General features: G+C 39.1%; 3 protein-coding genes across 3 annotated transcripts; 1 reads left to right on the top strand and 2 right to left on the bottom strand.

Moving 5' to 3' along the window:
* Window positions 1-519: 519 nt before the first annotated feature.
* Window positions 520-76,240, bottom strand: dgt5 (dim gamma-tubulin 5). Its single transcript, XM_067774639.1, has 8 exons — window positions 76,029-76,240; window positions 75,840-75,972; window positions 28,078-28,222; window positions 27,756-28,007; window positions 17,717-18,249; window positions 9,222-9,793; window positions 2,065-2,252; window positions 520-959 (listed from the first exon to the last, which is right to left on the bottom strand). Exons 1-8 carry the CDS (start codon window positions 76,121-76,123, stop codon window positions 700-702), a joined length of 2,178 nt encoding a protein of 725 aa, XP_067630740.1. The 5' UTR covers window positions 76,124-76,240; the 3' UTR covers window positions 520-699.
* A 1,285-nt stretch (window positions 76,241-77,525) lies between these two features.
* On the top strand, window positions 77,526-80,736 carry l(2)dtl (lethal-(2)-denticleless). The gene is made up of 4 exons (XM_067774638.1): window positions 77,526-77,726; window positions 78,045-78,691; window positions 78,749-79,535; window positions 79,596-80,736. The coding sequence occupies exons 1-4, from the start codon at window positions 77,684-77,686 to the stop codon at window positions 80,594-80,596; spliced, it is 2,478 nt and encodes an 825-aa protein (XP_067630739.1). The 5' UTR covers window positions 77,526-77,683; the 3' UTR covers window positions 80,597-80,736.
* Window positions 80,737-84,364: 3,628 nt separating this feature from the next.
* On the bottom strand, window positions 84,365-87,664 carry aub (aubergine). Its single transcript, XM_067774636.1, has one exon. It carries the CDS (start codon window positions 87,477-87,479, stop codon window positions 84,789-84,791), a length of 2,691 nt encoding a protein of 896 aa, XP_067630737.1. The 5' UTR covers window positions 87,480-87,664; the 3' UTR covers window positions 84,365-84,788.
* Between the last annotated feature and the right edge of the window lie 26,156 nt (window positions 87,665-113,820).

Genomic DNA, 113,820 nt, shown 5'->3' with positions numbered 1-113,820 from the left:
GTCAATCCAAAAAACGTCTGCTTCCAAAGTCGCGTGGCGATAGGAATAATTTCTGAGTCTTCTGCAGGATCTGGCGTATCGTAGATTTACCAGATTCGAAGCCGCAGTCACAGGGTTCAAATAGTTCGTTGACTTTGGCACATGGTGTCAACAAACTTTTTATTAAGTTCATCATACTTCAATGTCTTTATAAAAGCCCAACACCTTTCACGCTGACAAAGCTCGTAAACCCTGTCAACTTCGCAAACTTATATGAAATAAAAATAAAATAAAAAAATTGTAAGCACTTGCTTTATATAAATGGACAAAAATCAGCGAAAAATGGCTGCTTATATAAAGACATATTCTTGCTAAACTTTTTTTTATAAAAATAATAACCGGTTGGGTCTTTCTATCGGATATAAACTTAATACACTCGACTACTAGCCAGACTGTCGTGCGACCGATTTGACATGACCACGTCGAACCTACTTAGTAATCTCTCATCTACATCTTTAAATTAAGCGCTAAAAATACAATTATAAAAATCGTGTATTTTTGTATGATAAAAAAAATATAAAATAGTTTTCTTTTAATTCGAGCACATAAAAATTATAGTTTTGAACAATATGCTGTGTGAATTATTATTAACATTAAGTCGATTAAAATTAATGAACTACACATTTCTTTGAATTCAAATCACATCTTAAAGCAAGACAATTATTTAATAGACGCGCCAACGGTTGCCATACGATGGTACATAGAATATTCTGCTTCATAATCCGCATATGTTTGATTACTATAACTTCTATCCGAAGGAATATAGTGACGTAGAGGATTTGCAAGTATAAACTCGTACAATTTTGATAATTTATTTAATGTACGATTAGTATTTATGTTGTTTACATCCATTTTATCCAACAGTTCTTCGACTTTTTCACGATGTTGTTTCATTTTTTGTTTACAACTGTGGGCGTCAACTATGAAATAGAAAAATTTTAATTATTCGCCCTTATCGCGAGTTTTATTTTCACCCGAAAATATTCACAGCTTTCGTTCACCGTATCGCAGAGGGTGGCGAAACAATTTTTCGTGTTCGAGAAAGATTTCACCTTATCGGCAACTCTTTGTTCACTTATATTTTACAGGCGAACGAGAGGAAAACAAAAATAATTTATAAATAATTTTTTGTTTTGAAATTGATACTCTTATTAGAATATTATTAGAAATAAATCAATAAATAATGCACAATCGGAAGCTGAGTGGAAAAAAGTGAAATTCCTGTATTGCTAAGTATGTAAATTCTATTTTTTATGACAACGTATCAGTCGGCCAAGTTATCCATAGTGGACAAAGCAATGGTTCCAAAATGTTGAGCACCTCACTGAAACAAGATTGGCTAAGACTCACTTCATAGTCCTTTCCAACGCATTTTCCCTATGCGAAAAAACGAAGACATGTACTCAACTTTACAATTGGTGGAACTCAGAATGTTTGCTTCAATGGTGGCAAGGAGTTGGTAAGAATATCTAGCAAATATTGAGTGCCGGCTTGTTTAGCCTGTAATATTGGCGAAAGCTAATTGAAAAAATATTAGCTTGTTATTCAAAAGTGCTGAAAAAAGTAATTTTTAGCTTACAGTGAATCATTCAGCTCCAAAGGGTTAGAACTGTCCCTTAATTGCCTCCGAATCGCTTTCACATTTATATTCTCCCCGCGCTCAATCAATACCAACCTAATTTCAATACTAAACATTATTTTATAAATTTTTTATTTCTATTTTTTTGTTGTATTTTAAGGAAATATATGCTTGGTTACAAAATTTACACAATTGTAAGTAAATTATTTGTTCACTGCCAATTCACAATAGAGGATCAGCTGTTTCGAAGTGAACTTTTGTTCGCCCGAAATTGCCGATAGGCGGAAAAAGTTCACCTGAACAAAAGAAGTGAAGGCGAACACTTTTCCGTGTGAACTTCGCGATAAGGGTGATTATGAAAATATGCATTCAATAAATAATCAAAGTGTACTGTACAGTGTACTAAACATGATAGTTGATAGCAATTAGCTACCCTTGATGCTTACCCATAATTAAATCCAAATCCAATTTCAAATCAATCGAATGCTGGGCAATTAAATCCGCCCATTTGATACGATTACGCACTTCCTGTAAAGCGCCAGAGGCAGTTAGTAAACTGCCAGGCGCCAATTGCATTGTAGAAGAGAGTTCGCGCGTTTCCACAATCAATGGATTGGGTGTCAAATGGTATGCACTGAAAACCAATATATACATATATAAGGGTTAAATTTATTTTCATATTCAGTATATATCATGGTATAAAAAAGAAGTTAGTTCCACTTAAAATTTTTTGACGTTTTTGGGGATTTTGTTTTGCTAGAAACGTTGCCATACCGTTACTGTTTAAGGCGAAATTGTGGTTTTTCGAGATGGAAATTTCCTTTAGGATGAAAACGCAATGGTCATTTGAGACAATAATAATAAGCTTTGGCACGATATAGGTGCATACATTCAGAAGTCATGCAATTTTATTGAAAAATAGTGGATAATGACTCATACCTTTATGGCAGCTTGACCCCTAGACAGGAAAAAATATACGAAAAATCCTGTTGTTCTAGTATGGCCCATACCGTTTAGACGGTTAAGCGCCAATTAAGTAAGTAAGTCTAGTATGGCCCTATTATCATGCCTCTACAGTGCATATTTCTCAAGGCATGTTGAGAAAAAGTGTACCTCCAAAGTCTGAAGTGAGTGGTAGGTAATTAATTTGTTACATTTGTGGAACGCTACATCCAATTCAAAACTAAAAGGGCACAGAATGTGTATAACCCGCGCTTGCCCCAAAGGGCAAAAGAACTCTCATAACTATTGGCTAACCTGCAGAGCTACAGGGCAATGTGCTCCCTAAAAATGCTTTAACAATTTCCTCCTCAAGCGCTACGCTTCAATTATACAATAAATAAAAAATGTGGACTTGTAGTCAATTAATCACCATTCAATTTCATAAAAACTGCGTTTAAGTATGCTAAACTCTTTAGAAATTGCGGTGTCGGCTTTTCAAGACCACCTTTGGGTAATCAATTGACTCACTTGTAGGTTGTGTCAACCTGCTCTGAGCAAACGTAAGGACACTTAAGAAGGCTATATTCCCTTACTTTGTATACTTCAAACCATGTTTCTTCCACCAAGGCAATATTCGGGAGCTCGAACAACTTATTAAAAACTTTCTTTTCTAGGCTGATATTTCGTATTAAAATATTTCCAGCGTATGCGGCTAACTTTTTTTCTTTCTTTTTTATTTAAAATAACTATGAGAGTAATTTAGTCGTATCGATTAATATAAAATCCATCAAAATTCCTAACATTTTTCAATCTGGTAGCTTGTTTTTGGTGAAATTGTCATTTTCCCAGCAAAAGTCAAGTGGCTAACGTCACACTAAATGGAACTACCTCCATTTTTTGTATCATGGTATATATGGGGTATTTGGTGTCAACTCAGAAAATTTTTTAAAAAAATTGTATTTTTTTAATTTATAAAGCACTTACTATTTTTTTATATTTTGTAATAATAACCGGGTTCTTTTTAAAACCGGATACATTTTTTGAACCAGTTAGTTTTCAGAACCGTCTACTTTGTTGGAATCAGTTACTTTGAAGGCGACTGCTGTTTTTCGCAGAAGCAGCAGCAGCAGCAACGGTATCGTAATAAAACCAAAAAACCCAGTACCACTTTTTCGAAAGCGGTAAGTTACGTAGAACTAGCAACTTTTTTGAAACGGGATATTTTTTTTATTGGACCGGTTACATTTTGAGAACTGGTGAAATTTTAACTACCAGTCTACTTTTTGGATTCCGTAAACCTTTGGGAACAGAGTTCTTTTTTAAACCAATACTTTTTTGGAACCGACTACTTGTTTTGAAAGCGGCAACTTTTTTGAAAACGGTTATTGTAAAGCTTTCACTTTTGGAGATGCCGTATCAGATTAACTTTTTGGAAGAGGTTCCTTTTTTTTAAACATATTAGCCGCTTACTTTTTTCGAAAGAGTTACTTGTTTGAAATCAAGTGACTTTTTTGAAACTCCTTGCTTTTTTGTAACCGGTTAATTTTTGTTTATTTTATTTATAAAATTTTATATACTAAATACATATCGATGCCTTACTTTCAAAACCTCGTATCTTAAATAAGGTAACTTTTCAGGAAACAAAAAAAACTGTTTATTTTTTTTACCGACGTTTTTTATGTAAAAATTTTAATGCAATTATTAACACATGAATTATAGCTATGTGCACAAGTAAAAATTATATACTTATCTATGTTAGTTTACGCATAAAACGAATTTTTTAAGATATGAGTTTTCTGCATCAACGATTTCATTTTTGAAACTTGATGTATAAGTTCCTCGTCTGCTGCACTTATATGTATACAACGAAGATACTTCAAAACTATTAAATAAAAACAACATTTTGTTTGAAATTAAAGTTTTATTTGATAGAGGATATTATAAAAACACAGAATTCATATTAATTTATTTTAATTTAATTGCATATATCATTGGGTTGGCAAATGGTCACAAAATGAATGATAGTCTGCTGGAATAATACGTCTTAAGTCCTGTAAATCTTCATATTTTCTTTTAAAAATCGGTAGTTGCTGATTATTTTGTTGTTGTTGTAGCGATAAGGTTGCTCCCCATAGGCTTTAGGGAGTGTTATCGATGTGATGGTCCTTTACCGGATACATATCCGGTACGCTCCGGTAACACAGCACCATTAAGGTGCTAGCCCGACCATCTCGGTCCCTCCCCACCCCCAAGTTCCATGAGGAGCTTGGGGTCGCCAGAGCCTCGTCTGTTAGTGAAGCAGGATTCGCCTCGGATAAGTGAGGCTGACAATTGAGTTTGGAGAAACTGTATATTGCGCTGGCAACCTGAAGGGTTGCGCTACACAGCCCCTTGAATCTGGTATTTTAGTCGCCTCTTACGACAGGCATACCTACCGCGGGTATATTCCGACCCCCTAACCCGCTGATTATAGAGACCCGGTGTTACTAAGTCATCATTGTGCTGCACTTGTGGTCGCAATTTACGATGAGGTAATACCACTCTTCATCAAAACAAAATAAAATAATTTAAAAAAAATTTGTAAGTTAAACGGTTTTATTGAAAACAATACTTACATGAAATAATAATAATACGAAAAGCTAGAAAATAATTAGATAGGTCCTAGGTACTAGTCATCACACTCCTTATCAATCTAGGGCGTTGATCAGACAATAAAATAAAAGCGTTGGGCGCGTGAAATTACTGAAAATTAACCTGATTAAGGTTCAGTTGGTTTTACTTATGACTATCAATAGAAATATGACGCGTCCAACGCTTTTATTTAATTGTCTGATCAACGCCCTAGATTGATAAGTAGTGTGATGACTAGTACCTAGGACCTACCTAATTATTTTCTAGCTTTTCGTATTATTATTATTTAATGTAAGTATTGTTTTCAATAAAACCGTTTAACTTAACAATTTTTTTCTAATTATTTTATTTTCAAGTTTTTAGTCTTTATTTAATTGCCTGTTATTTCTTATTCTATTTAGTTCATTTAGTGACTCATTATTACAAGGACTCTTTCCTGACAATTTGTTACAACCTAAGTCCTCAATACATAATCCTTCCAAAGACTTGACTCGACTTGCGCTACGTATGCTTGTCCCTCCTCCAACTCCAAAATATTTTGATGTCACTTCTACTGGACTGTATGCAATATTTGTTCCAAATATGAGCCAAATCGGACCACAAATGCGAATTTTGCGAATATCTCGATCCTTGTGCCACCTAGCGGCGATTTTTTTCTTATTATTGCATTGTTATCGGGTTCTGAACTATATTCCAAGTTTCAAGCTTGTAGCTTATCGGGAAGTAACTTAAATTTCAATTACAAGATTCGCAGGCATGCGGCCTGCCTGTCAACTCAAGCTAAATAAAACCGTTTAATAATTTATATTGAACTCCGTCATTTAAGGTATATTTAAGAGCTCGTAAATCAACAACACATGGGTCGCCCTTCTTTGTGCCTGGTTGGAATTGACTTTAAGTAATTTATTTGATAAAAATCGCGGAAAAACTTGTGATTTAAGTAATTAACGCGATAAGGCTGCGACAATCTGAATTGGTTTATAACCGTGTTAAAATTAGCTGGCACATAGAGTTCTCTTCCCTTCTTCTTCCGTTCTATGGAGGCATGTAAAGAATCGCACTCCATTTGAGTGTGGCCAACTACCAGGTATATTTGTTGAATTTCTGCATGGTGAGTTAAGCGGCAGTTACCCACCAACGTACGTAGAAAAAACGTGTCAGCTGACACGACCTAACTTATGAGTGTGCAATGTAAACGAAATCTCACCGACGTTCACCGCACATACGTACCCGGAACGTAGAAATCAAACCAATTTTGATTTTTTCCGTAAGAACGTGTCAGCTGATCGCTCTCTCACTAGAGAGAGTTGCCTAGTAAACGTTTGTGCGCTAATTTTTAACCGTTGCTGTTATTATAAAAAAAGGCCTAAAGATCGTTTAAAATTTTGTTGAAATATCATAAAAATTATTATATAAAATTGGAGGTTACAAATAAGTGAACTAGAAATTCTTATTCAGTATTTGTTTCTGCCATTTGCACCATGAAAAATTGTAATTCCAAAAGTTGTTGTTTGCATAAGCATGCATTCAAACTAGTCAATGGCAACAGTGCTTTGCTCTAAACAATACACACACAAATATGTTATGTACATATACACAGACGCACATATTGATTCCTACGTGCTTGAGGGTTCGGTCAAATGTGTTTCGTACGAGAAACGTCCATACGTACGACACACGTCGGTGCATACTTGCAGCTTTATAGTATACTGTTCCAAGGCATTCGAAAGTGTCACGTTTCGATTTTGGGCACAGCACCCATCACTGTAAATTATTATCGGTTTTGATTTGTCTTCCAATTTCTCTAAAAAGTCCAACAAGCAAGAAGAAAACACATTAGAGTCCATGCCACCTTCGGCTTCATGCCAGACATAACAATTAACATTTTTGTCAATTTCATTATATATTGTGAATTGGTGCACACAGTCTTGTTTTGAAGTAGTTTGCTCCAGTTGCAAGTAGAGGAATGGTTTGCACTGCTTGCAAATCTGCCGTGAACATTTGGATATCACCTTTACAACAAAGTTCCTTGTCTTTGGATTTCTCTTTCCTAGGACGCTCCTTATTTTTTATATGAATCTGATATTCAAATTCTAGCACATTTTTATTTTTGTACGCAAAACAGATATCACACTGGTCTTTTTTGGGCTTGTATATACTAATATTGGCTTTGTGTACAGCGTCTAAAAAGCATTTGTACTTTGCCTTTCCAGCCTCATTAATGTTGCTATATTTCAAATATTTTTTAAAATCTTTGTACACTTCTGCCCAAGTTTTGTACTGAACGTCTACATATTCTCTACTTGTACTTTGTCGGCAATAGTGTGAAGGCATTTTAGGCAAATTCTGTAGAAAAAAGTTCACATGATTTACTTCGGCAATGTTTCTTTTGCTTTTTCGATTTACTGTTTCACTTTTCTTTACCAAGCCAATGTGTAGATTGGCAGTAATCCATTTGGACACGCTCCACTCACCAAGAGACAGCGTGCCTAAAAACATTGTTTTGCAAACAAACTTGACCTCTCCTGAAATTTTGAAAGTGTAGACTAATGTCTTTACTAGCCGAGAAATAGTACGAGTTGTTCTTGAAGTGACCGGCCTTTGGGACACCATAGCAACGACAAAAGCTTTTTTTCTTCCCATGACAGTAACCAAAATGTTTTAAAAATATCCTTCCTATTTTCTTCTGTATTTTCGTTGCACTGCACTTGCTTATCTCCCTGGCCTTTCCATGCTCTTTTTACTGTGATGACTCCAGAGCATTCATTCAACAATACTGAAGAACATTCATTCTTAAATAGATCTGAACCAGTGCTGGGATGATACTCGCTTTCACTTGCGGGTAAGTCGGATTCTGAGAAAAAGCCAGAGTTATCAGAGTCCACTGAGAGAAAATGTCCTGTTTTTCATCCAAAATTACATTTCCATTCTGTTGTGTTTCAGGTTCGTGGCATTGATTCCTGATAACAAAATGACCTGATTCAGCATCAAGAACGGCGATTGTATTTTCATTCATATTAAGTGCAGCTGGAGTAAAATTTAAATTCACTTAAAAGAAACACTTCTTCACACAATCCTTTTGTGGAATTTTTTTAATAATAAAAACAAACTCCTCAGAAATAAATCTTCATCAAGCAAAATAATAACGAAAACCACTGCAATGCAATGAATGAAATTAACTTCACAGTCTTCTCACTACAAGTACTACAAGGAAACGGTAAATTTTTGTTCGTTCTAGCGTCGCCGCAAAATAACGGGACCCCACACGTTAAGCTATTGCAAACGAAAATAATAAGATACTTTTGGGGGATAACAAAACGATTAATACGCCTTTAAATATACATGTATATTAAGATAAGAGCTCAACGCAGTTATGAAAAAAGCATTGATTGAGATACCAAGATATGTTACTTACTTACTTAATTGGCGCTTAACCGTCTAAACGGTTTTGGCCGTCCAACAAGGCACGCCAGTCGCTCCTTCGCTCCGCCAACCGGCGCCAATTGGTCACACCAATGGTTCTTCCAACGGCATGGGGGCCGCCCTCTACCTCTGCTTCCATAGGCGGGTTCCGATAGAAACACTTTATTGGCCGGAGCATCATCTTTCATTCGCATAACATGGCCTAGCCAGCGCAGCCGCTGCGTTTTAATTCGCTGGACTATGTTGATGTCTGCGTATGGCTCGTACAGCTCATCATTAAATCTTCTTCGGTACTCGCCATCGCCAACGCGTAGAGGTCCATAAATCATTCGAAGAACTTTTCTCTCGAACACTCCCAAAGCCGCTTCATCTGCTGTTGTCATGGTCCATGCTTATGCCCCATATAGCAGGACGGGTACAATTAGTGAAAATCTCAAAATGGAATTTGTTTAGGATACGAGGTTGAGAAAGTAAGACATCGGATATGTAGTTAGAATTACTGACGAAAAATTAAAAAAAAAATGGCCGAGTTTGCCAGAAATTAACCATATATGTATACATATTTGTAAGTCACATTTTGATACACTCTAAATTTGATATTACTTACCAATCTTTCGTTACACAGCTCAACTTTTCAAACGGAATTTCCGTAAAAGTGCACAGTTCACTTAAGTATGGCGGCAAATTGAAACGTCCACCCTCATTGTTATTGGTGTTATTGCTCCCGATAGCCACAGGCATAAGTGTATTATCCATACAACCCACACTACGTCTAGATGTTGCTCCTGTTACATTCGCTGTTGTTGTAGTGTTGGTGGTGTTAAGTGACATTATGGTGGAGTCAAAATCTAATTTTGTACTACAAAAAACCATATCACCACCAACAATTTCGAAGCTATCACCAATGGTAGATACATTATTGTTAACTTTTAGTTTGGTGGGTTGAAAATTGGATTTAATGCTGCCACAACCACCAATGCCGCCGCCGCCGCCGCCATTACTTGGTACATTAACATTGACCATATTGGATATTTGCATATCATCCAAAATACGTTTCAATAAGTTTTTGGAGTAGAGGATCTTATCTTTGATTTGTCCTAACTGTAGCATTTCATATTGTATACGATTTATAGATGTGTTTATGTCACTATAAACTTGTTTGATAGAGCCTAGAATTACCTTTTTGGGTAGAAAAGTTAAGAATTAAAAAACGCAACCAACTAGAAAAAAACTAAGTCGAAATGAAATTGAAAATGTTTATATACGCGGTTGTTTTCTACAATTATATCTCAGAACAAATATACACCAAACAGGACTTGTGAATTCACCTGGGCACTACCTAACAGGTGGGACGTGTTCATATCAAATAGTTCGCTTAACAGTCAGACTAGTACCTCAAGGTGATAGTTGCTGAGCGTACTGGAAAGCAGTGACAACGCGAAAGCGCTTAGTGTGAGTGTTTCCGTCACCACTCAAACAAATAAACAAAGACTCGTTCATATTTTCGGTGCAATATTATGTATTTACTAGCCGTTACAAGGAAGATGTATCGGGATCCTTTTTCGCTATCCAAGAGGCGTGTAAAGCGTTAATGGATATCAATGGTAACGCTAACAGGGTCGGCATTTTCTCCGATAGCCAGGCGGCTCTTGATGTCTCAGGTGCGAAGGAGGTCCTTGCACCCCTGGGACTCATCAAGGGTCGCATCTCCCAGCACTGGTTGAGTGAGGCCAACAATAGGTGGAATCGGCTGCGGACCTGTAGAGTTTCCAAGAGCATGTGGCCATTATATAACGAAAAACGATCTCCAGCTGTCCTTAAGATGAACAGAAGGGATATATCCAGAGTAGTTGCGGTGCTCACGTGGCATTGGACAATTGGGGTACATGTGGCACGGATGGGACTGGAACACAATACCTCCTGTCGCAGCTGCAAGCGTCCGGAGGCGGAGGAAACGGTTGAGCATCCGCTGTGCGAATTCCCAGCACACTGTCGAAGCAGAATAGAGTTTCTTGGAAAGCCCTTTTCCAAGTCCTAAAAACAATTCTGAAACTTTCTACAAAACAACCCAGAAACAATCCAAAATCGATTTCGAAATAGTTGCAAAATTAAATTGATAACGCTAATAATGGCGAAATGAAGTGTGTTTAGAAATGATCTCAAACCGAATTTGATAAAATTGTGTGTGTGTATTCATGGGGATTAGAGGATATTTTAGATTCATAATTTGATCCGGGAAGGCGATTGGGGGCCGACCTATTCAAAATAGTCTTATTTATCTGCGATACGCTTGAAATTCGGTATACGGGTACCTACTTCTTGCACAAAAATAATCAGCCCTATTCTGCATTTCGACTTGGATTGGAATTTTTTCGATTTGGCAATTTTGGTATTCTGTGTTCCAATCTCTTTCGATCCAACTTCGAATCGTTCGATGTTTTGTATTCTGCATTTCGATCGTAGTTCCGTTTTTCTAAGTTGCAAATTAGTTGGCGGAAAAATATTTTCTTTTTATTTTTTTATTAATTTATAACAGAATTTTAACAAAAATGTAAGTAAAACTTGTTAAGAAACGTAGAAGGCTTGATGATGATTGTTTTTTATATGTTTCCAGGTCAAAAACAACATGTCGATGTCGAAGTCCTTGGACGTATTTGCCCCGCAAAAGTATCTAACACATACTTGAAAGCATCTTTGTTAAGTCGAGAGTTTTTTTTGAACCTAAATAAGAAAATAAGTCTTTAAACTTTACCACTTTTAAGTTCAATTTCTTACAATTCGTCACTCATCTCAAATGGATTACACAAATGTCGCAATATTTGCCTTTCCATTCTCGTCTGGCCATTTTCGTATGCGTTACTTTCCAACTCCACAAATATGCCGCGGCTATTGATTCCATTATAATAGACAGCTATAATCTGTGTCTGTTCGTTGGGTCCAGTTATATGCCAAAGCAAACTGCCGGCGTAGAGGAAGGTGAAGCGAAAACGTAAACAATCCTTGCGGAAGGAATAAATAAACCTTTATAAAGTATTTTAGGCCAGTGCAATGAAATTAGCATCCTTAAAATTCAGAAAATGTCAACCATATTCGTGCAGGAATCCGTTTTAACAAAACTTGGTGGCCACGGCAGGGAATTGGCCAAAAGAACGACAAAAACACACTTACAATTATGAAAGCACTTCACTCAAAAAAATATAACACTGCGGCAATATATTCCATTGCTTTTTTTTTGTACAAAATGGCGTGGATAATAAAATATAAACGTTTTTCAGTGTTTTTTACAAAATTGCTTTAATTTATTTTGTTCCAATGTTCACACATTCCGTACCAACAGATGATTTCGAAAAATCATTTGCTCTTCCTCTTCTCTTTACGATTCCGTCGTAATGCAGAATACCAAACTTCGATTAAAGCGGAGCGGAGAACGGGAACGTAATCGAAATGCAGAATAGGGGTGAATATGTATTTCAGAAACTTTTCAATCCGGGAGGTGGACCAGGAGCGAAATTAATAAAATATTGTTTGGTACAATTTTCTTAAAATTTGGTTAAGGGATACTTCCGAGACTAGCTCATTATTCGACAAACTTTTCTTTCCAGGAAGTGGCCTATTCCAGAGGGGGTCATTACCCCCGGGCCCGGGAATCTCAAAATGCAATCCAAGCTTTTTGCTTACAGAAAATAAAAAAAACCACACCTTTAATCACCTTTCGTAGATTGCAATCGGTTTTGAATTTCAACAAATTTTATAAATCTGTGAACGTGTCTATTAATGTGTATATTAATAATTTATGAAGAATATGTATATTTCTATGTAAAGATATTTACTCATATGTTGATCTGTATGAATGTGTAGATAAATTAAAGTTCGTAACTATATATTCATGGAATATAATATACATGTATGTATATATATGCTTAAATATACATGTATATACAAATGCATATAAATATGTAAAAGATGGTAATTTTGATTTTGAGAATTTGTTCATTTTAGTATGGGGGCTCCGTGTTTTTTTTTCCCCCGGGCCCGGATTTTCTCTCGGCGGCCCTGGGTACAGGGCTGCGCAATAATACATATCCATATGGTTCTATTCTGAACTAATTTTCGTTTAAAAGAAGCAAAAAGGATACAGACACTAACACCAATGATCTTGAGCGGGTAATAATGCAGTTTTCCTTCAGATATGGGGATTTCCCTACTGTTTATTTTAAAATAAAGATATAGCAGAACAATAAACATAAACACACAAGTGCCATTGTACTAAAAAGCGTTATTACAAAAAAAAAGGCAGAGTTATTAACTAAATTTTCCCACTTTTACTAGAAATAGATTATTACCTGCATCTACGCACTTTTACAAAATCTTTTATATAAAAGAAGGCGATTTAACCGATTTAGTCCATTTTTACTGAAAATAAAAATTTGTCGTCGAGTTATGGCTCCAGAAACGTTGGGAAATGCATTGTAAGAAAGGGGCAGTGCCACGCCCATTTTTCAAGATTTGAATTTTTCTCCATTTCTTGTTATAATGGCACAAAAATACGATTGGTACAAAACAATTTTCGCTAAGATTTAACTTATTATTTTTGCCTACGACCCTTTTTAAAGTAATTTATATAAAAGTGGGCGTGGTCCTTAACCAGTCTTATCCATTTTTACTAGACATATTTCCTGCTATAAGGAAAATATATGTACCCAATTTTGTTACGATCCGTTAATTTTTCTTCGAGTTATGGCTCCCGAAACATTGAAAATTGCTTAGACCAAAACGGGGCGGTGCCACACCCATTTTCAAAAATTTTAGTATTTTCCAATTTAATGTTATAATTCAATTTAGAAAGTAAAATTCTATTGATAAAAAGCTAAGATATAGCTTATTTTCGTCTACGACCCTTTTATGTAAAAGTGGGCATAGACTTTAACCGATCTCGTCCATTTTTTCAAGAAATATTTCTTGCTATTGAGAAAATTGGTGTATCCAATTTTATTACGATCCGTTAATTTTTCGAGTTATGGCTCCCGAAACATAGAAAATTGCTTAGTCATAAAAGGGGCGGTGCCACGCCCATTTTTTAAAATTTGAAGTTTTTCCTATTTATTGTTATAAATCCACTTGAGAAATGAAATAACATTTGTATAAAGCATTTTTTGCAAAGATATAGCTTATTTTATTCGTCCACGACCCTTTTAAAAATCTTTTATATAAAAATGGCGTGGTCCTAAACCGATTTCGTTAATTTTTCTTCAAAGCATTCCTTATAGTAAAGGCAATCTCTCTGCTGAATTTTGTTACGATAGGTTTAACGATTTTTAATTTATGATTAATAATATTTGTAAAATTTATTTATCACGAGTGGGCGGTACCACGCCTATTTTAAAAAATATTTTCAAATTTTTATCATAAGTCTCAATATCAGTCCACACGTCAAATTTCAACATTCTAGGTGTATTATTTACTAAATAAACAGGTTTTTTGTGTTTTCCAAAATGTCATATATATAAAAAGTTGGCGTGGTTATCATCCGATTTCGCTCATTTTCAATACCAATATATTCTGGGTCCAGATAAGCTCGTGTACCAAAATTGGTGAAGATATCTCAATATTTACTCAAGTTATCGTGTTAACGGACAGACTGACGGACGGACGGACATGGCTCAAATTATTATTTTTTCGATACTGATGATTTTGATATATGGAAGTCTATATCTATCTCGATTCATATACCTTACAACCAACCGTTATCCAATCAAAGTTATAATACACTGTGTACAAGTACAGCTGGGTATAATATTATTCGATTAGTTCGAGAATTTGTGTTACACATAATGTAAGAAAATAAATACTTATTTAACTTTGCAAATTTAAAAAAAACAATCTAAAATTTTTATGATTGCCGTGGAGCAGATGTGCTTTTTTGATCAGAAGCCTGACTGGTGATAGCAAAGCAATAATTTGTTAACGTGCTCTTGAATTTGCTCTGACAACAAATCTCAAAGACTTTACAAAGTGTTGGCAAGATGCTGATAGAGCGAAAGTCACTAGGACGGTTTGCAGACCAAGTTTTCGCAATGAGTCTCACCGTGGCAAATTTCCACATATCAGGGAAGCAAGAAGTAATGATACCGTGGTTGATGATATGTGCTAATATAAGAAGAATGTACGGAGAAATTATTTTAACAAATTTGATCGTTATACTGTCCTCACCGATTGCTTTCGACATGATTTAATAATGCGCCTTACCACATCAACTCAAAGACATGACAAACAGGCGCCACAGATGCAGGATAGGCTGTGAAACAGATATTAATACAGGACGAGTTAACTCGACTCACGATAGCTTCATTCAGCTCTACTGGATTAAGGGAACAATCAGAATATTCACTTACATGCACTCGAAGGTTTTTCAAATTACGCCATAAAACATGATTCGGTAACGATGTATCCAACATTTTACTGTAATAATTGCATTTTTCACGCCTATATAGGCTGTGGTCTCATTTCGTATAAGTTTATAGGCACTCTGATTTTTGTCGCTTCTGTTTTTTTCTTTCTCCAAAGGAAATAGAGCTTATTGAGCTTCATAATCCTTGCAAGGACTGATTTATTGAACCAAGGGCAAGAGAAAGATCGTTTACTATACACCCCAGATGGATACATACATTATGTATGGCGGGGTTGGTTCTGGATAGGAAGGAGTTTAAGCTATTACAGCACCCAGATCGAAGTTGAGCTAGAGTGACACACGTCCGCCCGGATAGCTTGCCTTTCTCTACTGCGTGTTCAGGGTATTTGTATTTAAGAACGAGGTTCGCCGGGCAATTTTGTGGATATCACTGAGGTCCGCTTTATGCTTTTCTTCAACATACGACTGAACTCTCAGGTGCTGCATTTCCTCATAATGCTTGCGGAGATCACTTCTTAAGACCCTGGGGTGGCCAGATTTCTCCGTATTCAATAAAAATTCTTTGTTCGGGGTTTCATTTCTCTCTCTTAAGGGGAGTACTCTCGCCGCCCTGTGTAGATGGTGTTCTGGGAACATAAGAAGACAATCCGTAGCAGTTCTGGGAGCGGTGTTTTGACATGCCTGTAGTTGCTCCCAATATGTATCCGCAAGGCTCGGCTACCATATTGGGGACGCATGCTTTTCATGGTAGTAATGCACTCGAAATGTTTGCCAAATCACTGGCGACCCCTCTTAGAAAAAAATTTTTTTTTCTAATTGAAAAAACTTGTTTCTAAATTTTTCGAGTTGCTTTGCCCAGGAGTTGAATCCACGATCTTCGGTGTAGTGGGCGGAGTGAAATATCACCCTACCTCAGCTTCCGAATTGGTTTCCAAACGACCTATCTTAGAATTCGCTTGAAGAGCGTCCTATCGCAGAACTTTTTTCAAAAACGCCCCAGCTAATGTCAGACTGTATTGAACTTGAGTTCAGATAGGTCGATTTTGAAACAGGTGCTGAGATAGGGCATTCTTCAACCAAAATCTTAGATAGTGCGTTTTTGAAAACAAATTTTGAAATAAGGCGTTATTCAAAATTATTCTGAGATAAGCTTTTTTCGAAACGGCAGCCGAGATAGGGTGATATTCCATTCAGTACTTGAGATCATTAAATATAGAGGACTAAAATTATGTACGCATCTATGTGCTTTATAAGTGTCTCTATATCTGTACAAAATCATTAAAACTTGTATGCTTGTGCCAATGCGTTTGAAATATATAAATGTACTAGCTGACCCGGCAGACATTGTTCTGCCCTAAATTTGGTTTATCTGCATACATTTAAATAAGCTTTTTCCGTCTAACTCTGCCCTCCCCCCTCTCCACTTTTCTTAATTCGTTTATTATCTATCTTCGTCTCACCTATCTCTTTCTCAGTATCCTTCCCTCTTTTCTCTTCTCTGAAGTTCTTCTCATTCTTCATTATCCCTAATTGCCAGTCCCAGAGGGTGGTATGTATTTTGTTCCAGTCCCACTCCGAGTCTCAGTCCCAGTCCTAGTCCTAATCCCAGTCCCAGTCCGTCTCTGGTCTACTTCCCGGAAAAAGGATCGTAAATACTAATATAGGCAAATTTGTATCCCAAATTTCAGGCAAATCGAATAGGATGTATGTAAATAGGTATGTTTGTATTATTAATTCATGTCTTTATTTCGGCTTCGCATGCATATTTATCAGTTTTACTGGGGTGATGCGACTAAATCGAATATCACAATGAAAATTACTTTAAAGCTCTCAGCAACAGCTTTCACTTGATATCCATATTACAGACACATTCTAGGGGTATCCGGGTCCACGTTTTGGCCTATATCTTGAGACCATAATCACCAATAGGTATGAAAACTACCCTGTACTAAAGCACTCACCAACAGCTTTCATTTGATATTCATATTGTATAAACACTGTCTAGGCGTACACGGGTCCACGTTTTGGCCTATATCTCGAGACCCTAGTCACCCAGGGGTACGGAAAATACCCCGTATCAAAGTACTCATAAACAGCTTCCATTTGATACCTATATTGTACAAACACATCCCAGGATTACCCAGGTCCACGTTTTGAGATCAAGACCCTAACGGGATAAAAAAGTATTCTATGTCCGTCTCCTGGTTCTAAGCTACCTCTCCACCTATTTTCAGCCAAATCGGTTCATCCGTTCTTCAGTTATGAATAGTGCAACTAACACCACTTTCTTTTATATATACATATATCTTTGATACCCATAATATATGTATATAAACCTTCTGAGGTTGTTCTGGCCCACATTTTCGATATCTCCCAAACCAACTAAGGTAACAAAATTAAAACTACCCTGCATTAATATCCTCGTCGAGGCCTATCGTTTGATACCCATATCGCACGACCACATTTTAGGGTTACCCTGGTCCACATTTTGGTCAATATCTCAAAAACCTTTCTAAATATTCGCAGTTTTTTTACCCTATAACCATGTCGAGCTACCACCAAATCTATGCTCAAAATTTCATCTCAATCGCTTCAGCCGTTCTCGAGCTTTGCGGTCCAGAAAAAACGGCTTTCAAAATATATATTATAGTATAGATAGATATTAGTAAAAGAAATTTTAATAATGAACATACCTCATGATTTTCTAATTGTCTGGCGCTATATTCAATATCCCCTTTGCATTGCTCAATTTGCTGTGTTATATAATCATTTTCACTTTTGGTAAAATTGCGCTGATTATATTGTATCAAATAATTAGATATAATTTCGTGAATATTTTCATCTGCATTGGCATTAAATAGATTCACTTTCCTACTTAATTCATTAACAAATGGATTGTAAGCATCAGAAAAATTTTGATCCAACATTATACGTTCTTTACGTGCTGACAAATATTTGACGACCATTCCCAAAAGATCAGCTTTTGTTTGTAATAATTTAATTTCGAATGGTGTTAATGGCTCTTTTGTACTGCTGCTCATTACACTGATTGAATGTGTGCTGCTTGAATCATTTGTATTTGATTTATTTATTAGTGACATTATATATTGTAGTTGTTCATCTTTTAAACGCATGATTACATTGAAGAAAATAAAGTTGGGTATATTGGAGAATATTGTACGCATTTTAGCCCATAGTGCATCCTTGGCTTCCTGTACAGTATTAGCTGGAACATATATTTATAATTGTATAAATTTAAATATTATACTATCGCAGAAGGCAATTGGGAAAAATGTATATAACAGCAAGACGTGATGATAGCCGAATGCGTTTGTAAACATATCGATCATCGCAGGAATGCGAGTTCAAATCATATTCCCGGGAGAAGAGATTTACAAAGTATAATCGAAACAGCTGTCGCCTTGTTCGTCCTGATGTCGAGTTGTTTAAATTTTTTCCCAAACATTTAATAACATAAAATTTTCATGATTCAATTACTAGAGGTTTTGTCTCCAATGATGACAGATCTTTGACACTCCCAAAGTGAAACATCTGGAGGGGTTGCTTTTACGAGGTAAGGAAAGCGGGGAATAATTCAATCCCCTTCAGTAGAAAAGTATCTTTGGTAGTATATTAGTAGTGATAATAAATTTGTAACAGACCTGTTAAATAATGATTACTAATGGTAATGATTAGCCGTTGCATTGATTATTTTCTTTAAACGCCATTTAATGATTACTTGCCATTATTTTCTATTTTTATTGATTACTTTTCAATAAATTAAACAAATAATCAAAAAAAAATCATGATTTTTTCCGATTATTGAAAAAAAAATCCAAAAAATCAAAAATAATCAAAAGTAATCAAAAAATGCCTTTTTGAATCCTTTGATTATTTTTGATTTTTTCGGTTATTTTAGATTTTTTATTTTTTTTAATTTTTTTTATTACTTTTGATTACACTACTCGACAAAAAAAATCTCCAAAAATGAAATAGGCCTTTCCTAAAGTAAAATTGTCTCCTGATTCCGAATATGTGGCAGATCTAGTTTCCGAGATATCGGCAATTTTTGCAGAACACTACTTCATATAGGTAGGGCAAAAATTTGTAGTTTTCATTTTTTCGTTTTAAACTGTTGAATTATACATTATACTAATTCCCATAAACATTTCTTGCCTTCAGCTCCTTTCAGTATCTTCAGTAGTTTGGCCACTATGCCAAAAAACGTTGAAAAAATTTTGAGAAAAAAAAAAATTTGTTTACAAAACTTCAGATTTAACCACTTTAAAATCGGAAAAATTCTATGGACGAAAAAAGTTAGCCCTCCTATGTTGTAGGTAATTTAACTACAAAAATTTTAAGCATACCAGTACAACAATCGGACGTGCCGTTGAGACTATAGCCCCGTTAACTTGCAAGCGTCTATCCTACAATTTTTTATAGAGGAAATTTTTATTCAAACTACGTTTTTATTTTTTATAACGTTTTATTATAGACATATGTTTGCACGTTAAACTGTATTCAATTGAGTAATATGAGTATAAATCAGCAATTAAGTAAAAAACCACAACGACAACAACATTAAATACATACATATCTACATCTAAAAAAGTCAAATTGAGCGATTTTACCGTGGTGGTTAATAGTGAGGGACGTGGGTTCTTTTAACTACCCGTTTATAATTTTCTGAGTTTGTCTCCCGTATTATTGTCCAGCAATAATCTCCCATCATTTGTTCATTCTAAAAACCTTGGTAACGCACGCTTTTCAAAAATCATGAGGTATTGGTGAAACTTTTACCCTGTTCATCACTTTCAGCACCTAGGTTTGCGGGAAAATTATCCAAATGTGAATGCAAAAAATGCATTTTGATGGACATGTTGCATTTCATAGCACTGTATTTTTTCAACAAGGCTTTGACCATCTCTCTATAGTTGGGATTGTTGTTGCCAAGAAATCCACTAACGACTTGCTTAAAGCTGTCCCAAGCCGCTGCTTTTACTGATGATAAATGATTAGCAAAAAATTTCGAAACTGCTTACCTTTAAGTCCGTACAAATTTTCCAATTAAATTGTTTATATTGAATGAGCTCAAGTAAATTGGATATGCTTAAACAAGTTTCTTTAGTATTCTCAGAATGTGCTACTGGTATTGACGGTAACGAATTTCCTTTATGGAGTAATGCTGCTTTTAAACTATGCTTTGAACTGTCTATAAACAAGCGCCAATCCTCCACTTTATTTTCTAATTTTAGTGCTTCAAATAAACCTTGAACATCATTGCAGTAGCAAATATTTTCACTTTTAGTAAAACAAGAAGAGAAAGTCTTGTGTCTATTTCGAAATTTGGAAGTACTTGTCGAAGGGCCAAGGCTGCCCCATTGCTGCAAACGATATCCTAGAACTTCGCTATCAAATTTCGATAATTTCAAATCTCTGGCCAAGTCATTAAGTTCGGCTTGCGAGACTCGATGTGGGACCTCTCTTTCTTGTTCACTCTCTGAATTATCTGCTTCAGCGTCTCTTTCGCTTGAGGCTTCAAAACTTATAGGCGGCCTAGGTATGGGTAATGTATGTTCATGTAGTTTTGGTTTTTTAGCTGATGCCACATTTGGATAACTTATTAATTTCCTCTTTTTTCTCGTTTTACCTTTAAGGTCTATCACGCAAAAATAACACTGGTCGTGGTTAAAGGGTTCAGTCCACATCATTGGAACACCAAACTTCATGTTATGACCTTTACCCGATACCCATCTCATTAAAGTTAATCTACAGGAGGCGCAAATAAAATCAGGTGTCCAAGATTTATCGAGATTTTTTACACGGAAACCGAAATAATGAAAGTATGCATCTTTGACAGAATTAGTTATTTTCCGAGCTGAGTTTCCGAAAATATAATGTGCGCAAATAAAGCAAAAATCATCCGGATTATTTTTACATTTAAAATCTCTTTTGCAACAAGCTATTTCGTAAACACATCTACCGATATAGTATGTATAAATTTGCACTACAATTTGCAAAACAAAATTTACAAGAAACAGTAGTGACAATTAAATACTTGAGGTATTTTTAAATTTATTAGACCCTAACGTAGAGTGGCCAAATGAAATGTCTCGCCAATTTTATCAAAGTAATACTAAAATTTTAGGATAGACGCTTGCAAGTAAACGGGGCTATAGTCTCAACGGCACGTCCGATTGTTGTACTGGTATTCTTAAAATTTTCGTAGTAAAATTACCTACAACATAGGAGGGCTAACTTTTTTTCATCCATAGAATTTTTCCGATTTTAAAGTGGTTGAATCTGAAATTTTGTAAAAAATTTCTTTTTTTTTCTCAAAATTTTTTCAACGTTTTTTGGCATAGTGGCCAAACTACTGAAGATACTGAAAGGAGGTGAAGGCAAGACATGTTTATGGGAATTAGTATAGTGCATAATTCAACAGTTTAAAAAGAAAAAAAGAAAAATACACATTTTTGCCGTACCTATATTAGAAGTAGTGTTCTGCAAAAATGGGAATTTTCATATTTTCGGCGATATCTCGGAAACTAGATCTGCCACAGGAAAATGGAAGTCATATTCGGAATCAGGAGAAAATTTCACTTTAGGAAAGGCCTATTTTATTCTTGGAGACTAAGGTTGATCAAAATTTGTTGAGTAGTGTTATATTTCCGCTTTGTTGAAAGAAAAGTTCTTGTTTGTTGCATGCACGGAATTATTTCTACATACAAGTACATTTTAGGATGCAATATTAAATCGTAACCGCTTATCGAGGCAAATATATACATACATGCAACATATAGGGCGAATGGTATATGAGCGTTGATCTAAACATATTCTCTGGTAAGTATATACACGTGCATAATTTGCTACACTCATTATATAAAATAATGCCGATCCTCTATGGTTCATCCTTAAGTCAAGCCAATTTTGTTTTGTATACAAAATTAATATATCCACTATTTTGGATTACGTTATGGCTATACACTGATTGTTTTGTAATCAAAGTTAATCATATTGTTCGCTTTATTTTAGTAATATTGGTTTAATATCATCGCCAGTGTGGGGCAATGTTCTCCAACAAAAGGTGGGCTAAAAAATTTGGTACAAAATGAGTTGTATAGCTATCTGGGTGATTCATATACTAGCATAGACATTTGGAAAACACGAAGTGCGTTGAAAGAAACTGCAAAACTCTTCAACACGCCTTTAGCTTCTTCTGCTCCTGTTGAGCGACTATTTTACTTTGCAGGAATTATAAATCCTCCAAGGCGTCAGTCTTTCTCGGACGTTTCATTCGAAACCTTAACTTTATTGAAAGCAAATGCAAATTTGTTATAATGACTAAAAAAACTTTTAGATAATGAATATGGGGTATTCCATCCCATTTCGACCAATTTTGAACCCGACCCCTTTAGAATTGCCTGAAAGTTTTTCTTCTTTTTCTAGCTTACGAAAGACGTTTTTCAGAAGTTTTTCAAATTTTTTCATCCAACTCAAAAAAAGTTATGAATTAAAAAAAAAACACCGTTTTTGTTTTCAAAATGCTATAACTTTTTCAAAAATTTACCGTTTGGGATCTTTTTTTTTTTTAATTTGTTTTTAAATGTACTTTTCGGAAAAAATTCAAATAAATTTTTAAAGTTTTTTTGTAACTTTTCAGTTTTTTGAGATTTTTCGAATTTCGCCCTTTTTTTTCTCATAAAAAACCAATCAATTCTGCAATCATCCCCACTAATCCCGGAGTGGGCCGGGAATTTTTTTTTTTATTTAATTGAAAAAAAAACTTAAAATTTTTTTTTGTATTTTTTCCGGAAAGTAAATTTAAAAACATATTTAAAAAAAAAATTATTCCAAACGGTAAATTTTCATATCAGCAGTACCAATTTTATTACCACTTTTTCCATATGAGTTTTTATTTTAAATTTCAGATGCTTCACTTTAGAAAATGTAATCTCGCTGTCACTGCTAAGCACATTTGTCGCAATTTCGAAAGGGGTGAGTAAATCTATTAGAACATCAACTGCAGTCACTGTCCGAAATTGCGATATTTTGAGAGGCCTTGTTGTTGAAAATTGAACTATCAGCAATTACTGTAACAATAGAAGATCTTAGATAGATAGATAGATGTTGTGAGGTTAAGCACTGCGACCTATTGGTCTATTGTGCCCTCAATTCTCTTTACAACACTTCATCCAAGCCGAGTTCTCTGAGAAAATCCAGAATGGTTCCCGGCTTCAGAGAGTGTATGTGACTATTTTCTAGTTTGGATGATCCTAGGATTCTAAGTCTTCGTCTCGCGACTGCCTCACATTCCTTCAGGATGTGTTCTGCAGACTCATCTTCGACATCACAGAAGCGACAGAGGCTACTAGCTGATATGCCCAATTTATGCATATGTCTCTTTAGCCTACAGTGACCTGTGAGTATACCTGTTACAATCCTAAGGCTACTTTTTGGGAGGTTAATCATAGCCTTATATCGCTTCGAGTTGTACCCTCCTATTAGTGCCTTTGCCTGCCGAAGTCCTGGACTTTCGCGCCAGTGTTGTTCTCTGAGGCACGCCTCCTTTTGTATAAAGTCCTCCCTTATTGTTTGTGACCCTATTGGCACCATAGGCTCGGGTCCTATTGGCTTTCCGGCCGCTGCCAACTTGGCAAGCTCGTCTGCTCGCTCGTTACCATCCACTCCTCCGTGTCCAGGTACCCATGCCAGACGGATGGTGTTGTTGACTTCTAGATTGTTTAGCCTCTCCACGCACTCAAGGACTGTTGATGATTTAATCTCAACCGAAGCTAATGCCTTGAGTGCAGCCTGACTGTCGCTGAGTATAACGATTTTCTCGTTGGTATATCCCCGCTGTAAATTTATCTCTGCACACCGGCTTATGGCAACAACTTCGGCCTGGAAGATGCTCGGATATTTTCCGAGTGGTAGGGATATTTTGGTTCGGGGCCCGAAGATCCCCGCTCCTATGCCTTCCGGTGTCTTCGAGCCATCGGTGTACCATATTATAGTGTGTTCCTGGTGAAGCGCTTCAATCCTGGAGGTGTCCCACGTACATTTGTTCCCCAGCTCTATTTTGAAGCGCTTCTCAAACTTAACTATCTTCCTCGTATCATCTCTGGGAAGTTGGATAAGTGGAATCTGCTCCTGCAGCTTCGCCATGCTCCGTGACTGTATCACTTTGCCTCTTCCACATCCCTCTTTAGCTATGTTTACTAAAGTACTCCTGGCTGCCTGCTCAATTATTATATGTAGAGGCGTTAACTCAAGCAGCACTTCTATTGCTGCCGTCGGGCATGTTCGCATGGCTCCCGTAATGCAGACACACGCTAAGCGTTGAAGCTTCGTGAGCGATTTTTGTACGGTCACCATGGTTGTTCTTGATGCCCACGCAACTGCTCCGTACACTATGGTAGGTCTCACTATCATAGTGTACATCCATCTTAGGATCTTTGGGCTGCATCCCCAGGATCTTCCTGCAATACGTCTGCTCACCATTATTGCTCTTGTGGCCTTTGATATGGTGTTGTCGACGTGTTTCTTCCATAAGAGCTTAGAGTCAAACGTGACTCCCAAGTATTTCACCTCAGACGTGCACTCCATCTGTACTCCATCCATTGTGATTTGCCTAATCCCTTCCAGTTTCTTCAGGCGTTTATCCATATACGGATTGGACGCTGTATCTCTCTTCTCTCGAGTACCCGATTCACACTTTCGTGTGTCGTGTTGTCGAAAGCCCCCTCTATGTCCACAAATGCGCATAGAGTTATCTCCCCGCACTCGAGCGCACTTGGATTTCTGTGGACAGCTGATACAGTGCAGTTTCTGTCGACCTGCCTGTTCTGTATGCATGCTGATCTTTATGTAGTGGCACTCTAACGAGAGCCTTTGATCTAATCTCATGGTCTACAATCTTCTCCATTGCTTTGAGAGCAAAGGATGTCAGGCTTATAGGCCTAAAGGACTTAGGACTGGAGTAGTCCTTTTTAGCCACCTTAGGTATAAAGACCACTTTTGCTCTTCTCCACAGCGTCGGGATGTATGCCAGTGCGAGGCTATCCCTCATAATCCGGACCAGGTGTGGGATCAATTCCTCGCCCTGCTGCAGAAAGGCTGGATATATACCATCCACTCCCGGAGATTTGTAGCTCTGGAAAGACTTTACTGCCCACTTAACTGTGCCATCGTTGAAGAGTTCTTTAGCGAGGTTCCAATCTGTGGGTGTTGGTCTCCCTTCTCGAGCCTCCTCCGTTGAGGTATCCGAGGATGCGTCCGGGAAATGAGCTGCAAGCAGGGCACGTGCTCTTTCTTCCTCAGTCCTTGAGTAGGTTCCATCAGGGAGCTTAATTGATAGTCGTGTCTCCCTTTGGTCCTTGGCTAGGGCTTTGTGGAGCCTTGCCGCCTCTGGAACCTCCGAAATACCCTCGCAAAATTTCCTGAAGCTCTTTCTTTTAGCTTTTCTAATCTCTTTGTTATATGCTGTTAGATTCGCTGTGTATTGCTCCCAGTTTCCCGTGCGCCTCGCTTGGTTAAAGAGTTTGCGCACGGTTTTCCTCGTTTCCGAGAGTTTCCTCGACCACCAGGGGGTTTTATTTCCTGGGCCTTTGGATTCTCGACAGCTAGAGTTAAACGCTTCAATAATGATGACGAACTGGATAATAAGTTGGTCCGACATTGAGGGTTCAGAGGAAACCGCCCATCCAGAGACCATCTCATCAGCCAGATCGTTACCCAGGGTTATGTCCAGACTTCTTCTCTAGACCTAGTGATGAAGGTTGGTGAATTCCCAACGTTGTATATGCTTAGGTCATTACTAATAATAAATTCAAGAACGGACTCACCCCTCGAATTGGTGTCTGTACTGTTCCATACCTCGTGGTGGGCGTTCGCGTCGCATCCCATGATCAACGGTATTTTTGCCCATCTGCAGTATTCCGTCAGTTTCTTCACACCCTCTGGAGGGACCTCGTAGTTGTCTCCCGCAAAGTAGGCCGCTGCGAAGACGATGTCTGTTGACTCTCCTTGTATTACCATCGTCGCCTGAACTGCTACGGAGTCTTGACTCATAAACTCTGTAATGCAAAAATAGTTAATGGAGTTGTTAAGCACTACACACGCTCTTGGTCTTTCTTGAGAAAGATCCCAAATTACCTTATTATTTCTCTCTTTTAAGCCTCTCACCTGACCTTTGTACACCCAAGGTTCTTGGATGAGTGCTATGCCCAGATCTTCCGAGGCAAACCTGCGTGCTATTACTGCCGAAGCAGCTATAGCATGGTGCAGGTTGATCTGGGCAACCTTTGTGTATGGGCCGGTCAGTGCTGAAGCCTTACCGGCTCGTCCTCATCGGACAGCCGCGGGTTTTCCTCTCCTCTGTCCTCCAACCCTAGGTCTTCTAAGTTTAGACCTTCCAGGAGCTCATCTGTTGATGGAGCTTGCGTATGCTCTTTACCGGTGATTAACCCGGTTGTTGACCCTGTGGCTGACGAGACACTGGTTGGGCACTGGTTGGATGTTGCTGGCCTGGATGTTGTTGCTACCTCCTCGCTTTGCTCCCCAGTGCTCTGGACTTGTCCTGGAACGTGGGGTTGTTCCACACTGGCTGGGGCTTTTTGCTTCCAAGGTCTGACCGGGACGAAGCTGAACCGGTAGTTCACCTTGAAGCTAGCTTCCTTTATTTTAATGAACGATGCCTCGTCAATTGCCATGTTTACCCGCAAACCCCCCTCCTCAGCACTGCTGCTGATTATACGCCACATCCCAACATTTAAGAAGGTGTTCTGTGCCTTCAGCAGTTTAAGTGCGAATTCTTTGTCACTACTTCTGGGGAGATACATAGTGACGGTGCGCGTCGGCGGTCCCCTTTCCTCGTAATAAGGGCAACATAAAAAGAACTGAATTCCATCTAGTTGGCAACTTTGGATTAGTTTTTTAACTGTCTTTTCAGTTTGTATTAAATGTTTCTCGAGACCATATATACGTTTACTCGAATGATTGAAACTCATCACCAGTTTTGAAACCATTTGGATGACTCCACAACATTCTGGTAGTTTCATTTCTAAATTAAGACTCAATTGAAGTGTATGTGCACTGCATGGATGACTGGTTATGTCAGGGCTCAAACCCCGAACAGCATTTGCGTTCATACATTCTCTTGAAGATGGAAAACCCGATAGTGGCTCCATAGACTTGATGTCGATCCTTTGTTTTGTACCGTTTTTTCACAATATAAACAAATAGCACTGTTCTTATTTTCACTTCTTTGTAAAATTGTAGCTTTTTAATTTTTGACGTTAATTTAATAATCTACAAACATATTTTGTGAATAATTTTTCGATTTTCCGTTTACGTAGACGGACAGCGGGTATCCGAATTTTCCATTTATGAATCCGGATATCCGGATAACCGGATTTTTTGCTTAGCTATCCGTTATTCGAATATCCGGTTTATCCGGATAGTTGAAAATCCGGAGGCAGTTCACAGCCCTAATTTCTACTACTAATATTTTACGAAAATTCGCAAGGAAAAAACACAGTTAACGGATGTCAATTCAATCTGGGAGCAAACCTCTTGTGATTGAATCATGTACAATTTTAAAAACTGTTTGCAAAAAATGCGTGAATGCATTTAAAAGTAAAGTGGCCAATTCCCATTTTGCAATAACAACCAACTATCGTTGTTGCTACTACTCAACTAAATATTATATGTATATACAAATTGACTTACGACTGCTTGTTTGATTTATATAAAATAGATAAAACACATCAAGATCACGTAGTGCCTGTTTAACACCGTCCAATGCCAAATTTTCGCTTGCATTTTTTGCTGTTAAACGCACTGGCATTGTTGTAATTATTAACTCCTTATTTTTTTCTTCTTGTTTAATTTGCATCTCCAATGCATTACATTTAAATTCTAATAAGCTAACACGAGATTTGTGTGTTTTATATTTATTATGTAGACTTATATGTTGAATGTCTGCGTAAGAGTTGAAAAGTAGTATTTATTAATATATATAAAACTATATATATATTTATGTATACCTTACTTTTTGTCTTAATATTAATTGCCAATGTTTCATACTCCTTCCTATATTCATCCAAACGCATCTTTATATCTTCCTTGTGTTTTTGCAATTCTTGCACTTTGAGAAAGGATTGCATTTCTTTAGGCAAATAGCTTCTTGCCGAAGTCTGAAAAATTATAAGCATCATATAATAAGATGTCGCAAAAGTGAAAATGCAATAACTTTTGCCCACAAGTGCTTCATACGGCTCTCTATAAATCTGTTATCATCTTATGAAACATCTCTTGATGTACGGGTTGGAGTCATGGAGGCAGGGCCGTATAGAGAATATCCGGGCCCGGGACTAAACAATGTTTGCCACATCAACGAAATGATTTTTGGACTAAGAGCTGACAATAAAATTAACCCAGAATATTTACTGTTTATACTATTTTATTGTAATACTGTTTTCACACAGACGGCTTATTGAATAACAAAGGCAGTTTTCTACATTAAGACGCTTATTGAGCTCAATCTTCCCTACAAAATTCGAATCTATAATTATTTCATTAGTAGCTAATCGAATGCCTAATGAAGTCAAAAGCACAATGCAACTCTGTTGGCAGCGTTCCGCTTCTTAGTTTTTGGTGGGTTCAGTGCTTAAAAATGTCATTTGTCAAAGTAAATGTCATTGTCTGCATGGCGGAACGATACAAGGTGGCCGCGTCGAACAGCTGATTATAACCTTTTTTATTTGATTTGATACATCAACTACCGGCGCAGTACGATTTTGACATTTGTCCATCGAATTTACAAGTACATGGAATTGTTTTGTTTGTAGGTATGTCACCATGCTGCCACCTTGTATCGTTCCGCCATGATTGTCTGTCATATAGCATTGTCATTTTATTCGTTTGACATTTCATCCTTCATACTAATCGGGCAGTTACTTCTGTGTGAAAGCAAAAAATTTACGATTTCATTAGAAGGTGAAATGAGATCATTAAGTTTCTGTGTGAAAACAGTATAACGTAGAAATAAAATTCTCTTTTAAAAGCCACATATTGTTTCAAATAATCTTTTCTAGTTATTTGGTAACATTTTAGTACATTTCTGATAAATATAATGATGATTATAAATTTTAGTTATTCAATATAGAAGATTCGGATATCAAAGAGTGGCTTTTCTTGCTTTTTTCGCTGCAAAATTTTTATAATACATAATATCAAAATTTAACTGCCTTACCAAAACGGATTCAACACAAAGCATGGCAAGTCCTGAAACTCGCTCTTGAGATGAACACGATCTATTAAAGTTTTTGATTCTTGAAAGGACGATGAAGGAACCTTCTGCACTAGCTACAGTCACAGGTATGGTGCAAAAGATACGTAAAGCAACACAAATATTGGGGAAAATTGTATACAGATTTTGAACATAGATGGCATTTAGCAATTCCAACGGTGACAGACCTTTATCAAAATTTGCTTCGTAAATGTGTTTCAAGTGAATTATTTCGCATTCTAAGCTTTGAGAAATGTCCGACTTGTATTTTTCGACAAATTTTGCTGCGCTCGCCCGAACCGTAGTTTCATCCATGTCTTCAAATTGCCACAAAAAGGAAAACGTCTCGTTCAAATTTCTCATAGCTGTAAATCGTTCAGTAATGCCAGTGATTACCGAATCGACGATTACTAAGAATGTATTGTTTTTAAAATCAGACTCCGGATCATCCGTAATCGTCTCATTTAAATTATCTTCAGAACATCTTTTGGGTTTTCTCTTTCGAATGTCCGGAAACTTTGGCGAGATGTTCAATTGAATAGCAACTATTTTGCATTCGTTTAAAATTTTTTCGCTTTGGTTACTGATCAGCTTCAAATCAGCTAATAAGGTATCTATATTAGAGGTTTACGCCGATCACTTTATCGGCGGCGTAGGTTCTATTATAAACCGGCAGCGCCGGCGCGGGCGGCGCGCCGGCGGATGCCGGTGTACTTACTTTAAAAATCTTGATTTTTCTATTTAAAAAAATAATATTTAGGAAAGGTTTTGTTTGTATGTATTTAAGGAAATCAACGTCTTGGCCTTTTCTGAAATATCCGGGGTTTTGCCTCAAAATCTCGCAGATTGTTCAAAAATTTTCAGGAGTAGCTCCTTGCGGATGGATTGTCCATCGTTCACTTACTCCATAGAGACTCCGAAACTAACCCCGGTCTTTGGAATTGGTACTGCTGAAAAGAAATAGACATACATAAAATGGTCACACTTTTGTCTGTATATCTCATGCAAAGCGTAGTTTCACCTGGCATTAACTCCTAATAATCGTCGCGCACACACAATTTCTTTAAATCATTTGTCGCTTCTTGGCGGTCACGCACAAATGCGACTTACGGTTACTATTAATGGTCTATTAATACTCATGACTCTCGTGGCACAGAGCTTACTTACTTACTTAATTGGCGCTTAACCGTCTAAACGGTTATGGCCGTCCAACAAGGCGCGCCAGTCGCTTCTTCGCTCCGCCAACCGGCGCCAATTGGTCACACCAAGGGAGTTTAAATCGTTTTCCACCTGGTCCTTCCAACGGAGTGGGGCCGCCCTCTATCTCTGCTTCCATAGTCGGGTTCCGATAGAAACACTTTCTTGACCGGAGCATCATCTTTCATTCGTATAACATGGCCTAGCCAGCGCAGCCTCTGCGTTTTAATTCGCTGGACTATGTTGATGTCTGCGTATAGCTCGTACAGCTCATCAATATATCTTCTTCGGTACTCGCCATCGCCAACGCGTAGAGGTCCATAAATCTTTCGAAGAACTTTTCTCTCGAACACTCCCAAAGCCGCTTCACCTGCTGTTGTCTTGGTCCATGCTTCTGCCCCTTATAGCAGGACGGGTACGATAAGTGACTTGTAGAGTATGATTTTCGTTCGCCGAGAGAGGACTTTACTTTTCAATTGCCTACCTAGTCCAAAGTAGCATTTATTGGCAAGATTGATTCTTCGCTGGATTTCAGTGCTGATGTTGTTGCTAGTGTTGATGCTGGTTCCCAAATAAACGAAGTCTTTTACTATTTCGAAATTATGGCTGCCAACATTAGCGTGGTTGCCAAGGCGAATATGCGCTGACTCTTTGCTCGATGACAGCAGGTACTTCGTTTTGTCCTCATTCACCATCAAACCCATCTTTACCGCTTCTTTTTCCAGTTTGGAGAAAGCAGAACTAACAGCGCGGGTATTTAGGCCGATGATATCAATGTCATCAGCATATGCCAGTAATTGCACGTGGCACAGGGCGCATCCAGTTTTTTCGAGCTACAATCCCCGATGATTAAGAGCTACAATTCCCGATGTGCGAACAGTAGCAATCCCGACCACCAGTCGCTACCAGGCCTCCTGACCTTCACACCATATGCCAGCACATAAGCTATAGGACTGCGACTTCGAAATCATACTTTCGTCGACGGCACTTTCCTAGAAACTCTAGCTGTAGCTCCGAAGACATTCCAACGGATGCTTTTGTCACGCTATGCTGCCGAGCTACACCAGAGAAACACCTTGAAACGTTAGGGAGTGAATATTCGGCCAAGGATGCCGCCCTCGAAATGATAAGCAGTCTAAGTGGATGTCATTGCGTAACTCACGGGTGAAAATCGTATAATCCTCGGCGCATCTACATAATTAAAATTTTACAAACACCCTGGATAAAATTTTTAAAATGTAGAGCAAAGTTTGCATACGTTTGTGTTCACAACATTGATTTCAATAGTCTTCCTTAAATCAAAACGATATTTTAGAATGAAAGTTAACTGCTGTTTTCCGGCCTTATGATATAAGAGCTCATTATGGATGACCGCGTTGCTTCAGTTTTCAGCCTAGTTGGACTGTCCACTACGTTAGGGTAGTAGCACACACGGTCATTAGTTCGACTGTCTTGGGAAAGCTTTTACTTCACCACTTTGAGTATTCTTGCGAAGGACCAAAGCCTCACCTGGTAAATATATTTTTTTTGTTATTTGGATTGAAGTCGACACAGACACAATGCGGTCGACTACTAAGATATATAAAACATAAAATTAATGTTACAATTAAAAATAATTACATTCAACCATACATATGATAGAAAATACAAAATATCAGGCCAGACGTGACAGTATTGAATTATGTAACTCGGAAAACGAACATTCAAAACTGATGCAGTTATACAAGTTGTTGTAGTGCGAGCACCAGCTTCGCAGTGAATTATTTTTGGCAAAATTTTGCTGGCAAAGTGGTAAATAAAAAGGCACAAAGTGCCTGGACGTTCTACCAGGAACAGCAAAATTTAGTCGACTAACAAGATCAGATGAGTCGATCTCGCCCATAAGCTTGTGAATAAACATTACCCCGAGTAAAGTTCTTCGATTTTCTAAAGTTGGCAGATTTATAATGAGAAGCCTATTTCTATATGGTGGTAAATGCACACTAGAAACCCAGTTAAGACAACGTAGTGCAAATATAATGAATTGCTTCTGTACTGACTCAATACGCTTTATAAAGTTTTGATACCCTGGGCACCAGACACACGAACAATACTCTAAGATTGGTCGTACCAACGATGTGTAGAGGGTCTTAGTCAGATACGGATCATTAAACTTCTTAGCCCATCGCTTCACAAAAGCAAGTATTGATGAAATATACGTATTAAAAGTCAGTTTAGGATCAAAAAGAACGCCTAGATCACTTACGACAGATATACGCTCCAAAGGAGAGCTGTTTAACGTATACGATGTCAAACTTGGCTTCACTCGGTGAAATGTCATTAGTTTGCACTTCGAGCAATTCAAAACTAGTAAATTTGCAGTAAACCAGCATTGAAATGAGTCCAAGTCTTCCTGAAGAAACTCCACACAGGAAGACTCTGAAGGCAAGTATGAGTAACAAAGTTTAACATCATCCGCATGCATAAGAGTTCGGGAATGTATGAGAGTTTGTGGTAAGTCATTTATAAACAAGGTAAAAAGTAACGGACCCAAATGACTACCCTGAGGCACACCAGACGTTACATCAAACAACCTAGAAAGACTATTTTTATTAAAAACGCTTCACAAGGCAGTCGGTTCTATGTACCGGAGCGACTTGGGATTTTTCCCGACCAAGGACTGTCATTTCAGTGTAACCCCATTTAATTTGTTGCGTCCCTCCCAGAAATTGTCATCCTCCCAGCAACTCCTTGCAGCAGGACTGCTCCATATTCTCTTGCTCCGGGAAGGTATCGAATCCAATCCGGGTCCGTCTCCTGACCTCGGTCCTGAGAAATGGTTTTGCTGCATCTGCCGGAAAATAATCTTTTTAGGACGGTCATACTCTGTTCAGTGTGCCTCGTGTAAGGGATGGTTGCATCGTACAGGTTGTTCTGGGCTTGATCCCAAAACCCGACGTCCACGTAACTTTTATACATCTTTTGTGGCTCCTTGCTGTTCACGCCCAAGGGCGTCCCGTAGTCTACGCCTAAGCGCCCCCCCCCCCCACTACCTTCCAGCAGCCCCGCTGCTCAGCAAGCCACAACAAGTACCCGCTGCTGCTCGCGCCCCACGGCGCCAACAACTCAAACAGCTGCTACCACTCATAACTACTATCTTATTAATAGAGTCGGTAGCAATGCTGAGCATCAGCCCCAGCCCACGCCTCCCCCCCCCCCCCTCCGCTGCTGTTCGCGCCCCACGGCTCCAACAACTCAAACAGCTGCTACCACTCATAACTACTATCTTATTAATAGAGTCGGTAGCAATGCTGAGCATCAGCTCCAGCCCCCGTCTTCCCCCCCCCCCCTCTTTTCCGGCAGCAATCGTGTAGGTCAGGGAAACATACTCTTGGTCCCTACCTCCGTTTGCACCGTTTGCCAGCACAGAATATATATGTTTGCGACATCCGCCCAATGCAGCTCCTGCCTTGGGTGGTGCCACATTCCTAGATGTTCTGGTCTCCGCGACGGCAACCCCCCGATGGGTTTCATCGCGCCATGTTGCCAAGTCGCAAACCCAAATCATCCGGATACCCCAATGCTTGCCCAAGGACGCCCAGTCCCAGGGCCACAACAGCAATTGCGTCCTGGCCTTCCACAACCCAGGCGTAGTCACCCGTCACTTACCCCCAGAGTGGCGGCGTCTCCCCTTATGCACTTCAGAATTCAGCAGTTAAACTGTAATGGACTAACTGGGAAGATTACGGAGATAGTCGATTTCATGAAGCGGCACAACATCCGCATTGCTGCGATTCAAGAGACTAAACTCACAGCAAGATCTGCATTGCAGACCTGCTCTGGGTATAATGTCCACAGAAAAGACCGCGAGAGCGGAAATGGAGGCTGCCTCGCGTTTATCATACACCACTCTGTGCAATATTATATATTTGATCCTGGAATTAACCGCAGGGACAATGTCTTAGAACGTCAAGGCCTATCTGTCCGGTCAGGCGATGCAAACCTAGAAATCATCAACATCTATATCCCTCCTGCCACCTGTTGCCCCAGTGGATACCGCCCTAATTTCAGGGCCTTACTCACTGGCAACAATCGCATTATCTTAGGCGATTTCAATGCCCATCACGATCTATGGCATTCAAATTTGCGGGCGGACAGTAGGGGTGAGATGTGGCGGATCAAATAGAAGAAACGACGTTCTGCACAATAAACGGAGACGCCCCACACGTATGGTAGGAAGCTGTCACAGTTCGCCAGATATCTCAATCGTGAGCGCAGAAGTCGTAAACTGCGTCAACTGGCAGCCGATGGTAACATTGCCATCCGACCACCTGCCTATACTTATTTCGCTCGAGCGTACCGCCGGCTTCATCGTCACCGAAAGACGCACTTTCATAAACTTCTAAAAAGGAAAGTGGGAGGAATATAAATCTTTTACAGACAACCTCTTTGCTGCCCTCCCTATCCCGACTGATGCCCGCCAAGGGGACCGTGCCTTCCGCAAGGTCATTGAATCCGCCTCGGCACATTTCATTCCCGCCGGGAGAATTCCCGAAATCCGGCCCCACTTCCCGGCGGAGGCCGCAAACTTAGCGAGAGAACGTGACCTTATAAGACAGCTTGATCCAGGTGACCCCCAAATAAGAGATATAAAGAAACGCATCAGATTGCTTGTGGATGAATACAAGCGGGCGAAATGGGAGGAGCACCTAAGAGGTTGTAGCCTCTCTACCGGTGTGGGTACACTTTGGTCCACCGTAAAGTCCCTATCGAATCCGATTAAGCACAAAGACAAAGTTTCCATCGCCTTTGGCGACAAAGTGCTGTCGGATGCGAAAAAATGCGCGAGCGCTTTCTGCCGACAATATATAATGCATTCTACGGTCGACAAATATAGGAGGGCCAACAGACACGCACATAAACACAAATTCAGCGCGTCACCAATCACCATCACCGCTAAAGAGGTTGAGGACGCCATTGGTCGCGCTAAACCATCCAAAGCAGTGGGCCCAGACGGAATAGCCATGTCGATTCTCAAAAGCCTAGGGAAAGAGGGTTTCAAATATTTAGCGCATGTCTTCAACCTGTCTCTTTCCACCTTTGTCATACCCGAGAAATGGAAAATGGCCAAGGTGGTCCCGCTACTAAAGCCTGGGAAACCAGCTAACATAGGACAGTCGTATCGTCCGATATATCTCCTATCGCCAGTAGCAAAAACGCTTGAAGCCATTTTGCTCCCTTATTTCCAAGCAAATTTGCAGCTAACCTCTCATCAGCATGGCTTCAGAAAACTCCATAGCACTACCACCGCGCTAAATGCCATTAGCACCCAGATAAATTGCGGTTTAAATCAATACCCCACCATGGAACAGTACTCGTAGCGCTAGACCTATCCCTAGACCTGGAAGGGTCTACCCTTCCCCCATGTCTTAAAAGGTGGACCGCAAATTATCTGGGTGGTCGGCAGGCATCGGAGCAATTTAGAAACGAAACATCACAACCAAGGAGAATTAAACAAGGGGTGCCACAGGGTGGTGTCCTATCCCCATTTTTGTTTAATTTCTACATATCTAAGCCACCTTCACCACGGGAAGGAGTCACAATCGTTTCCTACGCCGATGATTGCACAATAATGGCCACAGGTCCAGGCCCAAAGATCGATGAGCTATGCAATAAAATAAACGGCTACCTCCCTGATCTCTCCAGTTTTTTCGCCAAGCGAAACCTGGCATTATCACCGACTAAATCCTCCGCGACCTTATTTACAACATGGACGTCCCAAATGTCGACCATTTTGAACATCCACGTCGATGGCACTACGCTACCGACTGTCCTACACCCCAAAATCTTGGGTGTGACGTTTGATCAGGATCTACATTTTGGTGAGCACGCAGCCGCAATTGTTCCGAGAATTCAGAGCCGAAACAAAATCCTCAAATCCCTCGCTGGCAGTACCTGGGGAAAAGATAAAGAAACGCTCATGACTACATACAAAGCAATTAGCCAGCCGATTACGTGCTAGGCGCCACCCATATGGTCGACAAGCCTAAAAATTACTCACTGGAAGAAGCTGCAGGCCTGCCAAAATACTGCTCTCAGAACCGCCACGGGCTGTCTTCTTATGTCCCCAGAACACCATCTGCATAATGAGGCGAGAATACTCCCCATCAGGGAGAGAAATGAGATGCTGACCAAACAGTTCCTGTTGAATACCCAGAAACCTGAGCATCCCAACAGACATCTGATTGATGAACCAGCACCGCCTAGGGGCTTAAGGAGTCATCTCCGTAAGCATTTTGAGGAAATACGGCACCTGAGAACCCAGCCGTATGAAGCGAAAAAACACAAGCAGGTCTTTGGTGAACTCCACAAACAGGCGTCGAACCTTTATGCCGGGAATTGCCCGGTGAATCCAGTACTCAAAGAAAAGTATGCAAAACTCGCGGAAGAGGAACGCATACTCCCCAGGGAAACGCGTGTCACTCTTGCTCAACTTCGTTCTGGATACTGTAACAGGTTAAACTCTTACCTATCCAGAATCAACCCCGACATACAAAATGTATGCCCCGCTTGCAATGTGTCCCCACATGACACCAACCATCTCTTTAATTGTAATTGTGGAACCAACGCCTCTAACACCCCTTTCCTTATGGTCCAACCCTGTTGAAACAGCAAGTTTCCTTGGACTCCCGTTAGAGGATATTGATGGCAATTTGTGATCGGTCGCGGCTGTTAGGTGGGGCGAAGCACTGCTACAACAACAACAACAACTATTTTTAAACAAAACTTGTTGAGTCCGATTCGCGAGATAGCTTTCGAGCCATGCAAGTAAATGCTTCGGAAATCCAAGTAAATCAAGTTTGTAAACTAAAAGCTCATGATTGACAGAATCAAACGCTTTACTGAAGTCGGTATAGATCACATCCGTTTGCCTATTGTTTAAAAATCCATCCATTACAAAAGAAGTAAACTCTAGCAAGTTGGTAGTAGTTGATCTACGCGGCACAAAACCATGCTGGCAGGGCGATAATATGGAGCTACACATGTGTTGAATTTGACATGTAATTATTCGCTCAAATGTTTTGGGAATAGCTGAAAGCTTAGCTATACCTCTATAGTTCTCGATAGTAGACCTACTACCTTTTTTGTGCAAAGGTATAATAAATGATTTCTTCCAAATCAATGGAAAAGTGGCAGATTCCACAGATAATTGGAATAATTTATGTATCGGCTCAGATAAGTTAACTGCACAGTATTTGAGTACACAACTAGGAACACCATCTGTACCCGGAGAAAAAATCGGTTTCAAACCGAGAAGGCTCTGAAGAACAGTATTCTTATAAATTACTGGATTAGGAATGCAATTAAAACTTTCAAGTTGTAGGAGTGTTGACCGGGTTGAAAACGTTCAGATGAGTAGGTCGACTTGAAAAATTCTGCAAATAATTCCGCAATATCATTATCAGAACTAGCATTCTTGCAACCAAAAGAAAAGGTAGCTGGAAAACCAGATGTTTTCCTCTTGGAATTAACCAAACTGTAAAATCTTTTCGGATTGTTTAAAAATTGAAATTTGCAACTGCTTAAGTACAACTTATAACATTGTTGGTTTAGACAATGAAAGTTGCAACGAGCAACCGAATATTTAGAAAAATCGGCAGAAGATCCTGATCTCTTGAAACGTTTATAAAGCCTAGATTTAACATTATTGAGTCTTATAAGTTGTCTTGTGAACCAAGGTGGTTTACTTCTTCCAGCACTAACACATCAAAGAAGCCATCAAGAATACCGTAAAATAATGAAGTCGCTGAGTCGACGTCATTACTCGAATAAAGATCTGACCAGTCATGAGTAGCAATCAATTCATTGAGCTTTATGAAGTCCGCCTTATAAAAACATCTTGAGCGGGACCGAGATTTTAATTTTGTAAAGCACATCTCCTTAGGAGGCTGAACAATATCAATTGCTATTTCAAGCGTAGGATGTAAGGGATCTTCTGGAAAAGATAAAGGAGAAATATGATTGAGAGCAATACCCACTGATTCATCCACAAATAAGAGGTAAAGAATCTTGTTTTTACAATTTAAAACATTGTTGATCTGTACGAGAGATGTATCTCAAATATTCTTAACGAAATCATGCTGACAGGTGGGAGTCAACGTGTTTGAGTCGCTCAAGCTAATCCAATTTACCGATGATAAGCTGAAATCACCAAGAACGACTAAGCGATATTTGTCTCGCAACTGAGAGTACAAGTTTCGAATAGCTAAATTATGGCAATTGTAAACATACATATCCGACCGGGGCGGAATATATGAGCAACAAATATATAAGCTAAAACATCGCAGTGAAATCTTTACTGCTATAAACTCAATATCAAATGCGTTGTCCGACAACAGCAACTCGGATGAAAGGCTTGAGTCCACAGCAATAAGAACACCGCCTGCTCTAGATATACGATCACGCCGGTAAACGACGTAGTTACTTGAAAAAAGCTCAGCGTTAAAATTGTCAGGTTTTAACCAGGTCTCGGTGACAGCAACAACCTGCGCTGTAAAAGCGAAACTGTTAAGAAAAAAGGTATTTAATTTAGATCGTAAACCACGAACATTTTGGTATTGAACGACTATAGAGAGTGAGTCGGTGACTACTTGTTTGCTGTACCCGCGGTGAAGGTCATAGAGTTTTTTGGCACTATATTGGTATTTTTCTTGTACAAATGCACCACAGAATGCTCCGGCCAAAAAGAACTGTCAAGAACACTATCAACATAAAGGTGTGGCACAGTTATTTTAAAAGATGAAATTTCCCTTTCATATTTAAAGTTAAATTTGAAAACTTCTACACTAGAATTATTAATATTAAGTTTAGAGCATATATAATTTGAAATATCGTCGACAGTCAATGAAGCATGCAACCGAGAAACAAAAATTGATCTGCGAGGCGGAACGGCAGTCACCTCCCTAGGACCAACAGGTTGCGCCACGGAAACTGTCGAAGAAGAAATAAATGTTGATGTAGATGCAGAAGTTGACGTAGACGCAGGTGATCAGCCCACTGTCGAAGCATAAATTGATGTTGAAGTTGATGTAGATGCAGAAGTTGACGTAGATGCAGCTGACGAAACCACTGTGGTCGACTTCTTACGACGTGTGCTAACACCTGTACGTTTGCCTTTATTACCCTCATCAACATACTGTGACTCAACATCATACTTTGTGTTATTGGTTTTTGATGTAGTATTGTTTGTGGTTTTGTTGTGAGTGTCATTGTTATTATTATTATTAACTAAACAAGAAGCATAGGTACTGGCTTTAGCCCGACCAATGCTGTTGACCACCGCTTTAGACACAGGAGCAGAATTTATCTCATTAATATTTAGTGATGTTCTATGCATGTTAGAAGGTGTTGATGAAGCGCTATGAAGATGAGTGTCAGACAAAGAGCGAAAATGAAAGCTGTTCAAAGGCAATGGCTGTTTAACATAAAACTTCCGTGTAGGTGATATTTAAACTTGGTTTATAGGCTATAATCAATGTGATTCACTCCAAGGGACTAGTTTTGGATAGGGCCGCCAACTTTAAGAAATGTCAAACCGAGAGACTTGGGTGTTGAAGGATGAAGAGTGAAAATCAAAATTTATATTTCAGACGCTATTGTATAGTTTCATAAAAAAACAACAGATGTTTGAATGTAAGACCAAGTGATTTTTCAAACCCTTCTCATACGTACATATGTATATTCTCGACTTAAGTATGAGGTAAGAATCATTTCAAAGGAGTGTTTATGCCCCTAGAACCTACTAAAGGATTTTGCGTTTCTGGTTTCGCGTATTCTTTCAGCCAATCGCAATATAAAATTAAAAAAAAAAATCGGCACCCTTTTTGGGTAATTTGCTTTTTTTTACAACTTGAGGACAATTTAAAAACGGACGCCGCCGCCACGTCGATATTTTTGACATTCGGTGACGGCGTGCGAAAAAAGACCAAAATCGGCGGCGGCGGCGGCGGCGTATATCTCTAATCTATATGTCGGACCTCATCATCTATGGTGACATCTCTAGCTTTGAGGAACACGTTTCTTTCATTAATGGTAGTCAGTATTTTGAACCAAATTGAGGACAGCAAGATGCATTCGAACTTGTTGATATATTTGAGAATGCCGGTAACATCGCCGTATGCTTGCGCAGTCAAATTTGGCTTTTGGCTGAAAGACTATGAAGAGAGCTCGTTACATTTCTATGAGGATGTCCCATCGTTGTGGAGTGCTGCTGAAAATATTAAAACATTTTTGTACAACTCCGAAGAAAGTAATTGCAGCCGTGCAACATTCTGCAGCATCAACACCACATAAATTGGGACTGTGAGTTGCACAATGCCAGTAATCAGCATTCGAGTTTTTATCGAGAATGTGACGTAGTGCTCCGCTGTAAGCTCCTTTCATATTGGCGCCGTTATCGTACCCTTGTGCACGACAATCTTTTAATGGGATTTCATGTTTACCTAGAGTATGGCAAATTAGATCAGCGATTTTCTGACCAGTTTTTTGGTTACAATTCACGAAAGCCAAAAACCGTTCTTGAATTGTAAAATTTGTTGCTATCGAATTGATATGGAGTTAGCGCAAAATTAACGTAGTCAACGTGACTAGCATCAGGCATAGCATCAACGATAATAGCAAAATACTTGGCTTTCTAGCCTTGATCTAATATAGTTTTCCTCACGTGCTTTGCACAAATTTCTATAAACTCGTTCTGAATGTCTGGGGAAAGATAGTGAACTTGTAAACGTTTGCGCTTCCGTTGTGAAATCCTAACTTTCTCCAAATGATCTCTAAGTATCAGATCATAATGGCTTATGAGATCTTAGATGCCCAAAAAATGTCCATCGTTTCGTTCACCAAGATATATACTTTCGCCTTTGAAAGCTAGGCCTCTTTCACCCAAAAATAAAATAGTGTACAAAATTCTATATAAAATTTCTTTCCACTTTTGAGTTCCAGTGATTAGCTGTTGTTGTTGTTGTTGTTGCAGCAGTCATTCGCCCCAACCAATAGGTGTGACCGATCACAAATTGTCATCAATATCCTCTAACGGGAGTCCAAGAAAACTTGCTGTTTCAACAGGGGTGGACCATAATGAAAGGGGTGTTAGAGGCGTTGGTTCCACATTACAATTAAAGAGATGGTTGGTGTCATGTGGGGACACATTGCAAGTGGGGCAAACATTTTGTATGTCGGGGTTGATTCTGGATAGGTAAGAGTTTAACCTGTTACAGTATCCAGAACGAAGTTGAGCTAGAGTGACTCGCGTTTCCCTGGGGAGTATGCGTTCCTCTTCCGCAAGTTTTGGGTACTGTTCTTTGAGTACTGGATTCACCGGGCAATTCCTGGCATAAAGGTCCGCCGCCTGTTTGTGGAGTGCACTGAGGACCTGATTGTGTTTTTTTGCTTCATACGGCTGAGTTCTCAGGTGCCGTATTTCTTCATAATGCTTACGGAGATGACTCCTTAAGCCCCTAGGCGGTGTTGGCTCATCAATCAGATGTCTGTTGGGATGCCCAGGTTTCTGGGTATTCAACAGGAACTGTTTGGTTAGCATCTCATTTCTCTCCCTGATGGGGAGTATTCTCGCCTCTTTATGTAGATGGTGTTTTGGGAACATAAGAAGACAGCCCGTGGCGATTCTGAGAGCAGTATTTTGGCAGGCCTGTGGCTTCTTCCAGTGGGTAATTTTTAGGCTTGGCGACTATATAGGGGACGCGTAGCATGCAATCGGCTGACCAATTGGTTTGTATGTGGTAATGAGCGTTTCTTTGTCTTTTCCCCAAGTACTGCCAGCAAGGGATTTGAGGATTTTATTACGGTTCTGGATTTTCGGTACAATTGCGGTTGCATGCTCACCAAAATGTAGATCCTGATCAAACGTCACACCCAAGATTTTGGGGTGTAGGACAGTCGGTAGCGTAGTGCCATGTTGTTTTTGTTGTTGTAGCGATAAGGTTGCTCCCCGAAGGCTTTGGGGAGTGATCGATGTGATGGTCCTTTGCCGGATACAGATCCGGTACGCTCCGGTGCCACAACACCATTAAGGTGCTAGCCCGACCATCTCGGGAACGGAAATTTATGTGGCCACATTAAACCTTCAGGCCATCAACCCCCCTGCCCACCCCCAAGTTCCATGAGGAGCTTGGGGTCACCAGAGCCTCGTCTGTTAGTGAAACAGGATTCGCCGCGGATAGGTGAGGTTGACAATTGGGTTTGGGGAAGCTATATATTGCGCTGGCAACCTGAAGGGTTGCGCTACACACCCCTTGAATCTGGTATTTTAGTCACCTCTTAGGACAGGCATACCTACCGCGGGTATATTCTGACCCCCTTACCCGCTGGGGGGAGCGGGTCAAAATGGTCGATATTTGGGACGTCCACGTTGTAAATAAGGTCGCGGAGGATTTAGTCGGTGATAATGCCAGGTTTCGAGGCGAAAAAACTGGAGAGATCAGGGAGGTAGCCGTTTATTCTGTTGCAAAGCTCATCGATCTGTGGGCCTGGGCCTGTGCCCATTATTGTGCAGTCATCGGCGTAGGAAACGATAGTAACTCCTTCTGGTAGCGAAGGTAGTTTGATATGTAGAAATTAAACAAAAGTGGGGATAGGACACCGCCCTGCGGCGCCCCTTGTTTAATTCTTCTTGGTTTTGATGCTTCATTTCCAAATGGCACCGATGCATGCCGACCACCCAGATAATTTGCGGTCCACCTTTTAAGACATGGGGGAAGGGTAGACCCTTCCAAGTCTTGCAGTAACGTGCCATGGTTGACCGTATCAAAAGCTTTTGATAGGTCTAGCGCAACGAGTACTATGTCTATGGTGAGGGTTTTGATTTAAACCGCAGTTTATCTTGGTTGATGGCATTTAGCGCGGTGATGGTGCTATGGAGTTTTCTGAAGCCATGCTGATGATAGGCTAGCTGCAAATTTGCTTTGAAGTAGGGGAGCAAAATCGCTTCAAGCGTCTTGGCTACAGGCGATAGGAGAGATATCGGGCGATATGACTCTCCTATGTTAGCTGGTTTAGTAGCGGGACCAAGGTGGCCATTTTCCACTTTTCGGGTATGACAAAGGTGGAAAGAGACAGGTTGAAGACATGTGCTAAATATTTGAAACCCTCTTTCCCTAGGCTTTTAAGCATCGGCATGGCTATGTCGTCTGGGCCCACTGCTTTGGATGGTTTAGCATGAGCGATGGCATCTTCAACCTCTTTGGCGCTGATGGTAATTGGCGACGCGCTGAATTTATGTTTATGTGCGTGTCTGTTGGCCCTCCGTCTATCTTTGTCGACCGTAGAATGCATTATATATTGTCGGCAGAAAGCGCTCGCGCATTTTTTCGCATCCGACAGCACTTCATCGCCAAAGGCGATAGAAACGGATTCGATAGGGACTTTACGGTGACCCAAAATTAACCTATACCGGCAGAGACGTTACAACCGCTTAGGTGCTCCTCCCATTTCGTCCGCTTGTGTTCATCCACAAGCAATCTGATATCCCTTATATGGGGGTCGCCAGGATCGAGCTGTCTTATAAGGTCACGTTCTCTCGCTAAACTTGCGGCCTCCGCCGGAAAGTGGGGCCAAATTTCGGGAATTCTACCGGCGGGAATGAAGCGAGCCTAGGCGGATTCAATGACCTTGCGGAAAGTACGCTCCCCTTTGCGATCATCAGTCGGGATAGGGAGGGCAGCAAAGCGGTTGTCTGTAAAGGATTTGTATTCGTCCCACTTTACTTTTTTAAAGTTTATGAAAGTGCGTTTTTCTGTGACGATGAAGTCGGCGGTACGCTCGAGCGAAATAAGTATAGGCAGGTGGTCGGATGCCAATGTTACCATCGGCTTCCAGTTGACCCAGTTTACGAGTTCTGCGCCCCCGATTGATATATCCGGCGAACTGTGACAGCTTCCTACCATACGTGTGGGGGCGCTAAGGCGTAGACTACGGGAAGCCCTAGGGCGTGAACAGCAAGGAGCCACAAAAGATTTATAGAAGTTACGTGGACGTCTGGTTTTGGGATCTAGCCCAAAACAACCTGTCCGATACAAACATCCCTTACACGAGACACACTGACAAGAGTATGTATGTATATTGCGACCCATTTACCATCGGGCCAAGATTCTCGAAATATCTTCTTTTTCTACCCTATCACAGGTTTCGAAATTATAAGCATTATAAAAACCTTAAAAAACTCTAGTTCATGCGGTGAGGATGGTATTTCCAATTTAATTTTAAAAAATATATACTTCAATGTGGTTGATATACTGATATACTTATTCAACACCAGCATTACTCAGGGTATTTTTCCCCGATGGCTTGAAATGTGCGATTGTAATTCCGATCTTGAAGAAAGGGGATAAAAAAGATGTTAATAATTACAGACCTATTTCACTGCTCTCGGCCATATCTAAAGTTTTTGAAAAGGCTGTTAAACCAGAATTGTTAATTTTCTATATAAAGCGAGCTTTTTTAGCTCCATGTAGTTTGGCTTTCGTTCTGGCCTATCAACAGAAGACGCTCTACTGGATTTTTGCACCAACGTATACAAAGTTCTGGATGAGAAAAGAAGTTGCGCTGGTATCTTTGTGGACATAACAAAAGCTTTTGATATGGTCGATAGGGGTGTACTATTGGATAAACTATATAGTGCAGGATTCCGCGGTGTTATGCATAAGTGGCTTAAATCGTATTTACCGGGCAGAACACGAAAAGTTAAAGTAGAATGTAGCTACAGTAGCTTACATCTTGTTAATCTGGGCGTTCCCCAAGGCTCAGTTCTTGGTCCAATATTGTTATTGGTCTATATTAATTCAATATTTAAGCTTCCGTTGAGAGGCAAGGCCACTGCCTTTGCAGACGATCTTGCAATTGCGTACAGTACACCGAATGACTTTGAATTAATATGTGACATTAACCATGATATACATTTGTTACGAACCTGGTTCGCTTCACACAAACTGATTGTAAGTAGTAAGACTAGACTTATGTATTTCAGTCATGTTCTCAAAGAACAACCAAGTTATGATGTCATACCATATAGCGTGCACTCAAAGTGACGCGATGAGATCTTTTGATTGTAATAGAAACTGTAGTGAGAGCTGCTTCAGGGTTGAAGTTGCTGAGAATTTCAAATAAAATAAATAAATAAAAGGCGCGGTAACCTCCGAAGAGATCTAAGGCCGAGCTTCTCTTCCAATTTGCGTCGTGCTCCTCTTGATTTTCCCTACAAATTGGCCGGAAGGGACCTACATGTTTTATGCCGGCTCCGAACGGCATCTGCAAGGCAGATGAGTTTTCACTGAGAGCTCTTCATGGCAGAAATACACCCGGAGCGCTTGCCAAACACTGCCGAAGGGCGACCCCGCTTAGAAAAATTGTCTTCTAATTGAAAAACCTTATTTCTAAAATTTTGATGTTGCTTTGCCCGGGGTGCGAACCCAGGGCATACGGTGTGATAGGCGGAGCACGCTACCATCACACCACGGTGGCCGCCAATTTCAAATACCTAGGAATTATAATAGACAACCGCTTGATTTGGTCTGAGCACATTAATACTCTAAAAAATACTTTCTTTACACCACTCGTCACTTTTATCGTCTGAAAAAGTTATGTTCTATATCCACTTTAAAAACAGTTTACTACGGAATATTTCAATCTAAACTGCAATATGGTATCACATGCTGGGGCGGCGCTTCGGCTAATAAGCTGTCAGCAGTGGTAACAATTCAAAAGGGGGTTATAAGGCGAATCTGTAGTGCAAACTATAGGTCTCACTCTATGCTATATTTTAGGAAACTAGATATATTTCCGTGTCGACACCTCTATCTTTACAAAGTTTTAAAAACATTCTTTATACGGTGTGGCTACCTGAAAAGCTTTCCTTCGGAAGTCTACAACTTACGAAGAAATCTACTTCCGATGGTACAAATTCCGCATACTAGGACGTCGCACTTTAGAAGTTTTTACACATACACGTCGTGCAAATTGTTCAACTCCCTTCCTGCCACTGTACAGGTAATAAGAAATGTCACCTTATTTAAAAAAGAAGTTAAACTGCATCTTTTTGGTTATAATTACTTTGAATTAGAAACGATGCTGAGGACGACCCTATAAGCCGTACCTACCTTAGGAAGCTGCAAGTATTTAGTATTGATTCTCTTTCATATCTTTGATGATTTAATTTAATGTATAACTTAAACTCTTCATTATATTTTTATTTTTGTACACCCCACACAAATCAGTATACCAAAGTAGGGCTGGCATTTAGAACTATGTTAAACTTTAATATAAAAAATGACATATACTTTTCCTATGCTGCATAGTAATTTGGAATTATTTAATGTAGTATTGTAATCTTAGGTGAATAAGTATGCATCGAGAAAATGTTTAATAAAATACAATACAATACAATACAATGACCGTCCTAAAAAGATTCTTTTCCGGCAGATGCAGCAAAATCATTTCTCAGGACCGGGGTCAGGAGACGGACCCGGATTGGGTTCGATACCTTCCCGGAGCAAGAGAATATGGAGCAGTCGCGCTGCATGGAGCTGCTGGGAGGATAAGAATTTGTGGGAGGGACGCAACAAATTAAATGGGGTTACACTGAAATGACAGGCCTTGGTCAGGAAAAATCCCGAGTCGCTTCGGTACATAGAACCGACTCCCTTGGGAAGCACTGCCAAAACACTAGTACCAACTCATTGACACCAGGTACCCCAGCAGCAGTCGGAGAGCACACTCTACAAAGCCAATATCCATCAAGGCGCCTTCATCCATCTCTGACTCCCAGAGTGACGACTGCCCCCCGATGCACTTCAGTATTCTAGAACTTAATTGTAACGGATTAACTGCCAAGATCGCAGAGATAGTTGAATACATGAATAAAAATAATATCCGAATGGCCGCAATTCAAGAAACAAAGCTATATGCCAGATCGGACCTCCGAACTTGCGATGGCTACAACATTCGTAGGCAAGATCGCACAAGGGGTAAAGGATGTGGCCTTGCCTTTTTCACTCATCACACCGTGCAATATAGTCTAGTTCAACCTAACATCAGCCGCAGGGATAATACTGTAAAGTTGAATTATTACACAAATGTATTTTTATATAAAAACACGTTCTTTATTATTTAATTAATGTTCCAGTCTCTAAAATAATTTTCTTCAACTCACTGAAAAAATTTTCTTTACTGACAACAAATGAATTGACATTTTTTTTTATCGAATAATTGTTAAAGTAGAAAATTAACAGGTAGGTATGCCACAGTACCCCCTTCCTAGTGATAACGACATATACATAATTTATTTATTTTAAAATAACTCTACGAGGAATATAACGTATACAATCTTCCTCAACATTTTCTTGATTATCCAAAAGATCTATTGAAATTACTTTACTTTCTCCGCCATTTCAGCTGGGGAGAAACCAATATCCTGTATAATATTTGCATGCAAACCCATCATAACAGTAGGGAGTGAATTAACCCAGTTATTCGATTTTTGGGATTGTAATGCAGCTTTAAAAGTACGATGCCATCTCTCAATTTGGCCATTACTCTGTGGATGATATGGAGTTGTATGCGTTATTCTTATTCCAAGCATTTTAGATAATTCTCGAAAAAGTAAAGATTCAAACTGTCGTCCTTGATCAGTAATAATATGAGCTGGCACACCATAACGAGAAACCCATCCAGAAAAAAATGCATAAGCAACGGAGTCAGCAGTAATGTCTTCCAGCGGTATTGCTTCAGTCCAACGTGTAAATCTGTCTATGCATGTAAGGATGTATCTATACTGTTTACATAATGGCAATGGACCAACAATATCTATACTGACATATTTGAAACGGTCTAATGGGGGTGTGAAATTGTCAAGAGGACTTCTTACGTGGCGATTAACTTTAGATTTTTGACAAGCAATGCATGATTTAGTCCATTTAGCTACATCTTTGGAAATTGATGGCCAAACAAAACGATTTCGGAGTAAATTTACTGACGCTCGCACTCCGGGATGAGAATGTCCATGCATACTTTCGAAGAGAGGTTTTCGAAATGCTGGTGTAATATACGGACGTATGTTTTTTGTAGAAACATCACAAAAGATTTCAACATTAACTTCTGGAATTTTCATTTTTCTTAACTCAAGGCAAGAGTCCGCTGTACTTAATAAATTGTTCAATTCTGAATCAGATTCTTGAGCCAGAGCTAACGCTTTATAATCTAACGGCGATGGCATTGCTATTGCATCCACTCTAGATAAGGCGTCGGCTACAACATTTTCTTTTCCGGAAACGTGGCGAATATCGACAGTATGCTGACCAATGTAATCTTGTAATAAGCTTTTCCACCTACATTGAGTTCAAATACCCCATTTCTGTGCGATGAGTGTAAAGCTGTGCGCCGTTGTTCTCTTCGGCCTCCGCTTAAAAATAATACAGCAAGTAATGAGCGCCAATGCAACCAAAACATTGACAATCAATCTCTTGCGTTGTTGATCGATGAGCTCGCTGAAGTTAAAGCTCTTAATTCTAATATTCTGTGTGTGGTTAATGCTGTGAGAGAAGATAATGAATGCCTTCGCAATAAAGTTGAGACTCTTCAAACTGAAATCATTGAATTGCGCTCTATGTTTGCTGAAAATAATTCGATTGTGTCGCACTTGCTATCTGAATTCAGTGAAGTGCGTGGTATTGTTAGTGGCCCTTTGGCCAAAGAGATGGATAGTGGAAAGGAAATAATTGTGTCTGATGGTAATGGTGTACTCAGTGCAGTCAATACTTCTGTTCCAACAACAAATATGCCATACGCCTTCGTTGCTGCTTTGTCAACTAGTGTAGTTACAAATACTTCCTCTTCTTATACCTCTTCTTCTGCTTCTACTGGCCAAGAGAAAATGCTGCCGTCCCCTCATGTTGCTACTCCCGCTACTGGTACTCCGACTGCGGCGCCAGTGTTTCCAGCCAATATGAGTGCAACTAATTTAGATGAACCATCTGCAGGTGCTGATAACCAAAGTGATTGGAACACTGTGCGTAAAAAAAAGAGGTCTAATAAAAGCAAAAATAAGTCCTCAGGTTCTAGTACAGCAAATTCTTCCCAAAGCGATTTAAATTCAAATCTGTTGCAAGGTTCTGGTAACAATGCTGATGCCAGGGCAAATATCAACGCTAGCCCCCCAAAAAATGCAAACGCTCGGAAATTAATTAAACCCTTATTTATTGGGTCGAGCTCCAGTAATGAGTTACGAGCTGTTGGTAGAAGAAAATGGCTCCATATATCTCCCTTTTCTACTTCAGCAACAACTGACCAGGTAAAAAAATATATTGCTAGACATACTGGTATGGAAGAAAACTCCATTATTTGCAGTAGTCTTAGCAAGAAAGGTGTGGATTCGAGCTCTTTGAGACACCTTAATTTCAAGTTAGGCGTTAATGCCAACTCATATGCGATGCTGTTGCGGCCTGAACTATGGCCTGCAAATATTGTTGTGCGCCCATTTAAATTCAAGCCAAAAAACGACGAAAACCAACCGATTTCCGACGGCAATCGGTTGGGTTAGATGGAAGAAATAATCACCTAAGATTATATATGCAGAATATGGCTGGTGTTAGAACAAAATCCCAGCTGGTGCGGCTATTTAGCTCCCATGAAGAATATGATGTTTTTGTCTTCATTGAGACGTGGCTAAATGAAAACTTTTTCAGCGAGGAATATTTTGATCCTATGCTATACAATGTTTTTCGCAAAGACAGAAATTTAAACCTTACTGGTTGTGCACGAGGTGGTGGAGTTCTCATTGCCGTACATTCCAAACATCATGCTTCTGAAATCATACTGGAAAATAATAGTGCGCTACTTGACCAGCTATGTGTATGCATTCGAGGCTCATCAGACACTGTTTTTGTTTGTGCTTCATATATTCCGCCCAATAGTAGCTACGACTTATACACTGCACATGTCGATAATATTACGTCACTGGCATTGAACAAAGTTGGTGGTGATCATCTCTGCGTGCTGGGTGATTTTAATCTGGGTAATGTTAAATGGTCACAGACTCTATCAAACTCGACTTTAATAGCATGTGAGGTCATTGGCTCCAGTGAAATATATTTAATAGATAGTTTTTTAAGTATTGATATTAAACAAATTAATCGTTTTTCAAACAGACTAGGTCGTACTTTGGATTTGATATTTTTATCTAATAATCTAAATTTTTCACTTTTTGAATGTATTTCTCCTATTAAAAAATCCGATTTGCATCATGTTCCATTAGTTCTTGATCTTGAGTTTTATAAATTTGCCGAAGCGAGTACTACCAGCTCTAATGTTTCTTTTAATTTTAAGAGATGTGATTTTTCGAAATTGAACAATCTTTTGCTGGAAATAAATTGGGATAATTTGTTTTGCAGTCTTGATACCACTAAAAGGTTTGAGATATTTAAGTCTACTGTTCTGCAAATTTGTAGAAATGTCATTCCCTTGGCTTCCAAAAAGAAGTACAAGGTGCCCTGGCATAATAGAGCCTTGATGAAACTCCGGAATTTGAAAAATAAATTTTTCCGTAAATTTAAAAGAACTCAAAATCCAACGTTTTTCAACTTGTATAAAGAGTATGATAAGAAATTCGCGTGTCTGGATAAAATCTTACACAGAAATTATATTTTAAATTTTGAGGAAAATCTTAAATCTAACCCAAAATCATTTTGGAACTTTGTCAACTCGAAGAAATCAGTTTCGAATATTCCGTCCTCTCTTTTTCTTGCTGAAGAAGCTGTCGATACTCCGGAGGATGCTGCAAATCTTTTTGCTGAATACTTTATGAACAATTTCACTTCTGACTCTGTCAATCATGATAACATTACTTTTAATATTCAGGCTTCGATTGACTCCGGTAATGTAGTATTGTCTAAAGAAGATGTTCTTAATGGGCTTATTCGGCTTAAGACGTCGACGATTACCGATATCGATGGGTTCTCTGCAATTCTGTTTAAACAATGTGATTCCCTAGTCTATCCACTGTTGTTAATTTTTAGTAATTCGTTATCTACAGGTACTTTTATTGATGCGTGGAAAGTAGCATTCATTACACCTATTTTCAAGAGCGGCAATAAAAATAATATTACTAATTATAGGCCTATTTCAAAACTGTCCACCATTGCGAAGCTCTTTGAATGTATCATCCAAGATAAATTACGTTTCTGTGTAAAGAATTTTGTGTGTCCTGAGCAGCATGGATTTTTTCCAGGACGTTCAACTGTGTCTAATCTGACTATTTTCTCGGATGACTGCCTTGCAGCTTTTCAGGCAGGATATCAGGTTGACGCTGTGTATACTGACTTTTCCAAGGCCTTCGATCGGGTTTCACATGTTATTTTGATAAAAAAGTTAGCCTGTTTGGGCTTTCACTCAGTATTTTTGAGTTGGATTGGATCCTACTTATTTAAGCGTCGTTGCATGGTTGTAGTTGATGGTGTTAGGTCTCGTCCATTCGTTGCTTCCTCCGGTGTTCCACAAGGTAGTATCCTGGGTCCACTGTTTTTTGTCATGTTTATTAATGATATTCGCTCTTGCTTCTCTAAGTAAGATTCTTGCTGTATGCAGATGACCTGAAGATATACTTGCCTATTCATAGCCTTCATGATGCGGTATTGTTGCAAGAACTGGTGTAATAATAATCGGTTATCACTTAACCTAAAATAGTGCTTTCAAATAACTTTCTCGAAGCGTGTCAACTTGATTGATACCGTGTATCAAATATCAAACTCGCCCCTGTTGCGGGTTAGTGAAATTAAGGACTTGGGTGTAATATTTGACACGAAGTTTTCGTTTTCAAGTCATATTAATGTGTGCATTGCTAAGTCGTATGCCATGCTAGCTTTTGTTAGGCGTCATAGCTTGGATTTCAGTGACCCGTATACGCTAAAGCTTTTATATTCTGCGTTTGTGCGATCCAAACTTGAATACGCTTGTTTCATCTGGTCTCCGTATTATTCCTGCCATGTTGCAAGAATTGAACGAATCCAAAAAGTATTCGTACGCTTTGCATTACGCAGTCTGCGCTTCTCGGATCCTATCCCCACTTATAAAGCTCGTTGCTTATTGATCAACTTAAAATCATTGCAGGACAGGAGGACAATTTTATCGTTGTCGTTCGTTTTCGATTTGTTACGTGGGGTTGTTGATTGCCCTGTGCTCTTGGAGAGGATTTTCATTAATATACCGGCTAGAGCTCTTCGTGCTTCTGAGTTTTTTCATATTGGTGTTCTCAGGGCTCTTTATGCGCGGAATGCTCCAATTACTAGAGCCTTAATTGAGTTCAATAGAATTTCTAAATTTTGTGATAGATTTTTCCTGTTCGAAAGATGGCTTTCTGAGTATTTTAAATACTTTTTATAAGTAAGGTAATTTATATTATTATACATTATTAACTACTTTACACTTTTATAATTAGCCTATAAGATTCTTTTTTAATTGGCTTAAATAAATAAATAAATAAATAAATAAATGCCTTAACTGCCTCGGTGATGCCTTTTCTGGCTTTTGTAAAAATGCGTATATAAGGGGCTTATGGTCTGTGTATATAGCAAATTGTCTACCCTCTAAAAAATATTGAAAGTGTTTTAAAGCCGAGTATGCTGCTAAAAGCTCACGATCATAAGCGCTGTATCTCATTTGCGTGCTAGTTAATTTCTTAGAGTAAAAAGCGATGGACTTCCAATTACCATGTATTTGTTGTTGTAAAGCACCGCCCATTCCAGTATCCGATGCATCAACCCACAAAGATGTTGGCGCATTAAGCGAGGGATACGCTAAAAGTGTTGCACCAGATAACTGCTCTTTACAGTTTTGAAAAGCTGCAGTAAGTTCCGGGGACCATTGAATTTTCTTATTATCACCCTTTTTATTTCCACTATATAGTGTATGTAATTTTGATTGATACTGTGCAGCTTTGGGAATGAAACGGCGATAAAAGTTTAACATCCCCAAAAATCGCCGCAAGTCTTTAGTTGTTTCACGTGTTTTGTAAGTTTTTATAGCCTCGACTCGAGAAGGTAAGGGTTGCAAGCCATTGATTGTAACCAAGTATCCAAGAAATTGAACTTCGGGTACCACAAAAATGGATTTCGACGTATTTATAATAACTCCAAACTCTCGAAACCGTTCAAATAGAGATTTAATATGCTTGACATGGTCGTCTATATTCTTCGATGCAATCAGAATATCATCTATATACGCATAACAGAAATCTAGTCCGCGAATAACTTGATTGATGAAGCGTTGGAAAGTTTGCGCAGCGTTACACAAACCGAACGTCATACGAGGAAACTCAAACAATCCTATTGGAGTAATTATAGCTGTTTTTTCAACATCAGAACTCTCAACCGGAATTTGGTAATAAACCTTAACTAAATCAACCTTGCTGAAAACTTTTGCGTCATGAAGAAGAAAACCAAAGTCATGTATGTGGGGAACGGGATAACGATCTGGAATTGTCACATAATTTAACCGCCGATAATCTCCACAAAGTCGCCATTCTCCATTAGGTTTGGGTACCATGTGTAATGGACTAGCCCAACAACTTTTTGATGGCCTACATATGCCTTGCCTTAACATAGTATCGAACTCACGCTTAACAATTTGTAGTTTCTCAGGAGATAGTCTACGAGCTTTAGAAGAAATAGGTGGGCCAGATGTTTGAATGTGATGCGTTACAGAATGTTTAATTGGTGTATTTTTATCATGCAATGTGGTAAGATCCTTAAATTCTTCAAGTAATGGATATATAACAGTCTTCAAATATTGACTTAATTGAAGGTGGTAATAACCCAATATGTGAAATCGCATTACTAATAGAGTTTGAGACGTTATCTATTACTCTATTATTCTTAAGATCAATTATTAATCCGTAATGGCTGAGAAAGCCGGCGCCGATTATAGGCTTCTTAACATTTGCTAATATAAAAGTCCACCGAAAACTTCTTTTTAGGCCCAAACTTAATTTTAGTGTTTTGTTTCCAAAGGTTTTTATTGGAGATTGATTTGCGGAAAATAGCTGAAGAGATGCTGGTCCATTCAACATTTCACTTGAAAGAGCAGGGAACACCGAGACGTCTGCGCCAGTATCAATGAGAATTTCTGTGTTTAATGAATTTTCTCTAACAAATAGGCGACATACTTCTTGGCCAACCCCATCCGTCACCTTAGACGAGGGACCTAATGGTTTTCCGAAATATTATTTGAACGTGAAGTATAATTACATGGCTGCACGCACTTTTTAGCACGTTCACCGAATTTATAATAGTACCAACAAAAAGGCTTACTTTCTCTTGCTCTTGAGGAATTCGTTTGTGTAACGCGTTTGTTGTTATTACGGCTATGACTTCGAGAGCGATGTGAAAGTAGCTCAACTTGCTTCGTCAAAGCTTCAATGCGTAATTCCAAATCATGATTTATGGAAGGAGTCTTGGAAACACTATTTATCTCCCAAGCATCTGATGTATCAGATATTTTATCTGCCATACGGGCGAGTCTACTTAAACTTTCAGTACTTACAGATAAAATTGCTTGTAACTGTTTCGGAAGACGCTGCATCCATAGAGATTTCAGCAACTCATCAGATACTTTACCAGCAGCCAGGTCCATCATTTCACGTAACATTGCAGAAGGCTTCCTGTCACCCAGTTCCATGTCACGCAGCAGTTTCTTTAATCGCTTTTCCTCCGAATCCATGAATCGCTCCTGCAACCGAGATTTCAATGCTTTGTACATGTTATTTTCAGGTGGGTTTAGAATAAGATCGCTGACTTCACTAAGCACACTCGCTTCGATGGATCCTACAATGGTGTAGAATTTTGTTGCATCTGATGATATTCCAGCCGTAATAAACTGGATTTGTTCTCCAAAATGGCGGAACTTTAACGGACACACATGCAACCTCTAATGTTGGAGTCGGCTCATCTAAAAGATTCCTTTGATATACGGGTGTTTGCGGCGATGCTGTTGGCGGGTGTTGCAGATCAGAAATTAACGAATCTCCCGCCCCATTATTGGCTTCACTTCCTCTATTCGGTGTATGAAGCATGTTTCCTGTCGGGGTCACCAATTGTAAAGTTGAATTATTACACAAATGTATTTTTATATAAAAACACGTTCTTTATTATTTAATTAATGTTCCAGTCTCTAAAATAATTTTCTTCAACTCACTGAAAAAATTTTCTTTACTGACAACAAATGAATTGAAATTTTTTTTTTTAAATCGAATAATTGTAGAAAATTAACAGGTAGGTATGCCACAATACCATAGAAATTCAAGGCACAACCGGTCAGTCGATGTTGGCCTAGAAATAGTTAACATCTATATCCCCCCTGCCACCACCTGTCCAAGTGGCTATCGGCCCGATATCAGTACGCTACGCTGTGGCGAAAACCGTCTTATCCTTGGCGATTTCAACGCTCACCATGATCTATGGTATTCCAGCTTGCCAGTCGATAGCAGAGGCATGCAGCTAGCAGAGCAAATAAACAATATACACTTCTACACGATAAACGGCGATGCCCCCACCAGAATTTCAGGTAATTGCCACAGCTTGCCTGACATCTCAATCGTCAGTGCAGTGCTCATAAATTGCGTTGAATGGCAACCGATCCTTACTTTAGCTTCTGATCACGTGCCCATACTCCTTTCAATTGAGCGACCTGCCTATTTTATCACCTCTGAAAGGCGGGCGGTCATTAGGAAGATTACACAAACTTTACAAATCAATCTTTTTGCTGCGGTAAGACGAGCATGCTTCATCCCGGCCGGTAGAATACATGAAATTATACCGCATTTCCCGGCCGAAGCCGGAAATTTAGCAACAGAACGTGACCTGGCGATCAGTGAATTGTCAAAAATAACCTGGCCCGAATACACTGGTGATATTGATTAAGAGTACATTTCTGTTTAACAATGTACTCTACGCCTTATTTCATAAATACATACCGCTAGGTTAGGTTAGGTTGCAAGGGCTGAGCTGAACACTATGGTAACAGCTCACTACTTAGGCCACCAATGGGCCCATTGTAATACCCTATACGGTCTCAAAAGAGGACCCCTACCCTGCCTAAAGCGGGTCAAACCACCTCGTGGAAATTATAAATTTTGCCAGAGCCTTTACTTCATAGCAAGAGACCTCAGCGAGGTCATGTAGAAAAGGTTTACCGAGGATAGCCATCCTACGCCTACTAAGCGCTGGACAGTGACAGAGAAGGTGCTGAACGCTCTCTTCCTCTTCTGTACATCTGCAGCTGCGACAATAGTCGAAGGTCGTTATCCCCATTCTAGCACCATGCGTGCCTGTTAAGCAATGCCCTGTTAGAACCCTTATCAGAGACGATAGAGCTGATTTGTTTAAAATCAGAAGCGCTTCCGTGCGCCCCTTGTCATATGAGGGCCAGGTTTGCCTGGATGTCTCACACGATGATATGGCTGACCATAGTCCATTTTCGATTCTTATAGTGCTTGTGTTCACACGAAGCCTGAAAGTGGCCATGGGTATGCCTACCGAATCATTTCCCGGAAGGATATGGTCGGTGGTGCCTCTTCTGGCCAGCTCGTCTGCTCTGCAATTGCCCTCAATATCCCTGTGCCCAGGTACCCATATAAGGCTGATACTGAAGTGCTGAGCCATCTCGTTAAGAGATCTGCGGCATTCAGTGACCGACTTTGCGTTGTCGACGAATGAGTCCAGGGCCTTTAATGCGGCCTGGCTGTCTGAGAAAATAAACACCCGTTTACCATCCTTAGGCATAGACCCAAGATGGTTCACAGCCCTGTGTATTGCCAGCATTTCCGCTTGGTAAACACTACAGTGATCTGGTAGGCGAAAAGAGACCTTTAGACCCAGATCCGGCGAAAACAGGCTTGCGAAAGAAGCGACGGCTCAATCCTCCTCCTGATATGGTCCTCTATAAGTCTTTCAAGCGCTTTAAGCAGAAAAGATAATATAGGCCTATATTCATTTGGTTTAGAGTGGGAGGGTTTCCCTGCTTGGGGATAAAGACCACGTTGACTTCCCTCCACGATACTGGTACGTAATTGAGCCTAAGACAACCTATAAACATCCCTTTAATCCAGGGCCTTATAAGTTCGGCAGTATACTGGAGCTAAGCCGGAAAAATTCCATCCGGCCCCGGCGATTTATAGGACTTAAAGGTCTGTAAAGCCCAATCTATCCTTTTATCATCTGTGATTTCGCTTATCAGCTGATGAATATTTGAAGACACACCCGTTCTTGCTGGGAAGTGCGTATCCATTAGCAAGTTTATGGTTTCAGCGCTGGAGTCCGTCCAGTGCCCATCCGGCTTTTGGACGTAACTTAGCTGAGTTGGAGATTTCGATAGCACCTTCCTTAACCGGGAGGCCGCGGATGCGGATTCAATCCTGCCGCAGAAATCCCTCCAGGAGGATCGCTTCCCATTCCGGATTGCTTTTTTATATATATTTATCTTCGCTTTATAAGCATCCCATTAGGGTTCATGTCCATCATGCTTTGCTTTATTGAAGGCCGCCCTACATGACTTTCTAAGTTTATCAAGATCAGACGACCACCATGGTGGTTTGTGAGTTGCCAAAACCTTTTTAGCCGGGCAAGCCCTATCTAAAGCATTCCTGCAATTTTGACTGAAATTATTTACAAACACGTCCAGCTCCTCCTCGCTTTCTGGGACTCGTACCTCCTCAGATAGCTTTTTACCTATAATCTTCTTATAGTAGCCCCAGTTAGTTCTTCTAATATTTTGTATATACTTAGGACTTGCGTGCGCCTGCTTTATAGAAAAACTTATATATCTATGGTCAGAAAAGGAGTGCTCCTTTAGAAACCTCCATGAAACGATCAGGTCACTGAAAGAGTCTGTGACGAGTGTTATGTCAAGGACCTCTTTGCGGTTCCTCGTAATGAAAGTGGGATCATTTCCCCTATTACATATACTCAGATTAGTGCCTAACAGATAGTTGAATAGAGACTCACCTCGGTCATTTGTATCTCTGCTGCCCCACTGGGCGTGATGAGCATTGGCGTCGCCTCCGAGCAGGATAAAATCGTTTCGTGGATTTGCCGCTCTCACGAACTCCTTGAAATTATCCGGAGGTAATGAGCTTTGGTGATCGTGCGCTAGGTAGGAGGCAAGTTTAAAGCTCCTCCCTAGCACCTCGACGCTGACCGCTGTCAAATCCCCATCGCTATAATTGGGTAGAAGAAAAACATTAAGAGTAGACTTAGCCAATATACATGTGCGAGGCTTACCCTTTTCCGCAGGCCACAGATCCTATTGCCAGTGATCCACGGCTCCTGAACTAGAACGATGTCTACCGCACCTGAAGACAGGTGCAGTATGAGTGCAGCTGATGCTGCTTTGCAGTGATGCAGGTTTATTTGGAGGACCCGGATCACTGCTTGTTTGTGCTTTCCTCCGTGAGCGTTGCGTCGGAATCGCCATCCTCCAGAAGCTGACCCTCAGAGTACAACCCTCTGAGAGGCAAGCTTCCGCTCGAACCTGACGAAGCATAGCCACCAGCTTCTTCGTCCTCGTCTACCTCCATCTCGTATTCACTGGGGGGGAGTTCAGCCACCTCCGTTCGAGATGCAAGGTTTACCAAGGCTTCGACATCAGCCTTATAAACTTTAAGGCTTATATTTTTGAAGCCGTAGCTTACCATGAAATCCTGCCTTTTCAACGCTTCGACGCTTGCGCTGTCGAGCAGCAGGACTATCTGCATCGTGGCCCGTTCAGTCTTCTCTACGTTAACCACCTTCCAGTTTTGGGTCGGTAGACCCGGGTTGTACTCCTGGAGCAGTTCCAGGATATCAGCGGGGTCCGTTGGCGTCACTGGAACCCAGGCTCTCGCTCTTGGTCGTGAGGGATATCACACGCCTCCACTACCTTGAGGCGCGCGCCCAGATACACCTCCCCTATCAGCGAAACGGCGGCTTTATAAAGCTTCACCGACCTGGCGTCGTCACTCGCAATTAGTTTTATATTGCCCTGGAACCACCCCGCATCGGTATAAGAAGGCAGCGGACCAGGGTTATCTTTTTTGACCTTGACGGCCACAGTAGCGAGCGCTGCCTCAATCCACTTCCACTGCTGTTTCGGGATCCTGCCATCTTCGCTGCTCTCGTCCATAACACCAATGATCTGGCGATCCTTGGCTATTTCGGCGAAATACCGAGTCCAGCCTCCCTGCACCTTGGCCCTTTTCGGCGCCGTAGGGTTGGATTCATCCATAGACCGCTGGCGCTTCGAGGCTTCATCGCTCTCGACCCAGTCCGGCCTGAATTCCGGCAACATTTGCTTCGCCCAAGCAAGATCGCGCTGAGCCTTCGCCCAGTCCTCCGCGGAAACTTCCCCCTCCCTTATCGGCGAGGAGGCATTCCTACGCAGGATCCGGGCAGCCCAGCGCTTGTCCTGATGACTGGGCTTTTGACTCCCTTGACCCTAGAGCCGGCCCCTCACACCCCTGGAGCCCCCAGCAGCCAAACCGCCAGACGCTTGACGCTGAGTGGCAGCCGTGCAGGTGGCTGCGAGGTGGGCGGCAGCCGCCCCAAGGGCCTCCCGGTCGGTGGCCCCTCCCCGAGAGGTACCGGCCTTTGGAATACCCTGGCTGGATTTTTCCTCAGCCCTTTCCTGCCTAGATTGGCCCTTTGCCCTATAGCCGACCCCTCCCCTCACCCTGAGGCCACCAGCAGTTGACCCACCAGACGCTTGTCGCTGGGTGGAGGGTTTGCTGGTGGGGCCCAAGGGAGGGGCGGTAGTGGCACTGATGGCCTCCCGGTCAGTACCCCCTCCATGAGAGGTACTGGCCATCGGACTGCTCGAACCGGATAAACTCTCGGCCCTTTTCTGCCTATCTGCCGCTGCAGCAGCGAACCTCTGAGGAGTTCTCTCAGCTAATTTTAGGCCCGGCTGAGCCGTAGCCTTTGCGGAGCAAGCTCCTAACGACTTCTTTTTTGGAGAGTCGCCCTCCTTACCGATTTTTAAAAATTTTTCCTCCATACTTAAAACCCACGAGTAGCGGAGAAGGGGAAAGGTCCACCCGGACAGAGATCCGCGATGTCCGGGTAAGGCTTAATAGCATCGAAGCTCGCCCGATATTCTATGCACTCCGTTAACGACTGGGCTATTTTCGGGCCCCCAGCCAGGCTGATCCTCGGCACGGGTCGTATAACACCTTGATCCAGCCCATTAAGGAGAAGGGGAGAGAAAAATGAAAAGGAAGGGAAAATAGGGTTTAAGGGGAGTGGGAAGAGAGGTCGCCGCTCGAATTAGCTGCCGAAGCGTTACCAGGTGCCACCACGAGGAGGCTCCGCCCCTAGAAAAATAAAAGGATTTCCTTCTACAGGGAAGTTTAACGATCTTGTTTCGAACGACAATTCCGTTATTTCTAATATGTTTGCTGATTTCTTCCAATCGAACTACTCTAATACATCTGATTCGGTGTCTTCGGATTACCCATTTAGACCGGGTCCGCTGAATTCAGTATCAGTCCCTAGTATTTGCGCGGAGGATGTTTTATGGCATCTTGAAAAACTAAAAGTTTCCTATTCCGCTGGACCTGACCAAATTCCATCAATTGTGCTTAAAACATGTGCTCTATACCTTTATAAACCAATAGCTTCTCTGTTCAACGCTTCCCTGAAACAAGGGATGTTTCCCAGGCAGTGGAAGGAATCCTTTATAATTCCTCTCTATAAAAGTGGTAGCAGATCCTGTGTCACAAATTATAGGGGAATTGCCAAACTGAGTGTTGTTCCAAAGCTTTTCGAGTCAATAATCACTAAGCAACTAGCGCATAATTTATCGTCGGTGATTTACTTATCACAACACCGCTTTTACAAGGGGATATCGACTGTGTCTAATTTGCTCGACTTCACAACCCTTGTATCCCACAGCTTCAAGTTTAATTGGGAATCTGATGTTATTGACACTGATTTTAGCAAGGGTTTTGATGAAGTATCTCATTGCTTACTCTTGTGCAAACTTGATCAACTGGGCTTTCCACCTTTGCTTCTTTCTTGGATATCTTCCTATTTATATGGAAGAAAGCAAACCGCTATATTTAAAGAATAGTTGGTCTCATTTTGTTAATGTCACTTCTGGTGTTCCGCAAGGTAGCCACCTTGGTCCAGTGTTATTCCTACTTTTCATTAACGACCTACCAAGTGTTTTGAAGCACTGCAAGCCGTTGATGTACGCGGATGACGTCAAACTTATTATGCCTGTCAGCTCACCTGACTGTAGAGCACTTCTTCAGTCGGATCTTAACAACCCAGTAGAATGGTGTAATGTGAACATGTGTTTTACGCGTAAACCCTTTCATTCCCATGCTTACGTGCTTGGCGATTACATTATTAAGCAAGTCACCAGCTTCTCTGAACTAGGGGTATTAATGGACCCCAGGCTTGATTTTAAATCACACGTTGAATATTGTGTAAATAGGGCCAAAGGTACCCTGGCGTTTGTTAAACGATGGTTCAACGAGTTTAACGATCCATATGTTACTAATATTCTTTTTACATCATTGGTGAGGCCCATATTGGGGTAACCTTCGATAATCTGAAAACCGCGTTATAAGGTTCATTGTGATAAACTGGAATCGGTCCAAAAACAATGTTTGATTTTCGCTTTGAAACATTTACCTTGGGATACGTCACGGAATCTTCCGCCCTACAGCAGCCGATTGAAACTTTTACAGTTGCCTACGTTACAGAGCCGTAGAGAGATGCTTGGTGTCGTATTTATAGTAAAACTTATAAGAGGAATGATTTCTAGCCCATTCTAGACTTTTGCACCCACTAATTATTTGTAGATCAAACTTTGAAATGCATGAACCGCTTCGTAGCCTATTACAGGATTTCAATAAACACTGTAAAAACTTAGACTCTTGCGACTCGATATTCGGAATTAAAAAATATCTGCTTACCACCCTATAACTCTGTATTAAATTTTGTTCAACTTCTGTATAGCGTTTAATTAAGCATGTGGCCTGACATACAATAGCTTCCCCCAGCGGGTTAGGGGGTCAGAATATACCCGCGGCAGGTATGCCTGTCGTAAGAGGCGACTAAAATACCAGATTCAAGGGGTTGTGTAGCGCAACCCTTTCAGGTTGCCAGCGCAATATATAGCTTATCCAAACCCAATTGTCAACCTCACCTATCCGTGGCGAATCCTGTTTCATTAACAACAGAAGCTCTGGCGACCCCAAGCTCCTCATGGAACTTGGGGGTGGGGAGGTAAGGATGGCCTGAAGGTTTAATATGGCTATATAAATCATTCCCGAGATGGTCGTGCTAATACCTTAATGGTGCTATGTTACCGGAGCGTACCAGATCTGTATCCGGCAAAGGACCATCACATCGATAACACTCCCCAAAGCTTTCGGGGAGCAACCTTATCGCTACAACAACATATAATAGCTGCAACTAAATTTTAAATTGACCTTGACTATGTGCCTATATCTTTTAGTTAGGTGCTTGCTTTTTGGTCAGTATAATCGTTCAATTGTTTGATTCATTGACCGATAAATATATAAATGTGTGTATATAATGCGCTGCATCTCTTATATTGAATTCTATGTACATATCAATGAACTGCAAAAATCGAACACAACTACGTTCGATTACATTCGGCAACATGATCGTGTTCAATGATCCAACTTGCTTAAACGAACATAATCGACATTGATTTAAGATCAACCAACTTATTGCATGCGTGAATATAATCAATTCAGGCGTTTGCTCGTTTGCCTCAACCGCGATTACATTCATCGGAATGAAAATGCAAATATGAAAACTCCATGCGTCTGAATATTTGCATGATTCTTCTGCACTTACGTCACGGCGACAAGCTACATACATACATATAAACATTGCTTACGATTCTGTTTGTTTGCCGAACTAAAGCCGGAGTCATTGGTGGCGTATGTCGTATCGCTGTATCCGTATCCCTAACGTAATCAGCTGTTTATCCTTACGACGGTAAACCAAAACCCAATTGGTTGGCTACGATACGGTTACGACCTTAGCGGCACCAATAACCGATTGCATTGATTTTCATAAGGTTGGTCGAATCAGCTGTTATAAGCCCTACAAGAAACGCTGATAGTTTTACTAATACACTCACACTTGTAATTGACAATGCTGATCCTGCGATGATGTAAACATTGATACTCAAGTTTATGTATGTTCCTTTGTTCGCTCACGCATGTCCACATGTTCCCAACGACAGCCGATAATCATGAAAAAGGACTCAAACTGGGAAAGCTTCGGACACCTGGTACAGAACAAAAGAACATACAGCAGATACCATTATGCATGTGAGACAGATACATAATTCTCAACGGAATTTTATGTATGCGAGAACAGTTTATCCGATTTAATCATGTTGTCACTACTGACTGTCATATGACAATCAAATGATTATCACGGTTGTTTTGTTATTTTTTAAATTCCGCCATTTTCAACCGACGAAAACCATATAAAAAATAAGTTTAAAAAATGAAAAAGAGAGCATTTCAAAGCTCCATGCTAAAAGAAAAAAAATCGAAAATAATATTAAAAAATACCAAAAGCTGTCGGAATGTATGGGGCGCACTCAAAAAATTGATACGCGAAAAATAATAGTTGTTAGTGGTGATCCATTTTTAAATGTGTTTCCGCATAAGGAAAGCGCTCTTCTTTGTTTTGTTTTTTCTGAATTTAAATTGAACATTCTGAACTCGAATTCTTATCAAACTATTTATTTTAAACAAATAAAAAACACGTATGCTTTTATCACGTACAAAATTAAAAACGTAATGAAATAAAGTAAATAAAAAGCAAAAAGCATTGTTTCATTTTTGGCGGAATATAACAATGGTCATTTATGATAGTATAATAGTCAAACCTGATATCTACAGTAAACTATCATTTATGTCACTTTTTGATAGTTAAGGCTCCATTACTGATACTTAGCATAGACTTGACTTGACTTCGGAACTGTCACTTACAGTTCTGTTAAATGAACATTGCATGTTACTGATTACTGAAAACTTGGCAACACTTAACTTGACTTAGAAGTCTGTTGAATTTTGATTTTCTATGTAAGTTCTAAGTGACGTTTACATTTTGAGATGCCATTTGTTTGTTTCCATTTCATTTTGACATTTTGTCATACAAATTGACACTTATTTAAAAATAAATTTCAACGCTGATTATGATGCCTGATTGTATGTGCCAAGTGCAGTATAATCGTGGCTAAGTTGCCAAGTTTACGCCAAGGCAAGTCAAGTCTGTGCTAAGTATCAGTAATGGGGGCTTTAGAGTGTCAGCACTGATCCAAGAAAAGGAATGAGAGTGAGCAGTACGGCTATATACTTCATCAGTAGGCCATGTTTGTATATAAGAAGGAGACAAAAACTCACACGTACACAGTTGTTTACATCCCATTTGCGCAAGTTCCCTTAAGTTCGTGATAGAAAGTTTGTATGAGGCGCTGATCGTTAGGTTGACATTGCTGACAATCAGATTGTAGTCATATGATAGTCAGTATTCTTGTAGGGAGGTTACCGATAAAGCATCAATGTCTCCAGCTTAAACAATACTAATTGTCGTGCTTTGATTTTATTCTCCGCTTGCCTTCGTTTGATCAATACAATCGTACGCAAAACCTGTTCGGTTATTCGATCGCAATCATGCTAACAGAGTCTTGTAAAGACAGATCCTGAGTTTATTCCATTATGAGTTTATTCTATTATGAGTTTTTTCAATATGAGTTTATTCTCATGATTGAATGTGAATGCAAGTTTTAGTGTTTGATTAAATCAAGAAAATTGTGATTTTTGCAGTTCTTTGTTACATATCTTGTATTTATAATATTTTATTGTAATTGCTTTGCACTATAGGTTAAATGGCAGCTTTTGCTGTGCAAAAGTGATAAAATTAAAGTGCCGTTATAAATAATTTTTTGTTGTTTTTTAGTTGCAATTACTTCAACAAAAAGCCACATGAATTTTGTTTATGCTAAATATAAAGAACGGTTACACAGCTGTGTGTCATTTGCAATTTATTTTAAATTGCGATTTGTTGCGATTTACGTTTAATACCTCTTTTCTTTAGTTAACCTCGGTATAAAAAAATTAGAATTGTTTGAAATATGGCGAAAAGAATGCACAAAAAAAGGACAATTTGATGCCGTTTGGAAACACATTGTTGGCAAAATGAAAGAGAATACAATTTCGGCTGAATTAAAAAAAAAATTAAACAAACATATTTTTTTTGCGTAAAATTAGCTCAAAAGTGGAACAAATGTCACAGGAGGCTAGATATCTTCAAGAACGAATATGAATACTTTTGATTATAAAAGTGAAATATTCCGTGCAAAAGAAGAAAACTTAAAGTTTGGACTTAGTCCCCTTCACTGCTGGATAAGATTTTTTGAATTTACAATACATTTAGGCTATAAATGCAAATTGAAAAAGTGGCAGATACGAGATGATAAGTCAATTATCTTAAAAAGAAAAACAGACATACAAAACGATTTTTGGACAAAGCTCGGACTTCGCGTGGACATGCCCAGAGTAGGTGGCTGCGGTTCCACAAATGACGGAAACACTGCTCGTCAAGCATTTAGTGATCATGAGATTTTTTCTGAAATAACTGGTGTTGACAAAGAGCTTATTTTTCGATTTAAAATCATTTTGATTTGTTTATCCAGCCAGTTCGAAATAAACTCAAGCAAATTTGAAATATATTGCTTTGAGACAGCAAAACATTTTCAGGAGCTATATTGCTGGTTGCCAATGACTTCTACGGTACATAAAGTCCTCATGCATTCAAAACAAATAATAGAAAATACGGTGCTTCCACTAGGCTTTTTTGCAGAACAAGCTGCTGAATCGCGACATAAAATTACAAATCCGATAGACTGAATCACGCGCTGCAAAATATTCTTCGCATGTATTCTTATGGAACAATTCACACCTAGCGGCAGCAGCACTGCGCGGCGCGGCCATGAGCGGCAATGTTGATCAAATAGGCAAAAAAGTGAAGCGCCGCTGCCGCTACATGTCGCACCGCTTAGTGTGCACGCACTTTTATACTATTTTCACACAGAAGGCTTATTGAATAATAAAGGCAATTTTCTACATTAAGACGCTTATACTAGGTTCAAACACACACCAAATTGGCAATTTATACTCTTTGGGCAATTTATTACGCAATTTTTCATATAATAAATTGTAATAATAAATTGCCAATTTAAAAAAAATTGCGTAATAAATTGTTTCAACCTGCAAATGCAACATTGTAAAGTGTGTTTATTGAGTATATTTAAACGTCACTTACGCATGGCTGAACTATATGGTTGGCTCATTTCATCAGCTGATTTTATGTCTTTCATTTCACTGGAGTAGGGACTGTCAAAAGAAGATGGCAAAATCAAAATGAAAACAAAACACTGAACACATTTTCTTACAACACACAAAAATTTCAAAGTTTTATGTTTTCATTCCATTCTATTCACCTAATACCAACACGCACATTTTGACAGTCTCAACAAAGATATGTTGTTACTGTAGAGATGACCCAACCAGCTATCAAATTACTATTGTGTAAGCTAAATAGAGTTTATGAACACCACTCAATTTAAATCGAAATAGCCTCAATTTATTTTTCTGTTTGAACATAGAATTATCGAGCTCAATCTTCCCTACAAAATTCGAATCTATTATTATTTCATTAGTAGCTAATCGAATGCCTAATGAAGTCAAAAGCACAATGAAACTCTGTTGGCAGCGTTCCGCTTCCGTTTCCGCTTCTTAGTTTTAGGTGTGTTCAGTGCTTTGTCAAAGCAAATGTCATTGTCTGCATGGCGGAACGATACAAGGTGGCCGCATCGAACAGCTGATTATAACCTTTTTTATTTGATTTGATACATCAACTATCGGCGCAGTTCGATTTTGACATTTGTCCATCGAATTTACAAGTACATGGAATTTTGTTTGTTTGTAGGTATGTCACCATGCTCCCACCTTGTATCGTTCCGCCATGATTGTCTGTCTCATCCTTCATACTAATCGAGCAGTTACTTCTGTGTAATAGAGCTATGGATACATCAGATCCATTAATTTCTACAACATTTTTAAAAATACGCTTACAAAAGCGGAAGCGTTCAACACTTCCACCTGAAGTAATTGATCTATTACGTAGCTGCGAAACGATAGAGGAATTTCAACTTGGCAACGAACACGATGAAATTAGTGAATGTGAAGAGTCTCGTTATGATTTAAATTTACAAAATGAATCATAGGAATTTCAACTTGGCAACGAACACGATGAAATGAATGAATGTGAAGTCTCGTTATGATTTAAATTTACAAAATGAATTAGATTTAATCAAGTACTAAATGTTTTACTATAATTACAATAAACGAATGAATTTCATGTTTGCATTAATGGATGCAAAAGGGTTAATATTGATTTTTGGTCTTTAATGGGTTAATTTCCATTTTTTTAACAGAATTACTTTCACTCTTGAAATGCTAACAAGTTTTAATTTGAGTACCATGATTTTGTTGGATTAATTAGTTTCGCACAGAAAAAGTGGTCATTTGACCTATAGTGCTTTGTTATCTTTATTTTTAATTTTTACTGTTATTATTATTATTTCTAGCTTATGCCCGTGGATTTTACCCCACGTTTCTATAAAAATTTGCAAGCTACGCGTAACTGGCCATGGGTAAAACATGAGTTGGTAAGATTGACTTCTGCTACAGCTAATGACTGTTGTTGTATAATATAATCATATTTGTAACAGGATTCCCCTCCCGTAGGTGAGGTTGACAATTGAGTTGGAGAAGCTCTGAAACTATAAAGGTTTGTATTGCGCTCATCAATCCCTTGATTCGCAGCTAATGATCGTCCTTGAGCTTCATTGATAGGGATAGGAAATTTGAGGAATTTAAAATTGAAAAGACAAATATATCGGTATCAATGGAATCCTTGGTTTTAAACTTTTTTGTTTTCGAAATGTTCCAATAAAATGAATTGCTTCAATGACATTCGTAAAAGTTTTGTGATGAAAAGCCCTGTCCCACTACATAAGCGTGGAGAATTGAAATAACGAAGCATAAATATTATGATATTATGGGCCCTTTTTTAAGGATCAATCGATGAGGAGAAATTTCTGATGGCTCAAAAGAGCTAATAAACTCAATCGGATATGCACAGCTTGGGACTCTTCCACGACTGTGTTAATAGAGTGATACGTTGTCTTGGTTCTAGTAATATTAACATCCTCATTTTAAGATGCCTAAAATGCCTTTTCTCAAAGCAATTTATAGTTTGTAAAGATAGATTCAATATTTGGAAGAAACATTAGATATTAAAGCTTCATGTGATGTCATAATTTCTCAAAAACTTGCAGGAAAAGAAATCAAATCTGTTAGTAAAGAAATAGGAATTTTGCCATAATTAATTTCAAGAAGTTGTTTAGCAAAAGCTGCTGCTGAAGTGTTTCCGCCAAATTGCCCTGTCATATTTCTAAAGAGAGTAAATTTTTGTACGTAAGGCCGTCTATAGACGAAAAAGCACGCATCTACTTCAACTGCGGCTGTTCCTGCAAGTAACAGGAAAGCACCACCTTTGGGATTGTGATTACACCTTAAGTTCTTAGGGGTTTGGTCTAAAACGTGCACCGACTGTTTATGAGTCATCTTCTCACTTTGGCCTGACCGTTTGCTTATATTACACATCGGTGTATCAGATATTTGCAGATAGTGGTCATTTAAATGAGGAGTTGTACGTCCACCACACAAAGGGTATAAATATTTATTTTGCATGGGAGGTACCATGCCCCTTTTCTATATCGATATTATTTTTAGCCTATGACCATCCTTGGAAGGTTTCTAGTGGGTTGTGCAAATTTGGTTGTGATCGGTCGATCCGTTTAAGACGCAACTCGATCTATACCTACATACATATATATGTACATACAAATATAATTTGAATTTTATATATATAGATTATGTTAATGGTTACCTATCTGTCAGGATAATAAATTAAATTACCGCAACCCTAGAGATCCCCTTATTAGGAGTCTTAACTTGGATATCATGCGGCTGGTAAATGAACATAAACGTACCAAATGGGAGGAGCATCTAAGGAACTGCAACCTCTCTGCGGGTGGGGTAAATTATGGTCAACCGTCAATGTGTCCCCACATGACAGCAACCATCTTTTCAATTGTAATGTGGAACCTACGCCTCTAACACCTATCTCCCTATGGTACGCCCCTGTTGAAACAGCCAGTTTCCTTGGACTCCCGTTAGAGGATTTTGATGATAATTTGTGGGTGGTCGTGCCAATTGAATGGTGCGAAGCACTGTTAATACAACAACAACAACAAATATCAAAACCCCCACCTTACGACAGTACTCATTGCGGTAGACCTGTCAAAAGCTTTTGATACTGTCAACCATGGTACGTTACTGCAAGACCAGGAAGGGTGTACCCTTCCCCCATATCTTAAAAGGTGGACCACAAATTATCTGGGTGGTCGGCAGGCATCGGTGCAATTTAGAAACGAAAAATCTAAACCAAGAAGAATTAAACAAGGGATGCCACAGGGTGGTGTCCTATCCCCACTTTTGTTTATCTTCTATATATCAAAGCTACCTTCACCACCAGAAGGAGTTACTATCGTTTCCTACGCCGATGACTGCACAATAATGGCCACAGGGTCAGGCCCACAGATCGATGAACTTTGTAACAAAATAAACAGCTACCCCTCTGCCTCTCCAGTTTCTTCGCCACGCGAAACCTGACATTGCCACCGACCAAATTATCGGCGACCTTATTTACAACTCGGACGCGCCAAATGTCGACCATATTGAACATCCACGTCGATGGCACCACGCTACGGACTGTCTTACACCCTAAAATCTTGGGTGTGACATTCGACCGGATCTACATTTTGGAGAGCATGCAGCCGCAATTGTACCGAAAATCCAGAGCCGTAAAAAAATCCTCAAATCTCTTGCATGCAGCACTTGGGGTAAAGATAAAGAAACGCTCATTACCACTTACAAAGCAGTTGGCCGGCCAATTGCATGCTACGCGTCCCCGATATGGTCTCCAAGCCTAAAGGTTACTCACTGACAGAAAATTCAGGCCTGCCAAAATACTGCCCTCAGAACCGCTACGGCTGTCTTCTCATGTCCCCAAAATACCATTTACATAATGAGGCGAGTACTCTTCATTAGGAATTAGGGATTAAGGGGTCGCCTCCGTAAGCATTATGAGGAAATACGGAACCTGAAACACAGCCGTACGAAGCAAAAAAGCAGGTCCTCAGTGATATCAACAGGCAGGCGTCGGACCTCTATGCCAGAATTGCCCGGCCAATCCAGTACTTAAAGAAAAATACCCATAACTAACAGAGGAGGAACGCACTCTCCCTAGCTCAACTTCGAACTGTCATTTCAGTGTGACCCCATCTAATTTGTTTCGTCCCTCCTACAAATTGTCATCCTCCCAGCAGCTCCTTGCAGCAGGACTGCTCCATATTCTCTCATACTCTGTTCAGTGTGTCTCGTGCAAGGGATGGTTGCATCGGACAGGTTGTTCTGGGCTTGATCCCAAAACCCGTCGTCCACGTAACTTTTATAAATCTTTTGTGGCTCCTTGCTGTTCACGCCCAAGGGCGTCCCGTAGTCTAGGTCTAAGCGCCCCCCCCCCCCCCCCCCACTACCTTCCAGCAGCCCCGCTGCTCAGCAAGCCACCACAAGTACCCGCTGTTGCTCGCGCCCCACGGCGCCAACAACGCAAACAGCTGTACCACTCATAACTACAATCTTCGTTGTAGAGTCGGAAGCAATGCTGAGCAGCAGCCCCTGCCCCCGTCTTCCCCCCCCCCCCCCCTCTTTTCCGGCGGCAATCGTGTAGGTCAGGGAAACAGACTCTTAGTCTCTACCTCCGTTTGCACCGTTTGCCAGCACAGAATATCTATGTTTGCGACATCCGCCCAATGCAGCTCCTGCCTTGGGTGGTGCCACTTCCCTAGATGTTCTGGTCTCCGCGACGGCAACCCCCCGACGGGTTTCATCGCGCCATGTTGCCAGGCCGCAAACCCAAATCATCCGGGTACCCCAATGCTTGCCCAAGGACGCCCAGTCCTATGGCCACAACAGCAATTGCGTCCTGGCCTTCCCCAACCCAGGCGTAGTCACCCGTCACTTACCCCCAGAGTGGCGACGTCTCCCCTTATGCACTTCAGAATTCTGCAGTTAAACTGTAATGGACTAACTGGGAAGATTACGGAGATAGTCGATTTCATGAAGCGGCACAACATCCGCATTGCTGCGATTCAAGAGACTAAACTCACAGCAAGATCTGCATTGCAGACCTGCTCCGGGTATAACGTCCACAGGAAAGACCGCGAAAGCGGAAATGGAGGCGGTCTCGCGTTTATCATACACCACTCTGTGCAATATTGTATATTTGATCCTGGCATCGACCGCAGGGACAATGTCTTAGAACGTCAAGGCCTATCTGTCCGGTCAGGCGATGCAAACCTAGAAATCATCAACATCTACACCCCTCCTGCCTCCTGTTGCCCCAGTGGATACCGCCCTAATATCAGGGCCTTACTCACTGGCAACAATCGCATTATCTTAGGCGATTTCAATGCCCATCATGATCTATGGCATTCAAACTTGCGGGCGGACAGTAGGGGTGAGACGTTGGCGGATCAAATAGAAGAAACGACGTTCTGCACAATAAACGGAGACGCCCCCACACGTATGGTAGGAAGCTGTCACAGCTCGCCAGATATCTCAATCGTGAGCGCAGAACTCGTAAACTGCGTCAACTGGCAGCCGATGGTAACATTGGCATCCGACCACCTGCCCATACTTATTTCGCTTGAGCGTAGCGCCGACTTCATCGTCACTGAAAAACGCACTTTCATAAACTTCAAAAAAGGAAAGTGGGAAGAATATAAATCATTTACAGACAGCCGCCTAGCTGCCCTCCCTATCCCGACTGATGCCCGCCAAGGGGAGCGTGCCTTCCGTAAGGTCATTAAATCCGCCTCGGCACATTTCATTCCCGCCGGGAGAATTCCCGAAATCCGGCCCCACTTCCAGGCGGAGGCCGCAAACTTAGCGAGAGAACGTGACCTTATAAGACAGCTTGACCCAGGCGACCCCCAAATAAGGGATATAAACCAGCGCATCAGATTGCTTGTAGATGAACACAAGCGGGCGAAATGGGAGGAGCACCTAAGAGGTTGTAACCTCTCTACCGGTGTGGGTAAACTTTGGTCCACCGTAAAGTCCCTATCGATTCCGACTAAGCACAAAGACAAAGTTTCCATCGCCTTTGGCGACAAAGTGCTGTCGGACGCGAAAAAATGAGCGAGCGCTTTCTGCCGACAATATATAATGCATCCTACGGTCGACAAAGATAGACGGAGAGCCAATAGACGCGCACATAAACACAAATTCAGCGCGTCACCAATCACCATCACCGCTAAAGAGGTTGAGGACGCAATTGGTCGTGCTAAACCATCCAAAGCAGTGGGCCCAGACGGCATAGCCATGCCGATGCTTAAAAACCTAGGGAAAGAGGGGTTCAAATATTTAGCACATGTCTTCAATCTGTCTCTTTCCACCTTTGTCATACCTGAGAAATGGAAAATGGCCAAGGTGGTCCCGCTACTTAACCCTGGGAAACCAGCTAACATAGGTGAGTCGTATCGTCCGATATCTCTCCTATCGCCAGTGGCAAAGACGCTTGAAGCCATTCTGCTCCCTTATTTCCAAGCAAATTTGCAGCTAGCCCCTCATCAGCATGGCTTCAGAAAACTCCATAGCACTACCACCGCGCTGAATGCCATTAGCACCCAGATAAATTGCGGTTTAAATCAATACCCCCACCATAGAACAGTACTCGTAGCGCTAGACCTATCAAAAGCTTTTGATACGGTCAACCATGGCTCGTTACTGCAGGCCTGGAAGGGTCTACCCTTCCCCCATGTCTTAAAAGGTGGACCGCAAATTATCTGGGTGGTCGGCAGGCATCGGTGCCACAACATGGACGCCCCAAATGTCGACCATTTTGAACATCCACGTCGATGGCACTACGCTACCGACTGTCCGACACCCCAAAATCTTGGGTGTGACGTTTGATCAGGATCTACATTTTGGTGAGCACGCAGCCGCAATTGTTCCGAGAATTCAGAGCCGTAACAAAATCCTCAAATCCCTCGCTGGCAGTACTTGGGGAAAAGATAAAGAAACGCTCATGTCTACATACAAAGCAATTAGCCAGCCGATTACGTGCTACGCGTCACCCATATGGCCGCCAAGCCTAAAAATCACCCACTGGAAGAAACTACAGGCCTGCCAAAATACTGCTCTCAGAATCGCCACGGGCTGTCTTCTTATGTCCCCAGAACACCATCTGCATAATGAGGCGAGAATACTCCCCATCAGGGAGAGAAATGAGATGCTGACCAAACACTTCCTGTTGAATACCCAGAAACCTGGGCATCCCAACAGACATCTGATTGATGAACCAGCACCGCCTAGGGGCTTAAGGAGTCATCTCCGTAAGCATTTTGAGGAAATACGGCACCTGAGAACCCAGCCGTATGAAGTGAAAAAACACAAGCAGGTCCTTGGTGAACTCCATAAACAGGCGTCGGATCTTTATGCCGGGAATTGCCCGGTGAATCCAGTACTTAACGAAAATTATCCAAAACTTGCGGAAGAGGAACGCATACTCCCCAGGGAAACGCGTGTCACTCTTGCTCAACTTCGTTCTGGATACTGTAACAGGTTAAACTCTTACCTATCCAGAATCAACCCTGACATACAAAATGTATGCCCCGCTTGCAATGTGTCCCCACATGACACCAACCATCTCTTCAATTGTAATGTGGAACCAACGCCTCTAACACCCCTTTCCTTATGGTCCACCCCTGTTGAAACGGCAAGTTTCCTTGGACTCCCGTTAGAGGATATTGATGACAATTTGTGATCGGTCGCGGCTATTAGGTGGGGCAAGCATTGCTACAACAACAACAACAACAGCTCAACTTCGATCTGGGTACTGGGACAGGTTAAACTCTCACCTATCCATAATTAATCCCGACATACAAAATGTATGTCCTGCTTGCAATGTGTCCCCACATGACACCAACCATCTCTTCAACTGTATTGCGGAACCAACGCCTCTAACACCCCTCTCATTATGGTGCACCCTGTTGAAACTGCAAGTTTGCTTGGACTCCCGTTAGATGATTTTGATGACATTTTGTGATCGGTCGCACCTATTGGATGAGGCGAAGCACTGCTACCACAACAGCCACATTAAACCTTCTAGGCTACCCGCCCTCCCCATCCTCTAGTTCCATGAGCATCTTGGGGTGCCAGAGCCTTGCCTGCTAAATATGTGTATGATACACTCATATTTGTAACAGGATTCCCCTAGCGCAGGTGATGTTGACAATTGGGTTGCGGAAGCTTTGAAGCTATAAAGCTTTGTATTGCGCTTATCGACCCCCTGAATCCCAAGGTTCAATGCGGTTATACTAAATCATTCCCGAGATGGTAGGGCAGCACTATAATGGTGCTTGTTGCAAGAACGGGCCAGATCTAAATCCTGCAAAAAACCATCAAGAACGATAACACTATCTAAAACCACCTTAGGAGTTCCCTGATCGCTCCAACAAAAACAACCAACACGGGATTTTTCAAAAGAAATAGAAAATGTTCATGTGGTTGTTGTAATTTTGTTCTACAGCAGAAAAAACTTGTGGAGAAAAAGATTTTGCACGGATTTAGGATTGATCAACACCGGTGTTGGGCCGACCAGGGTAATAATGCAGAAAGGTCTTCTGCGCAATAATGCTCTGAATTCCACTCGTTTCGAAGCGGTCCGGGGCATTTTTCAAAATTTTTAATTTCCCTTTTTGGATTTGCAATCCTGGATCCAAGACGCGCATTTTGTTACACCTCTCCGTTTTTGGACATGAATTAAGAGTAGGTATCATAATGTTATATAGAATGACAGAAATAGGTACACTTGCTTTTTAAAGTTATTCTTTCCGGATTTTATCAAGTCATTATTGTACTTCTACGTCTAATACCTCCGCATGAGAGTGAGTGCACCAAAGCTAGTTATAAGAAGCACTGTGTGGCTTACTTCGGTTGTCTGGTTATTCGTAATGTTTGAGGCGCAAACAATGAATGAATTAAAGTGAAAGTTTCTTACCGGTACAATCTGATCTTTCATCTTCTCCATACGCTTGATAAGTATATTCTCGCGCACCTGCTGAATATCCTGTCGCGGTCGTACACGTTTTATCAGATTGCAAAACAAATCACGCTGTCGTGACTTGAAAATGCTAAAAGATTAAAACAAGCATTAACAATTTTTGCTGATTTGTATAGGGAGGCTTACGATTTTAATGCATTTTCTGCTGGTATAGCATCTGGTGGGCAACCCAATTTGGCCGCCCATAACTGGAACAGTTCTATATCCTTCTCAAGCGGCATTTTAAATATCCTAAAGTGGTTCTAGAGCTTTTTGATGAAAAGAAATCTGCTTGTTGTTCAGTTTGAATTATTTTTCAATTTAGTGCAAAGCCGAACGATGACACAGAAAACCGCTTACGCTACGAACACATTGATTAAAGCCCCGTCACGCAAGCAGTTTTTCATATAGATGCGTTTAACACAACTTATGCGACACTAGCGCCATCTAACATGAAAAAGTGACCAACTTCCAACTTTTGTTGAAGCAAAGCATAAGAAGAATTCAACATTCGCATTGTCTAAAAGTGCTTTCATACTTTGCAAATTACATAATTTTTTTCCCTTGTTGGTACTTTTTTAAATTTTGCATAGTTAAAATCTGCAATTATATAAATAAATAGAACCCAGCGGGTTAGGGGGTCAGAATATTTCCGCGGTAGGTATACCTGTCGTAAAAAAAAAAAAAATCTCGGAAGAGATCTAAGCCGAGCTTCTCTTCCAACGGCATCTGCAAGGCAGATAAGTTTTCACTGAGAGTTTTTCATGGCAGAAATACACCCGGAGCGCTTGCCAAACATTATAATTGAAAAACCTTATTTCTAAAATTTTGTGATGTTGCTTTGCCGGGGTGTGAACCCAGGTCATACGGTGTGGTAGGCGGAGCACGCTACCATCATACCACGGGGCCGCCTGTCGTAAGAGGCGCCTGAAATACCAGATTCAAGGGGCTGCGTAGCGCAACCCTTCAGGTTGCCAGCGCAATATACAGCTTCTCCAAAACCAATTGTCAACCTCACCTATCCGCGGCGAACAAAAGAACTTGGGGGTGGGGAGGGAGGGATGGCCTGAAGGTTTAATGTGGTCATATAAATCGAGATGGTCGGGCGAGCACCTTAATGGTGCTGTTACCGGGTCCTACCGGATCTATATTCGGCAAAGAACCATCACATCGATAACATCCCCAAAGCCTTCGGGGAGCAACCTTATCGCTACAACAACAACAACAACAAAATATGTTAACAAGTATTTTTCTTGTATGGTGAGAATGTGTATAACAGTAAACATCTTGCGTGATTGCGGCGATTATACTGGCATTCACAAAATTGCTTCGAACGCATCTATACCAAAAACTTCATTGTGGCTCGGTAATTAGTTTTTCCGTAGGACTTTGGAAAAGTTGGCATGATTATAAAAGCCCGAACACGCAAGACGTAATCTATTTATATTTCAACGCACGTTGCTGCATCGCACGGTAGGGAATTTGATCAATCTAGCTGGCCAAATTGTACGTACGTTCGTGAGTACTGCAGCTTTAACAATGTCCCCTTGCCCGCTACGAATGCGACTGTTTGGCCCATAATAGCCCGATCCATAACGAAACCGCTGGCATCGCTCTACCTTTACACAAACAACTTTTGACAATTGCGCGCATTTTTTTTACAACTGACAGAAAAATCCTGAATGAAGTATTTTATTTTGAACTTCTTTGAGGACAGATGTTGAATTGGTACAAAGTTAGTAGACTGAATTTAACAAATTTAGAATAATTAGAAATACAAAATACACACCGCGAGAGGGAAAATGAATAGAATTCAAGCATTGTTCAATCGCCAGCACGGCATTGGTAAGTGGCATAAATATGGCTATATGGGCCAATTGTTTTGTTAGTGTAGAATATTTTTTGCGGCTGAAGTGGCGCGACTTGCCTCCAAATTTGATATGATTTCGCGGGAAAGCTAATAGTCGAAAAGTTTGGTTGGTAGATTGTAATAAAACTTTTTGTCTTTCACCAATATGAATATTAGATATGATGTATAAATGTTCCCCAGCATGTAAAAGCTAAACAGCAGAAAATTGTGCTGCGTAGGCAAAATATAATTGACCCATTTGTTTATAAGAACTATACTTAAAAATTGTAAATATTTCTTTTCTTTGATTATAGCAAATGACTTTACATATGATTTTGCACTGCGTCGACTGTGTGTGGCTAAAGAAGATAGTTGGCGTGGTATATTACCATCTAATTATAGTTCAGACTATAATCCAGAACCACCGATCTTTTCGGCTAAATTTGCAAACTGTGATAATTTTAGACACATTTTAGCCATCGCAAACGAAGATGGAAAAATTGCCTTACAAGATACGACAAAAAATAATGAAGAACCAGAAGAACGCGCACTAAATGCGCCACAATGTCATTATAACGCCGTTTTCGATTTGGAATGGGCACCTGGGCAGATGAAATTTGTTTCTGCATCTGGCGATCATACGGCAAGCTTATGGAAAGTAGACGAAGCGGGCGAAATACGTAATATACGGTCATTTGTGGGTCATACTCGCTCTGTGAAGACAGCAGCTTTTCGTAGACGTGATCCATCCGTGTTTGCAACGGGTGGACGAGATGGCGCTATTATTATTTGGGATACACGTGCAAATTTAAATGTTGACTTAATGCCACGAGCGGATAATTGTATATATAGTGGACATGTCGGTGGTCCGGGTACTCCAGTCTCGCAAAGAAAACGCACTCGAACTCCTAAAATAGCACCTAATGCAACATCAAGTAGTATTACGGGATTGGCCTTTCAGGTAAGACAAAATTAATGATGTAAAAATTTTACTTTTAACACAATTTTCGTCTTTTAGGATACTAATACACTTATTTCCTGTGGTGCAGGTGACGGTATCATAAAAGTTTGGGATCTAAGACGTAATTATACTGCTTATAAGAAAGAACCACATCCTAAACATAGCTTACCTTATGCTGGAACAAGTACGTTCAAAGGATTCACTAACTTACTTGTTGACGATTCAGGCTCACGCCTGTTTGCAAATTGTATGGATAATACAATTTATTCATATAATCTTAACTCCTATTCACCCAAACCACAAGCGCGTTTCAAAGGTCTACTTAATAGCACCTTCTATATAAAATCTTGCCTAAGCCCTGACGGAAAGTATTTACTAAGTGGCAGTAGTGATGAGAAAGCCTATATATGGAATCTTAATTATCCAGATGAACCGTTAGTAGCCTTAAATGGTCATACAGTGGAGGTGACATGTGTTGCTTGGGGATCTACGCACGATCGACCCATTGTAACGTGCAGTGATGATGCCCGTCATAAAATTTGGCGTATAGGACCCGAAAGCGATTCGGAAGCCAAAAAAAGGTCGGAATCATACCGAGGATTTGCTGAATATATACGTCAATTTGGTAGAAAAACATTTGGCTCGACACATAAATACAACTTGCGCGATCTAGAGAATACGCCTCGCTCTCTTAAGCGACTCGTAGATCAGAATGAGCGCACACCAAGTTCTGTCGAAAAAATCACAGCCAAACGTTCTTTTCTAGAAATGCTAGGCACAACAGCATGTGTTGAAGACAATGAATTTCACGAAACAAAACGACATAAGTCTGCAGAATCTAGAGGTAGTTTGTTTTTCAAATTAAAAAATTTATTGTATTTTTAAGTTGAATTTGTTTTCGAAGGTCGTCGCTTATTCAGTCCTGTTACGAACTCAAATGTTTCAACCTCAACCAGTTTAACATCGCCACAAATGCGCTGTATTAATCTACAACTAACTGTTATACCTGAAGAGACCTGCACTACACCCACAACAAGTCCAATAACAAGCCGTGCTTCTTCACACACCACGCATAACAGTGATAGTAATCAGGAGAATACGTCAAATACTACACCGCCATATATATCTTTGAAGTATTCCTCAACACATTCAATCTTACCATCGCCGCTTAGTGAAGTGATCGAAAATCATAATATCAATTATACTTCACCACCAAGCGCGTCATTGTCTATGCCGGCAAACACAACTGCTCCCCAACAGCAGCAACCGCCACCCATATCTTCAATGATTTTCTCACCCACTTCAAATTTACCCAATTATGTGCTGGATGGTGAAGCACCACATTTAGGCATAATGTCACCTAAACGCAAACACAAAGAAAAGGTTGATTGGTTAACAAAGATACGTAAACAAAAATTGATGTCGTCTGCCCGTAATACAACATTAACCGATAAAATAACAGAAGGCTGCAGTAACAAAGAATCATCTATAGATTCATCGACAACACGGCTTCAAAGTTTACGTCAGGCTGGGTCTAGTCCACGTGTATCGCTCACGCCAAGTCGACGCATGTCAAGTAGTACACGAGATACTCATGGTGGACATGATTCACCTTCAACCTCAAGTGCACATCAACATTACAGTGCGCATCACCCTAAAACGCCAACATCTAGCCGTCGCAATAGTGAAACAACAATTTTGCGATTTTTTAGCGTACGAACACAATCACAACAAGCCGTTCCTGAGTCTACGTCAATCGAAGCACCGTCACCCACTGATGATATTGTTAGTGACCTTCAACCTCTAACATTAACATCTGTAAATTCTAATTCACATGGTGTCAATATACGTATCGCATATAACACTTCTGCACATGCTCAAGCTACAGCGGCTTGCAATGACTAAATTTTGTTATTTTATTGTATTGTATTTACGACATTTGATTCTCCATTTGATATTAAGATGGTTATTATCGCTTGTGCTTTAACTAGTGCATACACCGCTTGAAACTTTTGTATTGCTTCCACGAGGGTGTACCACTGTTATTTACTTTTTAAAAAAGTTTTTTTTTATAATTTAAGACATATTAATAGTTTCTGTAGCTTTAAGTGAAACTGATGGACTTTTCTAACATGAAATAGAAAACTACTTAGGCATTAATTAAAATAAAAGCGCAGAGTCGATTTTGGAAATATTGAAAACAAAATTATTTATTATATATCTATAATTTGCGTCGCTTGTTGCTCGGAATAAATGCTGAGAGCAACTTCAAAATACATTTTAAGATACTTTTCTCTAGTAGAAGTAACCACCTATTCTAATAAATCCAATTTATGGGAATATTTGTTTAAAATTTGGTCCATGGGTATCTTTTTGCCTAGATTGTGATTTGCGATACTTTTTTCTCTCCGAGGAAGTGAACTAGGGATCGACCTATACCTTGTTTACTAGGATAATGTTCGAAATGCTTCTCTTTCCAGGAAGTGGGTTTGGGACAGATCTATTATAAAAAAACTGTATTTATGGAGCGATTTGCTTATATTTTGACATACATGTTGGTGGGGTTTGTTCGATGTAAAAATTTACTGTTTTTCCGGGATGATGTCTAGGGATGAACCTATTCCAAAGAACCATATTTGCAGACATTGCTATCTTCTAAACTTGGCAAATGTTTGCAATACTAATTATTGGTTTATCATCTCAACTTAAGTGGCCGAAGTGGCAGGGTACTCTAGTCAACTTTAACTAGTTTAAACTCGCACTGAAAAACGACCTAAGGCTAATATTTTTTTTTTGCTTGCCTAGGAAAAAGTTTAGCTTTCTTATTTTGACCGAACTCGCAAAAATAGTATTTATGATCCGGAGCGATAGCGGTGGAAGAACCGCGGTAGGACAGTGAGGTGGTGGGTGATGACAAGGGGAAGGAACGGGACATGGACTTTGTAGTTTGCGAAAGGGAGGAAGTAGGTCAAGGGGCTTCGCATAATCCCACGTTTGGCATGCATGTCGAAAGAAGCAACGTAAATCCAGACCCGAAGGCTTGAGAGCTTAAACCTTATACTAAACAATGATATTGAGCCGGTGGTAGTGCGCAAAACTTCGGGGACTGTTTTTGCTGTTCCAACAACGACAGAAGGGATAAAAAGAAGTGGGCGATAGAAATTTTCGACAAATTGCTTGATATATTCAGGTTAATCCAAGCTAACGCAGTGCAAGTGTATAAAAAAATCCTTGACAGAAGTGAAACGAAACGTTAAATATTCGATCGACAGTTTGATTATATTGCCGACCGACACTTGCAATAGGGGATTAGGGTTAAGTACTTGCTCTGCAAATAAGGGAGTGACTGGGCAAGCTAGTTTAAAACATATGTTGGTTTAAATTACTAAAATGAAATCATAACCTCAGGCTAACAAATTCAAGCTTAATTGGTTGTTTTCTAAAAAATTCTGAACGATAACTAAAAATTCAACAAATAAAAAACATAACAAACTCACAAATTAAAGCGGGTTACAAGCAGACCTGTTAAATTTGAATTAGCATTAGTAATCAATTAATTAGATGCCTATTTTAATGGCCAATGATTATTTCAATTGTTTTCCGTAAAAAGCAATTACTAATTGATTACCATTAGAAAAAAATCAAAAAAAAAATCATGACTTTTTCCGATTATTGAAAAAAAATCAAAATAATCAAAAGTAATCAAAAAAGGCCCTTTTGATTACTTTTGATTATTTTTGATTTTTTCGATTTTTCTTGATTTTTTTTGATTTTTTTTTGATTATTTTTAATTATTTTTCTGCTTTGTTGAAAGAAAAATTCTCGTTTGTTGCATGCACGGAATAATTTCTACATACAAGTACATTTTAGGATGCAATATTAAATCATAACCGCTTATCGAGGCAAATATATACATGCACCATATAGGATAAGTATTTTGGATTACGTTATGGCTATGCACTGATTGTTTTGTACATACCAGAACATTGGAGGATGTACCGGTATATCGTGAACGCTTATGCTCACACAATAGGTATGAGTAATACTACTTAGGTTGATAGATTCACTTCCAACTGGAGCGATCCTCTAAGTTGTCATTCATCATCATGATTAGCTGTCTAACCGAAGGTTGTTATGTCCCAGATAAATTTATTAACAGATGTCCATGTACATTAGATTAAAGTTTCTTTTTATTTCCTTTTGATTACGTCTAGGATATTTCCTATAAAATCTTAAGTTTTGCATAGTGAACCATATTTTTAGTATTAACCACGGAAATTACAGAAAAGTGAGGTTTCGTACTAATCTAATGTACATGTTCAATGGTACAGTTAGGAAATGTAAGCTGTGGTAATTTCATGTTATTTTTTATTAATTTTATATATATGTGTTTTTGTAAACATAAAAATTGCAGTTGATGTTTTAAAAGGAAGTAGTGATGTTATGAAATGTGTATCTAATTAATAAATTAAAAATTAAATTCGTTGACTTTTTTGATAATATTTGAATATTGTTAAAGAACGTTTTCCTTTTCTGTGGTTGCGGCACATAATCGAGGTCGATTGTATCGTCCCCAGAAAAATCACGCACTTCCGAAACAGACATTAACTGACAAATTACCGTTCGCGCACAACAATGTTTTTTTTATAAAACTTTTTACTGAATAATTTTATTTCTATTAGTTTTTCCTTTATATACATAAACTTTTACGAAAAATCCCAAGCACATTTGTTTGCCTATTATACAGTATTTTTCAACATGGTTGCATATTTTACAAGGAATATATATATATATATATATATATGTGGTAAAAGTCTATAACAGCGGCCGACTGTTAATACGCATCCTAAAAGACTGGGCTTGATCTCAGTATTAATAATCCGAAGGCGGAAAACAAAAATTGTGAGTCGTTCAAAGGATATTAAGGAAACAAATTTATAACAAAGCTCTCTAAACGGGACGAAGAACACTCATATAATGGCGATGATATGAAACCAATATTACTTAATAAAGCGGACAATATGATAAACTTTGATTACAAAACAATCAGTGCATTGCCATAACGTAATCCCATTTAGTGGATATATTAATTTTGTATACAAAACAAAATTGGCATTACTTAAGGACGAACCATAGAGTATCGTTATTATTTTATACAATGGGTGTAGCAAATTATGCACGTGTATATACTTATCCTATATGGTGCATGTATGTATATATTTGCCTCGATAAGCGGTTACGATTTAATATTGCATCCTAAAATGTACTTGTATGTAGAAATTATTCCGTGCATGCAACAAACGAGAATTTTTCTTTCAACAAAGCAGAAAAATAATTAAAAATAATCAAAAATAATCAAAAAAAATCAAAAAAAAGATCAAAAAAAAAATCAAAAAAAATCGAAAAACTCAAAAATAATCAAAAGCAATCAAAAGGGCCTTTTTTGATTATTTTTGATTTTTTTGATTTTTTTTCAATAATCGGAAAAAATCATGATTTTTTTTGATTATTTTTTTTAATTAATTGAAAAGTAATCATTAAAAATAGAAAATAATTGCAAGTAATCATTAAATGGCGTTTAAAGAAAATAATCAATGGAACGGCTAATGATTACCATTAGTAATCATTATTTAACAGGTCTGGTTACAAGAAAAAATAAAAGAAATTAATTTTTCTTTTAAAATTCATATTTATTGGTACAAAAGAAAGAACAACTTTTGATTATATTTGTAGGTAATTCAATTTTGTATATACATAAAAGTATAAACGTAGCTGTGAACATAAGTAATAGCTTACTCTGTTATTGCTTATGTACACAGCTAGAGTAAGCAAAAAAAACTTAGAAAAGTATCAATTCAATACATGTTTATAGTTACTAATGTAATAAGAAAAAATGCATTTCAAATAAAATGGAATGCAAATAAATGAACATACAATTTCGAAATTAACCTTATTATACAAATAAAAAATGTTTTATGTAAAATACGAGCTCTCTAATGAGTGGGTTTAGTAGACCCGATATATGTAGTTATAAAATTAAATTAAGTTATAAAAATAAAATTATAAAAAAGTACATGAACAGAAATGTGTTAATTGTTTAAAGAAAGTATAATTGTTTTTCAAGAGCATTACTCGGCAAGCGGTTAAGGCTTTCAGCCACAAGGAATGCCAATTTATGAGCATATTGGCACACAGCAGGTACACGGCAAGTACCACTCCAATTATAATATAAATGTGTCATTTTATAAGTCAATACCTGGATTTTGTCGGGATCCAGACCCATAGTATCATAAATCACATTGTAGCTTGTGGGTGAAACAGTGCCTTGTCGTACAGATTGTGAAACTAAAAAGAAATCATACCGCTCCGGTAATGTTATAATGTCGTCAACGACAGTACCTGGAGGTGGGTTGCGACCATTAACAAAATAACGTGTATTAATACGTTTGGATACGACTATAAACGCCAATGGACATGGTGTCGCTTCCCCAGCATTCTTATAAATTTCATCGAGTTTATCTTTTAAAAATTTCACCTCAGTATTGAACACCTGGTGCAATTGTCCATCACCAACACCATCACGATAGAACAGAATTTTCTTTGGTAAGCCACCATGTTCATTGCGATATGCTTTCAAAGCGTATGTCATATTCATTGCAATTTCGTTTGATAGTTCTTGACCTTTTAAATGTTGCGAAACTGCAGAAAAATAATGTGGCTTGGCTTTTAAATCCATTGTGGCTACAAGCGCGCCATAAGATTTATTTTGTTCTTTCGGTGAATGGCAAACATCAAATCCAACTGTCATAAGGCCATTTAATGGTATTTCAGTTAACCATGGTGCACCCATTAATTTTGCATTCATTTGTATTACAACTTTTGTGGCTACCGACATCAATCCACTACCCTTATCGCCGCGTGGTGCAATCGTACGCAAAGTAACTACTTGTGAAGGTATTGGACGATCAACGCAACATCGTTTCTTTATGCAGCTATACTTTTCTTCATGCGCTGATGTTAATACAATCATTAAAATTTGCGGATCTTGTGCTACACATGTATTTATATGTTGTGAATATGTACCAACGCGATCATCGGCCATTTGTTGATACATTGGTTCGGCAATACGCATTTTCATACCATTGGCTGCTTTAATACACATTTGTACAAATGCTTGTACCTCACGCAAATTACGTTGTTGTGCAATAACACACCAACGTTTCATATCAATATGTTTATACATAGAATTGTTTCGAAACTCTCTTGTCCAATCCGCATATTCATTACATTGGTAACGTGCTTGATTTCCAAATATAATTTTACATGCTGGTATAATGCGGCCGGGAGTTTCAACTAAATTTGTATCCAAACGCATATCCCACGATTTAAAAAGTTCTACACTTTCAGGTGCTTGCTGTAAACGCTTATTGAATGTTAATAAACGTTCAATACGGCGCTCTGGTGGTAAACGTGTAAACTCACTCATTGCACGCATCAAACGAAAATTGTTGCGCATAGCATTTGTAAGTCCTGTTGCGCGTGCCAACTCTGGTATTAGCATAATAAATTCATTTTGGCCGCCACGTATATTACGTTCTGTAGGACGGGAAACCAACAGTGGTTGTTTCTCGTTGGTAAGTTTGATGTTGTACCTCTTAAGGTAGTATTCTTTATATGATATTTCTCCATCTCTGGTAGAGAATTTTGATGATGGGGTCGATTCAAAGTCAACATCGTCGATTCTATATGTTTTATTATTATAATCGGTAAGAACAATTGTTCCGACCACCTCTTTTTTAAATACACTTTGATAATCTGTATGTGATTGTGCTATTACTTCGTTCATTATTTGTAGCAGATTATCGGTGCGCATTACTTTATGCGCAATTTCAGCACACAACATAATATCTTGCTCATGCTGACGTATAGATGTCTGATACCCAGGCCATAGTTCAAGATTGTAACCTTGTAATGCATGTTTAGCAGCTGCATCAAAATAATTACGTCCCACTAATTGTAATTTAAGGCCTTCCATGGCACGTCGCAAAATCAAATTTAATACTTGTAACTGTTGCGCATCCGTCACCTCCAATTGACCAACATATTTTATTTTTATTTGTATAGTTTCACCTTCTCGATTTTTTGTTAGTAACTCCATTTGCTGACTCTCCAAGTATTTTGTGCAGAATAGTACGGTGCCATCAAAAATATATCCACCAAATAATGCCTTATGATGATATAAGTAGGCACGTCTTACACGTATCATATCGACATCTGGGGCGAAATCTACACGATATTGATGTATACACCAAAGTGGCTTTTTCAGTACACGAAAATAATTGGTTTGTATGACCACTTTTTTGCCTGACACTCCAGTTTTTTTATCACATGTAGCTGGACGCGATGCTATTACCTCAGTTATTACACGTTTACCACGTACAGCTCCGCGTGTATCTTCACGTACAACAGGTGCATCGCCTACAGGAATTTCTCGATGTGAAGTCGCACGACCTTGCATAACTGGAGCAGCGGCGCGTTGTTGAATCGGCGCAGTACTACAAGTTGGTTGTTGTGGCACAGCTGAGCCGCGCGCTAGACCAGGTTTGGGCTGTCCCCATGCAGATGTGGCAGGTGGTGGTGCCGGAAAGCTTCTCGATGGTCCAGGCGCATCCCCAGCACCCCCTTGTTGACCAGGTTGGCGCCTACTGCGCTGATCCCCTCTTGGTTGTTGGGGATTAGAGGCTCTTCCACGGCCTCTCGAACGTCCGGCACTTGTTAATTTATCCATTTTTGAAAGATTTTATACTTTTACGTAGCCCACGAAAAAAGATGAGAAAAGATAACTGTATAGAAGCCAAAGCACGCTAGAAGGTTTTCCTTACAAAAAGAGTTGCCAGCCGTATCCGTTTTAACTTTATTAAATACCAAATCTTAAAAACTCTCCTCGCGTTCGCGTTCCAATGAAGCGTGATCGAGATACCGATAGAAATTTAAACACAAATGCAACAACAAATTGATCCATATGGTCAAATTTGAACGCAACATCTGTTCTCGCTATATATAAATCAAATCATATATATATATGCACAACCAATGACTATCATAATAGGGATATTTCCAATAAAATAATAACAATTTTCAACTGGGCAATTCACAAAATTGTCATATTCATGTAAAATTTTAAAATTTGTGTTGTTTCCATGGTCTTCTATATAAAATTTGATTAAAGCATGGCACATACGGCCCTGTGAACTGCTTAAATGGAAAAATACTCGTTTTCTGTGCATGCTAATTATACTCAGTTGAGCAGAGCTCACAGAGTATATTAACCTTGAATGGATAACCGTTGGTTGTACAGGTATAAAGGAATCGAGATAGATATAGACTTCCATATATCAAAATCATCAGGATCGAAAAAAAATTTTATTGAGCCATGTCCGTCCGTCCGTCCGTTAACACGATAACTTGAGTAAATTTTGAGGTATCTTGATGAAATTTGGTATGTAGGTTCCTGAGCACTCATCTCAGATCGCTATTTAAAATGAACAATATCGGACAATAACCACGCCCACTTTTTCGATATCGAAAATTTCGAAAAACAGAAAAAGTGCGATAATTCATTAAAGCGATGAAACTTGGTAGGTGAGTTGAACTTATGACGCAGAATAGAAAATTAGTAAAATTTTGGACAATGGGCGTGGCACCGCCCACTTTTAAAATAAGGTAATTAAAAATTTTTGCAAGCTGTAATTTGGCAGTCGTTGAAGATATCATGATGAAATTTGGCAGGAACGTTACTCCTATTACTATACGTATGCTTAATAAAAATTAGCAAAATCGGAGAACGACCACGCCCACTTTTGAAAAAAAAATTTTTTAAGTCAAATTTTAACAAACAATTTAATATCTTTACAGTATATAAGTAAATTATGTCGACATTCAACTCCAGTAATGATATGGTGCAATAAAATGCAAAAATAAAAGAAAATTTCAAAATGGGCGTGGCTCCGCCCTTTTTCATTTAATTTGTTTAGGATACTTTTAATGCCATAAGTCGAAAAAACATTTACCAATCCTTGTGAAATTTGGTAGGGGCTTAGATTCTGGGACGATAACTTATTTCTGTGAAAAAGGGCGAAATCGGCTGAAGCCACGCCCAATTTTTATACACAGTCGACCGTCTGTCCTTCCGCTCGGCCCCTAACACGAAAACTTGAGCAAAAATCGATATATCTTTACTAAACTCAGTTCACGTACTTATCTGAACTCACTTTGTATTGGTATACAAAATGGCCGAAATCCGACTATGACCACGCCCACTTTTTCGATATCGAAAATTACGAAAAATGAAAAAATGCCATAATTCTATACCAAATACGAAAAAAGGGATGACACATGGTAATTGGATTGGTTTATTGACGCAAAATATAACTTTAGAAAAAAACTTTGTAAAATGGGTGTGACACCTACCATATTAAGTACAATAAAATGAAAAAGTTCTGCAGGGCGAAATAAAAAACCCTTGAAATCTTGGCACGAATACTGTTCGTGGTATTATATATATAAATAAATTAGCGGTATCCAACAGATGATGTTCTGGGTCCCCCTGGTCCACATTTTGGTTGAATATGCTTCCAATATCTGGAACCCCATCTACAGTAATCATTCGGCCAGAATAGAAAGAGTTCAAAGAAAGTTTGTCCGTTTTGCTTTGAACTCCATACATTTTCATAACCCGCTGCCTTCTTATTCTTCTCGTTGTCAACTGATCAATCTGCTATCACTTGAAGCGAGGAGAACGGTGAACTTGGTTATGTTTGTGTACGACTTAATTGTGGGCTCTAGGGACTGTGCGACTCTTCTTGCGAAAATATCGTCTAATGTGCCGCAAAAAAATCTGCGCGCATTCCTGCCTTTTTACTTGAGTTCTTGTAGAGCAAATTTCTTTTATTTTAGCCCAATTTTCCGCGCCCTTGCAGAATTAAATAAGCTCTCTACTAGATTAAATATTGATTTTTCTGCGTCCAGAGATACATTCAAGGCTTCCTTTGACTTACTCTTTACATAATGTTGTACCTATTGTATATGTCTAATATTTATATTTATTTTATTTTTAATATGTTATTCTATCTAGTCTGCAAGATTCTTGATCATAGACTGAATTAATAAACTATACTATACTAATATCTGGAAAAATCCTTCACATATACAACTACCACCACTCCCTTTTGAAAGCCTCATTAATACCTTTAATGTGATACCCATATCTTACAAACACATTCTAGAGTCACCGCTGGTCCACCTTTATGGCGATATCTCGAAAACACGTCCACCTATAGAACTAAGCCCCACGCCCTTTTAAAATACTCATTAACACCTTTCATTTGATACCCACTTCGTACAAACAAAGTCTAGAGTCACCCCTGGTCCACCTTTATGGCGATATCTCGAAAAGGCGTCCAACTATAGAACTAAGCCGCACGTCCTTTTGAAATACTCATTAACACCTTTCGTTTGATACCCATATTGTACAAACGCATTCTAGAGTCACCCTGGTCCACCTTTATGGCGATATCTCGAAAAGACGTCCACCTATAGGACTAAGGCCCACGCCCTTTTAAAATACTCATTAACACCTTTCGTTTGATACCCATATTGTCACCCCTGGTCCACCTTTATGGCGATATGTCGAAACGGCGTCCACCTATGGAACTAAGGATCACTCCCTTTTAATATACGCATTAACACCTTTCATTTGATACCCATATCGTACAAACAAATTCTAGAGTCACCCCTGGTGCACCTTTATGCCGATATCTCGAAAAGGCGGCCACCTTTACAACTACCACCACTCACTTTCAAAACCCTCATTAATTCCTTTAATTTGATACCCATATCGTACAAACATATTCTAGAGTTACCCCTGGTCCACCTTTATGGCGCTATCTCGAAAAGGCGTCCACCTATAGAACTAAGGTCCACTCTCTTTTAAAATACTCATTAACACCTTTCGTTTGATACCCATATTGTACAAACGCATTCTAGACTCACACCTTGGGGTCAATTCCGTAACTGTGAAAAACTGAAAAATGTACACTCATTGAAAACTCATTTGCACACACAATTTACACTTTAAATTTTCATGCGATTCTGTAAAATATTGTGTACATTGTTTTGCTGAATGAGCGCTGAATGTAAAAGTCTTATGTCAGTGAGAAAATATTTATCAAACGCCATGAAAACAAAAGTCATTCTGCAACAGTGCGTATGAGTTTTGAATGTCAGAATAGTGTACACTGGCTGCCAAGAAAACTCACGAAGTTTTTATCAGTGAGTTTTTTTGTTCACAGTTTTGCTTTACAGAATCAGAATTTCAAAGTTTACACAATTTCTTGTGTGTGATGGAAAAGGAGCAGCTGATTAATATGACCATACTTTTAGTTATATTTCTTTGTTTTTTTGCATTAGGAATATTTATTAATATGTTTAAGTTTTTATTTTATTCTTTAACCAATTTTCGTATGTACTCTCCTGTTGACCCTTCTCTGTTATGCACTCTAGTATGTTGGCAATTTGAAACGCACACTTGTGGATTTATTTATGAAGGTAAATAGCTCAGCTGTTGGCTCTAATGAATGTAACAATAAGATAGTACTGAAGATTTTGAGTGATTGTCATCCTGGATTTCAGGTTTGTCATTTTAACTCGAGAAGTTTGAATCAAACAAAACTTGATTACTTACATCACGCTTTTAGCTCTGCGTGTATTGATGTCTTGTGTATTACTGAAACTTGGTTTCAGAATGATATGGCTGATTATAATTACCAATTTCTTGATTACTGTATTGTAAGGAATGACAGACAGCAAGACAAGCGCGGTGGTGGTATCGCGATCTATTATAAAAAGGCATTGCAGGGAAGAGTAATTGACAGGTCAGATCAACTTGATCCTGTGGAGTTTTTGATGTTTGAGTTCTTCAATAGTTCTGAGCGTTGGCTTGTTGTATGTGTATATAATCATATGATTTAGATAACTTGTTTAAGAGTTTCGATAAATATAGTGCAATTTATGAACACATACTCTTGTGTGGAGACTTAAATATTGATTTGCTTGTGGAAAACGATCGGTCCAAACATTTTGTTGATAGCATATCAGGCGTAGGATTGGAAGTTGTAAATAAACTTGCTACTCGTTTCGGACCCCATTGCAAACCTAGTTTACTAGATCTATTTTGTGTGGCTGACATGGGCAATGTCTTACATTTTGATCAGCTTTCTCTGGGAGGTATTATCGACCATGACTTAATTTTTTTGAGTTATAATGTAGTTTTGCAATCTACGAATACTATCTCCATTGGCAACCTGTACGTTCGTGATTTCAATAGAATCAATGTCAGAGCTTTAGCTGCTGAAGCATCTTCACTTCCTTGGAATGACAATTGGTTTGAAGAAGACATAAATAAACAAGTTGAAATTTTTTCCAATTTGGTTAACTACCTATTTGATAAATATGTCCCACTTAAGAAAATTAGAGTGAACAAAAATAAGCAACCATGGTTCAGTCGAGATGTACTTCAGGCAATAAAAGCAAGAAATAAAAGCTATTCACTTTGGAGGAAATCTGCTTGTGAAGAAAACTGGCAGGCTTATAAGATGTTGCGAAACAGAGCTACGAAAATTACTAGGGATGCCAAAAGGGGTTATTTCCAAAGCAAACTTGATGTATGCCTACCACCAAAGATTCTCTGGAATAATCTAAAACAACTTGGTATTAAGAATGATTTAAAATCGGAATGCTCGATTGAGGCTGATGTAATGAATGATTTCTTTGTTACCAAGTTACCGAATGAGAGTGAGTCAAATATTTCCAGCGACGATCTTTGTTTGATTGGTGCAGTAAATTTAACTTTTCTAATATTACGGAATCTGAAACAGTACAATCCATATTTTCAATAAAATCAAATGCAACAGGGGAAGATAAAATAAGTCTAAGATTTATTAAACTTATGTTACCATATGTGATGCGCCATTAACGCATATTTTAAATTTTGCTTTAACATCTCTAAGTTTTCCTGATGCTTGGAAGGTGGCTAATATTGTAAAGAATTTGGTGCAAATCTTCTTATTTGCCCTTTTGCTAGGTTCGTATCGCTAAACTGTTGAATAAATAACTCCAATATTGAATAATGGAAAAATGGCCTTTATTGAAGTACTTCACAATAGCACTCAAACTGTGCAACGAATAGCTTAATAACCAAACTGATAGCTTAAATGAATCTCTACTATTCAAAATAATACTGCTATTGCTCGCTAGATATCGTCTTAGTCGTAACTGCTTCACAACTGAAATCAAACTGAATTACTTCTTACTCGCCTGCCCCGCTTTTATAGTTTACGCTGCATACTTCTAGGCTCTTCGATTTCCAGAAGTCACTAGTTAGTTTCGGCTACAAAATCGCCAGCCACAACTACGTGCACAAATTATTGCTCTCTCTTGTGACAACTCAGATAAGATATATGCATGTGTTTGTGCATTGCCGCTCCGCTGCTCGTATACGTACATATGTGTAGACGCAATTATTTATTCGTTTATGTAGATACATAACGATTGAATTATTTATGTGAATGTTTGTAGTTTACAGTCTCTCGCGCATACATAGGCGTATAAGTAAATGCATCTGTGTGTGACATCTTTCGGCTGCCTTATATATGTGTATACATGATTTGATTATTGACGTAAATACTGCTTATCGTGGCCTTGGCATCGCCTTAGTGATGGTATAACTTAGTGATGTTAATATCCGTGACAATATTATACCTATTCCAAAAAAGGGTAATGCTTCCCAACCATGTGATTTTCGGCCAATAAGTATCTTCCCTGTTTATCAAAAGTTTTGGAAAAGCTCTTATCGAACCAGATTAGGAAATATCTGACTGAAAAAAATCTGCTGTCGGAAAATCAATCAGGTTATCGCATTGGACATAGTTGCTCAACCGCTATGCTCAAGGTTTTAGAAGACATACAACCAAAATTTGACAATGGCGAACTTACAATTCTTACGTTATTGGACTTCTCTAAGGCATTCGACACGGTCTGCCACAGAATTCTCCTGCATAAGCTTAAAAAATATTTTGGATTCAGTAGCGATGCTGTGAAGCTACTTGAGAGCTATTTGACAAACAGGTACCAACGGGTAATATGTGGGGATCGTGGATCCAGGTTATTACCAGTAAAATCTGGGGTTCCACAGGGTTCTATTCTTGGTCCAATTTTATTTAGTTTGTACATTAATGACATAGAAATATGCTGTCGTAAAGTATCCATTCATCTCTACGCGGATGATGCTCAAATATACCTTTCTGCCCCTCTTGGCTTAATAGAGGATTAAGTTTGCCGATTAAATGAAGATTTAGAAGCTATATTTCAATGGTCTAAAAAGAACAAGCTACACCTTAATGAATCCAAAACACAGGCGATCGCTATTTCACATTTTTCCTACAATCTGAATGGCATTTCTCCGATAGTTATAAACGGAAGTGTTGTGAAATATGAGAAGAATGTCAAAACTCTTGGATTTATCTTAAATAAGCATCTTACTTGTGTTGATCATGTGAATTCCTCAATTAGTAGGTTATATTATATGTTAAGGCATTTATGGAAAACGGCTTATTTTATTCGAGAAGATATAAAACTTAAACTTGTCAAAAGTCTATTAATACCAATAATATCTTACCATGAATTGATATACGGTTGCCTGGATAAAGCTTCCATGAACAAATATCAACTACTGATTAATAATTGTGCCAGATATATCTATCTTAAACGGAAATATGATCATATTTCGAACTTCTCAAAAACTATTCTTGAATGCAGTTTATCAGCATTCTTTGACCGTCGTTTACTAATATTTATACATAAGATTATCTTTTCTCGTACGCCGGAGTGCCTTTTTGTAAAACTTACTTTCGCACAATCATCCCGTACTTGCAATCTAATTGTACCACATTTTAAGTATTCAGTAACATCGAGAATGTTTTTCGTTAGGGCTGTGCAGTTTTGGAATGCTTTGCCTAATAAAGTAAAGTTAGAATCAAATCCTAAGCGCTTCAAATTAGCTGTACATCGCACCCTTTGTTCTTGAACATTCTTATGTGTTTTACCTTTTCCTTTTTCTTTTTTACTTGCCTCCACGGAACATACGCTGTATGGTTTGAATGTTACTTCTATTTTTGTTTCTAGCTTTTAAACTTACTTTGTATTAGTAGTAAGAATAATAACAAATATGGCACTGTAAAAGACTATGTCTTATATGTGTATTTTAAATAAATAAATAAAACTCACAGTTAGCGAATAGGGCCCCTGGTCCACCTTTATGCCGATATCTCGAAAAGGCGACCACATATACAACTACCACCACTCCCTTTTAAAACCCTCATTAATACCTTTAATGTGATACCCATATCGTACAAACACATTCTAGAGTCACCCCTGGTACACCTTTATGGTGATATCTCGAAAGGCGTCCACCCATTGTACAGGTTTACAAGTATGATATGTATGAGAGGGAAACAATTTCTTTCCCTTTCTAACACACGGCAGTTTGACACTTCGGTCAGTGTCAAACTAGCGTGGAACCCAGTGGAACCTGGGTGAACATGAGTTTTGACACTGAACGAAGTGTCAAAATTACCGGGGTTGCTTCGTCGAAAGCGACACAGAGAAACAAAAAAAGGAGCGGAATATCAGATATGGGTTGCTGTGATAGTAAATTTTTTTGAACGAATTTAGTATGAAAATGTACTGCACCTATATGGGTCCTACAGAAAATTATACAAAAGTCTTGAATTGGGCTATCTGAGGACACGTAGTTATTCCAGTATTAAGAATACAAACACGGGTGCTAAGTTTTTCTACCCGCTCAAAAGTTCTCCTCGAAAACCAGTTTGAAACCGAGATCGACTGCAATAACCCGTCCAAAAATGTGGAAAGAGAAATGAAAAGACGCGTTTTATCCTGTTATCAATAGTCCAAAGGCAAAAAAGTATTCGAATTATTGGAAGCGAGGCAAAAACGCGTCTATTAATACCTCCCCCCGACAGATTTGGTGGTGTTTTAGCAATCGTCCCCGGTAATAAAGTATCACAATTTGGCAATTAAAATTGTCCAAAACATATGGATTTTAAAGAGAGATGTAATTTAGTGCTCGTTTGAAAGTAAATAAGGATATTTTATTTGTCATTTTACAATAAAAATTTTACGCAGTTTTTGTTAGCAGCTACTACACTTTTATTGGACCTAAGAGGTACAACAGTGCCAAATAGCATCCACAAAAAAAACGAACAGGAACAAGCATTTTATCAGGTGAGCGTGGCTGTGTATGTGCGTGCTGCTACATATCCTACTTGTAGACCTGTACTATGGCGTCCACCTATAGAACTAAAGCTGGAGACATTGGTGCTTTATCGGTAACCGTATCGGTAACCTTTTAACAGCTGATTCGACCAATCTTATGAGAATCAATGCAATCGATTATTGGTGCCGCTAAGGTGGTAACCGTATCGTAGCCAACCAATTGGGTTTTGGTTTACCGTCGTAACGATAAACAGCTGATTACGTTGGGGATACGGATACAGCGATACGACATACGGCACCAATGACTCCAGCTTAAGCCCCACGCCCTTTTAAAATACTCATTAACACCTTTCATTTGATAGCCATTTCGTACAAACACAAAATGTGCGAAAAATTTATACAAATTGTGTAAATGATTTTTCATACAAAATTTGACAGTTCGTTTACGCACTAAATAAATTTATACGTTTACACACTTTAAGCTGGGGACATTGGTGCTTTATCGGTAACCGTATCGGTAACCTTTTAACAGCTGATTCGACCAACCTTAGGAGAATCAATGCAATCGATTATTGGTGCCGCTAAGGTCGTAACCGTATCGTAGCCAACCAATTGGGTTTTGGTTTACCGTCGTAACGATAAACAGCTGATTACGTTAGGGATACGGATACAGCGATACGACATACGGCACCAATGACTCCGGCTTTATAAGGCGTTTATAAGGTTACATGCGTCCCCCTAATGGCTTTCCAATTACAGAACTATACAAGATGGCAGCACGGTGCAGCTGATTGTGTACTTTTTTATTTTATTTGATACATCAACTTCCGGCCAAGTACGATATTGACCATAGCCCATAGCAGAACGATACGAGGTGGCAGCACGGGACAGCAGATTTTTTTATTTGACTTGATACATCAACTTCCGGCGTAGTACGATTTTAATATTTGTCCATGGAATTTACAAAAACAAAGTACATGGAACTTTTTATTTATGTTTGTAGGTATGTTACCATGCTGCCACCTTGTATTGTTCCGCCATGGATTTTGACATTAGCCCATCGAATTTACAAAAACAAAGCACATAGAACTTTTATTTATGTTTGTAGGTATGTCACCATGCTGCCACCTTGTATAGTTCCGCCATGCGCTTTCCTTACAAAACAGTTGCCATGCGCAAATATAAAACGACGAAATTTGTGCAAAGGAGAATTTTGACATACACGGCTCAAAAACACTGCGCAATATTCATTTTTAAACTGGCGCAACAAACGAATCATGTGTTCTAATTGCATAAAGAAGGCAAGTGCGGCTTTACTTCTTTCGATTGCATTAAAAAGAAAGAAAAGCAAAAGGGTAAACGGATTTCGTCACAATTGTGGTATAAAAAACGAAATGTATTGGGACAGAAAAAATTACTTCGGGAACTTGAGTTTACGTCTCAACGTGAATTTAAAAATTATGTAAGAATGGATAAAGAAACATTTGAAGTACTTTTGTCTAAAGTAGCGCATCGAATTAATAAACGATACACTGTGACGAGGAAAGCTATTCCTGCGCGTCATCGTTTAACTTTAACATTGCGTTTTTTGGCAAGCGGCAATAGTTTTGAGGACCTAAAATTCCTTACAGCAATTTCTCCACAAGCTATCGGCAAGATTGTAAGCAAGACTTGTGATGCTATAATAGAAGAGCTAAAAGACTACATAAAGGTATTTGTTACATATTTTAAACAATTAATACATTTCAATCATCTTACAGTTGCCAACAAATGAAAACGAGTGGAAGAAGGAAGCAAACGCCTTTAACCAGCGATGGAATTTTCCCCACTGCATGGGTGCGATTGACGGCAAGCACGTTAACATAAAAAAAACCACCTGGGTCGGGGTCGTTTTACTTTAATTATAAAAAGCATTTCTCTATTATTATGATGGCTGTAGTAAACGCAAATTATGAATTTTTGATGGTCGATGTTGGTGCAAATGGAAGAGCTTCAGATGCTGGTTTATTTAGTCAAACCAAGTTTTTCAAGCAGCTTAAAGAAAATAAATTACGACTACCAAAACCTGAATTGCTTCCAGGATATAATGAAAAAATGCCATTTGTGTTTGTTGCTGACGACGCATTTCCACTAATGGAAAATATAATGAAACCTTTCAGCCACAACTCCCTCGAGAAGAGTGATATAATATTTAATTATAGGCTATCGCGCGCACGTGGATTGGTCGAAAATATTTTCGGAATCTTGGTTTCGCGTTTTAGAATCCTTTTGAATACTTTAAATTTCTCGCCAGATAAATCCACAAAATTTGTTTTGGCGTGTTGTTATTTGCACAACTTCTTGCGTAAATCAAAATGTGAAACATATTTTACTGCTGAGCCCTGTTCAAATGTGGAAACCACAGAAGCTTTCGAAACCCCTGGATCGCAAGAAAAGGGAGATGTCTTAGATTCTTTAAGTTCCACAGCAATTAGAAATGCATCCGCAAATGCAAAACATATGAGAAACAAATTTAGAATATATTTTAGTTCTGTTGGCACGGTTCCATGGCAAGATTAAGTGTATACTAAACTCGTAAACAAAAATGCCAATAGTAATAAGCAACTAATATAATATGTATTTACATTTGTATTTATGAATCTTTTTAGGACGGTCATACTCTGTTCAGTGTGTCTCGTTCAAGGGATGGTTGCATCGGACAGGTTGTTCTGGGCTTGATCCCAAAACCCGACATCCACGTAACTTTTATAAATCTTTTGTGGCTCCTTGCTGTTCACGCCCAAGGGCGTCCGGTAGTCTACGCCTAAGCGCCCCCACTGCTCAGCAAGCCACAACAAGTACCCGCTGCTGCTCGCGCCCCACGGCGCAAACAACTCAAACAGCTGATACCACTCATAACTACTACCTTCGTAGTAGAGCTGGTAGCAATGCTGAGCATCAGCCCCTGCCCCCGTCTTCTCTCCCCCCCCCTCTTTTCCGGCAGCAATCGTGCAGGTCAGGGAAACAGACTCTTAGTCCCTACCTCCGTTACTGCAAGACCTGGAAGGGTCTACCCTTCCCCCATGTCTTAAAAGGTGGACCGCAAATTATCTGGGTGGTCGGCAGGCATCGGTGCAATTTAGAAACGAAACATCAAAACCAAGGAGAATTAAACAAGGGGTGCCACAGGATGGTGTCCTATCCCCACTTTTGTTTAATTTCTACATATCTAATACCTTCACCACCGGAAGGAGTCACAATCGTTTCCTACGCCGATGACTGCACACGTTTGATCAGGATCTACATTTTGGTGAGCACGCAGCCGCAATTGTTCCGAGAATTCAGAGCCGTAACAAAATCCTCAAATCCTTTGCTGGCAGTACCTGGGGTAAAGATAAAGAAACGCTCGTGACTACATACAAAGCAATTAGCCAGCCGATTACGTGCTACGCGTCACCCATATGGTCGCCAAGCCTAAAAATCACCCACTGGAAGAAACTACAGGCCTGCCAAAATACTGCTCTCAGAATCGCCACGGGCTGTCTTCTTATGTCACCAGAACACCATCTGCATAATGAGGCGAGAATACTCCCCATCAGGGAGAGAAATGAGATGCTAACCAAACAGTTCCTGTTGAATACCCAGAAACCTGGGCATCCCAACAGACATCTGATTGATGAACCAGCACCGCCTAGGGGAGTCATCTCCGTAAGCATTTTGAGGAAATATGGCACCTGAGAACCCAGCCGTATGAAGTGAAAAAACACAAGCAGGTCCTTGGTGAACTCCATAAACAGGCGTCGGACATTTATGCCGGGAATTGCCCGGTGAATCCAGTACTTAACGAAAATTATCGTGGAAGAGGAACGCATACTCCCCAGGGAAACGCGTGTCACTCTTGCTCAACTTCGTTCTGGATACTGTAACAGGTTAAACTCTTACCTATCCAGAATCAACCCCGACATACAAAATGTATGCCCCGCTTGCGACGTGTCCCCACATGACACCAACCATCTCTTCAATTGTAATGTGGAACCAACGCCTCTAACACCCCTTTCCTTATGGTCCACCCCTGTTGAAACGGCAAGTTTCCTTGGACTCCCGTTAAAGGATATTGATGACAATTTGTTGTGATCGGTCACGGCTATTAGGTGGGGCGAGCATGGCTACAACAACTACAATAACAACAAATGTTCCAGTCCGAATGCACAAACGCCTCCATCGACAATAACCTGCCATTGCTCATAGTGGATTCCCTATAAGTTATAAACAAATTACGACATTTACCAAAGCCGCCGAAACATAACACCGGTTTACCGCCTCCAATTTGCCAAAGTAAAAGTGCAACGACATCGCCTTACTTTAAATTATAAAGATACTTTTACTTTTATTGATTTAACATGTGAATAATAATGTAATTTTTGGATTAACAAATAAAGAAAAGATATTTTCGCTTGAATTGTCATTATCATTTGAATGATAATGCACTTCTTAAATAAATAATAAATGATATAGATTCCACTTGGCAAAGAAAACAATGACTGAATACTTATAATTTACTTTGTACTTTTAGTTCAATATAATCACTTTAAAATTGGTTTCATTTAATACTCCTCACTGAAGCTCTCATAAAAGCATTGAATATCACTACCACGTCAATTGGAGAATGCTTCAGAATTACTAGTCATTGGTACCTGCTGATCTGAAAAGTCGAGCATATTTTGTGCCACAATAAATTCAGATGAAGACTCTGTTGATTGATAAATAGGTAGCTGACGTGAAGACGTAAGTAGGAAATCCTGTATTTCTACCCGTTTGATTGTAGTTTGCTACAAGCTAATTGTATCAGCTGGTCTTCTTCTGACACCTTTTTTTTTTCTTTATATGCATTTTCTGAAATAAGAGAAAATTTACCAAGATTTGTATGTAAATTACTCTATTTCTTCTTACGTGCTCTTCTTTTTTTATATCCATTGTAGATGTTCCTTCTATGCATTCCTCCTGGTCTTCCAAAAACGACAATTTATCATAATACCAAAGGGTGGGCTCGTATATATCATCAGTCCCAGCACCTGACTTTTGGCTATCTTTTACTTTCTTAAGCTCTTTACGATATGTGGTGCGAAAACTGTTAATTTTTTTACTGCCATTTCTCTATTTGCCTCCGGGTATATTTCCTTCAATTTGTCTACCATCTTTTGGTAGCTGCTGCTTTTTAGCGTTCTATTGCTGTAATCAGCACTCCTTATTTTCCACAGTGCTGGTAATTCACGATACAAGTCAAAAAACTCGCACCAGAAGCGTTTATTTTCCATTTTATTTATAATTACGCTTTTTCACTTTTATTGAATTCCTGGTACAAGCTAGAGATTGTCTTTACGCCTTCGATAATAAAATTTTTAAGCGATGTTATGTTATCAGAAACCACAGGTAAACTGTATAACATTCACCACACACGAAGAAAAAAGCATGTGCAATTTTTGCAGCATGTGTAAATATCAAAATCGTTTTGATTTTAGCGCAGTTCTCTGCGCAAATAGCGCAAACACTGCACACACCGGGTAAATCCTTGTGCAAATTGGTAATTGGCACAAGGATACTTGTGCCGTGTAATTGGCGCATAAGCGATAAACGTCAAAACTACAAACAGCCTCGCTCACCTGATGCAAATCTCAGGTTTAGAGTTGCATTTTTGGTACGTAAGAGTACTTCAAGCTGAGTTGCATTTGATAGTTTAATAAAACTTTGTATTATTTACGATGAAATAGTTGCATATATTTCCGCGGAAATAAGAATACTAGAAGATTTGTAGCCTGAAAAAATGTGAAAACATACGGAAAGCAAAATTTATTTAAATTAGAGTCAAAATATAAAGCGCCACACGTGTAACATGGAAAAATTTCACTTCTAAGGCTGTTTACACAAATGCATAAGGGCAAAATTATATAAACGCTTTGGTCGCTTCAAAGCAAAGATAACGTACGGCGTTTCATTGTTTTTCGTATGGCTTTGTCAAAGCGTAGGCACGCAACCAAAGCATTTATGTAAATTTTTCGATACTTCTCCCGACAGATGAATTAATGAATGCAACACAACCAAAGCGTCTGTGTAAATCCGCCTTAATTTTTGTAGCAGTGAAACTCTCCTGCAAATAAATTGGTGCTGTAAGTGCAAACAATTCAAACTCCTATATGACACTACTTTATTTTCCATTTATTTTTCTTGTATTTTCTCTTATATTTTTTGTCGAGGGAGCCAATAAGGTTTCAGTACTGATGTAAGTGTGTGAAATATATTTAAAAAAAACTAACGAAATACAAAAAAATATAACGTAGTTCATTAACAAGTAAGGAAGGCTAAGTTCGGGTGTAACCGAACATTACATACTCAGTTGAGAGCTATGGAGACAAAATAAGGGAAAATCATCTCGTAGTAAAATGAACCTAGGGTAACCCTGGAATGTGTTTGTATGACATGTGTAGCAAATGGAAGGTATTAAAGAGTATTTTAAGAGGGATTGGGCCATAGTTCTATAGATGGACGCCATTTAGGAATATCGCCATAACGGTGGACCAGGGCTGACTCTAGAATTTGTTTGTACGACATGGGTATCAAATGAAAGTGTTAATGAGTATTTTAAAAGGGAGTGGGCCTACGTTCTATAGGAGGACGCCTTTTCGAGATATCGCCATAAAGGTGGACCAGGGGTGCCAATAGAATTTGTTTGTACAATGTGGGTATCAAACGAAAATTGTTAATAAGTATTTTAAAAAGGAATGGGCTTTAGTTCTATTCGTGGACGCCTTTTCGGGATATCAACATAAACATGGACCAGGAGTGACTCTAGAATGCGTTTCTAAAGTTATATTTTGCGTCAATAGACCATTCCAATTACCATGTTTCATCCCTTTTTTCGTATTTGGTATATTTTTATGGCATTTTTTGTCATTTTTAGTAATTTTCGAGATACGTGAACTGAGTTTAGTAAAGATATATCGATTTTTACTCAAGTTATCGTATTAACGGCCGAGCGGAAGGACAGACGGTCGACTGTGTATAAAAACTTGGCGTGGCTTCAACCGATTTCGCCCTTTTTCACAGAAAACAGTTACCGTCCTAGAATCTAATCCTCTACCAAATTTCACAAGGATTGATAATGTCTAGGATACTTTTAATTCCATATGTCGAACAAAATATGGAATTAAAAGTATCCTAGACAAATTAAATGAAAAAGGGCGGAGCCACGCCCATTTTGAAAATTTCCTTTATTTTTGTATTTTGTTGCACCATATCATTACTGGAGTTGAATGTTGACATAATTTACTTATATACTGTAAAGATATTAACTTTTCTTTTAAAATTTGACTTAAAAAATTTTTTTTTTAAAAAGTGGGCGTGCCCGTTCTCCGATTTTACTAATTTTTATTAAGCGTACATATAGTAATAAGAGTAATGTTCCTGCCAAATTGCATCATGATATCTTCAATGACTGCCAAATTACAGCCTGCAAATCTTCTAAATTACCTTCTTTTAAAAGTGGGCGGTGCCACGCCCTAGTTTTCAATTCTACGTCATAAGTTCAACTCACCTACCAAGTTTCATCGCTTTATCCGTATTTGGTAATGAATTATCGCACTTTTCGATTTTTCGAAATTTTCGATATCGAAAAAGTGGGCGTGGTCATAGTCCGATATCGTTCATTTAAATAGCGATCTGAGATGAGTGCCCAGGAACCTACATACCAAATTTCATGAAGATACCTCCAAATTTACTCAAGTTATCGTGTTAACGGACGGACGGACATGGCTCAATCGAATTTTTTTTTCGATACTGATGATTTTGATATATGGAAGTCTATATCTATCTCGATTCCTTTATACCTGTACAACCAACCGTTATCCAATCAAAGTTAATATACTCTGTGAGCTCTGCTCAACTGAGTATAAAACAAACAAGCCATGTTGTCTTTCGATAGGGTTTTTTGGCATTGGGCCGTTTTTTTTTCTTTATTTTTTCTGACAAATGAAAATTTTCTTTTTAGTTTCAAAATTTTGTGCCTAAAAACACAACTAAATTCAAAGTGTAAATTGCGTGTGCAAATGGGTTTTCAATAAGTGTACATTTTTCAGTTTTTCATAGTTAAGGAATTGACCTCCAGATTCTTCTGTTACACAAATATAGTGAACTTGTGTACAGAAATTCAAATTAAAAAGTTTTTCACAATAATTTGAAAAACTACGTTTTCTCTGCTTTTTACACTTAAAGGAGTAACCCTCCGTAATAAATTAAACTTTTAATGAAAATCAATAACTCTGAACTGAACACTTTTCGCCATGATATAAAATTAAAATGCTGTGGAACAGGAGCAACACTTTTGTGACTACATAAACCCTGTTTCAATCTTTTACGTCTCTGCACAGAACCCTAATTGACCGTTTTCAACCGAAACAACAATGGCAACCCAGATTTTCCCGTTATGCTCACTTAAGCGAGTGCCTGTCAGAAAGAAGTCAACACATTTGTACTTGTACACTATGGCCGTATCTGTTTAGACTGCAGACATTGGTGCTTTATCGGTAACCTTATAACAGCTGATTCGATCAACCTTATGGGAAACAATGCAAACGATTATTGGTGCCGCTAAGGTCGGAACCGTATCGTAGCCAACCAAATGGGTTTTGGTTTAGCGTCGTAACGGTAAACATCTGATTACATTAGGGATACGACTACAGCGATACGACATACGGCACCATTGACTCCCGCTTTATTAAGGCTGTATGCGAGTTGACCTAAATTTCCATGTAAATAGAGAAAAAACCTAAATCACTGGAAATTCTGGTAAGGCAGTGCAAAATAAAAATTTAGAATTTTTATGAGCATACTTTTCAACCTAAATTCAAATGTCAAATTACAAAAACAAAAATTTTGATTTCTCAATATTGTATATGCAAATAAATGGCTTTTGTCCATTCAATTTAAGTACATACATCATAGAGCGATGATCCCCGCTGCGATTAAGGTCCGATCGAATGTACGTGATGGTGAGCTCAATTTTGTTCAAGCTGATGTTGGCGACACAAGAATTGGATCCTTCTCAAATAGGGCCCGCAATCTGAACATATTTGGCAGCTAAGTGCTCTAATTGGCCTAAAGAAGTAATTGGAGGCGTACCAACATCACAGTATTGAATTCGAGATTGTGGAAAATGTCATTGTGCACGTGCTTCACTATGTCCAAGAAAAGTCTTATAAAACGGAGCAACTGCATTTTCTTGAACTGCTATCTTGGGATAGGTACTTACCGCGGACGTTAGTTGACCTTTGTTCTTTTTAAGCGTGAAAAAGCATCAAAAATACCAAATTTCCCGTATTTTTATTATTTTCTGAGCAGAAATAAACAATTTGGGTTTTCAAATCAACTCGCACAGTTTTGACAGATTTTTCCTAAATTATTGCAGTGTTGGAAAGTTCCAGTGGAATATTAATTTAGGTACCTAAAATTTAGGCGAACTCGCACCCAGCCTAAATACCAAATCAGAGAATTTATACACAATGAGAAGGAGTTTTTTTGGCATCCACTGCTTGCGATCCATTTGCATGTGACACGTCTTGCACTTCACCACTATTCCCCTAATTCATATTAACTTAACAGGGTGCAAGACGTAACAGAAAATTCTCTTAACCATTTTCTCTGTTCGTCTGTTCCCAAAAATATCTCTGATCAGAGCAAATATATTGGAAATTTTAATTCCCTGATTTTTTGTAAATAAATTATGATGATTCATTGTAAATAGACTTGCCCCATTAAGTAAGGTCTTAGGAGGCAATTATTCAATAGGGTGTTTGGTGCAGGTGTAAAGCACTTGTATCAATTTATTTTTTCTTTTTTCAACTTGTGGTTCAAATGCCGCTCGTTGTTTTATTATTTATTATATTGGTCCCATCTCATTACCATGAATCAGGAAAGGTGCCCATTTTTCCCAAAACAGCCGATTTTACCAGGCCATCAGAAAAAGGGAACAACATATCTGCTCGAATAATATTACCACAAATTCCCCATCTTCAACTAACTTTCGAATATCGAATTTCCATGGTGTCATCTTCCTCACCTGCAGACAATTCTTGTTACCGTCTTACTCATTTGCATACAATCTGATACAATTTTATTAATATCGAATTTACTCATTTCCATATTGTCTTGTCATCTTCCTCATCTGAATACAATTTGATTTTTCCCCCTTCCTCCCTAACACCCCTTCAGACAATTATTAAAATCATATGGTATGTGGTTAAGTGCCTTATGCTGAGCGCACAACTTTTATAAACTCTGAGTTCGACTACCGCGTCGACTCCATGATATCTTTTATTTTTGTATTTTTTCTGCTTTGGTGGTTGAAAATCAATAAAAAGTTTCTTTTTATAAGCTACAGAGGAAGGTAGAAAATTTGAAAAAGAGCCCGCTTCACCAGGCCATCATAAAAATGTGTAGGGTTACTGGATAATATAAATTGCATTGGGCATCTCTAATGAATGCTGCTAAGTAAAAAGTACTATACGAGCCATAGAGGATAATTGGGCTATCTCCTTTGTACAACATATAAATATGTTTCCAAGTTAGAAATTACCGTTAGTTATATATATGTCCCACGCATTCATTCACCGCTCACCGCTCACTAGATTGAAACTCATGCTTATAACTGCCTGTTAGGCAATCAAACGTTACAAGCTATTGTGGCGCAGCTGCGTGGGCAAGTGGATTGTTGTACGATTTCGTGGGTTTGAATCCCGCTCCAGTTAAAATCCTACTTTATTTTTTTTTTAGCTGAAATTATAAAAATGCTGATATTGCGCTAAAATAGCAAAATTTTTTGCAAGAATATATAAAAATGTGCTAAAACCATTTGACAAAATTAAAAGCTAACCAAATTCAAACAATTGTTGAATTACTTTCAATTGTTAGAAATTGTTCTCAAAGCTAAAAAGGGCATTTCAAGACCATTGAAAGCTGGCATGGTAATAGGCGACCATACAAAATAGCAAATGTCGCTAAAAATATGCAAACATTTTTCCTAACTTCCATACCCGCCTTCGCTTCATCCTCAAGCACAAAAGTCAAACCAGAGACAAAATCTTAACTTTTGATTTTGTGTCGATTCTTATTACCAACACATTCAAACATTTCGTCCGGCCTCGTACATATAGGCCAAAACTAACACAACCTTAGATTTTGGCGAGGAAATCTTACATTCCCGCCTACGTCTCAACCACAAAATCACAAACATAAGATGAAGAACAAAAAATCGAAATCAGACAAAATTTTTATTTCTACTTGATTCCGCTTACTAACACATTCAAAGTTTCTGTCTGGCCTCGTACATATAGCCCAAAACTACTACAACCTAAGAGAAAAACTTCCTTTCCCGCTTACTACACCTTGTCCAAAAGCAAACTTATAGAATACATTTTTTCAAAGACATTGTAAAAATCCATCTTGCCTTGTCTTCAAAGTGTAAGAAGAAGAATCATTGGGCAAGAAACATTTTTATATTACCAGGCGCTCATAAAAATTGGCGCGTGTGTGAAATGTATGAAAATAGTTTTTTGGCTTTCGTACGCACATATGCTATTCCTTTTACGCATGAGGCTATACCATACAAAACTTCATATTTCCATTTCTGTTCTGATATTTCGAAGTTTCGAATGAGGAGAAAAAAATCTTCTTTTTCCTCGCCGCCTTCACCTGACCAACAAACAAAATAGCAAAAGCGAAATATTTTTGAGGTCGTTCGCACTTGCAAGCGCAATGTATAGAGTTGGGTCGTTTTGTTCTGAACTTGTTCAATTGACCGGGTCTCTCAACTGAACAAGTGAACTAGATCTTCGATTTCGGTTCTATTTGTTCTTTTAGTTCGTTTTATCTAATGTTATTCTTTTTCTCTTCTCGTTCACGAACATTGTAAATTCATACATACATACGTAGAAATTCACAGTGAGCACGAATGTCGATGATGCCACTTATGCGATATGTGTGTATATACCAGGCATGCTTAACCAACGAAACGATATCATTTCGTTACGATAATCAACGTTAATAAACGAAACGAACTCATTTCGTTTCGTTTATTAACGTTAAGATCGTCAAATTAACGAAATGATTTCGTTTCGTTTTCTGCCATATCAAAACGAAATCAAATCGTTTATGTTGATTATTAATTTCAAACTATGCTGGCAAAGCTGATTGATGGCGGAGTCATTAAAGGTGAAAGCATTAGCCAAGCTGATTGCAACTTTTCTCTTGAATTTTGACAGTACGAACATTTCTCAGAGTATTTTTGACATTACCACCAACGAATTACACAAACAAATTACATAGAGTTTGTGTGTGTATGTGCGCTCGTTGTTGCCACCTTACGGCTTCACCATGGCTGTAGCATTGCCAGCACAATTCAAACATAAAGTATCACGTTTTTGTTAACGTTTTTAACGTTAACGAAAGCTTTTCGTTTCGGTTAAAAACGAGATACAATTTATTTTGATAATTTCTTTATCGATAATATTTCGAAGTGTTTCAACGGAAACGGTGGAAATTTTTTGATAAACGATTAGCTTAACGTTAAGGTGCATCCCTGGTATATACTTATGAAAAACATCTTTTGTAAGAAACTAATTATTACATTCATTAAACTTGAAAAGTTCATATTTACAATTTGTGCCTGTACTCTTTCAACTTCCTGGATCTTCCGAAATTTGTAACTTTTTTGAAGTTAATTATACATATGTATATATATTAACTTATTTATTCATAACACATTTAAATATACCTACACAATGCATTGCTGCATACACACCCTTCTCTATAGTTGTTCACTTTTTTCGTGGGTCTGAGGGGCAGTGAACAAATTTGCTTGAAAAAAAGGAACAGATGAACAAAAAGAACCGAATCTCTGAAATGACCGAAAAAGCGCACCTCTAGCAATGTATTTGTAATTATACATGGCCAGTTGATAAGGTCAGAATAAAGTAATCAAAGATTTGAAACGCAAAATAGTCAAAAAGGGAAAAAATTGCCAAAAATCGGCGAAATTTTCTATGAACTTGACATTTGCACTTTGTTACGGTAGAATTAAAAGGGCTATAAAACTGTATACTTGAAATATTATTTCAAATTACAGAAAAAAAATCCACACTTAATAAATATAATTAACAAATATAATAAGCAAAATGACATCGAATTATGAATTCGATATTTTAATGGGATTTTCCACAAAAAAAAAAAAAAAACAAAAGAAAAGCTTTACTTTATTGAGGCTCGAACCTGAAGTACTTGCAGCCTTAAACAAGTGCCAAACGTATTATATTTTCCGTGTTGTATTATCTGCTACTTAGACCGCGTATACGTATTTGCAACGCCGCAAGGCCATTTTCAACCCTCCATTTCCCTTTGAAATTAAGCTTTTTTTTACCTTTTTTAAAATCTTTAAATTATTTTAATTAAATTCAAATTAATATTACAACATAAAACATGCAAATATATTGCTACAAATAATACAATTTAAATATAATTAATCCTATTAAATACCTACATATATTCCCACAAAGAAATCATCTTAAGAGAAAATCAAATAATATTAACACCAGCTGAAACTGTTGACAGAGAATTTTCTGCTGTTAGCAGGTTAACATTGAAATTGGATTGTGTGTGGTGAAGCGCAAGACGTGTTCACATGCAAAAAAGTTGGAATCTAGCAAAAACTCCTTCTCATTGTGTCTAAATTCTCTGACCAAATCTTAAAAACTCTCCTCGCGTTCAAATGGTTTTAGCACATTTTTATATATTCTTGCAAAAAATTTTGCTTTGATATTGCATTGTAAGAAAACGCGCTTATCGGCAAAATTTTGCTATTTTGGCGCAATATCAGCATTTTTATAATTTCAGCTAAAAAAAAAAAAATAAAGTAGGATTTTAACTGGAGCGGGATTCGAACCCACGAAATCGTACAACAATCCACTTGCCCACGCAGCTGCGCCACAATAGCTTGTAACGTTTGATAGCATAACAGGCAGTTATAAGCATGAGTTTCAATCTAGTGAGTGGTGAGCGGTGAATGAATGCGTGGGACATATATATAACTAACGGTAATTTCTAACTTGGAAACATATTTATATGTTGTACAAAGGAGATAGCCCAATTATCCTCTATGGCTCGTATAGTACTTTTTACTTAGCAGCATTCATTAGAGATGCCAAATGCAATTTATATTATCCAGTAACCCTACACATTTTTATGATGGCCTGGTGCGGGCTCTTTTTCAAATCTTTCTACCCTCCTCTGTAGCTTATAAAAAGAAACTTTTTATTGATTTGTGATTGCGCTCAGCATAAGGCACTTAACCACATACCATATGATTTCAATAACTGTCTGAAGGGGTGTTAGGGAGGAAGGGGGAAAAATCAAATTGTATGCAGATGAGGAAGATGACAAGACAATATGGAAATGAGTAAATTCGATATTAATAAAATTGTATCAGATTGTATGCAAATGAGTAAGACGGTAACAAGAATTGTCTGCAGGTTAGGAAGATGACACCATGGAAATTCGATATTCGAAAGTTAGTTGAAGATGGGGAATTTGTGGTAATATTATTCGAGCAGATATGTTGTTCCGTTTTTTCTGATGGCCTGGTAAAATCGGCTGTTTCGGGAAAAATGGGCACCTTTCCTGATTCATGGTAATGAGATGGGACCAATATAATAAATAATAAAACAACGAGCGGCATTTGAACCACAAGTTGAAAAAAGAAAAAATAAATTGATACAAGTGCTTTACACCTGCACCAAACACCCTATTGAATAATTGCCTCCTAAGACCTTACTCAATGGGGCAAGTCTATTTACAATGAATCATCATAATTTATTTACAAAAAATCAGAGAATTAAAATTTCCAATATATTTGCTCTGATCAGAGAATTTTTTTGGTAACAGACGAACAGAGAAAATGGGTAAGAGAATTTTCTGTTACGTCTTGCACCCTGTTAAGTTAACATGAATTTGGGGAATAGTGGTGAAGTGCAAGACGTGTCACATGCAAATGGATCGTAAGCAGTGGATGCCAAAAAAACTCCTTCTCATTGTGTATAAATTATCTGATAGAGCCAATCAATTCAAAGGGAGCCCTTCGTTGTCTTTTATTGGACACGATTAAATCGTGACTACTTTTTATCGCTTCATACCGCCTTCCTAGTGACAGCGATATAACCGTGCATGCTTCCTCGAAATCTGACAACAGATTACAGTGATTTTGTATTCGATGTAGACAGCCTGGCATCATATTCATTTGTTTAAAATATGAATGGAGATCATAATAGATTACCAAATTCCAATTTGAAGTTATGACGTCCATCTTTCCCAGTGAATCCAAATAGATAGCTGTGTTATCTGGAAGTTGAGCAACTACTCCATTGCTTCCTGTTTGACTGCTGACTGCTTTGAATCCATTTATTGGTGTAATACAAAACAGAACCGTAAGTAGAAGTGCACATATGTTTGTACTTGGTCTGTGCTTTGCCAGTTTACTTGATTTAAATGTAGTTAGTACCTGTGCTAGTGATTCATCCGCTCGCTCTTCTTGATTAGTGTCTGGTGATATAACTAGCTGACATAACTTCTGAATCGGTCGTTTCAGCGTACTTTCTGTAGCTTCAATGTGGCGACTCGAACTCTACCATCAAGTCCTGGATGGCACTCTATTATTCTACCAAGAGGCCATTTAGTTGGTTGGGTATTCTCATCCTTTACTATGACTATGTCACCTATTTTCATATCTTCTGCTGGTGTTTTCCACTTATTTCTCTGTTGAAGGGTGTGTAGATATTCATCATTCCAACGTTTCCAAAAATCTCGCTAAATTTTTTGTATCAGCTTCCATTTATTCAAAGATGATATATTGTTGTCATCTTATGAAGATGGTATCGATACCAATGGTCTCCCGATTAGAAAATGGCCTGGGGTCAAAGCATCCATTCCGTTTTCATCATTTATGGCATATAGTGGGCGTGAGTTTAATGATGCCTCGATCTGTGCTAGAACAGTAGGCATCTCCTCAAATGTTAGTTTTGTGTCTCCGATTGCTCGTTTCAAATGATATTTCATTCCTTTTACACCAGCCTCCCATATTCCACCAAAATGTGGTCCTGCCGGGGGAATAAGATGCCAAGTAATTTGCTCATTGGCTAAGATTGGTGCAACTTCACAATTTTGTTTTACTGCTTTTTTAAAGTCTTTGTCGAGCCATCTGCTTTCACCCACGAAATTAGTTAATGTGTAGAGATTTTCCTCGTCTGCCAAAAAATCTTCTTAGTGCTGCCAAAAATGCTTCTGTTGACAAGTCACTGACGGCTTCCAAATGTATAGATTTGGTTGAAAGGCAGACAAATACTGCGACATATCATTTGAACGATTTTTGTCCTCGCCCTTTAGAACACCTCATTTGAAAAGGTCCGGCATAGTCTACTCCAGTATATGTAAAGGGACTGGATATCGACACTCTGGCTAATGGAAGATCACCCATGAGCTGCGTTGCAGCAGCTTGCTTTAATCGTATGCATTTACAACAGATACGTATGCAATGTTTCACTGCATTTTTTAATCCGATTATCCAGTATTGTCGCCTGACGACTGCTTCTGTTAACCGATTTCCACCATGTATTGTCGCATGATGAGCATCTTTAATAATTAATCCGGCCAAGTTTGATTTTGGTACGACTATTGGGTGCTTTTCATTATAAGGTAGCTCTGAATTTGTAAGCCTGCCTCCAACCCTTATTATGCCATTTTTATCCAAGAAGGGGTTGAGGCTTGCTAATTTGCTTGAACTCTTGACTGCTTTTCCATCAAGAAGTTTACTTAATTCTTCTGTGTTTGTCGGATGACCGTTAATGTAGCTGTCTGAAGCTCCTCAGCCGATAAATGTGAAAATTTGCGCGTTTATTTCTTTTTACGAAAGCGTAAAATGTATGTTACCACTCTTTGTAATTTTAGCCAACTTGAATATTTGTTTATTAAATTGTCCATAAAAGAATCTTGGTCTCTGGACGTCAATAAAACCGTTACTTTGTTGCATGCATTTATCGTTGTTGACTCTTGATCTTCTGTTGACGATAGCCACTTGGGTCCATTCCACCAAATATCCATATTTAATAATTTTGGAGATGGAATACCTCTTGACGCCACATCTGCTGGATTGTCTTTCGTGTTCACGTGTCCCCAGGTTACTTGTGGTATAAGTTTTTGAATGTCTTCTACCCGATTTCTGATAAATTTATCTTTGTTCTTCGGATTTGCAATCCAGCCCAGGGTTATTGTTGAATCACTCCATGCATAAGCTTTATGATCCCTTGCAATGATCGCGCACACTTTATTCAACAATTTTGCCATAAAGTTCCAGAGTTCCACAGAGTTCCAGTTTTGGTAAAGTTTTCCGATTTTTAAGTGGATTAACTTTCGTTTTGGCAGTTAAAAACTTTACGGAATCGCCAACTTTTGCATAAATTACTGCAGCGTACGCCTTTTCGGAAGCATCGCCGAATCCGTGAATTTCTACTTTACATTCCATGCTAGTTTCAATCCAGCGTGGAATTCGCACTTCTTCCAATATGCTAACAGTGTCAATGAAAAGCTTCCATTCGTTTTGTAGGTCATCAGAAAGCTGTTCGTCCCATCCTGCCTTTTCAATCCAAAGTTTTTGCATATATAGTTTTGCAACCACAGTGATTGGCGATAACCAGCCCGACGGATCAAAT

Source organism: Eurosta solidaginis, chromosome 3, assembly GCF_040869045.1.
Source record: "Eurosta solidaginis isolate ZX-2024a chromosome 3, ASM4086904v1, whole genome shotgun sequence".
NCBI lineage: Eukaryota > Metazoa > Arthropoda > Insecta > Diptera > Tephritidae > Eurosta > Eurosta solidaginis.
This window is presented reverse-complemented; position numbering and strand designations above follow the sequence as displayed.

What these genes read in the sequence shown, in the direction of transcription:
- dgt5 (XM_067774639.1), bottom strand. Translation starts at nt 76,123, where the DNA reads ATGCCGCTTGAGAAGGATATAGAACTGTTCCAGTTATGGGCGGCCAAA. An exon ending in GCAGAAAATGCATTAAAATC is followed by an intron (nt 75,973 to 76,028) that starts GTAAGCCTCCCT and finishes TTAATCTTTTAG; the next exon opens with CATTTTCAAGTCACGACAGC. An exon ending in GACAATTAGAAAATCATGAG is followed by an intron (nt 9,794 to 17,716) that starts GTATGTTCATTA and finishes CTACCCAAAAAG; the next exon opens with GTAATTCTAGGCTCTATCAA.
- aub (XM_067774636.1), bottom strand. Translation starts at nt 87,479, where the DNA reads ATGGATAAATTAACAAGTGCCGGACGTTCGAGAGGCCGTGGAAGAGCC.